Raw genomic sequence first — 144,179 nt, forward strand, 5'->3', positions numbered from 1 at the left:
AGAACAGGTAGGAGGGAGGGACTATAAAACACCTGGAGAACAGGTAGGAGGGAGGGACTATATAACACCTGGATAACAGGTAGGAGGTAGGGACTATAAAACACCTGGAGAACAGGTAGGAGGGAGGGACTATAAAACACCTGGAGAACAGGTAGGAGGGAGGGACTATAAAACACCTGGAGAGCAGGTAGGAGAGAGGGACTATAAAACACCTGGAGAACAGGTAGGAGGGAGGGACTATAAAACACCTGGAGAACAGGTAGGAGGGAGGGACTATAAAACACCTGGAGAACAGGTAGAAGGGAGGGACTATAAAACACCTGGAGAGCAGGTAGGAGGGAGGGACTATAAAACACCTGGAGAGCAGGTAGCAGGGAGGGACTATAAAACACCTGGAGAACAGGTAGGAGGGAGGGACTATAAAACACCTGGAGAACAGGTAGGAGGGAGGGACTATAAAACACCTGGAGAACAGGTAGGAGGGGGGGACTATAAAACACCTGGAGAACAGGTAGGAGGGAGGGACTATAAAACACCTGGAGAACAGGTAGGAGGGAGGGACTATAAAACACCTGGAGAACAGGTAGGGGGGAGGGACTATAAAACACCTGGAGAGCAGGTAGGAGGGAGGGACTGTAAAACACCTGGAGAGCAGGTAGGAGGGAGGGACTATAAAACACCTGGAGAACAGGTAGGGATGAGGGACTATAAAACACCTGGAGAACAGGTAGGAGGGAGGGACTATAAAACACCTGGAGAGCAGGTAGGGGGGAGGGACTATAAAACACCTGGAGAACAGGTAGGAAGGAGGGACTATAAAACACCTGGAGAGCAGGTAGGAGGGAGGGCCTATAAAACACCTGGAGAGCAGGTAGGGATGAGGGACTATAAAACACCTGGAGAACAGGTAGGAGGGAGGGCCTATAAAACACCTGGAGAACAGGTAGGAGGGAGGGACTATAAAACACCTGGAGAACAGGTAGGAGGGAGGGCCTATAAAACACCTGGAGAACAGGTAGGAGGGAGGGACTATAAAACACCTGGAGAGCAGGTAGGGATGAGGGACTATAAAACACCTGGAGAGCAGGTAGGAGGGAGGGCCTATAAAACACCTGGAGAACAGGTAGGAGGGAGGGATTATAAAACACCTGGAGAGCAGGTAGGGATGAGGGACTATAAAACACCTGGAGAACAGGTAGGAGGGAGGGCCTATAAAACACCTGGAGAACAGGTAGGAGGGAGGGACTATAAAACACCTGGAGAACAGGTAGGAGGGGGGGACTATATAACACCTGGAGAACAGGTAGGAGGTAGGGACTATAAAACACCTGGAGAACAGGTAGGAGGGAGGGACTATAAAACACCTGGAGAACAGGTAGGAGGGAGGGACTATAAAACACCTGGAGAGCAGGTAGGGGTGAGGGACTATAAAACACCTGGAGAACAGGTAGGAGGGAGGGACTATAAAACACCTGGAGAACAGGTAGGAGGGAGGGACTATAAAACACCTGGAGAGCAGGTAGGGATGAGGGACTATAAAACACCTGGAGAACAGGTAGGAGGGAGGGACTATAAAACACCTGGAGAGCAGGTAGGAGGGAGGGACTATAAAACACCTGGAGAACAGGTAGCAGGGAGGGACTATAAAACACCTGGAGAGCAGGTAGGAGAGAGGGACTATATAACACCTGGAGAACAGGTAGGAGGGAGGGACTATAAAACACCTGGAGAACAGGTAGGAGGGAGGGCCTATAAAACACCTGGAGAACAGGTAGGAGGGAGGGACTATAAAACACCTGGAGAGCAGGTAGGAGGGAGGGACTATAAAACACCTGGAGAACAGGTAGGAGGGAGGGACTATAAAACACCTGGAGAGCAGGTAGGAGGGAGGGACTATAAAACACCTGGAGAGCAGGTAGGAGGGAGGGACTATAAAACACCTGGAGAACAGGTAGGGATGAGGGACTATAAAACACCTGGAGAACAGGTAGGAAGGAGGGACTATAAAACACCTGGAGAGCAGGTAGGAGGGAGGGCCTATAAAACACCTGGCGAACAGGTAGGAGGGAGGGATTATAAAACACCTGGAGAGCAGGTAGGAGGGAGGGACTATAAAACACCTGGAGAACGGGTAGGAGGGAGGGACTATAAAACACCTGGAGAACAGGTAGGAGGGAGGGACTATAAAACACCTGGAGAGCAGGTAGGGATGAGGGACTATAAAACACCTGGAGAACAGGTAGGGGGGAGGGACTATAAAACACCTGGAGAACAGGTAGGAGAGAGGGACTATATAACACCTGGAGAACAGGTAGGAGGGAGGGAATATAAAACACCTGGAGAACAGGTAGGAGGGAGGGACTATAAAACACCTGGAGAGCAGGTAGGGATGAGGGACTATAAAACACCTGGAGAACAGGTAGGAGGGAGGGACTATAAAACACCTGGAGAACAGGTAGGAGTGAGGGACTATAAAACACCTGGAGAGCAGGTAGGAGGGAGGGACTATAAAACACCTGGAGAGCAGGTAGGAGGGAGGGACTATAAAACACCTGGAGAAGAGGTAGGAGGGAGGGACTATAAAACACCTGGAGAGCAGGTAGGGATGAGGGACTATAAAACACCTGGAGAACAGGTAGGAGTGAGGGACTATAAAACACCTGGAGAACAGGTAGGAAGGAGGGACTATAAAACACCTGGAGAGCAGGTAGGAGGGAGGGCCTATAAAACACCTGGCGAACAGGTAGGAGGGAGGGATTATAAAACACCTGGAGAGCAGGTAGGAGGGAGGGACTATAAAACACCTGGAGAACGGGTAGGAGGGAGGGACTATAAAACACCTGGAGAACAGGTAGGAGGGAGGGACTATAAAACACCTGGAGAGCAGGTAGGGATGAGGGACTATAAAACACCTGGAGAACAGGTAGGGGGGAGGGACTATAAAACACCTGGAGAACAGGTAGGAGAGAGGGACTATATAACACCTGGAGAACAGGTAGGAGGGAGGGAATATAAAACACCTGGAGAACAGGTAGGAGGGAGGGACTATAAAACACCTGGAGAGCAGGTAGGGATGAGGGACTATAAAACACCTGGAGAACAGGTAGGAGGGAGGGACTATAAAACACCTGGAGAACAGGTAGGAGTGAGGGACTATAAAACACCTGGAGAGCAGGTAGGAGGGAGGGACTATAAAACACCTGGAGAGCAGGTAGGAGGGAGGGACTATAAAACACCTGGAGAAGAGGTAGGAGGGAGGGACTATAAAACACCTGGAGAGCAGGTAGGGATGAGGGACTATAAAACACCTGGAGAACAGGTAGGAGTGAGGGACTATAAAACACCTGGAGAGCAGGTAGGAAGGAGGGACTATAAAACACCTGGAGAGCAGGTAGGAGGGAGGGACTATAAAACACCTGGAGAACAGGTAGGAGGGAGGGACTATAAAACACCTGGAGAACAGGTAGGAGTGAGGGACTATAAAACACCTGGAGAGCAGGTAGGGATGAGGGACTATAAAACACCTGGAGAGCAGGTAGGAGGGAGGGACTATAAAACACCTGGAGAACAGGTAGGAGGGAGGGACTATAAAACACCTGGAGAACAGGTAGGAGGGAGGGACTATAATACACCTGGAGAACAGATAGGAGGGAGGGACTATAAAACACCTGGAGAACAGGTAGGAGGGAGGGATTATAAAACACCTGGAGAACAGGTAGGAGGGAGGGACTATAATACACCTGGAGAACAGGTAGGAGGGAGGGACTATAAAACACCTGGAGAACAGGTAGGAGGGGGGGACTATATAACACCTGGATAACATGTAGGAGGTAGGGACTATAAAACACCTGGAGAACAGGTAGGAGGGAGGGACTATAAAACACCTGGAGAACAGGTAGGAGGGAGGGACTATAAAACACCTGGAGAGCAGGTAGGAGAGAGGGACTATAAAACACCTGGAGAACAGGTAGGAGGGAGGGACTATAAAACACCTGGAGAACAGGTAGGAGGGAGGGACTATAAAACACCTGGAGAACAGGTAGGGATGAGGGACTATAAAACACCTGGAGAACAGGTAGGAGGGAGGGACTATAAAACACCTGGAGAGCAGGTAGGAGGGAGGGACTATAAAACACCTGGAGAGCAGGTAGCAGGGAGGGACTATAAAACACCTGGAGAACAGGTAGGAGGGAGGGAATATAAAACACCTGGAGAGCAGGTAGGGATGAGGGACTATAAAACACCTGGAGAACAGGTAGGAGGGAGGGCCTATAAAACACCTGGAGAACAGGTAGGAGGGAGGGACTATAAAACACCTGGAGAGACAGGTAGGCAGGTGAGGGACTATAAAACACCTGGAGAACAGGTAGGAGGGGTAGGGACTGAGGGACTATAAAACACCTGGAGAACAGGTAGGAGGGAGGGAATATAAAACACCTGGAGAGCAGGTAGGAGGGAGGGACTATAAAACACCTGGAGAACAGGTAGGAGGGAGGGACTATAAGACTCCTGGAGAACAGGTAGGAGGTAGGGACTATAAAACACCTGGAGAGCAGGTAGGGATGAGGGACTATAAAACACCTGGAGAACAGGTAGGGGGGAGGGACTATAAAACACCTGGAGAACAGGTAGGAGGGAGGGACTATAAAACACCTGGAGAACAGGTAGGAGTGAGGGACTATAAAACACCTGGAGAACAGGTAGGAGGGAGGGACTATAAAACACCTGGAGAACAGGTAGGAGGTAGGGACTATAAAACACCTGGAGAGCAGGTAGGGATGAGGGACTATAAAACACCTGGAGAACAGGTAGGGGGGAGGGACTATAAAACACCTGGAGAACAGGTAGGAGGGAGGGACTATAAAACACCTGGAGAAGAGGTAGGAGGGAGGGACTATAAAACACCTGGAGAGCAGGTAGGGATGAGGGACTATAAAACACCTGGAGAACAGGTAGGAGAGAGGGACTATAAAACACCTGGAGAGCAGGTAGGAGGGAGGGCCTATAAAACACCTGGAGAGCAGGTAGGAGGGAGGGACTATAAAACACCTGGAGAAGAGGTAGGAGGGAGGGACTATAAAACACCTGGAGAACAGGTAGGAGGGAGGGACTATAAAACACCTGGAGAGCAGGTAGGAGGGAGGGACTATAAAACACCTGGAGAACAGGTAGGAGGGAGGGACTATAAAACACCTGGAGAACAGGTAGGAGGGAGGGACTATAATACACCTGGAGAGCAGGTAGGAGGGAGGGACTATAAAACACCTGGAGAACAGGTAGGAGTGAGGGACTATAAAACACCTGGAGAACAGGTAGGAGGGAGGGACTATAAAACACCTGGAGAACAGGTAGGAGGTAGGGACTATAAAACACCTGGAGAGCAGGTAGGGATGAGGGACTATAAAACACCTGGAGAACAGGTAGGGGGGAGGGACTATAAAACACCTGGAGAACAGGTAGGAGGGAGGGACTATAAAACACCTGGAGAAGAGGTAGGAGGGAGGGACTATAAAACACCTGGAGAGCAGGTAGGGATGAGGGACTATAAAACACCTGGAGAACAGGTAGGAGAGAGGGACTATAAAACACCTGGAGAGCAGGTAGGAGGGAGGGCCTATAAAACACCTGGAGAGCAGGTAGGAGGGAGGGACTATAAAACACCTGGAGAAGAGGTAGGAGGGAGGGACTATAAAACACCTGGAGAACAGGTAGGAGGGAGGGACTATAAAACACCTGGAGAGCAGGTAGGAGGGAGGGACTATAAAACACCTGGAGAACAGGTAGGAGGGAGGGACTATAAAACACCTGGAGAACAGGTAGGAGGGAGGGACTATAATACACCTGGAGAGCAGGTAGGAGAGAGGGACTATAAAACACCTGGAGAACAGGTAGGAGGGAGGGACTATAAAACACCTGGAGAACAGGTAGGAGGGAGGGCCTATAAAACACCTGGAGAACAGGTAGGAGGGAGGGACTATAAAACACCTGGAGAACAGGTAGGGATGAGGGACTATAAAACACCTGGAGAACAGGTAGGAGGGAGGGACTATAAAACACCTGGAGAACAGGTAGGATGGAGGGAATATAAAACACCTGGAGAACAGGTAGGAGGGAGGGACTATAAAACACCTGGAGAACAGGTAGGGATGAGGGACTATAAAACACCTGGAGAACAGGTAGGAGGGGGGGACTATATAACACCTGGATAACAGGTAGGAGGTAGGGACTATAAAACACCTGGAGAACAGGTAGGAGGGAGGGACTATAAAACACCTGCCTGGAGAACAGGTAGGCGGTAGGGACTATAAAACACCTGGAGAACAGGTAGGAGGGAGGGACTATAAAACACCTGGAGAACAGGTAGGAGGGAGGGACTATAAAACACCTGGAGAGCAGGTAGGGATGAGGGACTATAAAACACCTGGAGAACAGGTAGGAGGGAGGGACTATAAAACACCTGGAGGGACTATAAAACACCTGGAGAACAGGTAGGAGGGAGGGCCTATAAAACACCTGGAGAACAGGTAGGAGGGAGGGACTATAAAACACCTGGAGAACAGGTAGGAGGGAGGGATTATAAAACACCTGGAGAACAGGTAGGGATGAGGGACTCATGTCATTTCACAAGGAAGGGAACGCATGTCATTTCACAAGTCAAGTCAGATGGCATACAATTCAAACCCCCAACTCAACTCAAATGTAAGGCTCTAAAACAGAAGTTAAAAATAGCAAAATGCTTTGAACAGCCAAGTCTCTCTTCTTCAAGGAGAGCCAATGCTCAATTCAGTACTGAATCCAAGTAAGATATCCCAAAAATAAACAAAGACCAATTAATCCAAATGAGGAGATCTGACCAGTTCAGTAATGTAACTCACAAAGCAAATAAACTAAGTAGAAATATTCCATATAAATAGCCTTCCTGTTACTTTACCGGAGTCAGACAATCCACAAATAGAAACCTCTTCTGAATGCTCCTACACAAGTCTCACCTGTACAGCACGAAAGAAAAGTATGCCTTCAAACTAACAATAGTTTCCAAGTCACCAAACATTTTCTCCAACCTCTATGCCCCTCAAACTAAACTCTGGACCACAAAGCCAGTTCCACTGTGTTTTGTTTAAGGACTGATTTAGACCTGGGACACCAGGTGTTTGTAATTCATTATCATGTGGAACAGAGTACCAGCAGGCTCCAGTCCTCGTACAGTAAGAGACGATAATGTGGTTGTGAGGCGCCGTATGGACGGTGTGACTCAATTGCTGAGCATCCGGAGGAACACAGAGGCCAAATTAAGCCCAGTACCGCATCGCCGTGTGCCGCAAATTTTGTAACAATGCGGAGGACTCCCATATACCCTCCTTATTGACATGATTGGTTGACGGTAGGTGAGAGCAGCAGGTCCTGTATAAACACAAACTCACTTCCTTGACAACAGCACTGCTCGGCGAAGCACAATAAGTCTGAATGCCCTGACTTCTGCAGAGGCCATATCACCGTAAATGCGGAACGGTCAGTGGAGACGTCGGATTGACCGTGCAGCGCCTTTAACAGTTAAAATACCCCTGCTCTATGCAGTCAAAATGCCCCCCTTTTACTTAACAAATCCATTTTTATTTGTCACATACACGTGTTTTAGCAAGAATTAGAATATATGAATATTTGGACAAACAATGTCAGAGCGGCATAGACTGAGAATAGGATAGAATATAGTTTTACAAATGAGATGAGTAATGCCAGATATGTAAACATTATTAAAGTGACTAGTGTTCCATTTAATAAAGTGGCCAGTGATTACAAGTCTATGTATATAGGCAGCAGCCTCTAATGTGCTAATGATGGCTATTTAACAGTCTGATGGCCTTGAGATAGAAGTTGTTTTTCAGTCTCTCGGTCCCAGCTTTGATGCACCTGTACTGACCTCACCTTCTGGATGATAGCGGGGTGAACAGGTAGTGGCTCGGGTGGTTGTTGTCCTTGATGATCTTTTTGGTCATCCTGTGACATCGGGTGGTGTAGGTGTCCTGGAGGGCAGGTAGTTTGCACCCGGTGATGCGTTGTGCAGACCGCACCCCCCCTCTGGAGAGCCTTATGGTTGTGGGCGGAGCAGTTGCCGTACCAGGCTGTGATACAGCCCGACAGGATGCTCTCAATTGTGCATCTGTAAAAGTTTGTGAGGGTTTGAGGTGCCAAGTCGAATTTCTTCAGCCTCCTGAGTTTGCTCCCTGGAGGGGCAAAGGATCCAATTCGGGAAAGTCGTATTCCTGGTCGTAATGCTGGTGATTTACCGCCGCTCTGATATCCAAAAGTTATTCCCGGCTGTATGTAATAACACCCCAAAGAAATCTGGGCTAATAATGTAAGAAATAACACATAAAAAATACTGCAATGTTTCCTGAGAGCTAGAAGCACAGCAGCCCTGTTCGTCGGAGCCATTTTTTCTTCCTATATCCACGCAAACCAGGAAGTGACTATGTGTCTGACTAGGGATTTGACCGGGGCGGAGCCTATAGATGGGTTCGTTGTTTAGCAACAAAACAGACGCGTGCGCCAAACAGACAGGATAGGCTTAGATTGTTGACAACATGTAAAACTATTTCGCCGCCAATGTTTGTTAAAAACATAAATACATTTGCACAATGAGCACTTGTCCCTCAAATACATCGTTACAATTGTTGGTTTGCTAGCTAGCAAATTTTGCCCACATTAGCATAGACGTGACATCCTGTCAAAACAAGACCAAGATGAAACGAACCACCTACGATTCCTCACATGGCAGCTTCCTGTCGTTGTTGCTAGCTATCTGACTACCCAGAATCACAACACACACACACACACTTCTGCCCCATTGAAGTGTGCGCATCGTTTTCCGGACGTTGTAAAGCTAACCTGTCTATACACATCAAGAAACCGCCTCTTCCTCGGTAGATTAGAACAGGACACATGAGTTTACCTTTTCAGAACTACTTTCCAGGACTTAAAAGCAGCTCTGTCATTGGGATTCTTCATCTACTTTTTAATGCTTTTTTTGTCAGTCTTAATTTTTTATCTGAGTCCCAGAAACCCGGCCCTGAGTGAATTAGGCTTTCTGGCTGTGTTCTGTTTTAGATCCCACTGAAACAAAGCTCTTGACAGCCTCAGACCAGTGTGTTTATCAGGTCTAGTCTGTCTAATAAACCTCAGACCAGTGTGTTTATCAGGTCTAACCTCAGACCAGTGTGTTTCATCAGCGCTCCTCAACCTCAGCACCCACCTGTGTTTATCAGGTCTAACCTCAGACCAGTGTGTTTATCAGGTCTAGTCTGTCTAATAAACCTCAGACCAGTGTGTTTATCAGGTCTAACCTCAGACCAGTGTGTTTATCAGGTCTAGTCTGTCTAATAAACCTCAGACCAGTGTGTTTATCAGGTCTAACCTCAGACCAGTGTGTTTATCAGGTCTAACCTCAGACCAGTGTGTTTATTAGGTCTAGTCTGTCTAATAAACCTCAGACCAGTGTGTTTATCAGGTCTAACCTCAGACCAGTGTGTTTATCAGGTCTAACCTCAGACCAGTGTGTTTATCAGGTCTAACCTCAGACCAGTGTGTTTCACTGTTTAATAAGGTTCTCTTCACAGGGAGTTACAGCCAGCTACCAACCCTGCAATAACTACTGTCTTCTTCCTCTTCTTTCTGTCCTTTTATCTCTCCATTTCTTTCATTTCTTGGTTCTCTTCCTGTCAGTGAGGAAGACTGTGTGAAGCAGGCCAGAAGCTTGAGTTCCAACGCAGGGAAGCTGCTTCGGAAGCAACTATAGGACTGTCCTCTCTTCCCGTTCGCTCCCCACAATGACACCCACATCATAGTTTCAGAAATCTGATTCCCAATCGAAACATAAAACCAACCTTTGCATAACATAGAAATGACTAAACCTGGGTATTTATTTTGCTATTATATCTGTTGTGGTTAAACCTTTCATTTCTAACTGTTAAACAATCTTTTGTTTCCTAAAACTAAACAGCTTGCTTTCCAGACAGCATTACTTTGATTAGCAGCATGGACTGAGACGGCTAGAGGGTGCCAGAGAGAGACTGTCTTTCTGGTGGACTGAGACGGGCTAGAGGGTGCCAGAGAGAGACTGTCTTTCTGTTGGACTGAGACTGTCTTTCTGTTGTACTGAGACCAGACTGTCTTTCTGTTGGACTGAGACAGGCTAGAGGGTGCCAGAGAGAGACTGTCTTTCTGTTGTACTGAGACAGGCTAGAGGGAGCCAGAGAGAGACTGTCTTTCTGTTGGACTGAGACTGTCTTTCTGTTGTACTGAGACAGGCTAGAGGGAGCCAGAGAGACTGTCTTTCTGTTGGACTGAGACAGGCTAGAGGGCTCCAGAGAGACTGTCTTTCTGTTGGACTGAGACAGGCTAGAGGGTGCCAGAGAGAGACTGTCTTTCTGTTGTACTGAGACAGTCTCTCTCTGGCGCCCTCTAGCCTGTCTTTCCGTTGTACTGAGACAGTCTCTCTCTGGCGCCCTCTAGACTGTCTTTCTGTTGTACTGAGACAGTCTCTCTCTGGCGCCCTCGAGCCTGTCTTTCCGTTGGACTGAGACAGTCTCTCTGGCGCCCTCTAGCCTGTCTTTCTGTTGTACTGAGACAGTCTCTCTCTGGCGCCCTCGAGCCTGTCTTTCCGTTGGACTGAGACAGTCTCTCTGGCGCCCTCTAGCCTGTCTTTCTGTTGTACTGAGACAGTCTCTCTCTGGCGCCCTCGAGCCTGTCTTTCCGTTGGACTAGCAGTGCAGGGTGACTCCACTCACAGTACTACATCTTTCTGTGTTAATAAAGATATCAGACCCACAGTTGTAATGAATGTTCCCTGATAAGAGGTTTGGGATGTCTGCCATTTTAGTAAGAGAGAGGTTACTGTTCTGAAAAATCTAAATGGATGCTGTTATTTCTTGTACATCGACACACCCAGACGCCCCCTACAGTGGCATACCGTAGGTCCTTAGAACAGCCCAATGCTACGAACAGCCTGTCCTTAGACCAGCCCAATGCTACGTACAGCCTGTCCTTAGACCAGCCCAATGCTACGTACAGCCTGTCCTTAGACCAGCCCAATGCTACGTACAGCCTGTCCTTAGACCAGCCCAATGGTTCGGTTACCAGAGACGCGACCCAGTCGTTCGTTCTATTGGTTCGGTTACCAGAGACGCGACCCAGTCGTTCGTTCTATTGGTTCGGTTACCAGAGACGCGACCCAGTCGTTCGTTCTATTGGTTCGGTTACCAGAGACGCGACCCAGTCGTTCGTTCTATTGGTTCGGTTACCAGAGACGCGACCCAGTCGTTCGTTCTATTGGTTCGGTTACCTCAGACGCGACCCAGTCGTTCGTTCTATTGGTTCGGTTACCAGAGACGCGACCCAGTCGTTCGTTCTATTGGTTCGGTTACCAGAGACGCGACCCAGTCGTTCGTTCTATTGGTTCGGTTACCAGAGACGCGACCCAGTCGTTCGTTCTATTGGTTCGGTTACTAGAGACGCGACCCAGTCGTTCGTTCTATTGGTTCGGTTACCAGAGACGCGACCCAGTCGTTCGTTCTATTGGTTCGGTTACCAGAGACGCGACCCAGTCGTTCGTTCTATTGGTTCGGTTACCAGAGACGCGACCCAGTCGTTCGTTCTATTGGTTCGGTTACCAGAGACGCGACCCAGTCGTTCGTTCTATTGGTTCGGTGCCATACTGGCAGGTAACGTTCTTATCCCATGCTTGCTAGCTAGCCAACTACGGCTAACTTAGTCACGTCATAAAAAGTGCAGCCAGATAACAGCAAAGTAGCTGTATTTGCATTTGTTTAAGCTGTTTTCTAGTGACATTTATTTGGATACATTCATAAGAATGAGCAAAAGAAGCGTGATTTTTGCCTGGCAAGGAAAATGTGCTCACTCGTCAGGACACTGTTGTTCAGAGGAGTTAGCCAAAAACACAGCTAACATAATCACTTCAAACTGAAGCTAGAAAGACTGCGACCTGCGACCTAGCTGCACTTCGTTTGACCCTTTTTTATATTAACATTTTGTTTGTATATATCCATAAAAAGTATGCTGATTCATGACTTGGACTGGCTGAGTCCCGACCCCTACACATTCATTACAATGGGACAGCTGGAGATGGAATTTCAATATTGAAGCAATGTTGCAAATGTCAGAGAGACGGACAGCAAGGTTTATATAAATCTCCGCTGTTGAAAACCAATAAGTAGTTTAAAAGAAATGTGAGATGATGTTTAGAAGCTTCTTACTGAAAATGTGAAGGGTCAGTCCAGGTCAGCATGACAATAAAGCAGTCTCCGAGCACAGCAAGGCTAAATGACATGATGTGTCTGTGGACGTCACCTGTAGTCAATACTAGCATAATAAAAACCATTCAATCAAACTGCTTCTACTGGTCTGCTTCTCCTGGATGATTGGAGGGGGAGGGTCTGCTTCTCCTGGATGATTGGAGGGGAGGGTCTGTTCTCCTGGATGATTGGAGGGGGAGGGTCTGTTCTCCTGGATGATTGGAGGGGAGGGTCTGTCATCTCCTGGATGATTGGAGGGGAGGGTCTGTTCTCCTGGATGATTGGAGGGGAGGGTCTGTTCTCCTGGATGATTGGAGGGGAGGGTCTGTTCTCCTGGATGATTGGAGGGGAGGGTCTGTCATCTCCTGGATGATTGGAGGGGAGGGTCTGTTCTCCTGGATGATTGGAGGGGAGGGTCTGTTCTCCTGGATGATTGGAGGGGAGGGTCTGTTCTCCTGGATGATTGGAGGGGGAGGGTCTGTTCTCCTGGATGATTGGAGGGGAGGGTCTGTTCTCCTGGATGATTGGAGGGGGAGGGTCTGTTCTCCTGGATGATTGGAGGGGAGGGTCTGTTCTCCTGGATGATTGGAGGGGAGGGTCTGTTCTCCTGGATGATTGGAGGGGAGGGTCTGTTCTCCTGGATGATTGGAGGGGGAGGGTCTGTTCTCCTGGATGATTGGAGGGGAGGGTCTGTTCTCCTGGATGATTGGAGGGGAGGGTCTGTTCTCCTGGATGATTGGAGGGGAGGGTCTGTTCTCCTGGATGATTGGAGGGGAGGGTCTGTTCTCCTGGATGATTGGAGGGGAGGGTCTGTCATCTCCTGGATGATTGGAGGGGAGGGTCTGTCATCTCCTGGATGATTGGAGGGGAGGGTCTGTTCTCCTGGATGATTGGAGGGGAGGGTCTGTTCTCCTGGATGATTGGAGGGGAGGGTCTGTCATCTCCTGGATGATTGGAGGGGAGGGTCTGTCATCTCCTGGATGATTGGAGGGGAGGGTCTGTTCTCCTGGATGATTGGAGGGGAGGGTCTGTTCTCCTGGATGATTGGAGGGGAGGGTCTGTTCTCCTGGATGATTGGAGGGGAGGGTCTGTTCTCCTGGATGATTGGAGGGGAGGGTCTGTCATCTCCTGGATGATTGGAGGGGGAGGGTCTGTTCTCCTGGATGATTGGAGGGGAGGGTCTGTTCTCCTGGATGATTGGAGGGGAGGGTCTGTTCTCCTGGATGATTGGAGGGGAGGGTCTGTTCTCCTGGATGATTGGAGGGGAGGGTCTGTTCTCCTGGATGATTGGAGGGGAGGGTCTGCTTCTACTGGATGATTGGAGGGGAGGGTCTGTCGTTCTCTTTATGTTCATCCTAGCTTCGTTTCCATGTTTATCTTCTGTTGAAAAAAAAAGGTCTCTCCCTGTCCTTTACTTTTCATTTTATCTTTAGTTCATGAAGTCTTGTGTAGTTTTCATCCCCCCACCCCCTCCCCCCTTCCCGGTTCAGATCCCGTCAGGCGGAGACGGACCAGGCAGGGCAGGATAACAGAATGCTCTACAGCTGGAGGTGGAACAGCTCAGGGAACACAGGTAACTAAGGCTGTCCCACTCTGCTGTTCTGCATCCTCCAGGCTATCGCTATAGCAACTCTCTAATCGTGTGTGCTGTTCTGTATCCTCCAGGCTATCGCTATAGCAACTCTCTAATCGTGTGTGCTGCTCTGCATCCTCCAGGCTATCGCTATAGCAACTATCTAATCGTGTGTGCTGTTCTGTATCCTCCAGGCTATCGCTATAGCAACTCTCTTATCGTGTGTGCTGCTCTGCATCCTCCAGGCTATCGCTATAGCAACTATCTAATCGTGTGTGCTGTTCTGAATCCTCCAGGCTATCGCTATAGCAACTCTCTTATCGTGTGTGCTGCTCTGCATCCTCCAGGCTATCGCTATAGCAACTATCTAATCGTGTGTGCTGCTCTGCATCCTCCAGGCTATCGCTATAGCAACTATCTTATCGTGTGTGCTGTCAGGTCATGTTTGGAGCTGAGGAGAGGGAAGGGTGGAGGTAGCCAGTACACAGACCCTGTGTCTGGGGAGAAGATGGCCTCAGCCCCCCGGAGAGACCTGAAACACCTGGGCGACATCCGGAAGATACAGCACCCTGCTCCCAGCTCCTTCACAGGGAATTTAAATCTTGAACATTCATGTTTTCAAGCTCATCTGATAATGATGATGTTTGTTATAGGAACTGGAGGCAGTGAAGAAGGAGAATCATCAACGATGTACCAGGGTCGAACATGTAGGTAAAGCTTTAGTTAGGTGTAACTTGTACAATGTATTGCCTTGCTCATTAACAGTTTAATCAGTGTAAAAGTCTCATAGCCTTGCTCATTAACAGTTTAATCAGTATAAAAGTCTCATAGCCTTGCTCATTAAAAGTTTAAAAGTCTCATAGCCTTGCTCATTAACAGTGTAAAAGTCTCATAGCCTTGCTCATTAACAGTTTAATCAGTCTCATAGCCTTGCTCATTAACAGTTTAATCAGTGTAAAAGTCTCATAGCCTTGCTCATTAAAAGTTTAAAAGTCTCATAGCCTTGCTCATTAACAGTGTAAAAGTCTCATAGCCTTGCTCATTAACAGTTTAATCAGTATAAAAGTCTCATAGCCTTGCTCATTAACAGTATAAAAGTCTCATAGCCTTGCTCATTAACAGTGTAAAAGTCTCATAGCCTTGCTCATTAACAGTTTAATCAGTATAAAAGTCTCATAGCCTTGCTCATTAACAGTTTAATCAGTGTAAAAGTCTCATAGCCTTGCTCATTAACAGTTTAATCAGTATAAAAGTCTCATAGCCTTGCTCATTAACAGTTTAATCAGTATAAAAGTCTCATAGCCTTGCTCATTAACAGTTTAATCAGTGTAAAAGTCTCATAGCCTTGCTCATTAACAGTTTAATCAGTGTAAAAGTCTCATAGCCTTGCTCATTAACAGTGTAAAAGTCTCATAGCCTTGCTCATTAACAGTTTAATCAGTGTAAAAGTCTCATAGCCTTGCTCATTAACAGTTTAATCAGTGTAAAAGTCTCATAGCCTTGCTCATTAACAGTTTAATCAGTATAAAAGTCTCATAGCCTTGCTCATTAACAGTGTAAAAGTCTCATAGCCTTGCTCATTAAAAGTATAAAAGTCTCATAGCCTTGCTCATTAACAGTTTAATCAGTATAAAAGTCTCATAGCCTTGCTCATTAAAAGTATAAAAGTCTCATAGCCTTGCTCATTAACAGTGTAAAAGTCTCATAGCCTTGCTCATTAACAGTTTAATCAGTGTAAAAGTCTCATAGCCTTGCTCATTAACAGTGTAAAAGTCTCATAGCCTTGCTCATTAACAGTATAAAAGTCTCATAGCCTTGCTCATTAACAGTTTAATCAGTCTCATTGCCTTGCTCATTAACAGTTTAACATACCTCTCTCTCTCTCGTCTCGAAGGTCAATGTCACAGAATGAGGATGAGCAGATTATTTTAAACTGATTCATACTTTTGTTCCAGTATATACTCAGATCTATACATCTACATAGGATCTATACATCTACATAGGATCTATACATCTACATAGGATTTACATAGGATCTATACATCTACATAGGATCTATACTCAGTGTTATACATCTACATAGGAACTATACTCAGTGTTATACATCTACATAGGATCTATACTCAGTGTTATACATCTACATAGGATCTATACATCTACATAGGATCTACATAGGATCTATACATCTACATAGGATCTACATAGGATCTATACATCTACATAGGATCTATACATCTACATAGGATCTATACATCTACATAGGATTTACATAGGATCTATACATCTACATAGGATCTATACTCAGTGTTATACATCTACATAGGAACTATACTCAGTGTTATACATCTACATAGGATCTATACTCAGTGTTATACATCTACATAGGATCTATACATCTACATAGGATCTGCCGTTATTGCTGTTTACGAACTATTAGATGTTGCCTTCTCCTTTCCAGGAGTCGTCGTCTTGAGATCAGCCCTCAAACTGAAGGGTTACACTGTCCAGGATGTCTGTTATACTGTCTAGGATCTTCCTCAAACTGAAGGGTTAAACTGACCAGGCCTGAGAGACACTGGCCCTGCCTGAGAGACTGGCCCTGCCTGAGAGAGAGACTGGCCCTGCCTGAGAGAGAGACTGGCCCTGCCTGAGAGAGAGACTGGCCCTGCCTGAGAGAGAGACTGGCCCTGCCTGAGAGAGAGACTGGCCCTGCCTGAGAGAGAGACTGGCCCTGCCTGAGAGAGAGACTGGCCCTGCCTGAGAGAGAGACTGGCCCTGCCTGAGAGAGAGACTGGCCCTGGCTGAGGGACACTGGCCCTGTCTGAGAGAGAGACTGGCCCTGCCTGAGAGAGAGACTGGCCCTGCCTGAGAGAGAGACTGGCCCTGCCTGAGAGAGAGACTGGCCCTGCCTGAGAGAGAGACTGGCCCTGCCTGAGAGAGAGACTGGCCCTGCCTGAGGGACACTGGCCCTGCCTGAGAGAGAGACTGGCCCTGCCTGAGAGAGAGACTGGCCCTGCCTGAGAGAGAGACTGGCCCTGCCTGAGAGAGAGACTGGCCCTGCCTGAGAGAGAGACTGGCCCTGCCTGAGAGAGAGACTGGCCCTGCCTGAGAGAGACACTGGCCCTGCCTGAGAGAGAGACTGGCCCTGCCTGAGAGACACTGGCCCTGCCTGAGAGACACTGGCCCTGCCTGAGAGAGACACTGGCCCTGCCTGAGAGAGACACTGGCCCTGCCTGAGAGAGACACTGGCCCTGCCTGAGAGAGAGACTGGCCCTGCCTGAGGGACACTGGCCCTGCCTGAGAGAGAGACTGGCCCTGCCTGAGAGAGAGACTGGCCCTGCCTGAGAGAGAGACACTGGCCCTGCCTGAGAGAGAGACACTGGCCCTGCCTGAGAGAGACACTGGCCCTGCCTGAGAGAGAGACACTGGCCCTGCCTGAGAGAGAGACACTGGCCCTGCCTGAGAGAGAGACACTGGCCCTGCCTGAGAGAGAGACACTGGCCCTGCCTGAGAGAGAGACACTGGCCCTGCCTGAGAGAGAGACACTGGCCCTGCCTGAGAGAGAGACACTGGCCCTGCCTGAGAGAGAGACACTGGCCCTGCCTGAGAGAGACACTGGCCCTGCCTGAGAGAGACACTGGCCCTGCCTGAGAGAGACACTGGCCCTGCCTGAGAGAGACACTGGCCCTGCCTGAGAGAGACACTGGCCCTGCCTGAGAGACTGGCCCTGCCTGAGAGAGAGACTGGCCCTGCCTGAGGGACACTGGCCCTGCCTGAGAGAGAGACTGGCCCTGCCTGAGAGAGAGACTGGCCCTGCCTGAGAGAGAGACTGGCCCTGCCTGAGAGAGAGACTGGCCCTGCCTGAGAGAGAGACTGGCCCTGCCTGAGAGAGAGACTGGCCCTGCCTGAGAGAGACACTGGCCCTGCCTGAGAGAGACACTGGCCCTGCCTGAGAGAGACACTGGCCCTGCCTGAGAGAGACACTGGCCCTGCCTGAGAGACTGGCCCTGCCTGAGAGAGAGACTGGCCCTGCCTGAGAGAGAGACTGGCCCTGCCTGAGAGAGAGACTGGCCCTGCCTGAGAGAGAGACTGGCCCTGCCTGAGAGAGAGACTGGCCCTGCCTGAGAGAGAGACTGGCCCTGCCTGAGAGAGAGACTGGCCCTGCCTGAGAGAGAGACTGGCCCTGCCTGAGAGAGAGACTGGCCCTGCCTGAGAGAGAGACTGGCCCTGCCTGAGAGAGAGACTGGCCCTGCCTGAGAGAGAGACTGGCCCTGCCTGAGAGAGAGACTGGCCCTGCCTGAGAGAGAGACTGGCCCTGCCTGAGAGGGACACTGGCCCTGCCTGAGAGAGACACTGGCCCTGCCTGAGAGAGACACTGGCCCTGCCTGAGAGAGACACTGGCCCTGCCTGAGAGAGACACTGGCCCTGCCTGAGAGAGACACTGGCCCTGCCTGAGAGAGACACTGGCCCTGCCTGAGAGAGACACTGGCCCTGCCTGAGAGAGACACACTGGCCCTGCCTGAGAGAGAGACACTGGCCCTGCCTGAGAGAGAGACACTGGCCCTGCCTGAGAGAGAGACACTGGCCCTGCCTGAGAGAGACACTGGCCCTGCCTGAGAGAGACACTGGCCCTGCCTGAGAGAGAGACACTGGCCCTGCCTGAGAGAGAGACACTGGCCCTGCCTGAGAGAGAGACACTGGCCCTGCCTGAGAGAGAGACACTGGCCCTGCCTGAGAGAGAGACACTGGCCCTGCCTGAGAGAGAGACACTGGCCCTGCCTGAGAGAGAGACACTGGCCCTGCCTGAGAGAGAGACACGGGCCCTGCCTGAGAGAGAGACACTGGCCCTGCCTGAGAGAGAGACACTGGCCCTGCCTGAGAGAGAGACACTGGCCCTGCCTGAGAGAGACACTGGCCCTGCCTGAGAGAGACACTGGCCCTGCCTGAGAGAGAGACACTGGCCCTGCCTGAGAGAGAGACACTGGCCCTGCCTGAGAGAGAGACACTGGCCCTGCCTGAGAGAGAGACACTGGCCCTGCCTGAGAGAGAGACACTGGCTCTGCCTGAGAGTGACACTGGCTCTGCCTGAGAGTGACACTGGCCCTGCCTGAGAGTGACACTGGCCCTGCCTGAGAGTGACACTGGCCCTGCCTGAGAGTGACACTGGCCCTGCCTGAGAGTGACACTGGCCCTGCCTGAGAGTGACACTGGCCCTGCCTGAGAGACACTGGCCCTGCCTGAGAGACACTGGCCCTGCCTGAGAGAGACTGGCCCTGCCTGAGAGACACTGGCCCTGCCTGAGAGACACTGGCCCTGCCTGAGAGACACTGGCCCTGCCTGAGAGACACTGGCCCTGCCTGAGAGACACTGGCTCTGCCTGAGAGACACTGGCCCTGCCTGAGAGAGAGAGACACTGGCCCTGCCTGAGAGAGAGAGACACTGGCCCTGCCTGAGAGAGAGAGACACTGGCCCTGCCTGAGAGAGAGAGACACTGGCCCTGCCTGAGAGAGAGAGACACTGGCCCTGCCTGAGAGAGAGAGACACTGGCCCTGCCTGAGAGACACTGGCCCTGCCTGAGAGACACTGGCCCTGCCTGAGAGAGAGACTGGCTCTGCCTGAGAGACACTGGCCCTGCCTGAGAGAGAGACTGGCCCTGCCTGAGAGACACTGGCCCTGCCTGAGAGAGAGACTGGCCCTGCCTGAGAGAGAGACTGGCCCTGCCTGAGAGAGAGACTGGCCCTGCCTGAGAGAGAGACTGGCCCTGCCTGAGAGACACTGGCCCTGCCTGAGAGACACTGGCTCTGCCTGCAGTGCAGTGTCATTCACTGCTAAAATATCTAAAGGATCAGGCGACTTGATGACAACATGAAAAACTAACTTGGGAACAATTCAACTGTTAGCAGGGTTGGTAGAAAGGTAGACTTTCAGAGCTGATCCCAGATCTGGTTGGTAAAAGGTATATTTTCACAGCCTGGTCCCAGATCTGTAAGGAGGGTTTGGTAAAGGGTATATTTTCAGAGCCTGGTCCCAGATCTGTAAGGAGGGTTTGGTAAAGGGTATATTTTCAGAGCCTGGTCCCAGATCTGTAAGGAGGGTTTGGTAAAAAGAGGGGCTTGGTAAAAGGGTATATTTTCACAGCCTGGTCCCAGATCTGTAAGGTGGAGTTGGTAAAATATATATTTTCAGGGCCTGGTCCCAGATCTGTAAGGAGGGTTTGGTAAAAAGGTATATTTTCACAGCCTGGTCCCAGATCTGTAAGGAGGGTTTGGTAAAAAGAGGGGGTTGGTAAAAGGTATATTTTCACAGCCTGGTCCCAGATCTGTAAGGAGGGTTTGGTAAAAGGTATATTTTCACAGCCTGGTCCCAGATCTGTAAGGTGGGGTTGGTAAAAGGGTATATTTTTATACGGCGTCCCGGCAAAAGAAATACCAGTAATCCATCGCAATAATTTTTTTAAATAATGAAAAAAATGTAGGCTATAACAGCATTATTTGTCATTACCACATGTCAGAGGCATGTAAAAAAAAAAAAACATGGTACCAGATCTGGAAACGGGTGGTATAGCCTACTTGGAAACGGGTGATATAGTCTACTTGGAAACGGGTGGTATAGTCTACTTGGAAACGGGTGGTATAGCCTACTTGGAAACGGGTGATATAGTCTACTTGGAAACGGGTGATATAGGCTACTTGGAAACGGGTGGTATAGTCTACTTGGAAACGGGTGGTATAGCCTACTTGGAAACGGGTGTATAGTCTACTTGGAACGGGTGATATAGTCTACTTGGAAACGGGTGATATAGGCTACTTGGAAACGGGTGGTATAGTCTACTTGGAAACGGGTGGTATAGCCTACTTGGAAACGGGTGATATAGTCTACTTGGAAACGGGTGATATAGGCTACTTGGAAACGGGTGGTATAGTCTACTTGGAAACGGGTGGTATAGTCTACTTGGAAACGGGTGGTATAGTCTACTTGGAAACGGGTGGTATAGCCTACTTGGAAACGGGTGATATAGTCTACTTGGAAACGGGTGATATAGGCTACTTGGAAACGGGTGGTATAGTCTACTTGGAAACGGGTGGTATAGTCTACTTGGAAACGGGTGCTATAGTCTACTTGGAAACGGGTGGTTTAGTCTACTTGGAAACGGGTGGTATAGTCTACTTGGAAACGGGTGGTATAGTCTACTTGGAAACGGGTGGTATAGGCTACTTGGAAACGGGTGGTATAGTCTACTTGGAAACGGGTGGTATAGTCTACTTGGAAACGGGTGGTATAGTCTACTTGGAAACGGGTGGTATAGACTACTTGGAAACGGGTGGTATGTGTCGCAAGTGGATGAACGTGTGCGGGTAGCCTAGTAAAGGCGCCCTTTGGAAGTAATTATTTGACAGTGGGGTGAAAACATCATGACTGGTTATGTTTATGCCACAATAAAAGTGAAATGATAAATCTTAACACCGAGGCCCACAGAGATTCTATAGAGTACCACATTGTGAGGCATACGTTTGCAATTGCAACAAATAATCTGCTCAGACCCCAACCGAGGAGCATTAAAAGTCGTGCTATAAATTCTCAGACAACCCAAAGATTCCTTGATGCCCTTCCAGACTGCCTCTGCCTACCCAAGGACGTCAGAGGACAAAAATCAGTTAACCACCTAACCGAGGAACTCAATTTAACCTTGCGCAATACCCTAGATGCAGTTGCACCCCTAAAAACTAAAAACATCTGTCATAAGAAACTAGCTCCCTGGTATACAGAAAATACACAAGCTCTGAAGCAAGCTTCCAGAAAATTGGAACGGAAATGGCGCCACACCAAACTGGAAGTCTTCCGACTAGCTTGGAAAGACAGTACCGTGCAGTATCGAAGAGCCCTCACTGCTGCTCGATCATCCTATTTTTCCAACTTAATTGAGGAAAATAAGAACAATCCGAAATTTCTTTTTGATACTGTCGCAAAGCTAACTAAAAAGCAGCCTTCGCAAATGGAGGATGGCTTTCACTTCAGCAGTAATAAATGTATGAACTTCTTTGAGGAAAAGATCATGATCATTAGAAAGCAAATTACAGACTCCTCTTTAAATCTGGGTATTCCTCCGAAGCTCCATTGTCCTGAGTCTGCACAACTCTGCCAGGACCTAGGATCAAGGGAGATACTAAAGTGTTTTAGTACTATATTTCTTGACACAATGATGAAAATAATCATGGCCTCCAAACCCTCAAGCTGCATACTGGACCCTATTCCAACTAAACTACTGAAAGAGCTGCTTCCTGTGCTTGGCCCTCCTATGTTGAACATAATAAACGGCTCTCTATCCACCGGATGTGTACCAAGCTCACTAAAAGTGGCAGTAATAAAGCCTCTCTTGAAAAAGCCGAATCTTGATCCAGAAATTATAAAAAACTATCGGCCTATATCGAATTTTCCATTCCTCTCAAAAATTTTAGAAAAAGCTGTTGCACAGCAACTCACTGCCTTCCTGAAGACAAACAATGTATACGAAACGCTTCAGTCTGGTTTTAGACCTCATCATAGCACTGAGACTGCACTTGTGAAGGTGGTAAATGACCTTTTAATGACGTCAGACCGAGGCTCTGCATCTATCCTCGTGCTCCTAGATCTTAGTGCCGCTTTTGATACCATCGATCACCACATTCTTTTGGAGAGATTGGAAACCCAAATTGGTCTACATGGACAAGTTCTGGCCTGGTTTAGATCTTATCTGTCAGAAAGATATCAGTTTGTCTCTGTGAATGGTTTGTCCTCTGACAAATCAATTGTAAATTTCGGTGTTCCTCAAGGTTCCGTTTTAGGACCACTATTGTTTTCACTATATATTTTACCTCTTGGGGATGTCATTCGAAAACATAATGTTAAATTTCACTGCTATGCGGACGACACACAGCTGTACATTTCAATGAAACATGGTGAAGCCCCAAAATTGCCCTCGCTAGAAGCCTGTGTTTCAGACATAAAGAAGTGGATGGCTGCAAACTTTCTACTTTTAAACTCGGACAAAACAGAGATGCTTGTTCTAGGTCCCAAGAAACAAAGAGATCTTCTGTTGAATCTGACAATTAATCTGGATGGTTGTACAGTCGTCTCAAATTAAACTGTGAAAGACCTCGGCGTTACTCTGGACCCTGATCTCTCTTTTGAAGAACATATCAAGACTGTTTCAAGGACAGCTTTTTTCCATCTACGTAACATTGCAAAAATCAGACATTTTCTGTCCACAAATGACACAGAAAAATTTATCCATGCTTTTGTTACTTCTAGGCTGGACTACTGCAATGCTCTACTTTCCGGCTACCCGGATAAAGCACTAAATAAACTTCAGTTAGTGCTAAATACGGCTGCTAGAATCCTGACTAGAACCAACAAATTTGATCGTATTACTCCAGTGCTAGCCTCCCTACACTGGCTTCCTGTTAAGGCAAGGGCTGATTTCAAGGTTTTACTGCTAACCTACAAAGCATTACATGGGCTTGCTCCTATCTTTCCGATTTGGTCCTGCCGTACATACCTACACGTACGCTACGGTCACAAGACGCAGGCCTCCTAATTGTCCCTAGAATTTCTAAGCAAACGGCTGGAGGTAGGGCTTTCTCCTATAGAGCTCCATTTTTATGGAATGGTCTGCCTACCAATGTGAGAGACGCAGACTCAGTCTCAACCTTTAAGTCTTTACTGAAGACTTACCTTTCAGTAGGTCCTATGATTAAGTATAGTCTGGCCCAGGAGTGTGAAGGTGAACGGAAACGCTGGAGCAACGAACCGCCCTTGCTGTCTCTGCCTTGCCGGTTCCCCTCTTTCCACTGGGATTCTCTGCCTCTAACCCTTTTACAGGGGCTGAGTCACTGGCTTACTGGTGTTCTTCCATGCCGTCCATGGGAGGGGTGCGTCACTTGAGTGGGTTGAGTCACTGACGTGGTCTTCCTGTCTGGGTTGGCGCCCCCCCCTTGGGTTGTGCCATGGCGGAGATCGTTGTGGGCTATACTCGGCCTTGTCTTAGGACGGTAAGTTGGTGGTTGAAGTTATCCCTCTAGTGGTGTGGGGGCTGTGCTTTGGCAAAGTGGGTGGGGTTATATCCTGCCTGTTTGGCCCTGTCCGGGGGTATCATCGGATGGGGCCACAGTGTCTTCTGATCCCTCCTGTCTCAGCCTCCAGTATTTATGCTGCAGTAGTTTATGTGTCGGGGGGCTAGGGTCAGTCTGTTACATCTGGAGTATTTCTCTTGTCTTATCCGGTGTCCTGTGTGAATTTAAATATGCTCTCTCTAATTCTCTCTTTCTCTCTTTCTGTCTTTCTCTCGGAGGACCTGAGCCCTAGGACCATGCCTCAGGATTACCTGGTATGATGACTCCTTGCTGTCCCCAGTCCACCTGGCCGTGCTGCTGCTCCAGTTTCAACTGTTCTGCCTGCGGCTATGGAACCCTGACCTGTTCACCGGACGTGCTTGTTGCACCCTCGACAACTACTATGATTATTATTATTTGACCATGCTGGTCATTTATGAACATTTTAACATTTTAACATCTTGACCATGTTCTGTTATAATATCCACCCTGCACAGCCAGAAGAGGACTGGCCACCCCTCATAGCCTGGTTCCTCTCTAGGTTTCTTCCTAGGTTTTTGACCTTTCTAGGGAGTTTTTCCTAGGGAGTTTTTCCTAGCCACCGTGCTTCTTTCACATGCTTTGCTTGCTGTTTGGGGTTTTAGGCTAGGTTTCTGTACAGCACTTTGAGATATCAGCTGATGTACGAAGGGCTATATAAAAATAAATTTGATTGATTGATTGATAAAACCTAGAGGTCAAACAAAAAGCAGCATTGAATATACATTTTTACTATTGATATGGCAGCTCATAGAGATCAAGGCCAGACAGGTTGGGTTCTACGTCCTCGCGTGTTGGGTTCTACGTCCTCACGTGTTGGGTTCTACGTCCTCGCGTGTTGGGTTCCTGTCCTGGTTTTATTAATGGTGGAATGGGATCTACTGTTAGTTCCTGTCCTGGTTTTATTAATGGTGGAATGGGATCTACTGTTAGTTCCTGTCCTGGTTTTATTAATGGTGGAATGGGATCTACTGTTAGTTCCTGTCCTGGTTTTATTAATGGTGGAATGGGATCTACTGTTAGTTCCTGTCCTGGTTTTATTAATGGTGGAATGGGATCTACTGTTAGTTCCTGTCCTGGTTTTATTAATGGTGGAATGGGATCTACTGTTAGTGTTAGTTTCTGTTCTGTACCCTCAACGACTCGCTTCTTCATCTCACTATTGGGATCCCTTTTCAACTCAGTGACACAATTACAACACTTCACTACCTGTAGTGACATAGCCCCACACCTTATTATAACCCTGTTCCATAGTGACATAGCTCCACTCCTTATAATAAACCTGTTCCATAGTGACATAGCTCCACTCCTGATAATAAACCTGTTCCATAGTGACATAGCTCTACTCCTTATTATAAACCTGTTCCATAGTGACATAGCCCCACTCCTTATTATAAACCTGTTCCATAGTGACATAGCCCCACTCCTTATTATAAACCTGTTCCATAGTGACATAGCCCCACTCCTTATAATAAACCTGTTCCATAGTGACATAGCCCCACTCCTTATAATAACCCTGTTCCATAGTGACATAGCCTCCACTCCTTATTCATAAACCTGTTCCATAGTGACATAGCTCCACTCCTTATAAACCTGTTCCATAGTGACATAGCCCCCACTCCTTATTCTAAACCTGTTCCATAGTGACATAGTCCCACTCCTTATTATAAACCTGTTCCATAGTGACATAGCCCCACTCCTTATTATAAACCTGTTCCATAGTGACATAGCCCCACTCCTTATTCTAAACCTGTTCCATAGTGACATAGCTCCACTCCTTATAATAAACCTGTTCCATAGTGACATAGCCCCACTCCTTATAATAAACCTGTTCCATAGTGACATAGCTCCACTCCTTATAATAAACCTGTTCCATAGTGACATAGCCCCACTCCTTATTCTAAACCTGTTCCGTAGTGACATAGCTCAACTCCTTATAATAACCCTGTTCCATAGTGACATAGCTCCACTCCTTATAATAAACCTGTTCCATAGTGACATAGCTCAACTCCTTATAATAACCCTGTTCCATAGTGACATAGCTCCACTCCTTATAATAAACCTGTTCCATAGTGACATAGCCCCACTCCTTATTATAAACCTGTTCCATAGTGACATAGCTCCACTCCTTATTATAAACCTGTGCCATAGTGACATAGCCCCACTCCTTATTATAAACCTGTTCCATAGTGACATAGCTCCACTCCTGATTATAAACCTGTTCCATAGTGACATAGCTCCACTCCTTATTATAAACCTGTTCCATAGTGACATAGCCCCACTCCTTATTCTAACCCTGTTCCATAGTGACATAGCCCCACTCCTTATAATAACCCTTTTCCATAGTGACATAGCTCCACTCATTATAACCCTGTTCCATAGTGACATAGCTCCACTCCTTATTATAAACCTGTTCCATAGTGACATAGCTCCACTCATTATAAACCTGTTCCATAGTGACATAGCCCCACTCCTTATTCTAAACCTGTTCCATAGTGACATAGTCCCACTCCTTATTATAAACCTGTTCCATAGTGACATAGCCCCACTCCTTATTATAAACCTGTTCCATAGTGACATAGCCCCACTCCTTATTCTAACCCTGTTCCATAGTGACATAGCTCCACTCCTTATAATAAACCTGTTCCATAGTGACATAGCCCCACTCCTTATTATAACCCTGTTCCATAGTGACATAGCCCCACTCCTTATTATAAACCTGTTCCATAGTGACATAGCCCCACTCCTTATTCTAACCCTGTTCCATAGTGACATAGCCCCACTCCTTATAATAAACCTGTTCCATTGTGACATAGCTCCACTCATAATAAACCTGTTCCATAGTGACATAGCTCCACTCCTTATAATAAACCTGTTCCATAGTGACATAGCTCCACTCATTATTATAAACCTGTTCCATAGTGACATAGCCCCACACCTTATTATAAACCTGTTCCATAGTGACATAGCCCCACTCCTTATTATAACCCTGTTCCATAGTGACATAGCCCCACTCCTTATTATAAACCTGTTCCATAGTGACATAGCCCCACTCCTTATTATAAACCTGTTCCAAAGTGGCATAGCCCCACTCCTTATTATAAACCTGTTCCATAGTGACATAGCCCCACTCCTTATTCTAACCCTGTTCCATAGTGACATAGCCCCACTCCTTATAATAACCCTGTTCCATAGTGACATAGCTCCACTCCTTATAATAAACCTGTTCCATAGTGACATAGCCCCACTCCTTATAATAAACCTGTTCCATAGTGACATAGCCCCACACCTTATTCTAAACCTGTTCCATAGTGACATAGCCCCACTCCTTATTATAAACCTGTTCCATAGTGACATAGCTCCACTCCTTATTATAAACCTGTTCCATAGTGACATAGCCCCACTCCTTATTATAAACCTGTTCCATAGTGACATAGCTCCACTCCTGATAATAAACCTGTTCCATAGTGACATAGCTCCACTCCTTATAATAAACCTGTTCCATAGTGACATAGCCCCACTCCTTATAATAACCCTTTTCCATAGTGACATAGCTCCACTCATTATAACCCTGTTCCATAGTGACATAGCTCCACTCCTTATTATAAACCTGTTCCATAGTGACATAGCTCCACTCATTATAAACCTGTTCCATAGTGACATAGCCCCACTCCTTATTATAAACATGTTCCATAGTGACATAGCCCCACTCCTTATTCTAACCCTGTTCCATAGTGACATAGCTCCACTCCTTATAATAAACCTGTTCCATAGTGACATAGCCCCACTCTTATTCTAACCCTGTTCCATAGTGACATAGCCCCACTCCTTATAATAAACCTGTTCCATTGTGACATAGCTCCACTCATAATAAACCTGTTCCATAGTGACATAGCTCCACTCCTTATAATAAACCTGTTCCATAGTGACATAGCTCCACTCATTATTATAAACCTGTTCCATAGTGACATAGCCCCACACCTTATTATAAACCTGTTCCATAGTGACATAGCCCCACTCCTTATTATAACCCTGTTCCATAGTGACATAGCCCCACTCCTTATTATAAACCTGTTCCATAGTGACATAGCCCCACTCCTTATTATAAACCTGTTCCAAAGTGGCATAGCCCCACTCCTTATTATAAACCTGTTCCATAGTGACATAGCCCCACTACCTTATTCTAACCCTGTTCCATAGTGACATAGCCCCACTCCTTATAATAACCCTGTTCCATAGTGACATAGCTCCACTCCTTATAATAAACCTGTTCCATAGTGACATAGCTCCACTCCTTATAATAAACCTGTTCCATAGTGACATAGCTCCACTCCTTATAATAAACCTGTTCCATAGTGACATAGCCCCACTCCTTATTATAACCCTGTTCCATAGTGACATAGCTCCACTCATTATAACCTGTTCCATAGTGACATAGCCCCACTCCTTATAATAAACCTGGTCCATAGTGACATAGCTCCACTCCTTATAATAAACCTGTTCCATAGTGACATAGCCCCACACCTTATTATAACCGTGTTCCATAGTGACATAGCTCCACTCCTTATTCTAACCCTGTTCCATAGTGACATAGCCCCACTCCTTATTGTAAACCTGTTCCATAGTGACATAGCTCCACTCCTTATTATAAACCTGTTCCATAGTGACATAGCTCCACTCCTTATTATAAACCTGTTCCATAGTGACATAGCTCCACTCCTTATAATAAACCTGTTCCATAGTGACATAGCCCCACTCCTTATTATAAACCTGTTCCATAGTGACATAGCTCCACTCCTTATTATAAACCTGTTCCATAGTGACATAGCCCCACTCCTTATTATAAACCTGTTCCATAGTGACATAGCTCCACTCCTTATTATAAACCTGTTCCATAGTGACATAGCCCCACTCCTTATTATAAACCTGTTCCATAGTGACATAGCTCCACTCCTTCATTATAAACCTGTTCCATAGTGACATAGCTCCACTCCTTATTATAAACCTGTTCCATAGTGACATAGCTCCACTCCTCATTATAAACCTGTTCCATAGTGACATAGCTCCACTCCTCATTATAAACCTGTTCCATAGTGACATAGCTCCACTCCTCATTATAAACCTGTTCCATAGTGACATAGCTCCACTCCTTATAATAAACCTGTTCCATAGTGACGTAGCTCCACTCCTCATTATAAACCTGTTCCATAGTGACATAGCTCCACTCCTCATTATAAACCTGTTCCATAGTGACATAGCTCCACTCCTTATTATAAACCTGTTCCATAGTGACATAGCTCCACTCCTTATTATAAACCTGTTCCATAGTGACATAGCTCCACTCCTTATTATAAACCTGTTCCATAGTGACATAGCTCCACTCCTTATTATAAACCTGTTCCAAAAATCCAAATAACTTCACAGATCTTCATTGTAAAGGGTTAAACACTATTTCCCATGCTTGTTCAATGAACCATAGACAATTAATGAACATGCACCTGTGGAACGGTCGTTAAGACACTAACAGCTTACAGACGGTAGGCAATTAAGGTCACAGTTATGAAAACTTAGGACACTAAAGAGGCCTTCTACAGATTCTGAAAAACACCAAAATAAAGATGCCCAGTGTCCCTGCTCATCTGTGTGAACGTGCCTTACGCATGCTGCAAGGAGGCATGAGGACTGCAGATGTGGCCAGGGAAATAAATTGCAATGTCCGTACTGTGAGTCGCCTAAGACAGCACTACAGCGAGACAGGACGGACAGCTGATCATCCTCGCAGTGGCAGACCACGTGTAACAACACCTGTACAGGATCGGTACATCCGAACATCACACCTGCGCGACAGGTACAGGATGGTAACAACTGCCCGAGTTACACCAGGAATGCACAATCCCTCCATCAGTGCTCAGACTGTCTTCAATAGGCTGAGAGAGGCTGGACTGAGGGCTTGTAGGCCTGTTGTAAGGCAGGTCCTCACCAGACATCACCGGCAACAATGTCGCTTATGGGCACAAACCCATCGTCACTGGACCAGACAGGAATGGCAAAAAGTGCTCTTCACTGACGAGTCGCGGTTTTGTCTCACCAGGGGTGATGGTCGGATTTGCTTTTATCGCCGAAGGAATGAGCATTACACCGAGGCCTGTACTCTGGAGCGGGATCGATTTGGTGGTGGAGGGTCCATCATGGTCTGGGGCGGTGTGTCACAGCATCATCGGACTGAGCTTGTCGTCATTGCAGGCAATCTCAACGCTGTGCGTTACAGGGAAGACATCCTCCTCCCTCATGTGGTACCCTTCCTGCAGGCTGATCCTGACATCCAGCCAAACTGATCGATCTGTGTGTGATTTCCTGCAAGACAGGAACGTCAGTGTTCTGCCATGGCCAGCGAAGAGCCCAGATCTCAATCCCATTGAGCACGTCTGGGACCTGTTGGATCGGAGGGTGAGGGCTAGGGCCCCCAGAAATGTCCGGGAACTTGCAGGTGTCTTGGTGGAAGAGTGGGGTAACATCTCACAGCAAGAACTGGCAAATCTGGTGCAGTCCATGAGGAGGAGATGCACTGCAGTACTTAATGCAGCTGGTGGCCACACCAGATACTGACTGTTACTTTTGATTTTGACCCCCCCCCCCCTTTGTTCAGGGACACATTATTCCAGTTCTGTTAGTCACATGTCTGTGGAACTTGTTCAGTTTATGTCTGTTGTTGAATCTTGTTATGGTCATACAAATATTTACACGTTAAATTTGCTGAAAATAAACGCAGTTGACAGTGAGAGGACGTTTCTTTTTTTTGCTGAGTTTATATGGACAGACGTACGCATGTATGCCTTGTCCCGGATTATGGCTGAGACAGCGTCTTGGTGTGATGGGAAGAAAACATCAGCCTCTCCACTGGTCCTCCAGTCTGGCCTGAACTCAACCAGAATCCTAGACGGCGTTAGAGGACAGAAGAAGTGACAGAAGGCAGAATCAGAATCAAAGTTCAGAATCTTTTTTTTTTACATTTTTTTTTTTACATTTAATTATATATATTTAACTACTCAAGTCAGTTAAGAACAAATTCTTATTTACAATGACAGCCTACACCGGCCAAACCCAGACGACGCTGGGCCAATTGTGCACCGCCCTATGGGACTCCCAATCACAGCCGGATGTGATACAGCCTGGATCTTGAGTGTGGGTTTTACAGAAAGTCATCATTTGTTCAAAGTTCTCTGACGCTAGTGAGCACGGTCTCGCTCTGAGACGGCACGGTGGTGGAAGCCATGATAATAGTACCTGAACGATGTCATCTCCTGTGGTTAGGAAGGGCAGTCCTGTCATGACCAAAGTGTCGAGGCAGAGAAGACACCTGACGACCCTGAAACAAACTACCATGGAACGTCCATTGATAGGTTTGCCCTCCGTGCATTTTCATCACAGCAGTCCAATCAATGCTAAAGGACATGACACAGAAAACAGTCTGTCTCACCATGTCTGGGTGGGGGGGGGGAGGGGGGCTGTGCTGCAGGTCTGTCTGCCTGCCTGCCTGCCTGCCTGTCTGTCTGTCTGTCTGTCTGTCTGTCTGTCTGGGGGGCTGTGCTGCAGGTCTGCCTGGTTGTCTGTCTAGAGATTGCCCTCCTCAACAGCAGCAGCAGTAGGTTCAGGCTCCTACATGATACTCTGTTCCCTGTACCCATCATGAGGTTGCTACAACCTAGTCTACGAATGAAAGTTTATAACGTAGGTGCACACAGGTCAAGAGAACAATTAGACTAATCAAGGTGACAGACAGTGACACATCAAATCTAAATCAAATGTATTTATAAAGCCCTTCTTAGATAAGCTGATATCTCAAAGTGCTGAACAGAAACCCAGCCTAAAACCCCAAACAGCAAGCAATGCAGATGTAGAAGCAACACATTCAATACCTCCTTGCACACATCTATCTGATCTAGGGTGTAATCATTAGTCCAACAGTTGGAATCGAGATTGGACAAATGCAGGTATGTTTATCCCCGTTTCATTCTGTTTGTTTCCATTTAAGAAACGTTTTTCAACAGAATCGGCGGAATGAATACACCCCCAATCACAGTTCACTTTAGTAGCAGCCACGTACAAACAACGTGATCATTGGATAATTCCTTCTCGCATCTACCTGCTCTCCTCGCCCCTTTTCCCTTCGCTTGAGGACTTCAGTGCACAACACATCAGCTGTCTGTGACCAGGTGAAAAAACCTTTCCAACATAAACGCTAACCGCTACACTGATTTAGGATCAGAATTGGACACTATCGTTGTCGCCATATAGCTAGCGTCATAGTCAACACAGCTACTAGAACTAACGAGTTAGTAAACCTGATACAATCGTGCAGTACAGTATACAGTTAACAAGCAGTGTAGCATAGTTACACCGGCGGGCCCCGGTGGCAATAAATGAATAAAGCTTACCTTGACTTGGAAGAGTTCCAGTGTTGGAACGCCATAGCCAACTAGCTAACATAGCATCCCTCTCTGTTTGACTAGGCTAAACTAGCTAGCTGCATTGTCTAGCTAAGTGGAAAAAGATACTACAAAATATAGCTAGCTCTCTCTTTTTGCTTCTCCTTCATTTTTTAAATAAATAAATTTGTTCAAAACTGTTAAGCTATTGTCTTTCTCTCTCTTTGAGCCAACTACTCACCACATTTTATGCACTGCAGTGCTAGCTCGCTGTAGCTTATGCTTTCAGTACTAGATTAATTCTCTGATCCTTTGATTGGGTGGACAACATGTCAGTTCATGCTGCAAGAGCTCTGATAGGTTGGAGGACAACCTCCGGAAGTTGTCATAATTACTGTGTAAGTCTATGGAAGGGGGTGAGAACCATAAGCCTCCTAGGTTTTGTGTAGAAGTCAATGTAGCCAGAGGAGGATGGAAGCTAGCTGTCCTCCAGCTACACCATGGTGCTACCCTACAGAGTGCTGTTGAGGCTACTGTAGACCTTCATTGCAAAACAGTTTATTTTAATAAATTATTTGGTGATGTGAGTATTTTGTATAGTATATTTATTATTCTGTAATTCACTGAGGAGGATGGTCCTCCCCTTTCTCCTCTGAGGAGCCTCCAGTGCAACAGACTCCGCCTCCCTCCGACCTCACTCGTCCTACTCGGGAACACGTCGATGTACCTGAGGATCATGGGTAAAGGTCAAACGTTAAAATATGTGTTGTCTATGATAATGAGTCTAGTGACAGCAGTCAGCTCTGAACGTGGGTTTATTGATAAACAAGAAAGCGTTTAAACCTAATCCATTACAAAAGCTGTTTTTAAAGCGTTGAGGGCTCCTTCCTGTTTCCGATGAACTCTGTCTCTGATCAGGGCCTTGTCAGCCTGCTCCTCCTGGATTAGGAACTAGACATAGACCAGTAACTCAGGGGAGGTCTGTTACTAGAGTCACCCTGGCCTCCGCCACACCCAGACCTGAAAAGAGACAAGGGGAGCAGCTTAACTTGGGTGGGGACATGATAGTTCCATACTGTATAGGCTGAAACCAACTGTTATGATTTACATTCCCTACAAAGACAGAAGAGTTGGCTACAGCCCTTACCGTACGGAACTAGGAAGGACATACCACCACCACAGGTGTTCTGTTATCAATCTAAATCTGGAAATAACAGCATATTTACAGAAGGGAAGTGTTGTAAACTAGGCCTGTTGTTAAGTATCCTACCAGATTTACAGAAGGGAAGTGTTGTAAACTAGGCCTGTTGTTAAGTATCCTACCAGATTTACAGAAGGGAAGTGTTGTAACCTAGGCCTGTTGTTAAGTATCCTACCAGATTTACAGAAGGGAAGTGTTGTAAACGAGGCCTGTTCTAAAGTATCCTACCAGATTTACAGAAGGGAAGTGTTGTAAACTAGGCCTGTTGTTATTAAGTATCCTACCAGATTTACAGAAGGGAAGTGTTGTAAACTAGGCCTGTTGTTAAGTATCCTACCAGATTTACAGAAGGGAAGTGTTGTAAACTAGGCCTGTGTAACGGTTGTCGTCGGGAATAGAGGACCAAAACGCAGCAGGAATGTGGATGCTCATCTTGTTATTTATTTTAAAATAAAGAGAACACCAAAATAACAAAAACGAAGAACTCACGAACAATAAAACAGTCTTGTCATGCTCACACAGGCAAAACAAGAAACAATCTCCCACAACACTACACCAAACAATTACCCATATATAGGACTCTCAATCAGAGGCAACGAGAAAGCACCTGCCTCCAATTGAGAGTCCAACCCCCCATTAACCTACACATAGAAATACCACAAACCAGAAAGAACATAGAAATACAAAACTTAGAACATAGACCAAAAGCCGGAAATAATAAATCAAACACCCTACTACATAAACCACCACCCCGAAACACATAAACAAAATACCCTCTGCCACGTCCTGACCAAACTACAATAACAAATAACCCTTATACTGGTCAGGACGTGACAGCCTGTTAAGTATCCTACACAATTATGATTATGATGTAATTTGTCTGAGAGTTCCATCATGGTTTTAGGAATATCCATTACACCCCCACCCCCCCCCCCCCCCCCCTTCAGCAAATCCTGACTGTACCAATAAAATGGTTCCCCATCCCCACAGACGATCATATTGTCTCTGACGGCGTTTGCCTTCATTCCCCTCTCAGTGGGAGTGACGGCCACATTCAGTTTAGTCATTACATCTCAACCCAACAAGTTTACGTGATCCCGTGTGGCTCAGTTGGTAGAGCATGGTGTTTGCAACGCCAGGGTTGTGGGTTCGATTCCCACGGGGGGACCAGTACGAAAAAGAAAAAAAAATGTATGAAATGTATCCATTCACTACTGTAAGTCGCTCTGGATAAGAGCGTCTGCTAAATGACTAAAATGTTAAATGTTTAGATATTAGAACAGGGACTGTGGCTTCTCCCCCAGATGACTCATGTTTCAGGGTTATAGGAGCGGATAACTGTTCTATGAATTGATGTCCTGATGCTGATCGTACTATTATCTGTTCCTCATTACTTTTTATCCCTTTGGGAGCCTTCGTCTGCACAGATTGCTGTGCGACAAGCCTCAGTATCACACAGAAATGTGATTCTCTTTCCCATTACTGTTAGTGTCAAATAGGGTTTCTGCTCCTGTTATAATGCCAAATCAATCGTAGCCAATTCAAGAACTTCACAATCACTGTTTTTTTAACCAAATCCTGGAAATCCTCCTTCCCTTCACTAGAGTCTACTCCCCTGCTCCCCTTACTTAGTCATGCCTCCTCTTCCTCCTCCTCCTCTGAGTCTGGCTGTGGGCGCCTGACCTTCTTCTCTCTGTATTTGCTAACACCCCCTCTCTTGCCTCTCCTGTCTTTGTTATTTTTACAGTCTCTGTGATTATGGCCTACTTTATTGCAGTGTTTACACGGCTCCTCACATTCTCTAGCGAAATGTCTTGTCTCGCCACAATTGTAACATCTATTTCCCCCTTTCTCTCCTGCCTTGCTATTCTTTCTTTCCCTGTCACCTCTACCCTTCCCTGCAATCTCTCCTAGAGTGGCCATCAAATACTCCGCTCTCTTCCGTTCCTTCTTTTCTCTCTCACTTTTCCCGTGCTGCTCATAGTGGACTGCATATCTCTTTACTTCCCTCAGATCTGCTAGCCCCCTCCCTACGAGGTTCTGTTTGATGCCACGGCTTATCTCGGGACGCATTCCACTGAGGAAAGCAATTTTTTAATTGCTGATAATACGGAGCATCAAATCCATCCACTACCGGGGGTTCTATTAACCCACTATTGGCGTTGGACACGTCCTTTAATCTCTCTAGGTATTGGCTTATAGTCTCACTGTCTGCTTGTTTACACTCGTGGACCTTGGAGAAATCTGCATGTCGGTGATAGTGGTCCCTCAGATTATTACACAGCTGTGTGATTTTCTCGACATATTGTCCATCTCTCGCCCAGGGCACTACTACCAAATCACCATTTCCTGGTACCCAATTTCCCCGAACTGCTGCCCAATCTTTTCCCACCAGCTGTCTAACTGCTCTCTCTACTTCACCCGTGTTAAATTTAAAGCTGGCTGCCAGAGCCTCCAAAACTCTCTTGAACCCATCCATTCCTGCCTTGGGATGTCCTACCCCTTCTACTGCCCTGGCGACATCCCTCTGAGTCCATGCTCTATATACCTCTAGTGTCGGCCCCTGTCCTTCGTCCCCAGCTCGGGGGTTAGGTAAGGCTATCAGAGGGTACTGTCTGACTGCTCTCTCCTTCTCCTCTATCCATTCAGAATCATCCCCACTTTCCTCTTGTCTATCCCTATCCGGACTTTGGTTATGGGAAACGAGTCTACTGAGGACTCTGGGTCGTGCAGCACCACTAACACGCTCTCTTCCCTTAGTTCCCATCTTTCTCCCTTCGTCTGTTTCTATCCACTTTCTCAATAAAGTTGCTAAATCCTGTCCTCCTTTCTGTGTCTCTTCCTCTCTACCTCCCTCGGCTCTCTGAGGACCAGCATATGGGGGGAAGGGGGTAACGGGACGGGCGGTGTGATTGCCTCCGTCTCACTACCACCACCTCGTTATCTAGGTTTTCCCGCCACCCCTGGTCTGCCAGGGAGGGGTATAATTTGGGCTTAGGTGGTGTCTCTGTGGGAGCCGTGGGAGTCCTCTCTGTCTGCTCCTGGAAACCTAATTCTTCCTCCTTAGTAGCTCCCTTTCTCTTGGCCCCCTCCGCTGTTTTTCTAGCTTCAGCCAGCCAAACACGAGCGGTATCGGAGGCCTTCTGTTCGTTGCTTCTCTATGTTATCCCCACAGACCCTCTTTATTTGTTTAATCATTGATTCCAGTTTTTCTATATTTAAACATCCATCAAATTCGTACTTCTTCCTCCATTTCGGGCCAAAATAGATGTTTCTTTTATCTTTTCCCAGCATAAAACGCTCATCTCCGGTTAATACCGGGATCCCCTTAGAGGATTTACTACCCATGTTCGTTTAATTACTATCGCAGTTATTATGCTTCTTCTCACAAAATATATATACCTTGCTATTAACTTCAATGTGTGTGCTTTCTACCGTTATTATCCTTAACCTCTTTTGAAAATACCCACCGTTAATCTTTCCTAGAATTTCAGAATAATTATTTGTATGAATCCTGATACATTATTTATATCTGACACGTATACGACCATGAATAATATTTATTTTTATGACATTCCTTGCGACTTTTGACTGGTTAATATATCTATTTCACACACAAATAATTATCTTCTTATTCTATGTGCTTTTTAAAACTCTGATTTAATTACTTCTATGGTGGATCTCTTACCTACTGGTAATTTCCTCTTGGATCACAGAATAATTACTTTTATGACTTTTTGATAGATTATTGGGTCTCGCATGTATCCAACAATAAGATATTACCCAGAGGTTTTAAGGCCCTGGTCAACAGCCCATTTTTGCGTTGTTACTTATGGCTTTTGACTGGTCAATATATCTATCTCACACGCAATTATCCTCTTACCCCTGTGGAAATGTCCCAATGTGTCTATGTGTCTTCTTCTACCTACTGTTCATTTCCTCTAGGATCTTAGAATAATTACTTTTATGACTTTTGATAGATTTTATTAGGTCTCACATGTATGGTTTTTGACCCTCTTATCCATCTCACACGCAATCATCCTCTTACCCCTGTGGAAATTTCCCAATGTGTAACCTCTATGTGTTGCTATGTGTATCTCTTTCTTGAAACTTTATCTATAGAGGTGACTTTTGATCGGACATTAGGTTGCATACGTCTACGTCTACAAGCTATTTTCCAGGGGTCGTAAAACCCTAGTTAACAGCCGATTTTTCTGTCGTTCCTTGCAATTATTGACTCGTTAATATCACGTATCTCACTCCGCTATTTTAGGTCTCTCTTCTCCCATGGATAATCATACCTATCTTTGCGCCTCCGGAAGATCTGACCATCCCCTCCTAGATGTATTCAGACAGGCGATCTATATTAATGTAATCATGTCTCTGACCTCCTCCCTCATAATTACATTACTATATTTCGCCTTCCAATTTACGTTTCCTGCCGATGTCTTTCCACCAATTTTACGTTTTAGGTACTCAACATTTAGCTAGTTTATATTGGTAGTGGCCACAGATACCGTGGAATCATTTCGGACCCCTCCTCTTCCTGTTTGGATTTATACCCGATTCCTATCTTCCATTTGCACAGAATACTTGGTTCCCTTTAAAACATTTTTTTTCCCCACACAAAATCCTAAAGACAGGTCACCAGATATAAACTCCTTCGGATATACCAGCGTCTAACACCCAGAGTACATTAAAATCCTTTATAAACACTCCCGCCTTTCACTCTCACGTCACTCAATTCAACATTTAATGCAATCATACAGGTGCTATCCCCCAAATCCGTGAATAAAGAGCACTGACCTTATTTTTTTTGTAGCTGAGGTTTCAATGTTGGTAGGATCTCGTCACCGCTTCTGTCGTTCGCCAGTTCGCCAGCGGCCTGTAAGGGGCCAGATCTTTAATCTATGAACCCTCAGCCGCCCGTTTCGGTGTCGCCACGGAACGACAGGAGCAGGTATTGAGTTCCGGCTCGAAGGACCAAGCTGTCATGGGAATTTTCGAATCCCCCATGATAATAATGAACAATCAATAAGCCTTGACTAATCCCCAAGGTTTGTAAGACACTGGGTTAATAATAATAATTAGGCAAGGACTCGGCTTTCTGCAAAAGGTCTGTACAGTTTATTCAGAGAACGTTCTGAAGTACATTACACAAAGAAGTTAATTTTATGCTCACTCCCCGCTTACGCACATACCTCCACACAAACAGTAGATATCCTACGCACATCCATACACACGAACAGTAGGTGAATTGTATCCCTCCCCGGACTTCTCACCACTGTTAATCACTACCCAGCGCTGCCTATTCCTTTCCCCCGAGATTAGGGGAACCTTGAAGGTTACTCCCTGTTTGTTCCAAGCCTCTTCAGGTCGGGGTCACACACATGTCTACAGTTCCCTTAGGCCCACTAACACACACACACATACACACAGACACATTTCTCCCCCTTCCGGGTCTCTACTAGACCTTATGGGACTTACGTTCAGTACTTTCATTATTCATTACACATGCTACATAACTACTAATTACTAATTGGTTACGTGACAGGGTCAGATTCTTTATTCATTTACCTTTATTATATAATTCTCTTATCATGACAGTAAAGGGTTTTTGGGGGGGGGGGTACATTTTAAGGAGCTCCTTTAGCACCTCGGACTCAGTGACTGCCTGCAGGGAGAAACTTTGTAGCGGGGCAGGGGAAAAAGAGGGAGGAGCATCTGGTATAGTCACATTGGAAGGGGTGGGAGGATGAGGAAATGTTCGACAGGCAAGGAGGCATGGCTGAGTGAAATAGGAATCCTGACTTAATGAAGTGGTGATTAAAGAGCTCAGCCATGTGCTTCTTGTCAGTAACAACCACATCATCAACTTTAATGGACATGAGCAGCTGTGAGGAGGAGGGTTAATTCTCCAGGTCTTTAACCGTTTTCCAGAACTTGTTGGGGTTAGACCCAAACAGAGAACTGCTCCTTAAACTTTGGCCTTCCGGATAACCTGAGTGCACTTATTTTTCATTTGCCTGAACGAGAGCCAGTCAGCCTGAGTATGCATGTGCCGAGCCTTTCACCAAATGGAATTCTTGAGGTGGACTAACAGCCAGATCATGGTCAAGCCAGGGGCTGAAGCTGTTTTTAATTCTCATTTTCTTTATGGGGGCGTGTTCATTAACAAAACCACTGAAAAAAAGTGTCCCGTGTCAGAATTTCCACAACAGAGTTCAGTCCAAGCGTAAAGTTTTTTAGCAAGCGTCTAAGACAAGTCAGGACAGGTCATGTCACTGAGCAGCCATTACAAACACAGGCTATGAAACAGTGATCACTAAGGTCATTACAGAAAACACCAGACTGATACCTATCAGGATTATTTGTGAGGATAACATCAAGGAGAGTAGCCTTTTCTGGGTGTTGGGAGTCATACAAGAGCACCTCCTCCCAGCTGCCCACTGCACTGAGGCTAGGTAACACTGTTACCACCGATAAATCCACTATAATTGAGAATTTCAATAAGCATTTCTCTACGGCTGGCCATGCTTTCCACCTGGCTACCACTACTCGGTCAACAGCACTGCACCCCCCACAGCAACTCGCCCAAACCTTACCCATTTCTCCTTCTCCCAAATCCAGTCAGCTGATGTTCTGAAAGAGCGGCAAAATCTGGACCCCTACAAATCAGCCGGGCTAGACAATCTGGACCCTTTCTAAAATTATCTGCCGAAATTGTTGCAACCCCTATTACTAGCCTGTTCAACCTCTCTTTCGTGTCGTCTGATATTCCCAAAGATTGGAAAGCAGCTGCAGTCATCCCCCTCTTCAAAGGGGGGGACACTCTTGACCCAAACTGCTACAGACCTATATCAATCCAACCCTGCCTCTTTAAAGTCTTCGAAAGCCAAGTCAACAAACAGATTACCAACCATTTCGAATCCCACCGCACCTTCTCCGCTATGCAATCTGGTTTCAGAGCTGGTCATGGGTGCACCTCAGCCACACTCAAGGTCCTAAACGATATCTTAACCGCCATCGATAAGAAACCGCCGTATTCATTGACCTGGCCAAGGCTTTCGACTCTGTCAATCACCACATCCTCATCGGCAGACTCAACAGCCTTGGTTTCTCAAATGATTGCCTCGCCTGGTTCACCAACTACTTCTCTGATAGAGTTCAGTGTGTCAAATCGGAGGGCCTGTTGTCCGGACCTCTGACAGTCTCTATGGGGGTGCCACAGGGTTCAATTCTTGGGCCGACTCTTTTCTCTGTATACATCAATGATGTCGCTCTTGCTGCTGGTGAGTCTCTGATCCCCCTCTACGCAGACGACACCATTCTGTATACTTCTGGCCCTTCTTTGGACACTGTGTTAACTACCCTCCAGACGAGCTTCAATGTAATACAACTCTCCTTCCGTGGCCTCCAACTGCTCTTAAATACAAGTAAAACTAAATGCATGCTCTTCAACCGATCGCTGCCTGCACCTGCCCGCCCGTCCAGGATCACTACTCTGGACGGTTCTGACTTAGAATATGTGGACAACTACAAATACCTAGGTGTCTGGTTAGACTGTAAACTCTCCTTCCAAACTCACATCAAACATCTCCAATCCAAAGTTAAATCTAGAATTGGCTTCCTATTTCGCAACAAAGCATCTTTCACTCATGCTGCCAAACATACCCTCGTAAAACTGACCATCCTACCGATCCTCGACTTCGGCAATGTCATTTACAAAATAGCCTCCAATACCCAACTCAATAAATTGGATGCAGTCTATCACAGTGCCATCCGTTTTGTCACCAAAGCCCCATATACTACCCACCACTGCGACCTGTATGCTCTCGTTGGCTGGCCCTCGCTTCATACTCGTCGCCAAACCCACTGGTTCCAGGTCATCTACAAGACCCTGCTAGGTAAAGTTCCCCCTTATCTCAGTTCACTGGTCACGATAACAACACCCACCCGTAGCACGCGGTCCAGCAGGTATATCTCTCTGGTCACCCCCAAAGCCAATTCCTCCTTTGGCTGCCTTTCCTTCCAATTCTCTGCTGCCAATGACTGGAACGAATTTCAAAAATCGCTGAAGCTGGAGACTTATATTTCCCTCACTAACTTTAAACATCAGCTGTACATGGCCCATCTGTAAATAGCCCACCCAATCTACCTACCTCATCCCCATATTGTTTTTATTTACTTTCTGCTCTTTTGCACACCAGTATTTCTACTTGCACATCATCATCTGCTCATCTATAACTCCAGTGTTAATCTGCTAAAGTGCAATTACTTCGCTACTATGGCCTATTTATTGCCTTGCCTCCTCACGCCATTTGCGCACACTGTATATAGACTTTCTTTTTTTCTACTGCATTATTGACTGTATGTTTGTTTATTCCATGTGTAACTCTGTGTTGTTGTTTTTGTCGCACTGCTTTGCTTTATCTTGGCCAGGTCGCAGTTGTAAATGAGAACTTGTTCTCAACTAGCCTACTTGATTAAATAAAGGTGAAATAAAAAATACCATATTTTACAGCAATTTCATCAGGTAACATGAATACAAAGCCGGTGAGAGGTGGTTAGAATAGGATCGGAGGCCAAGAGTCCATGTAACCAATAAAGAGTCAGAGTCCCGAGTGTGGGAAGAAATAGTCAACAAAGCACACACACGTCATGAGGCAAAAAAGCACAAAGCACAATAAAGGAATATAATGACTTGGGGCCATTGTACGTTCAGAGTCACTCGCCCCAACAAGATACCTTGAGAGAGTAGCTCTCTGAGTCCAGTAGGACAGATCGCCAGGAGGCAGATTCTGATCCGGCAATTCTGAATATTTTTAAAAAACGGTGCTTTATCATTTCGCAATAAAGGTGGCCTCTGTCTCTCACACTGCACACTGCTCCAGTTCTAACAGCTGTTTTCAGATTTCTCCACAAGTTTTCAATGGAATTTAGATCTGGACTTATTGCTGGCCACTTCAGAACAATCCAGCGTTTTGTCTTGTACCATTCCTGGGTGCTTTTTTTGAAGTGTGTTTGGGGTCATTGTCCTGTTGGAAGACACATGACTTTCGATGGAGACCCAGCTTTTTGACACTGGGTCGGACATTGCTCTCCGTAATGCCTTGGCATTCTCCTGGTTTCATTATGTCATGCACACAGGGTTCAAGCCACCCAGTGTCAGAGGTAGCAAAACAACCTCAAAACATCTCTGAACCTCCATGTTTGACTGTAGGGAAGGTGTTTATTTTCTTTGAAGGCTTCATTTTGTTTTCTGTAAACATAGAGATGGTGTGCTTTACCAAAATAGCTCTAATTTGGTATCATTTGTCCACAGGACATTCTACTAGAAGGATTTTGGCATGTTCAGGTGTGTTTTGGCATATTACAGTCAGGCTTCCTTATGTCTCTCAGCAGTGGGGTCCTCCTGGGTCTCCTACCATATAACCCCCTTCCATTGGGTTGGCGATGGATGGTGCGAGTTGAAACTGTCGTACCTTGTGACTGAAGGTCAGTTTGAATCTGTGTGGCAGTTTATCGAGGATTACTTTATCCTATCCCAGGTATTCCTTAAAGAGGTGGGGTTTCAGGTGTCTCCGGAAGGTGGTGATTGACTCCGCTGTCCTGGCGTCGTGAGGGACAATGAGTCATTTTCTCTATTCAAACTGGTTGAATTAGTGATTTTTTTATATTGCAGGCACCTGCAACTCACCACAGGTGAGTTCGAATCCAAAGTAAAGGAAAATCACCTGCTTAAAATCTAATTATTTCTAACTACTTCTAGAAGGTGCCAATAATATCATCCAGGCCATTTTAGGATTTCTGTGTGGAATAAGCTAACATTTAGTAAATTATTCAGATTTTTTTGTTTAACGGTACACTGAAGACATTTATTTTTAATGTAACCTTTTATTTAACTAGGCAATTCAGTTAAGAGCAACTTTTTATTTATAATGACGGCCTAGCCCGGCTGACACTGGGCCAATTGTGCGCCGCTCTATGGGACCCCCAATCACGGCCGGATATGACGCAGCCTGGATACGAACCAGGGACTGTAGTGACGCCTCTTACACTGAGATGCAGTGCCTTGGACCGCTGAACCAGGGACTGTAGTGTCGCCTCCAGCCGCTGAACCAGGGTCTGTAGTGACGCCTCTAGCACTGAGATGCAGTGCCTTGGACCGCTGCGCCACTCTGAGACATACATATGTGTATACCAAAATATTTTTAAAATTTCAACAGTTTTCTGGAAGAAATTGTGCATTATTTAAAAATATTTGAGGGACTCCAGTGTTGAGGGTCAGCGTGGCGGATGTGTTGTTGCCTGCCCTCACCATCTGGGGCGGCCCGTCAGGAAGTCCAGGATCCAGTTACAGATGGAGGTGTTCAGTCCTTAGGGACCCTTAGCTTTGAGGGCATTATGGTGTTAAATGCTGAGCCTTAGTCTATGAACAGCATTCAAATTTCTTGTGAAATTTGTGAATCATGTTTTACAGGAACCCAAAAAAATTATTCCCCCTACCCACAGCATAATATTAATGCAACCACAAACTGTTTCCATTAGTTACCACAGCCACAACGTCAAAATGGAATTTATGGTAAAAAAAATTAATGAACACAAAGTGTGTTTTTTGGTCTTTATGCCTAACCCGAACCTTTAATAATGTTTGCAGTGTGTTTAGGTTTAGAAACAGATTTTAGAGAAGCGAAATGGTAGAAATATGGTAGAAATAGGCGGGGTGTATGACTTTGTGGCTGTGCTGAACTACTGACGACGCGAGCCATCATTGGCTCAACGCTGCTGTCAATCAAATCTGCAACGATTGCATCAGTTAGTGACGAAACTTCCGCCCAATATCCGGTACGAGATCTATCCGGTGAACCGGTTCAGTTAACGCCATATAGAAATATATATATTTACCGGTATAGTCATCGTATAATGGCTGAAAAGAGTATGGCGGAGCAAATGAAGGAGTTGAAAGTTGACGAAGGGAAACAGGTAGCGTGGCTATTTGCTAAGTTTCTTTGCGTACCATCACGTATGTAGTCATTGTTGACCTGAAGCTAAGCTAACTAGCTAACTGTTAGCCAAGCTGATACATATGACAGCAAGCTATCGTTAGCAAGGGCTTTACTCCTATATATATATATATATATATAGTATCACGGTTTTTCAAATAATTATTCCTTATCTTAAACATTCCAGTTAGCTATTTAATACTCTCTTCTCTTGCTGAAACATAGTTATTCAGTAAACGTTGATGAAATACCACTACCGAATTTCCTTGTTGAATGAAATGAGCACATGCGGTCGGTCGTTGTATTTCATTAACGTTTATTGAAAAACTAGACATTTCAGCAAAGAAAGACACGCAACTACAAAGGACAAACACAAATGTTTTATAGTATAGACCTTTGACTTATCGTTGTAGTCGGAGCTAGATTCCATGCCTTTGGCCACGTTCATAATGAACGTACCTCTGTTAGAATGACTCGTAGTTTGGGCGTTATGTTCTTTAATTCTCGCCAAACTAACTAGTTGTGTCAACATCAGTCTCCACCTTGTTTGCACAGCAGGTTTGACTGCTCTGTGTGGCCTAGCTAATGTAATTAAATGCACTGTAACTCTGTGTTTCTGTCGCACTGCTTTGCTTTATCTTGGCCAGGTCGCAAATGAGAACTTGTTCTCAACTAGCCTACCTGGTTAAATAAAGGTGAAATAAAATAAATATAAATAGTTAGTTATGACTAAAAGGAGCTAACCACACCCATTATCTGACTTTTGTTCAGGGAGGAGGAGGAGGTAAAGATGGAGAGAAGAAGAAGAAGAAGGCTGCAGCGGGAGACGCTGGTGGGAAGACAGAGGTAAGTGGAGGAGTAGAAGGCAGTCACTGTCTCAATCTCTCCTTCTGTCCGTCTCTCCTCTAGCGGTCCCCTCCACTGTAGATTAAGGGGCTGTCTTGGTCCACACAGCTCAAGACTTCTCTCCTTTCTCCTCTAGCTGTCTATTCACTCACTTCCACTCTCTCCCCCACGCCCGTCGGTTCACTCACTCTCTCTCTCCCCCACGCCCGTCGGTTCACTCACTCTCTCTCTCCCCCACGCCCGTCGGTTCACTCACTCACTCTCTCCCCCACGCCCGTCGGTTCACTCACTCACTCTCTCCCCCACGCCCGTCGGTTCACTCACTCACTCTCTCTCCCCCACGCCCGTCGGTTCACTCACTCTCTCTCCCCCACGCCCGTCGGTTCACTCACTCTCTCTCCCCCACGCCCGTCGGTTCACTTACTCTCTCTCCCCCACGCCCGTCGGTTCACTTACTCTCTCTCCCCCGCGCCCGTCCGTTCACTTACGGTCTCTCACTTCTCTCCACCCCCCTGTCCATTCTCACTCTCTATTCACCAGACTGAAGGATTCACTCTCTCCGTTCTTCCCCCTCTAGCTGTCCCCTCCTCCTGGGTACGTGGAGGAGCGTCTGTCCCTGTACACCAAACTGAAGGAGGAGCATGATGCTCTGATGGCAGAGAGGGCAGAGAAGGACAGTAAACCCATCAAGGTGACTCTGCCAGATGGGAAGGTGGTGGAGGCTGAGTCCTGGAAGACCACACCCTACCAGGTGGCTGCTGGCATCAGGTGAGACAGTCCCTTTACCTACCTTAACCCTACCATAGGGCTAGTCCCCTTACCTACCTTAACCCTACCATAGGGCAGGGCTATATGGCCTAAAAATTATATCTCCATTTCTTCAAACCTATGGGCTATTCTTGCTATATATCTCGATTTTTGAAAAGTTCTCTAAATACATTTTGTTGCACAATTAAAGATCAATACACTGCGTTACAAATAATCCAATGAGTTGAGCGCTTGTATTCATACCTAGTATAAATATTAACCTTCCACAACCATAAGACCCGTAAATAATGTCATTATTTTATCAAAAAAGTTGACCTGTATTTTTGCGGTTTGCTGATCTGGTTTTCTAGTCTGTATATCAAAATGCTCTTTTCTGATTCAAATGTACCACTGATTCTGTTGGTTCAAACCGCAACTGCATAAAGCGAGTTGAAACTGCTTCCTGTCAGAGAGGAAGAAGTGATATTTAGTCTCTGTGAGTGGCAGGAGGAGGGGCTTGGGGTCTGTCTGTGAGTGGCAGGAGGAGGGGCTTGGGGTCTGTCTGTGAGTGGCAGGAGGAGGGGCTTGGGGTCTGTCTGTGAGTGGCAGGAGGAGGGGCTTGGGGTCTGTCTGTGAGTGGCAGGAGGAGGGGCTTGGGGTCTGTCTGTGAGTGGCAGGAGGAGGGGCTTGGGGTCTGTCTGAGTGGCAGGAGGAGGGGCTTGGGGTCTGTCTGAGTGGCAGGAGGAGGGGCTTGGGGTCTGTCTGAGTGGCAGGAGGAGGGGCTTGGGGTCTGTCTGTGAGTGGCAGGAGGAGGGGCTTGGGGGGTCTGTCTGTCTGTGAGTGGCAGGAGGAGGGGCTTGGGGGGTCTGTCTGTGTGTGAGTGGCAGGAGGAGGGGCTTGGGGTCTGTCTGTGTGTGAGTGGCAGGAGGAGGGGCTTGGGGTCTGTCTGTGTGTGAGTGGCAGGAGGAGGGGCTTGGGGTCTGTCTGTGTGTGAGTGGCAGGAGGAGGGGCTTGGGGTCTGTCTGTGTGTGAGTGGCAGGAGGAGGGGCTTGGGGTCTGTCTGTGTGTGTGTGGCAGGAGGAGGGGCTTGGGGTCTGTCTGTGTGTGAGTGGCAGGAGGAGGGGCTTGGGGTCTGTCTGTGTGTGAGTGGCAGGAGGAGGGGCTTGGGGTCTGTCTGTGTGTGAGTGGCAGGAGGAGGGGCTTGGGGTCTGTCTGTGTGTGAGTGGCAGGAGGAGGGGCTTGGGGTCTGTCTGTCTGTGTGTGAGTGGCAGGAGGAGGGGCTTGGGGCCTGTCTGTCTGTGTGTGAGTGGCAGGAGGAGGGGCTTGGGGCCTGTCTGTCTGTGTGTGAGTGGCAGGAGGAGGGGCTTGGGGCCTGTCTGTCTGTGTGTGAGTGGCAGGAGGAGGGGCTTGGGGCCTGTCTGTCTGTGTGTGAGTGGCAGGAGGAGGGGCTTGGGGTCTGTCTGTGTGTGAGTGGCAGGAGGAGGGGCTTGGGGTCTGTCTGTGTGTGAGTGGCAGGAGGAGGGGCTTGGGGTCTGTCTGTGTGTGAGTGGCAGGAGGAGGGGCTTGGGGTCTGTCTGTGTGTGAGTGGCAAGAGGAGGGGCTTGGGGTCTGTCTGTGTGTGAGTGGCAGGAGGAGGGGCTTGGGGTCTGTCTGTGTGTGTGAGTGGCAGGAGGAGGGGCTTGGGGCCTGTCTGTGTGTGTGAGTGGCAGGAGGAGGGGCTTGGGGTCTGTCTGTGTGTGAGTGGCAGGAGGAGGGGCTTGGGGTCTGTCTGTGTGTGTGAGTGGCAGGAGGAGGGGCTTGGGGTCTGTCTGTGTGTGTGAGTGGCAGGAGGAGGGGCTTGGGGTCTGTCTGTGTGTGTGAGTGGCAGGAGGAGGGGCTTGGGGCCTGTCTGTGTGTGTGAGTGGCAGGAGGAGGGGCTTGGGGTCTGTCTGTGTGTGAGTGGCAAGAGGAGGGGCTTGGGGTCTGTCTGTGTGTGAGTGGCAGGAGGAGGGGCTTGGGGTCTGTCTGTGTGTGTGAGTGGCAGGAGGAGGGGCTTGGGGTCTGTCTGTGTGTGTGAGTGGCAGGAGGAGGGGCTTGGGGCCTGTCTGTGTGTGTGAGTGGCAGGAGGAGGGGCTTGGGGTCTGTCTGTGTGTGAGTGGCAAGAGGAGGGGCTTGGGGTCTGTCTGTGTGTGAGTGGCAGGAGGAGGGGCTTGGGGTCCGTCTGTGTGTGAGTGGCAGGAGGAGGGGCTTGGGGTCCGTCTGTGTGTGAGTGGCAGGAGGAGGGGCTTGGGGTCCGTCTGTGTGTGAGTGGCAGGAGGAGGGGCTTGGGGTCCGTCTGTGTGTGAGTGGCAGGAGGAGGGGCTTGGGGCCTGTCTGTGTGTGTGTGGCAGGAGGAGGGGCTTGGGGTCTGTCTGTGTGTGAGTGGCAGGAGGAGGGGCTTGGGGTCTGTCTGTGTGTGAGTGGCAGGAGGAGGGGCTTGGGGCCTGTCTGTGTGTGTGAGTGGCAGGAGGAGGGGCTTGGGGTCTGTCTGTGTGTGTGAGTGGCAGGAGGAGGGGCTTGGGGCCTGTCTGTGTGTGTGAGTGGCAGGAGGAGGGGCTTGGGGTCTGTCTGTGTGTGTGAGTGGCAGGAGGAGGGGCTTGGGGCCTGTCTGTGTGTGTGAGTGGCAGGAGGAGGGGCTTGGGGCCTGTGTCTGTGTGTGAGTGGCAGGAGGAGGGGCTTGGGGTCTGTCTGTGTGTGTGAGTGGCAGGAGGAGGGGCTTGGGGTCTGTCTGTGTGTGTGAGTGGCAGGAGGAGGGGCTTGGGGCCTGTCTGTGTGTGTGAGTGGCAGGAGGAGGGGCTTGGGGCCTGTCTGTGTGTGTGAGTGGCAGGAGGAGGGGCTTGGGGCCTGTCTGTCTGTGTGTGAGTGGCAGGAGGAGGGGCTTGGGGCCTGTCTGTGTGTGTGAGTGGCAGGAGGAGGGGCTTGGGGCCTGTGTCTGTGTGTGAGTGGCAGGAGGAGGGGCTTGGGGTCTGTCTGTGTGTGTGAGTGGCAGGAGGAGGGGCTTGGGGCCTGTCTGTGTGTGTGAGTGGCAGGAGGAGGGGCTTGGGGTCTGTCTGTGTGTGTGAGTGGCAGGAGGAGGGGCTTGGGGCCTGTCTGTGTGTGTGAGTGGCAGGAGGAGGGGCTTGGGGTCTGTCTGTGTGTGTGAGTGGCAGGAGGAGGGGCTTGGGGTCTGTCTGTGTGTGTGAGTGGCAGGAGGAGGGGCTTGGGGCCTGTCTGTGTGTGTGAGTGACAGGAGGAGGGGCTTGGGGCCTGTCTGTCTGTGTGTGAGTGGCAGGAGGAGGGGCTTGGGGCCTGTCTGTGTGTGTGAGTGGCAGGAGGAGGGGCTTGGGGCCTGTCTGTGTGTGTGAGTGGCAGGAGGAGGGGCTTGGGGCCTGTCTGTGTGTGTGTGAGTGGCAGGAGGAGGGGCTTGGGGCCTGTCTGTGTGTGTGAGTGGCAGGAGGAGGGGCTTGGGGCCTGTCTGTGTGTGTGAGTGGCAGGAGGAGGGGCTTGGGGCCTGTCTGTGTGTGTGAGTGGCAGGAGGAGGGGCTTGGGGCCTGTCTGTCTGTGTGTGAGTGGCAGGAGGAGGGGCTTGGGGCCTGTCTGTGTGTGTGAGTGGCAGGAGGAGGGGCTTGGGGCCTGTCTGTGTGTGTGAGTGGCAGGAGGAGGGGCTTGGGGCCTGTCTGTGTGTGTGTGAGTGGCAGGAGGAGGGGCTTGGGGTCTGTCTGTGTGTGTGTGAGTGGCAGGAGGAGGGGCTTGGGGTCTGTGTCTGTGTGTGAGTGACAGGAGGAGGGGCTTGGGGCCTGTCTGTGTGTGAGTGGCAGGAGGAGGGGCTTGGGGCCTGTCTGTGTGTGTGAGTGACAGGAGGAGGGGCTTGGGGCCTGTCTGTCTGTGTGTGAGTGGCAGGAGGAGGGGCTTGGGGCCTGTCTGCTGTGTGTGAGTGGCAGGAGGAGGGGCTTGGGGCCTGTCTGTCTTTTAAACTTGATTCTTGCAATACAGGTATTTGGAACATCCTGATAAAACATCTTTAATGAATGAATGTGTTTGAATAAAATCCGCTATATGCACTGAGCTTGCCTTATGCCGATTCTGTTATGAAGCTCCTGAAGTTGCCCGTAATCAGGGTCTGCAACCTTTTACATGTGGACTGCCAATTTACAATGTCTTACCATTTCTACCGATCTCCGTGCCAGTTATGATTTTCATTTAAATTATAACGTGCTTTTGTTCTATTGCCAACTAGGTAAAAAAATAGCCCACATTATAGCTAACAAATTAAACTTGCCAACAAACTTGCAGCATTGTACCGACTGTTCTGGCCCGTCAGGCACCAGTGAGCTCTGGACAGAAACGGCTGTATTTTCACAAGGGATAAAAATTCGTCGGGTATTTTATGAGCCTCGGTGGTTATCAAAAGGGAGAAAGCCCGAACAATTTTTCAAGTTCATTGAGTAACACTTGTCATTCTCATTGGATGTAAAAAGAGACTTTTTTTTGTTTACTTGATTTGAGGTGAAGGAGAAACATACTTTGAGAAGCTCCATAGTTCATTAGTGGTGGTGAGTATTTGATTTCTTAACTATCAGCCATCCCAAATTGACACATTTTCTACATTTGCGCCCAGGCCAGGTAGCCCAGGCCAGGTAGCCCAGCCCAGGCCAGGTAGCCCAGCCCAGGCCAGGTAGCCCAGCCCAGGCCAGGTAGCCCAGCCCAGGCCAGGTAGCCCAGCCAGCCCAGGCCAGGTAGCCCAGGCCAGGTAGCCCAGGCCAGGTAGCCCAGGCCAGGTAGCCCGGGCCTACTTCTATCTGTAATCAGTTGAGCGACATTACCCAACATACTTTATTATGCAACATGACTCATTTTAATATTTTGTTTAAACCCCAAAAATCAGCAAAGTTGTTTTATAATAGAAAAATATTATGTTTGTCTACATTCAACTGGTAAAAGTTCATTTGGATATATTGTGAAAAAAATATTGGGTGTGGTGACTGGCCTGGTATGCAATTCAGTAGGATGGGCTGTACCCAGATGTTCATACCGTCCTTTTCGTCCTGGGATTTCTGGTTTTACCGGCATGGTGCACAAGGAGTGCAAAAAAGCCTGTTGGGCCTCTATTATAAGAATGCTAATAAAATTAGCACAATTTAATAGAGAAATCACACACTCTTAGCGAAATGCTAAAGATCGAAAACAAAACAATTAATTGTGAAGAGGCAAATCCAGCTTTTCTAAAGTTATAGAGCATTAGCTAGTAGCTACCGAATGTCATTTTCGGTGAGTCTGGACATTTACAAGCGAAAGTGAACAAGAGAAATTGTGCAAATGAACAAAGTTGTGATGGATGCTTTTCTGAAGGAAGAGCAGCATGTGTACATGGAACAGATGGGAGAAGAACCGAGCAGAGGGGGGAAATAAAAGCTAGCAGAAAGCACAGGGGGAGAAATGGCAGCTGTACAGAACTCATCCACAGATGTTTCTTCTGGCAGAAAGCCATTATAAGATTTCTGATGGTAAACATCTTAGTCATCACCTCAATTGCACCTTACAACAGAGCCTTGCTGATAGATCTAGAACGCTATGGTCTCACCAGCTCCAGCTGTCTCCCGTTGTGCTATTTACTAGAAGTTGGCCGATTATGATTTTTCGATGCCGATTAATCGGCCGTTTTTTTTAATTTTATTTTTTGTAATAATGACAATTACAACAATACTGAATGAACACTTATTTTAACTTAATATAATACATCAATAAAATCAATTTAGCCTCAAATAAATAATGAAACATGTTCAATTTGGTTTAAATAATGCAAAACAAAGTGTTGGAGAAGAAATTAAAAGTGCAATATGTGCCATGGTAGAAAGCTAACGTTTAAGTTCCTTGCTCAGAACATGAGAACATATGAAAGCTGGTGGTTCCTTTTAACATGAGTCTTCAATATTCCCAGGTAAGAAGTTTTAGGTTGTAGTTATTATAGGACTTTGGACTATTGGATGTTATTATAGGCACTTTAGTATTGCCAGTGTAACAGTATAGCTTCCGTCCCTCTCCTCGCTCCTACCTGGGCTCGCCTAGTTAAATAAAGGTGTACATTTGTTTTTGTTTTTTTAATCGGCAAATCAATTTAAATACCGATTTGTTATGAAAACTTGAAATCGGCCATTCCGATTAATCGGTCCACCTCTACTATTTGCAAATACGTGACTGGCTCAACTGTTCTGGGGAACTATGGTAAGCTTCATAATGTAACAGAGGAAATGAACACAATCTCCTAACGTATTATCTCCTAATGGATTGCACGAGTTGACTACAGGTATTAACTTAAAAGGTAGGTCAAATATTCAAATGTATTGGGGGGGGGGGGGGAAACTTCAACGAAGTAGTTTTGACGGTATCGAAAAACCATACCGTGGCTTTTTTCAAATACCCTATATACGGTATACTGACCACTACTGTTCACCTGGTGTTGTCCTGAAGGACTATGCCTTCTATACGGACCTTTAAGACATTCCAAATGACATGTTATGAAATATTGTGATCATGAAATATTCAAATCTTTAAGATCTATGGAGGGCGTGGCGTCAGGAGCGGTCTAAAGTAATAATAGAAATGACTGTGTTCAGCCAATCATTTCCTTTCAAATGGTTATCCATGTTTTGACAGACTCGCATACTTTTCCTAATGTGTTCGGTCTCCCAAAAACGCTGTTCATTTCATGTAACATCCAAAACGTTTCTTATTAGATTTATTTGGCCAATATGGCGCCCGGAACGGTCTCTGTGGAGGGCGCCCGGAACGGTCTCTGTGGAGGGCGCCCGGAACGGTCTCTGTGGAGGGCGCCCGGAACGGTCTCTGTGGAGGGCGCCCGGAACGGTCTCTGTGGAGGGCGCCCGGAACGGTCTCTGTGGAGGGCGCCCGGAACGGTCTCAAGTAATAATAGAAATGACTGTGTTCGGTCTCCCTAAAAAGCTGTTCATTTCATGTAACATCCAAAACGTTTCTTATTAGATTTATTTGGCCAATATGCCAATATTGTAATCTTCTTTCTTGGGTATACGGTGCATTCGGAAAGTATTCAGACCCCTTATTACATATTTTGTTACGTTACAGCCTTAATTTAAAACGGATTAGATTATATTTTTCTCTCATCAGTCTACACACCACACCCCATAATGACATCTTTGAAATGCAAGAGATAGGCCATAATGTATTATTCCAGCCTAGGTGCAATTTAGATTTTGGCCACTAGATGGCAGCAGTGTACATGCAAATTTTTAGACTGATCCAATGAACCATTGCATTTCTGTTCAACATTTTGTATCAATACTGCCCAAATGTTCCTAATTTGTTTATTAATAACTAAGTTCATAACTGTGCACTCTCCTCAAACAATAGCATGGTATTATTTCACTGTAATAGCTACTGTAAATTGGACAGTGCAGTTAGAATAACAAGAATTTAAGCTTTCTGCCCATATCAGATATGTCTATGTCCTGGGAAATGTTCTTGTTACTAACAACCTCACGCTAATCACATTAGCCTACGTTAGCTCAACCATCCCGTGGGGGACCCACCGATCCTGAAGAACCACTAAACTGTCCCTGTATTCTAGTGATGACTCTGTAATAACACTAAACTGTCCCTGTATTCTAGTGATGACTGTAATAACACAAAGCTATCCCTGTATTTAGGCTCTCGCAGACAACCTGGACAGGCCTCTATTATAACAGATACATTTTACATTTTTGTCATTTAGCAGACGCTCTTATCCAGAGCGACTTACAGTAGTGAATGCATACATTTCATGTATTTTTTGTTGTTGTTGTACTGGCCACCCGTGGGAATCGAACCCACAACCCTGGTGTTGCAAACACCATGCTCTACCAACTGAGCTACAGGGATGATACATTTTTAATAGTTATATGTGTGTCTCTTTCTTTTTAAAATGTATATAGTCAGGGTCTAGCTGATGCCACAGTGATAGCCAAGGTGAACAGCTCTGTGTGGGACCTGGACCGACCTCTAGAGGAAAGCTGTAGTCTGCAGCTACTCAAGTTTGATGACGACGAGGCTAAAGCTGTAAGTACAGACTTTCAGCGCCAGTTTCTCCTGGGTTTAATCCATGTCTGGGAAACTGGCCCTATAAGTCTTTTTAAAGTAATGCTATTTGGATTAAACCTTCTAGATAAAGACGCTAACTTTTGGTTATATCTTCCCTCGCCATCCTCCCCCGCTCTCTCCCCTCGCCATCCTCCCCCGCTCTCTCCCCTCGCCATCCTCCCCCGCTCTCTCCCCTCGCCATCCTCCCCCTGCTCTCTTCCCTCGCCATCCTTTCCTCCTCCTCGTCAGGTGTACTGGCACTCCAGTGCCCACATAATGGGTGAGGCGATGGAGAGGGTCTACGGAGGCTGTTTGTGTTACGGTCCGCCCATCGAGAACGGCTTCTACTACGACATGTTCCTGGACCAAGAGTGAGTAACGCCTCGTCTCATTGGCCAGTTTCAGCCGGGTAAAGACTTGTCAGCCAGCTAAACCAATAAGACAGGGAATGAGTAGTAAGCGTGAGCAGACCAGGAAGAATGTTCCAGTGTTTAGATGATATATGTTCATCCAACACCAATGTACTTTCAACATCTAAGTTGACACAGTGTTGGGGTCAATTCAGGATATTCATTGAAAAGAAATTAATAGAAAACCAATTCCTAGAAATCCAATTTAAATGTAACTTCCTGAATTGACAGAACTGACTCTTCACTCGGGTTATGTTGATGCCAGTTGGCTTGGCAAGCAGGCACGATATTATTGGAAGATGTAATGTAGACCCCGAGTGGCGCAGCAGTGCTTGAGGCGTCACTACAGTTCCGGGTTCGATCCCGGCTGTGTCGCTGCCGGCCGCAACCGGGAGACCATGAGGCGATGCACAATTGGCCCAGCATCGTCTGGGTTTGGCCGGCCCGGGAGGTCCTTGTCCCATCGCGCTCTAGCGATTCCTTGTGGCAGGCCGGTTGCACGCACGCTAACACGGGCACCAGCTGTATGGTGTTTCCTCCGACACATTAGTGTCAAGAAGCAGTGTAGCTTGGCGTGGTCGTGTTTCGGAGGACGCATGGCTCTCGACGTTCGCCTCTCCCCAGTCCGTACGGAAGTTGCAGTGATGGGACAAGACTGTAACTAGGGGCGTAAAACCTCTGTCTGTAAAAAAAGTGGTCAGATGAAGCAGATGCTAAACTACAGGACTGTTTTGCTAGTGCATCGAGGACGTCGTCCCCACAGTGACTGTACGTACATACCCCAACCAGAAGCCATGGATTACAGGCAACATTCGCACTGAGCTAAAGGGTAGAGCTGCTGCTTTCAAGGAGTGGGACTTTAATCCGGAAGCTTACAAGAAATCCCGCTATGCCCTCCGATGAACCATCAAACAGGCAAAGCATCAATACGGGGCTAAGATCAAATCATACTATACCGGCTCTGACGCTCGTTGGATGTGGCAGGGCTTGCAAACTTTTAGACTACAAAGGGAAGCACAGTCGAGAGCTGCCCAGAGACACGAGCCTACCAGACGAGCTAAATAACTTCTATACTCGCTTTGAGGAAAGCAACACTGAGGCATGCATGAGAGCATCAGCTGTTCCGGACGACTGTGTGATCACGCTCTCAGTAGCCGATGTGAGTAAGACCTTTTAAACAGGTCAACATTCACAAGGCCGCGGGGCCAGACGGATTACCAGGACGTGTACTCCGAGCATGCATTGACCCACTGCCAAGTGTCTTCACTGACATTTTCAACATGTCCCTGTAATACCAACATGCTTCAAGCAGACCACCATAGTCAATGTGCCCAAGAGCACTAAGATAACCTGACTAAATGACTACAGACCCGTAGCACTCACATCTGTAGCCATGAAGTGCTTTGAAAGGCTGGTCATGGCTCACATCAACACCATTATCCCAGAAACCCTAGACCCACTCCAATTTGCATACCGCCCAAACAGATCCACAGATGATGCAATCTCTATTGCACTCCACACTGCACAAAAGGAAGACCTATGTGAGAATGCTGTTCATTGACTACAGCTCAGCGTTCAACACCATAGTGTCCACAAAGCTCATCACTAAGCTAAGGACCCTGGGACTAAACACCTCCCTCTGCAACTGGATCCTAGACTTCCTGATGGGCCGCACCCAGGTGGTAAGGGTAGGCATCCCTCAGGGGTGCGTGCTCAGTCCCCTCCTGTACTCCCTGTTCACCCATGACTGCATGGCCAGGCACGACTCCAACACCATTAAGTTTACCGACGACACAACAATGCTAGGCCTGATCACCAACAACGAGACGGCCTATAGGGAGGAGGTCAGAGACCTGGCCGTGAGGTGCCAGGACAACAACCTTTCCCTCAATGTGATCAAGACAAAGTAGATGATTGTGGACTACTGGAAAAGGACTGAGCATGCCCCGTTCTCATCGATGGGGCTGTAGTGGAGCAGGTTGAGAGCTTCAAGTTCCTTGGTGTCCACATCAACAAAGTAACATGGTCAAAGCACATCAAGACAGTTGTGAAGAGGGCACGACAAAACCTAATCCCCCTCAGGAGACTCAGATCCTCAAAAGGTTCTACAGCTGCACCATCGAGAGTATCCTGACGGGTTGCATCACTGCCTTGTATGGCAACTGCTCGGCCTCCGAACGCAAGGCACTACAGAGGGTAGTGCGTACGGCCCAGTACATCACCGGGGTCAAGCTTCCTGCCATCCAGGACCTCTGTACCAGGCGGTGTCAGGAAGGACCTAAAAATTGTCAGACTCCATCCACCATAGTCATAGACTGTTTTCTCTCCTACCACACGGCAAGCGGTACCGGAGCGCCAAATCTAGGTCCAAGAGGCTTCTAAACAGCTTCTACCCCCCCCAAGCCATAAGACTCCTGAACATCTAATCTAATGGCCACCCAGACTATTTGCATTGCCCCCCCCCCTGGAATGCGGCTGCTACTGTCTTATCTATGCATAGTTGCTTTAATAACTCTACCTACATGTACATAATTACCTCAACAACGGTGCCCCCCACACATTGACTCTGTACCCGTACTCCCTGTATATAGCCTCCACATTGACTCTGTACCGGTACCCCCTGTTTATAGCCTCCACATTGACTCTGTACCGGTACCCCCTGTATATAGCCTCCACATTGACTCTGTACCGGTACCCCCTGTATATAGCCTCCACATTGACTCTGTACCGGTACCCCCTGTATATAGCCTCCACATTGACTCTGTACCGGTACCCCCTGTATATAGCCTCCACATTGACTCTGTACCGGTACCCCCTGTATATAGCCTCCACATTGACTCTGTACCGGTACCCCCTGTATATAGCCTCCACATTGACTCTGTACCGGTACCCCCTGTATATAGCCTCCACATTGACTCTGTACCGGTACCCCCTGTATATAGCCTCCACATTGACTCTGTACCGGTACCCCCTGTATATAGCCTCCACATTGACTCTGTACCGGTACCCCCTGTATATAGCCTCCACATTGACTCTGTACCGGTACCCCCTGTATATAGCCTCCACATTGACTCTGTACCGGTACCCCCTGTATATAGCCTCCACATTGACTCTGTACCGGTACCCCCTGTATATAGCCTCCACATTGACTCTGTACCGGTACCCCCTGTATATAGCCTCCACATTGACTCTGTACCGGTACCCCCTGTATATAGCCTCCACATTGACTCTGTACCGGTACCCCCTGTATATAGCCTCCACATTGACTCTGTACCGGTACCCCCTGTATATAGCCTCCACATTGACTCTGTACCGGTACCCCCTGTATATAGCCTCCACATTGACTCTGTACCGGTACCCCCTGTATATAGCCTCCACATTGACTCTGTACCGGTACCCCCTGTATATAGCCTCCACATTGACTCTGTACCGGTACCCCCTGTATATAGCCTCCACATTGACTCTGTACCGGTACCCCCTGTATATAGCCTCCACATTGACTCTGTACCGGTACCCCCTGTATATAGCCTCCACATTGACTCTGTACCGGTACCCCCTGTATATAGCCTCCACATTGACTCTGTACCGGTACCCCCTGTATATAGCCTCCACATTGACTCTGTACCGGTACCCCCTGTATATAGCCTCCACATTGACTCTGTACCGGTACCCCCTGTATATAGCCTCCACATTGACTCTGTACCGGTACCCCCTGTATATAGCCTCCACATTGACTCTGTACCGGTACCCCCTGTATATAGCCTCCACATTGACTCTGTACCGGTACCCCCTGTATATAGCCTCCACATTGACTCTGTACCGGTACCCCCTGTATATAGCCTCCACATTGACTCTGTACCGGTACCCCCTGTATATAGCCTCCACATTGACTCTGTACCGGTACCCCCTGTATATAGCCTCCACATTGACTCTGTACCGGTACCCCCTGTATATAGCCTCCACATTGACTCTGTACCGGTACCCCCTGTATATAGCCTCCACATTGACTCTGTACCGGTACCCCCTGTATACAGCCTCCACATTGACTCTGTACCGTAACACCCTGTATACAGCCTCCACATTGACTCTGTACCGGTACCCCCTGTATATAGCCTCCACATTGACTCTGTACCGGTACCCCCTGTATATAGCCTCCACATTGACTCTGTACCGGTACCCCCTGTATATAGCCTCCACATTGACTCTGTACCGGTACCCCCTGTATATAGCCTCCACATTGACTCTGTACCGGTACCCCCTGTATATAGCCTCCACATTGACTCTGTACCGGTACCCCCTGTATATAGCCTCCACATTGACTCTGTACCGGTACCCCCTGTATATAGCCTCCACATTGACTCTGTACCTGTACCCCCTGTATATAGCCTCCACATTGACTCTGTACCGGTACCCCCTGTATATAGCCTCCACATTGACTCTGTACCGGTACCCCCTGTATATAGCCTCCACATTGACTCTGTACCGGTACCCCCTGTATATAGCCTCCACATTGACTCTGTACCGGTACCCCCTGTATATAGCCTCCACATTGACTCTGTACCGGTACCCCCTGTATACAGCCTCCACATTGACTCTGTACCGGTACCCCCTGTATACAGCCTCCACATTGACTCTGTACCGTAACACCCTGTATACAGCCTCCACATTGACTCTGTACCGGTACCCCCTGTATACAGCCTCCACATTGACTCTGTACCGGTACCCCCTGTATACAGCCTCCACATTGACTCTGTACCGGTACCCCCTGTATATAGCCTCCACATTGACTCTGTACCGGTACCCCCTGTATATAGCCTCCACATTGACTCTGTACCGGTACCCCCTGTATATAGCCTCCACATTGACTCTGTACCGGTACCCCCTGTATATAGCCTCCACATTGACTCTGTACCGGTACCCCCTGTATATAGCCTCCACATTGACTCTGTACCGTAATACCCTGTATATAGCCTCCACATTGACTCTGTACCGGTACCCCCTGTATATAGCCTCCACATTGACTCTGTACCGGTACCCCCTGTATATAGCCTCCACATTGACTCTGTACCGGTACCCCCTGTATATAGCCTCCACATTGACTCTGTACCGGTACCCCCTGTATATAGCCTCCACATTGACTCTGTACCGGTACCCCCTGTATATAGCCTCCACATTGACTCTGTACCGGTACCCCCTGTATATAGCCTCCACATTGACTCTGTACCGGTACCCCCTGTATACAGCCTCCACATTGACTCTGTACCGTAACACCCTGTATACAGCCTCCACATTGACTCTGTACCGGTACCCCCTGTATACAGCCTCCACATTGACTCTGTACCGGTACCCCCTGTATATAGCCTCCACATTGACTCTGTACCGGTACCCCCTGTATATAGCCTCCACATTGACTCTGTACCGGTACCCCCTGTATATAGCCTCCACATTGACTCTGTACCGGTACCCCCTGTATATAGCCTCCACATTGACTCTGTACCGGTACCCCCTGTATATAGCCTCCACATTGACTCTGTACCGGTACCCCCTGTATATAGCCTCCACATTGACTCTGTACCGGTACCCCCTGTATATAGCCTCCACATTGACTCTGTACCGGTACCCCCTGTATATAGCCTCCACATTGACTCTGTACCGGTACCCCCTGTATATAGCCTCCACATTGACTCTGTACCGGTACCCCCTGTATATAGCCTCCACATCGACTCTGTACCGGTACCCCCTGTATATAGCCTCCACATTGACTCTGTACCGGTACCCCTGTATATAGCCTCCACATTGACTCTGTACCGGTACCCCCTGTATATAGCCTCCACATTGACTCTGTACCGGTACCCCCTGTATATAGCCTCCACATTGACTCTGTACCGGTACCCCCTGTATATAGCCTCCACATTGACTCTGTACCGGTACCCCCTGTATATAGCCTCCACATTGACTCTGTACCGGTACCCCCTGTATATAGCCTCCACATTGACTCTGTACCGGTACCCCCTGTATATAGCCTCCACATTGACTCTGTACCGGTACCCCCTGTATATAGCCTCCACATTGACTCTGTACCGGTACCCCCTGTATATAGCCTCCACATTGACTCTGTACCGGTGCCCCCTGTATATAGCCTCCACATTGACTCTGTACCGGTACCCCCTGTATATAGCCTCCACATTGACTCTGTACCGGTGCCCCCTGTATATAGCCTCCACATTGACTCTGTACCGGTACCCCCTGTATATAGCCTCCACATTGACTCTGTACCGGTACCCCCTGTATATAGCCTCCACATTGACTCTGTACCGTACCACCCTGTATATAGCCTCCACATTGACTCTGTACCGGTACCCCCTGTATATAGCCTCCACATTGACTCTGTACCGGTACCCCCCTGTATATAGCCTCCACATTGACTCTGTACCGGTACCCCCTGTATATAGCCTCCACATTGACTCTGTACCGGTACCCCCTGTATATAGCCTCCACATTGACTCTGTACCGGTACCCCCTGTATATAGCCTCCACATTGACTCTGTACCGGTACCCCCTGTATATAGCCTCCACATTGACTCTGTACCGGTACCCCCTGTATATAGCCTCCACATTGACTCTGTACCGGTACCCCCTGTATATAGCCTCCACATTGACTCTGTACCGGTACCCCCTGTATATAGCCTCCACATTGACTCTGTACCGGTACCCCCTGTATATAGCCTCCACATTGACTCTGTACCGGTACCCCCTGTATATAGCCTCCACATTGACTCTGTACCGGTACCCCCTGTATATAGCCTCCACATTGACTCTGTACCGGTACCCCCTGTATATAGCCTCCACATTGACTCTGTACCGTAATACCCTGTATATAGCCTCCACATTGACTCTGTACCGGTACCCCCTGTATATAGCCTCCACATTGACTCTGTACCGGTACCCCCTGTATATAGCCTCCACATTGACTCTGTACCGGTACCCCCTGTATATAGCCTCCACATTGACTCTGTACCGGTACCCCCTGTATATAGCCTCCACATTGACTCTGTACCGGTACCCCCTGTATATAGCCTCCACATTGTCTCTGTACCGGTACCCCCTGTATATAGCCTCCACATTGACTCTGTACCGGTACCCCCTGTATATAGCCTCCACATTGACTCTGTACCGGTACCCCCTGTATATAACCTCCACATTGACTCAGTACCGGTACCCCCCTGTATATAGCCTCCACATTGACTCTGTACCGGTACCCCCTGTATATAGCCTCCACATTGACTCTGTACCGGTACCCCCTGCATATAGCCTCCACATTGACTCTGTACCGGTACCCCCTGTATATAGCCTCCACATTGACTCTGTACCGGTACCCCCCTGTATATAGCCTCCACATTGACTCTGTACCGGTACCCCCTGTATATAGCCTCCACATTGACTCTGTACCGGTACCCCCTGTATATAGCCTCCACATTGACTCTGTACCGGTACCCCCTGTATATAGCCTCCACATTGACTCTGTACCGGTACCCCCTGTATATAGCCTCCACATTGACTCTGTACCGGTAATACCCTGTATATAGCCTCCACATTGACTCTGTACCGGTACCCCCTGTATATAGCCTCCACATTGACTCTGTACCGGTACCCCCTGTATATAGCCTCCACATTGACTCTGTACCGGTACCCCCTGTATATAGCCTCCACATTGACTCTGTACCGGTACCCCCTGTATATAGCCTCCACATTGACTCTGTACCGGTACCCCCTGTATATAGCCTCCACATTGACTCTGTACCGGTACCCCCTGTATATAGCCTCCACATTGACTCTGTACCGGTACCCCCTGTATACAGCCTCCACATTGACTCTGTACCGGTACCCCCTGTATACAGCCTCCACATTGACTCTGTACCGGTACCCCCTGTATATAGCCTCCACATTGACTCTGTACCGGTACCCCCTGTATATAGCCTCCACATTGACTCTGTACCGGTACCCCCTGTATATAGCCTCCACATTGACTCTGTACCGGTACCCCCTGTATATAGCCTCCACATTGACTCTGTACCGGTACCCCCTGTATATAGCCTCCACATTGACTCTGTACCGGTACCCCCTGTATATAGCCTCCACATTGACTCTGTACCGGTACCCCCTGTATATAGCCTCCACATTGACTCTGTACCGGTACCCCCTGTATATAGCCTCCACATTGACTCTGTACCGGTACCCCCTGTATATAGCCTCCACATTGACTCTGTACCGGTACCCCCTGTATATAGCCTCCACATTGACTCTGTACCGGTACCCCCTGTATATAGCCTCCACATTGACTCTGTACCGGTACCCCCTGTATATAGCCTCCACATTGACTCTGTACCGGTACCCCCTGTATATAGCCTCCACATTGACTCTGTACCGGTACCCCCTGTATATAGCCTCCACATTGACTCTGTACCGGTACCCCCTGTATATAGCCTCCACATTGACTCTGTACCGGTACCCCCTGTATATAGCCTCCACATTGACTCTGTACCGGTACCCCCTGTATATAGCCTCCACATTGACTCTGTACCGGTACCCCCTGTATATAGCCTCCACATTGACTCTGTACCGGTACCCCCTGTATATAGCCTCCACATTGACTCTGTACCGGTACCCCCTGTATATAGCCTCCACATTGACTCTGTACCGGTACCCCCTGTATATAGCCTCCACATTGACTCTGTACCGGTACCCCCTGTATATAGCCTCCACATTGACTCTGTACCGGTACCCCCTGTATATAGCCTCCACATTGACTCTGTACCGGTACCCCCTGTATATAGCCTCCACATTGACTCTGTACCGGTACCCCCTGTATATAGCCTCCACATTGACTCTGTACCGGTACCCCCTGTATATAGCCTCCACATTGACTCTGTACCAGTACCCCCTGTATATAGCCTCCACATTGACTCTGTACCGGTACCCCCTGTATATAGCCTCCACATTGACTCTGTACCGGTACCCCCTGTATATAGCCTCCACATTGACTCTGTACCGGTACCCCCTGTATATAGCCTCCACATTGACTCTGTACCGGTACCCCCTGTATATAGCCTCCACATTGACTCTGTACCGGTACCCCCTGTATATAGCCTCCACATTGACTCTGTACCGGTACCCCCTGTATATAGCCTCCACATTGACTCTGTACCGGTACCCCCTGTATATAGCCTCCACATTGACTCTGTACCGGTACCCCCTGTATATAGCCTCCACATTGACTCTGTACCGGTACCCCCTGTATATAGCCTCCACATTGACTCTGTACCGGTACCCCCTGTATATAGCCTCCACATTGACTCTGTACCGGTACCCCCTGTATATAGCCTCCACATTGACTCTGTACCGGTACCCCCTGTATATAGCCTCCACATTGACTCTGTACCGGTACCCCCTGTATATAGCCTCCACATTGACTCTGTACCGGTACCCCCTGTATATAGCCTCCACATTGACTCTGTACCGGTACCCCCTGTATATAGCCTCCACATTGACTCTGTACCGGTACCCCCTGTATATAGCCTCCACATTGACTCTGTACCGGTACCCCCTGTATATAGCCTCCACATTGACTCTGTACCGGTACCCCCTGTATATAGCCTCCACATTGACTCTGTACCGGTACCCCCTGTATATAGCCTCCACATTGACTCTGTACCGGTACCCCCTGTATATAGCCTCCACATTGACTCTGTACCGGTACCCCCTGTATATAGCCTCCACATTGACTCTGTACCGGTACCCCCTGTATATAGCCTCCACATTGACTCTGTACCGGTACCCCCTGTATATAGCCTCCACATTGACTCTGTACCGGTACCCCCTGTATATAGCCTCCACATTGACTCTGTACCGGTACCCCCTGTATATAGCCTCCACATTGACTCTGTACCGGTACCCCCTGTATATAGCCTCCACATTGACTCTGTACCGGTACCCCCTGTATATAGCCTCCACATTGACTCTGTACCGGTAGCCCCCTGTATATAGCCTCCACATTGACTCTGTACCGGTACCCCCTGTATATATCCTCCACATTGACTCTGTACCGGTACCCCCTGTATATAGCCTCCACATTGACTCTGTACCGGTACCCCCTGTATATAGCCTCCACATTGACTCTGTACCGGTAGCCCCTGTATATAGCCTCCACATTGACTCTGTACCTGTACCCCCTGTATATAGCCTCCACATTGACTCTGTACCGGTACCCCCTGTATATAGCCTCCACATTGACTCTGTACCGTAATACCCTGTATATAGCCTCCACATTGACTCTGTACCGGTACCCCCCTGTATATAGCCTCCACATTGACTCTGTACCGGTACCCCCTGTATATAGCCTCCACATTGACTCTGTACCGGTATCCCCTGTATATAGTCTCCACATTGACTCTGTACCGGTACCCCCCTGTATATAGCCTCCACATTGACTCTGTACCGGTACCCCCTGTATATAGCCTCCACATTGACTCTGTACCGGTACCCCCTGTATATAGCCTCCACATTGACTCTGTACCGGTACCCCCTGTATATAGCCTCCACATTGACTCTGTACCGGTACCCCCTGTATATAGCCTCCACATTGACTCTGTACCGGTACCCCCTGTATATAGCCTCCACATTGACTCTGTACCGGTACCCCCTGTATATAGCCTCCACATTGACTCTGTACCGGTAGCCCCCTGTATATAGCCTCCACATTGACTCTGTACCGGTACCCCCTGTATATATCCTCCACATTGACTCTGTACCGGTACCCCCTGTATATAGCCTCCACATTGACTCTGTACCGGTACCCCCTGTATATAGCCTCCACATTGACTCTGTACCGGTAGCCCCTGTATATAGCCTCCACATTGACTCTGTACCTGTACCCCCTGTATATAGCCTCCACATTGACTCTGTACCGGTACCCCCTGTATATAGCCTCCACATTGACTCTGTACCGTAATACCCTGTATATAGCCTCCACATTGACTCTGTACCGGTACCCCCTGTATATAGCCTCCACATTGACTCTGTACCGGTACCCCCTGTATATAGCCTCCACATTGACTCTGTACCGGTATCCCCTGTATATAGTCTCCACATTGACTCTGTACCGGTACCCCCCTGTATATAGCCTCCACATTGACTCTGTACCGGTACCCCCTGTATATAGCCTCCACATTGACTCTGTACCGGTACCCCCTGTATATAGCCTCCACATTGACTCTGTACCGGTACCCCCTGTATATAGCCTCCACATTGACTCTGGACCGGTACCCCCCTGTATATAGCCTCCACATTGACTCTGTACCGGTACCCCCTGTATATAGCCTCCACATTGACTCTGTACCGGTACCCCCTGTATATAGCCTCCACATTGACTCTGTACCGGTACCCCCCTGTATATAGCCTCCACATTGACTCTGTACCGGTACCCCTGTATATAGCCTCCACATTGACTCTGTACTGGTACCCCCTGTATATAGCCTCCACATTGACTCTGTACCGGTACCCCCTGTATATATCCTCCACATTGACTCTGTACCGTAACACCCTGTATATAGCCTCCACATTGACTCTGTACCGGTACCCCCTGTATATAGCCTCCACATTGACTCTGTACCGGTACCCCCTGTATATAGCCTCCACATTGACTCTGTACTGGTACCCCCTGTATATAGCCTCCACATTGACTCTGTACCGGTACCCCCTGTATATATCCTCCACATTGACTCTGTACCGTAACACCCTGTATATAGCCTCCACATTGACTCTGTACCGGTACCCCCTGTATATAGCCTCCACATTGACTCTGTACCGGTACCCCCTGTATATAGCCTCCACATTGACTCTGTACCGGTACCCCCTGTATATAGCCTCCACATTGACTCTGTACCGGTACCCCCTGTATATAGCCTCCACATTGACTCTGTACCGGTACCCCCTGTATATAGCCTCCACATTGACTCTGTACCGGTACCCCCTGTATATAGCCTCCACATTGACTCTGTACCGGTACCCCCTGTATATAGCCTCCACATTGACTCTGTACCGGTACCCCCTGTATATAGCCTCCACATTGACTCTGTACCGGTACCCCCTGTATATAGCCCTGCTATTGTTATTTACTGCGACTCTTTAATTAATTGTTATTGTCTCTTACTTTTTAATGTATTTTCTTAACTGCATTGTTGGTTAAGGGCTTGTAAGTAAGGACTATTTACATTGATTTAAAAAAAATTGTATTACTTTAGTGTATTTATTACATATTTTCTCTATTTCTGAAACTGCATTGTTGGTTAAGGGCTTGTAAGTAAGCATTTCACTGTAAGATCTACACCTGTTGTATTCGGCGCATGTGACAAAGTTTAATTTGATGGACCCAGGTTGCCGTGGGACCCCGGCGGACCCAGGTTGCCGTGGGACCCAGGTTGCCGTGGCATCAGTTGTCTCCAGTCTCATAGGTTGTCTTTCCAGACTGTCACCACGGAGATGATTATATAATATTACTGTGACATTAATGACTAAATCCAGTTCAATTCCAAACTCTGTCTGCCAGGCAGCGCTCTGCATTCAAAGACCATTTCAGAGTTGAATATTTCTTACCTTTAAATAATATCCATTTGACTTCAGTTTGAACCAAGCTGGTATTTGTCACCTTCTCTGCCACACAGACTAATGTGTGTCCCAAATGGCACCCTGTTCTCTCGATAGATAGCAGAGTACTTTGGGACAAGACAGAACACCCGACGAGGCTGGTTTTAATGAATCACCAGTGTGGGGAGATGAATCGTTTGGTAATGGTATAGAGAGGCTGGTTTTAATGAATCGTTTGGTAATGGTATAGAGAGGCTGGTTTTAATGAATCACCAGTGTGGGGAGATGAATCGTTTGGTAATGGTATAGAGAGGCTGGTTTTAATGAATCACCGGTCTGGGGAGATGAATCGTTTGGTAATGGTATAGAGAGGCTGGTTTTAATGAATCACCGGTCTGGGGAGATGAATCGTTTGGTAATGGTATAGAGAGGCTGGTTTTAATGAATCACCGGTCTGGGGAGATGAATCGTTTGGTAATGGTATAGAGAGGCTGGTTTTAATGAATCGTTTGGTAATGGTATAGAGAGGCTGATTTTAATGAATCACCGGTCTGGGGAGATGAATCATGTGGTAATGGTATAGAGAGGCTGGTTTAGACAGGAACTGGTAGGCCAGGCACCATTTTGGTAATTATGGAGGAAGTTATTTAATTGATTTTGACCTTTTATTAGAAACTCTTTCAGACACAGTCCCATTAACGAACTCCGTTTTACAAGACAACAAGTTGGGGCACCTGGAGGTTTGTGGGACAAAAGTCCCCAAGTCTACCACTAGTTCTCTCTGTTCCAGCCAGCACTCCATTTCTTCACTCCCATTACTCACTCAGTCTCTTCCTCTGCCTCCTCTTCTTCCCCTTTTCCAGGGGAGTGTCCAGTAATGACTTCCCCTGCTTGGAGAACTTGTGTAAGAAGATCATCAAGGAGAAGCAGCCCTTCGAGAGGCTGGAGATCAAGAAGGAGACTCTCCTGGAGATGTTCAAGGTAGATCTCACTCTCTCTCACTCTCACACTCACACTCACACTTAAGGGGCTTTATTGGGAAACATGTTTACATTGCCCAAGCCAGTGAACTAGAAAATAAACAATATAATTTTAAAAGTTAACATTACACTCACAAAAGTTACAAAGAATGAAGACATTTCAAATGTCATATGTGCAGATAGTTAAAGTACAAAAGGGAAAATGAATAAACATAAATATGGGTTGTATTTACAATGGTGTTTGTTCTTCACTGGTTGACCTTTTCTTGTGGCAACAGGTCACAAATCTGCTGCTGTGATGGAGCACTGTGGTATTTCACCCAGTAGATATGGGAGTTTATCAAAATTGGGTTTGTTTTCAAATTCTTTGGGTATCTGTGTAATCCGAGGGAAATATGTCTCTCTAATATGGTCATACATTTGGCAGGAGGTTAGGAAGTGCAGCTCAGTTTCCACCTCATTTTGTGGGTAGTGTTGCACATAGCCTGTCTTCTCTTGAGAGCCAGGTCTGCCTACGGCGACCTTTCTCAATAGCAAGGCTATGCTCACTGAGTCTGTACATAGTCAAAGCTTTCCTTAAGTTTGGGTCAGTCACAGGGGTCAGGTATTCTGCCACTGTGTCCTCTCTGTTTAGGGACAAATAGCATTCTAGTTTGCTCTGTTTTTTTGTTAATTACTTGACACATTGGAAAGTATTATCTTTTTGTTTTCTCATGATTTGGTTGGGTCTAATTGTGTTGCTGTCCTGGGGCTCTGTGGGGTCTGTTTGTGTTGCTGTCCTGGGGCTCTGTGGGGTCTAATTGTGTTGCTGTCCTGGGGCTCTGTGGGGTCTGTTTGTGTTTGTGAACAGAGCCCCAGGACCAGCTTGCTTAGGGGACTCTTCTCCAGGTTCATCTCTCTGTAGGTGATGGCTTTGTTGTAGAATTTAACTTTATACGACACCGGGATTGAGTTTGACAATAGCCAGTGAAAAATCAGCGCGCCAAATTCAAAACCACAAATCTAATAATTTCAATTTCTCAAACATACGACTATTTTACACTATTTTAAAGATACACTTCTCCTGAATCGAACCACGTTGTCCGATTTTCAAAAAGGCTTTACAGCGAAAGCAAATGCAGCACACACCTTTGACGATCTTCATCAGATGACACTCCTAGGACATCATGATACACAATACATGCATTTTTTTGTTCGATAAAGTTAATATTTGTATCCAAAAACGGCATTTTTACATTGGCGCGTGACGTTCAGAAAATATTTTCCCTCCAATACTGCCGGTGAATCAGCACAACAATTTACAAAAATACTCATCATAAACGTTGATAAAATATTAAACTGTTATTCAAAGAATTTTAGATAAACATCTCCTTAATGCAACCGCTGTGACAGATTTCAAAAAAGCTTCACGGGGAAAGCACACTTTGCAATAATCTGAGTACGGCGCTCAGAAAAATACACCAGGCAATACAGATACCCGCCATTTTGGAGTCATCTAAAATCATAAATAGCATTAGAAATATTCACTTACCTTTGATCTTCATCAGAAGGCACTTCCAGGAATCCCAGGTCCACAATAAATGTTGTTTTGTTTGATAAAGTCCATAATTTATGTCCAAATAGCTCTTTGTTGTTTGCGCGTTCAGTCAGCTACTCCAAGTGTAGGAAGCGCGCGGAAAATGTCACGACGAAAAGTCCAAAGTTCTATTTATGTTCGTTCAAACATGTCAAACGTTATAAAGCATCAATCTTTAGGGCCTTTTTAACGTCAAACTTCAATAATATTCCAACCGGACGATTCCAATGTCAAGAAAAACGTTATGGAACACAGCTACCTCATGTGAATGCGCGCCAATGCACTGATGTCCTTCCCTGAGTCGACAACTTCCCAGCCTTCTTGTTCGCTCTCTGTTCACTGCAAAAGGCTGAAACAAGGTTCTAAAGACTGTTGACATCTAGTGGAAGCCTTAGGAAGTGCTAAATGAATCCTTAGTCACTGTGTGTCAGATGGGCAATGACTTGGAAAGATTCCACGCATCAGATTTCCACTTCCTGGTAGGATTCTTCTCAGGTTTTTTCCTGCCATATGAGTTCTGTTATACTCAGACATCATTCAAACATTTTTAAAAACTTCAGTGTTTTCTATCCAAATCTACTAATAATATGCATATCCTAGCTTCTGAGTTTGAGTAGGAGGCAGTTTAATATGGGCACGTATTTCATCCGAAAGTGAAAATACTGCCCCCTATGCGATTGGTGTCGTAAGAGGTTAACGGCTCTTTTCTGTATTTTGATAATTAGCGAGTATCGGCCTAATTCTGCTCTGCATTATTTGGTGTTTTACGTTGTACACGGAGGATATTTTTGCAGAATTCAGCTTAGTCTCAATTTGGTGTAGGTCCCATTTGGTGAATTCTTGGTTGGTGAGCGGACCCCAGACCTCACAACCATAAAGGGCAATGAGTTATATAACCGATTCAAGTATTTTTAGCCAGACGCTGAAGATGGTTCTAGTGCCCTTGCGAATTCGTATGTATGTATGAATGTTGAAGAGGGTGGGGCTTAAGCTGCATCCTTGTCTCACCCCACGGCCCTGTGGAAATATAATTTTTGTTGGCAATTTTAACCGTGCACTTGTTGTTTGTGTAAATTAATTTTATGCCATAGGTTTTCCCCCCAACACCACTTTGTATAGCAGACCCTCAGACCCTCAGGCCAAATTGAGTCAAAAGCTTTTTTGAAATCAACAAAGCATGAGAAGACTTTGCCCTTGTTTTTGTTTTGTTTGTTTGTCAATTAGGGTGCGCAGGGTGAATACGTGGTCTGTCGTACGGTAATTTGGTAAAAGCCAATTTGACATTTGCTCAGTACATTGTTTTCACTGAGGAAATGTACGAGTCTGCTGTTAAGGATAATGCAGAGGATTTTCCCAATGTTGCTGTTGACGCATATCCCACGGTCACTATTGCCGTCAGTGAATGATAAGAGAAATAATCTGTCTGTAAACAATTGTTGGAAATGTACTTGTGTCATGCACAAAGTAGATGTCCTAACCGACTTTCCAAAACTATAGTTTGTTCACAATACATTTGTGGAGTGGTTGAAAACGAGTTTTAACCTTTCTGTGAAGGGGGTTCTGCTAGCGGAACGCCTGGCCTACAGCCAGTGAAATTGCAGGGCGCCAAATTCAAACAACAGAAATCTCCATAATTAAAATTCCTCAAACATACAGGTATTATACACCATTTTAAAGATAAACTCTCTCTGTCTAAGCCAACCACAGTGTCCGATTTCAAAAAGGATTTACGGTGAAAGCACACCATGTGATTATGTTAGGTCAGCGCCTAGCCACAGAGAACCATACAGACATTTTCCCACCAAGGAGAGGACTCACAAAAGTCAAATGGCATTAAAATGAATCCCTAACCTTTGATCTTCATCTGATGGCACTCCCAGGTCTCCATGTTAGAAAATAAATGTTTGTTTTGTTTGAGTTCATCTTTATGTCCAAATACCTCCTTTTTGTTTGCGCGTTTAGTCCAGTAATCCAAATGCACAAAGCGCGGGCACAAAGTCTAGACAAAAAGTCAAAAAAGTTCCATTTGAGTTCGTAGAAACATGTCAAACGATGTTTCTAATCAATCCTTAGGGTGTTTTTATCATAAATATTCAATAATGTTTCAACCGGACAATAATGTTTTCATTAGAAAGGAAAAGGAATGGAGCTTGCGCTCACGGCCACGCGCGTGACTAAACTAAAGGCTTTCACCTGGGCCATCTGCTTAGAGTGCTCTTATTCGCTCCCCTTTCACAATAGAAGCCTGAAACAACTTCTAAAGACTGTTGACATCTAGTGGAAGCCTTAGGAAGTGCAATCTGACCCCACAGACAATGGATATTTGATAGGCATTCACTTGAACTACAAACCTCAAATCCAACCAGGAAGTGGGAATTCTTCCTCAGGTTTTCGCCTGCCGTATGAGTTCTGTTATACTCACAGACATTATTTTGACAGTTTTGGAAACTTTAGAGTGTTTTCTATCCAAATCTACTAATTATATGCATATTCTGGCTTCTGGACCTGAGTAACAGGCAGTTTGCTGCCCCCTATCCCTAAAGAGTTTTAGTATAGCCAATAGGAATTTGTTGTCTGTATATTTGATCATTTCATTGAGGATACCATCAACACCACAGGCCTTTTTGGGTTGGAGGGTTTGTATTTTGTCCTGTAGTTCATTCAATGTAATTGGAGAATCCAGTGTAAATGTAATTTGAAAATCTTTCTTTCTCAAATTGAAATGCAAGCTGCTTTATTGGCATGAAAAACATTATCAATATTGCTGAAGCAACAATTTATATAATATACCTTGTAATAAAATGAAGTATAATAATATAAAATGGTAGTAAATAATATATTTTTTTTAAATAAAAATGAAATGGTAGAAATATAAGTATGCTAAACATGGAATAAGAAACTGTCATCCTAACCTTTACATCAGTACTACTACAACTACCATCATTACTTCTCTCTCTCTCTCTCTCTCTCTGTCTCTCTCTCTCTCGTCTCTCTGTCTCTCTGTCTCTCTGTCTCTCTCTCTGTCTCTCTCTCTGTCTCTCTCTCTGTCTCTCTCTCTGTCTCTCTCTCTGTCTCTCTCTCTGTCTCTCTCTCTGTCTCTCTGTCTCTCTCTCTGTCTCTCTGTCTCTCTGTGTTCCTGTCTGGTCTCTCTCTGTCTCTCTGTCTCTCTGTCTCTCTGTCTCTCTCTGTTCCTGTCTGCTCTCTCTCTCTCTCTCTCTCTCTCTCTCTCTCTCTCTCTCTCTCTCTCTCTCTCTCTCTCTCTCTCTCTCTCTGTTCCTGTCTGGTCTCTCTCTCTCTCTGTTCCTGTCTGGTCTCTCTCTCTCTCTGTTCCTGTCTGGTCTCTCTCTCTCTCTGTTCCTGTCTGGTCTCTCTCTCTCTCTGTTCCTGTCTGGTCTCTCTCTCTCTCTCTGTTCCTGTCTGGTCTCTCTCTCTCTCTCTGTTCCTGTCTGGTCTCTCTCTCTCTCTCTGTTCCTGTCTGGTCTCTCTCTGTCTGGTCTCTCTCTGTCTGGTCTCTCTCTGTCTGGTCTCTCTCTGTCTGGTCTCTCTCTGTCTGGTCTCTCTCTGTCTGGTCTCTCTCTGTCTGGTCTCTCTCTGTCTGGTCTCTCTCTGTCTGGTCTCTCTCTGTCTGGTCTCTCTCTGTCTGGTCTCTCTCTGTCTGGTCTCTCTCTGTCTGGTCTCTCTCTGTCTGGTCTCTCTCTGTCTGGTCTCTCTCTGTCTGGTCTCTCTCTGTCTGGTCTCTCTCTGTCTGGTCTCTCTCTGTCTGGTCTCTCTCTGTCTGGTCTCTCTCTGTCTGGTCTCTCTCTGTCTGGTCTCTCTCTCTCTCTCTGTCTCTCTGTCTCTCTCTGTCTCTCTCTGTCTCTCTCTGTCTCTCTCTGTCTCTCTCTGTCTCTGTGTGTTCCTGTCTGGTGTGTCTCTCTCTCTCTGTCTGTCTGTGTTCCTGTCTGTCTGGTGTGATTTATTTCTGCTGTTCCACTACTGATCTGAACATCTCTCTCTCTCTGCAGTACAACAAATTTAAGTGCCGGATCCTGAATGAGAAGGTGACCACTCCAACCACTACAGTGTACAGGTGAGTTGCATCCCGACCCGGTCGTTATGGAATGGGTGTTTGGGCCGATCCAGGATCCCTGTGTATTTATCCTGTCTGTGCTGACTAGGTGTGGTCCGCTGATTGACCTGTGCCGAGGACCCCATGTCCGACACACTGGAAAGATCAAGGCCCTGAAGATCCACAAGGTAAAGCCTCACTCACACTTCTGGTTTTGTCGCCGCTCTGTTTTCTGGGGGGTTTGTCGCCGCTCTGTTTTCTGGGGGGTTTGTCGCCGCTCTGTTTTCTGGGGGGTTTGTCGCAGCTCTGTTGTCTGGGGGGGGTTTTGTCGCCGCTCGGTTTTCTGGGGGGGTTTTGTCGCCGCTCGGTTTTCTGGGGGGTTTGTCGCCGCTCTGTTTTCTGGGGGGGTTTTGTCGCCGCTCGGTTTTCTGGGGGGTTTGTCGCCGCTCTGTTTTCTGGGGTTTTGTCTCCGCTCTGTTTTCTGGGGTTTTGTCTCCGCTCTGTTTTCTGGGGGTTTTGTCGCCGCTCGGTTTTCTGGGGGGGGTTTGTCTCCGCTCGGTTTTGATGCTCGTATTTACTTCTGAAGGATCTCTATTTTAATTCTCTGAAGTCGTCCCAGTTTTAAATGTCCTTCCACTCTGTTTCCTTGACCACGTTTACACTCCCAACGTCCCGTTATTATTCAGGATTCAACTATTCTATCTTGAAGTTGTCTCGTACAAACATCATATCCCTTTTTACAATACCCTGAACTAGCTCTTTTCCCAGTTATGAGAGAGCTGAAGAAGATTCCACTCCCAGTATGCTCCTCTCTCCTCCTGTTTCTAACCTCCAGAGCTCCTCTCTCTCCTCCTGTTTCTAACCTCCAGAACTCCTCTCTCCTCCTGTTTCTAACCTCCAGAGCTCCTCTCTCTCCTCCTGTTTCTAACCTCCAGAGCTCCTCTCTCCTCCTGTTTCTAACCTCCAGAGCTCCTCTCTCCTCCTGTTTCTAACCTCCAGACCTCCTCCCTCTCCTCCTGTTTCTAACCTCCAGACCTCCTCCTGTTTCTAACCTCCAGAGCTCCTCTCTCCTCCTGTTTCTAACCTCCAGAGCTCCTCTCTCCTCCTGTTTCTAACCTCCAGACCTCCTCCCTCTCCTCCTGTTTCTAACCTCCAGACCTCCTCCTGTTTCTAACCTCCAGAGCTCCTCTCTCCTCCTGTTTCTAACCTCCAGAGCTCCTCTCTCCTCCTGTTTCTAACCTCCAGACCTCCTCCCTCTCCTCCTGTTTCTAACCTCCAGAGCTCCTCTCTCCTCCTGTTTCTAACCTCCAGAACTCCTCTCTCCTCCTGTTTCTAACCTCCAGAGCTCCTCTCTCCTCCTGTTTCTAACCTCCAGAGCTCCTCTCTCCTCCTGTTTCTAACCTCCAGAGCTCCTCTCTCTCCTCCTGTTTCTGAGCTCTCTCCTCCTGTTTCTAACCTCCAGAGCTCCTCCTGTTTCTAACCTCCAGAGCTCCTCTCTCCTCCTGTTTCTAACCTCCAGAGCTCCTCCTGTTTCTAACCTCCAGAGCTCCTCCTGTTTCTAACCTCCAGAGCTCCTCTCTCTCCTCCTGTTTCTAACCTCCAGAGCTCCTCCTCTCTCCTCCTGTTTCTAACCTCCAGAGCTCCTCCTGTTTCTAACCTCCAGAGCTCCTCTCTCCTCCTGTTTCTAACCTCCAGAGCTCCTCTCCCTCTCCTCCTGTTTCTAACCTCCAGAACTCCTCTACCTACTGGGAAGGAAAGGCTGACATGGAGACTCTTCAGAGGATCTACGGGATTTCCTTCCCTGATCCCAAGATGCTCAAGGAGTGGGAACGCTTCCAGGAAGAGGCCAAGAACAGGGACCACCGCAAACTGGGACGGGTACGGGACTGTTATTCAATCACTCACATGCTTCATGAACAACAGGTGTAGAATAGCAGTGAAATGCTTCATGAACAACAGGTGTAGACAGACAGTGAAATGCTTCATGAACGACAGGTGTAGACGGACAGTGAAATGCTTCATGAACAACAGGTGTAGACTAGCAGTGAAATGCTTCATGAACAACAGGTGTAGACTAGCAGTGAAATGCTTCATTAACAACAGGTGTAGACTAGCAGTGAAATGCTTCATGAACAACAGGTGTAGACTAGCAGTGAAATGCTTCATGAACAACAGGTGTAGACTAGCAGTGAAATGCTTCATTAACAACAGGTGTAGACTAGCAGTGAAATGCTTCATGAACAACAGGTGTAGACTAACAGTGAAATGCTGACTTACAGGCCCTTCCCAACAATGTAGAGAGAATAATGTAATATAAAGATGATAACACAAGGAATAAATACACAATGAGGAACAATAACATGGCTATATACACTGGGTTACCAGGTAGTAACATGGCTATGTACACTGGGGGTTACCAGGTAGTAACATGGCTATGTACACTGGGGGTTACCAGGTAGTAACATGGCTATGTACACTGGGGGTTACCAGGTAGTAACATGGCTATGTACACTGGGGGTTACCAGGTAGTAACATGGCTATGTACACTGGGGGTTACCAGGTAGTAACATGGCTATGTACACTGGGGGTTACCAGGTAGTAACATGGCTATGTACACTGGGGGTTACCAGGTAGTAACATGGCTATGTACACTGGGGGTTACCAGGTAGTAACATGGCTATGTACACTGGGGGTTACCAGGTAGTAACATGGCTATGTACACTGGGGGTTACCAGGTAGTAACATGGCTATGTACACTGGGGGTTACCAGGTAGTAACATGGCTATGTACACTGGGGGTTACCAGGTAGTAACATGGCTATGTACACTGGGGGTTACCAGGTAGTAACATGGCTATGTACACTGGGGGTTACCAGGTAGTAACATGGCTATGTACACTGGGGGGTTACCAGGTAGTAACATGGCTATGTACACTGGGGGTTACCAGGTAGTAACATGGCTATGTACACTGGGGGTTACCAGGTAGTAACATGGCTATGTACACTGGGGGTTACCAGGTAGTAACATGGCTATGTACACTGGGGGTTACCAGGTAGTAACATGGCTATGTACACTGGGGGTTACCAGGTAGTAACATGGCTATGTACACTGGGGGTTACCAGGTAGTAACATGGCTATGTACACTGGGGGTTACCAGGTAGTAACATGGCTATGTACACTGGGGGTTACCAGGTAGTAACATGGCTATGTACACTGGGGGTTACCAGGTAGTAACATGGCTATGTACACTGGGGGTTACCAGGTAGTAACATGGCTATGTACACTGGGGGTTACCAGGTAGTAACATGGCTATGTACACTGGGGGTTACCAGGTAGTAACATGGCTATGTACACTGGGGGTTACCAGGTAGTAACATGGCTATGTACACTGGGGGTTACCAGGTAGTAACATGGCTATGTACACTGGGGGTTACCAGGTAGTAACATGGCTATGTACACTGGGGGTTACCAGGTAGTAACATGGCTATGTACACTGGGGGTTACCAGGTAGTAACATGGCTATGTACACTGGGGGTTACCAGGTAATGGAGGTAGGTGCTGTATGTACCAGGTAAAGTGGGGTAGGTGCTGTATGTACCAGGTAAAGTGGGGTAGGTGCTCTATGTACCAGGTAAAGGAGGTAGGTGCTCTATGTGCTCACGGTACCAGGTAAAGTGGGGTAGGTGCTCTATGTACCAGGTAAAGGAGGTAGATGCTCTATGTACCAGGTAAAGGAGGTAGATGCTCTATGTACCAGGTAAAGGAGGTAGGTGCTCTATGTACCAGGTAAAGGAGGTAGGTGCTCTATGTGCTCACGGTACCAGGTAAAGTGGGGTAGGTGCTCTATGTACCAGGTAATGGAGGTAGATGCTCTATGTACCAGGTAAAGTGGGTTAGGTGCTCTATGTGCTCACGGTACCAGGTAAAGGAGGTAGGTGCTCTATGTGCCAGGTAAAGGAGGTAGGTGCTCTATGTACCAGGTAAAGGAGGTAGGTGCTCTATGTGCTCACGGTACCAGGTAAAGGAGGTAGGTGCTCTATGTACTCACGGTACCAGGTAATGGAGGTAGGTGCTCTATGTGCTCACGGTACCAGTCAGCACCTACTAATTCAAGGGTTATTTGGCAAAAGGTGGCTACTTACGTATTTTGATTTAACACTTTTTTTTTTCTTTTTTTTTGGTTCGTACATGATTCCATACGTGTTATTTCATAGTTGTGACGTCTTCACCACTATTCTACAATGTAGAAAATAGTACAAAATAAAGGCTTTGAATGAGTCGGTGTCTAAACGTTTGATGGGTAGAGGTGGACTACAGGATGGATGGTAAACAATACCAACAGTGTTTGGTGAAGGGTTGGTGAAAAGAGGGGTCAATGCACCTAGTCCGGGTAGCTATTTGGTTTATTACTTAACAAACCATTTAGCAGGCTTGGTGATAGAAGCTATTGAAGGTCCTGTTTGTTCCAGACTTGCTACATCGGTACTGCTTGCCATGTGGTAGCAGAGAGAACAGTCTGGGTGACTCAAGCCTTTGACCATTTGACAATTTAACCTTTTATTAAACTAGGCAAGTCAGTTATATTCAAATTCTTATTTACGATGACTTTCTACCCCGGCCTCTTCACGACTGCGTTGAGGGGTTTTGGAGGTCCTTGGTGATGTGGACACTGAGGAGCTTGAAGCTCTCGACCCGCTCCACTACAGTCGATCAATCAAATGTGATTTATACCGAGGTTTTTACAAACAACATTGTGGAAGTATGGTCAGAGAACAGCAGGACATTACTGGGTCCTCTGTCTTTAGAGGGCTAAGGGGGACTGATCAGATGTCCTCCTGGTTAACATCTGCTGTAGGGTAACACTGATCATACAATCGCTCTCTCTCTCTCGCTCTCTCGCTCTCTCTCTCGCTCTCTCTCTCGCTCTCGCTCTCGCTCTCGCTCTCGCTCTCGCTCTCTCCTCTGCTCTCTCCTCTGCTCTCTCTCTCTCCTCTGCTCTCTCTCTCTCCTCTGCTCGCTCTCTCTCTCTCTGCTCTCTCTCTCTCTCTCTGCTCTCTCTCTCTCTCTCTGCTCTCTCTCTCCTCTGCTCTCTCTCTCTCCTCTGCTCTCTCCTCTGCTCTCTCTCTCTCCTCTACCTCTGCTCTCCTCTACCCCTGCTCTCTCTCTCTCCTCTACCTCTGCTCTCTCTCTCCTCTGCTCTCTCCTCTACCTCTGCTCTCTCCTCTACCCCTGCTCTCTCTCTCTCCTCTACCCCTGCTCTCTCTCCTCTCCTCTGCTCTCTCTCTCTCCCTCCTACAGGAACAGGATCTATTCTTCTTCCATGATCTGTCTCCAGGCAGTTGTTTCTTCCTGCCTAAAGGATCCTACATCTACAACAGTCTGGTGGACTTTATCAGGGTGAGTAGTCATTGCCATAAGATAGACAACCCCTATCGAATGTAAACTCTTGTCTGTTCTATGTCTGATAGCCTGCCCTGTCTCTCTGTAGAGTGAGCACTGTAATTATATCCTTATAGGTTCGGTGCAGTATATCCCTACCCCCCCCCCCCCCCATATCAAGAACTGTGAGGCTTTCAGGTGGCGGTAACAGTACATTTGGACCAGGGCTATTAAACTGGCGGCCCGCGGGCCAGATACGGCCGCTTATTCATTTACACTGGCCCTTTCTGAACATGAATAAAAATCCTCTGTTCAGTGCCGAAATGACAAGCACTATGGCGGTTGTCTACAGTCGTGGCCAAATATTTTGAGAATGACACAAATTATTAATTTTCACTAAGTCTGCTGCCTCAGTTTGTATGATGGCAATTTGTGTATACTCCAGAATGTTATGAAGAGTGATTAGATGAATTGCAATTAATTGCAAAGTCCCTCTTTGCCATGCAAATGAACTGAATCCCCCCCCAAAAAAAACATTTCCACTGCATTTCAGCTCTGCCACAAAAGGACCAGCTGACATCATGTCGGTGATTCTCTCGTTAACACAGGTGTGAGTGTTGACGAGGACAAGGCTGGAGATCACTCTGTCATGCTGATTGAGTTTGAATAACAGACTGGAAGCTTCAAAAGGAGGGTGGTGCTTGTAATCATTGTTCTCCCTCTGTCAACCATGGCTACCTACAAGGAAACACCTGCCGTCATCATTGCTTTGCACAAAAAGGGCTTCACAGGCAAGGATATTGCTGCCAGTAAGATTGCACCTAAATCAACCATTTATCGGATCATCAAGAACTTCAAGGAGAGCGGTTCAATTGTTGTGAAGAAGGCTTCAGGGCGCCCAAGAAAGTCCAGCAAGCACCAGGACCGTCTCCTAAAGTTGATTCAGCTGCGGGATCGGGGCACCACCAGTACAGAGCTTGCTCAGGAATGGCAACAGACAGGTGTGAGTGCATCTGCATGCACAGTGAGGCAAAGACTTTTGGAGGATGGCCTGGTGTCAAGAAGGGCAGCAAAGAAGCCACTTCTCTCCAGGAAAAACATTGGGGACAGACTGATATTCTGCAAAAGGTACAGAGATTGGACTGCTGAGGACTGAGGTAAAGTCATTTTCTCTGATGAATCTCCTTTCCGATTGTTTGGGGCATCTGGAAAAAAGCTTGTCCGGAGAAGACAAGGTGAGCGCTACCATCAGTCCTGTGTCATGCCAACAGTAAAGCATCCTGAGACCATTCATGTGTGAGGTTGCTTCTCAGCCAAGGGAGTGGGCTCACTCACAATCTGCCTAAGAACACAGCCATGAATAAAGAATGGTACCAACACATCCCCCGAGAGCAACTTCTCCCAACCATCCAGGAACAGTTTGGTGACGAACAATGCCTTTTCCAGCATGATGGAGCACCTTGCCATAGGGCAAAAGTGATAACTAAGTGGCTCGGAGAACAAAACATCGATATTTTGCGTCCATGGCCAGGAAACTCCCCAGACCTTAATCCCATTGAGAACTTGTGGTCAACCCTCAAGAGGCGGGTGGACAAACAAAACCCCACAAATTCTGACAAACTCCAAGCATTGATTATGCAACAATGGGCTGCCATCAGTCAGGATGTGGCCCAGAAGTTAATTAACAGCATGCCAGGGCGGATTGCAGAGATCTTGAAAAAGAAGGGTCAACGCTGCAAATATTGACTCTTAGCATCAACTTCATGTAATTGTCAATAAAATCCTTTGACACTTATGAGCATTTCATAGGCTTTTATTGCCTATTACATGAAGTTGATGCAAAGAGTCAATATTTGCAGTGTTGACCCTTCAATACCCCACAATGACTAAGCAAAAACACGTTTTTAGAAATATCACATTTACATAAATATTCAGACCCTTTACTCGGTACTTTTGGCAGCGATTACAGCCTTGAGTCTTCTTGGGCATGACGCTACAAGCTTGGCATACCTGTATTTGGGGAGTTTCTCCCATTCCTCTCTGCAGATCCTTTCAAGCTCTGTCAGGTTGGATGGGGAGCATCACTGCACAGTTATTTTCAGGTCTCTCCAGAGATGTTAGATTGGGTTCAAGTCCGGGCTCTGGCTGGGCCACTCAAGGACATTCAGAGACTTGTCCCAAAGCCACTCCTGCGTTGTCTTGGCTGTGTGCTTAGGGTTGTTGTCCTGTTGGGAGGTGAACCTTCACCCCAGTCTGAGGTCCTGAGCGCTCTGGAGGATCTCTGGAGCAGGTTTACATCAAAGATCTCAGTACTTTGCTCTGTTCATCTTTCCCTCGATCCTGACTAGTCTCCCAATACCTGACGCTGAAAAACATCCCCACAGCATGATGCTGTCACCACCACCATGCTTCACTGTAGGGATGGTGCCAGGTTTCCTGCAGACGTGACGCTTGACATTCAGGTCAAAGAGTTCAATCTTGGTTTCATCAGACCAGAGAATCTTGTTTCTCATGGTCTGAGAGTCCTTTTGGTGCTTTTTGGCAAAAACTCCAAGCGGGCTGTCATGTGCCTTTTACTGAGGAGTGGCTTCCGTCTGCCACTCTACCATAAAGGCCTGGTTGGTGGAGTGCTGCAGAGATGGTTGTCCTTCTAGAAGTTTCTCCTATCTCCACAGAGGAACTCTAGCGCTCTGTGAGAATGAGCATCGATTTCTTGGTCACATCCCTGACCAAGGTCCTTCTCGCTCAGTTTGGCCGGACGGCCAGCTCTAGGAAGAGTCTTGGCGGGTCTAAACTTCTTCCATTTAAGAATGATGGAGGCCACTGTGTTCTTGGGGACCTTCAATGCTGCAGATATTGTTTGGTACCCTTCCCCAGATCTGTGCCTCGACACAATCCTGTCTCGGAGCTCTACGGACAATTCCTTCGACCTCATGGCTTGGTTTTTGCTCTGACATGCACTGTCAACTGTGGGACCTTATATAGACAGGTGTGTGCCTTTCCAAATCATGTCCAATCAATTGAATTTACCACAGATGGACTCCAGTCAAGTTGTAGAAACATCTCAAGGATGATCAATGGAAACAGGATGCACCTGAGCTCAATTTCGAGTCTCATAGCAAATGGTCTGAATACTTATGTAAATAATGTATTTCTGTGTTTTTTTTAAATGTATTTGCAAACATTTCTGAACCTGTTTTCACTTTGTCGTTATGGGGTATTGTGTGTAGATTGGGGGGGAGCGTAATTGAGTACATTTTAGGATACGGCTGTATTGTAACAATGTGGTACAGGTCAAGGGGTCTGAATACTTTCTGAAGGCACTGTATACACTATTTGTGGACACCTCATTCAAATTCGTGGATTCGGCTATCTCAGCCACACCCGTTGCTGATGGTTGTATAAAATCGAGCACACAGCCACGCAATCTCCATAGACAAACATTGGCAGTAGAATGGCCCGTACTGAAAAGCTCAGTGACTTTCAACGTGGCACCATCATAGGATGCCACCTTTCCAACAAGTCAGTTAGTCATTGTTCTGCCCTGCTAGAGCTGTCCCCCAGTCAACTGGAAGTGCTGTTATTGTGAAGTGGAAACGTCTTCGAGAAGCAACGTCAGCACAAGAACTGTTCGTCGGGAGCTTCATGAAATGGGTTTTCACGGCCGAGCAGCCTCACACAAGCCTAAGATCACCATGCGCAATGCCAAGCGTTGGCTTGGAGTGGTGTAAAGCTCGCCACCATTGGACTCTGGAGAAGTGGAAACACGTTCTCTGGAGTGATGAATCACGCTTCACCATCTGGCAGTCTGACGGACGAATCTGGGTTTGGCAAATTCCAGGAGAACACTACCTTCCCGAATGCATAGTGCCAACTTTAAAGTTTGGTGGAGGAGGAATTATGGTCTGGGGCTGTTTTTCATGGTTCAGGCCCCTTAGTTCCAGTGAAGGAAAATCTTAATGCTACAGCATACAATGACATTCTAGATGATTCTGTGCTTCCAACTATGTAGCAAAAGTTTGGGGAAGGCCCTTTCCTGTTTCAGAATGACAATGCCCTCGTGGACAAAGTGAAGTCCATACAGAAGTGGTTGGTTGAACGGGGTGGCAGAACTTGACTGGCCTGCACAGAGCCCTGACCTCAACCCAATCGAACACCTTTGGGATGAATTGGAACGCCGACTGTGAGCCAGGACTAATCGCCCAACATAAGTGCGCCCGACCTCACTAATGCTCTTGTGGCTGAATGGAAGGAAGTCCCTGCAACAATGTTCCAACATCTAGTGGAAAGCCTTCCCAGAAGGGTGGAGGCTGTTATAGCAGCAATGTTCCAACATCTAGTGGAAAGCCTTCCCAGAAGAGAGGAGGCTGTTATAGCAGCAATGTACCAACATCTAGTGGAAAGCCTTCCCAGAAGAGTGGAGGCTGTTATAGCAGCAATGTTCCAACATCTAGTGGAAAGCCTTCCCAGAAGAGTGGAGGCTGTTATAGCAGCAATGTTCCAACATCTAGTGGAAAGCCTTCCCAGAAGAGAGGAGGCTGTTATAGCAGCAATGTACCAACATCTAGTGGAAAGCCTTCCCAGAAGAGAGGAGGCTGTTATTTTATTTGTTTATTTTTATTTCACACTTTATTTAACCAGGTAGGCTAGTTGAGAACAAGTCCTTTATTTAACCAGGTAGGCTAGTTGAGAACAAGTCCTTTATTTAACCAGGTAGGCTAGTTGAGAACAAGTCCTTTATTTAACCAGGTAGGCTAGTTGAGAACAAGTTCTCATTTACAATTGCGACCTGGCCAAGATAAAGCAAAGCAGTTCGACAACATACAACAACACAGAGTTACACATGGAATAAAACAACATACAATCAATGATACAGTAGACAAAAATTATAGCAGCAAAGGGGGGACCAACTCCATATTAATGACTTCCCAGTAGAGTGGAGGCTGTTATAGCAGCAAAGGGGGGGACCAACTCCATATTAATGACTTCCCAGTAGAGTGGAGGCTGTTATAGCAGCAAAGGGGGGGACCAACTCCATATTAATGACTTCCCAGTAGAGTGGAGGCTGTTATAGCAGCAAAGGGGGGGACCAACTCCATATTAATGACTTCCCAGTAGAGTGGAGGCTGTTATAGCAGCAAAGGGGGGGACCAACTCCATATTAATGACTTCCCAGAAGAGTGGAGGCTGTTATAGCAGTAAAGGGGGGGACCAACTCCATATTAATGACTTCCCAGTAGAGTGGAGGCTGTTATAGCAGCAAAGGGGGGGACCAACTCCATATTAAAGCCCATGATTTTGGAATGAGATGTTCGACAAGCAGGTGTCCACATACTTTTAGTCACGTAGTGTATGTAGCGTGTATATACATTGTGTAATCCTATACGTCTCTGTCTCTCCAGACTGAGTACCGTAAGCGAGGCTTCCAGGAAGTGGTAACTCCTAACATCTATAACAGTAAGCTGTGGCAGACATCAGGCCACTGGCAACACTACAGCGACAACATGTTCTCCTTCGAAGTGGAGAAGGAGGTGTTCGCCCTCAAACCCATGAACTGCCCGGGACACTGGTGAGTACAGCTTGGGGGCTTTTCATGCTACTGGTGAGTACAGCTTGGGGGGCTTTTCATGCTACTGGTGAGTACAGCTTGGGGGCTTTTCATGCTACTGGTGAGTACAGCTTGGGGGGCTTTTCATGCTACTGGTGAGTACAGCTTGGGGGCTTTTCATGCTACTGGTGAGTACAGCTTGGGGGCTTTTCATGCTACTGGTGAGTACAGCTTGGGGGGCTTTTCATGCTACTGGTGAGTACAGCTTGGGGGGCTTTTCATGCTACTGGTGAGTACAGCTTGGGGGGCTTTTCATGCTACTGGTGAGTACAGCTTGGGGGGCTTTTCATGCTACTGGTGAGTACAGCTTGGGGGGCTTTTCATGCTACTGGTGAGTACAGCTTGGGGGGCTTTTCATGCTACTGGTGAGTACAGCTTGGGGGGCTTTTCATGCTACTGGTGAGTACAGCTTGGGGGGCTTTTCATGCTACTGGTGAGTACAGCTTGGGGGGCTTTTCATGCTACTGGTGAGTACAGCTTGGGGGCTTTTCATGCTACTGGTGAGTACAGCTTGGGGGCTTTTCATGCTACTGGTGAGTACAGCTTGGGGGCTTTTCATGCTACTGGTGAGTACAGCTTGGGGGCTTTTCATGCTACTGGTGAGTACAGCTTGGGGGCTTTTCATGCTACTGGTGAGTACAGCTTGGGGGCTTTTCATGCTACTGGTGAGTACAGCTTGGGGGCTTTTCATGCTACTGGTGAGTACAGCTTGGGGGCTTTTCATGCTACTGGTGAGTACAGCTTGGGGGCTTTTCATAATTACCCTGGTTACCAATCTACCTAGAAGAAGATATCAGCGGCAGCACAGTTTGGTTCAGGTGACGCAAAAAACTATCTCGCCCTGTCTGTCGCTCGCCCTGTCTGTCGCTCGCCCTGTCTGTCGCTCGCCCTGTCTGTCGCTCGCCCTGTCTGTCGCTCGCCCTGTCTGTCGCTCGCCCTGTCTGTCGCTCGCCCTGTCTGTCGCTCGCCCTGTCTGTCGCTCGCCCTGTCTGTCGCTCGCCCTGTCTGTCGCTCGCCCTGTCTGTCGCTCGCCCTGTCTGTCGCTCGCCCTGTCTGTCGCTCGCCCTGTCTGTCGCTCGCCCTGTCTGTCGCTCGCCCTGTCTGTCGCTCGCCCTGTCTGTCGCTCGCCCTGTCTGTCGCTCGCCCTGTCTGTCGCTCGCCCTGTCTGTCGCTCGCCCTGTCTGTCGCTCGCCCTGTCTGTCGCTTTCTCTCACGGTGACTCTCTTCCCCCCCTCCCCCATCTCTAGTCTGATGTTTGACCACCGGCCGCGGTCCTGGAGGGAGCTGCCTCTGCGAATGGCTGACTTCGGCGTGCTGCATCGTAACGAGCTGTCTGGCGCTCTGACTGGTCTGACCCGTGTACGACGCTTCCAGCAGGACGACGCCCACATCTTCTGCACCATGGACCAGGTTAGCGTTATGGGGACTGGACCAGGTTAGCGTTATGGGGACTGGACCAGGTTAGCGTTATGGGGACTGGACCAGGTTAGCGTTATGGGGACTGGACCAGGTTAGCGTTATGGGGACTGGACCAGGTTAGCGTTATGGGGACTGGACCAGGTTAGCGTTATGGGGACTGGACCAGGTTAGCGTTATGGGGACTGGACCAGGTTAGCGTTATGGGGACTGGACCAGGTTAGCGTTATGGGGACTGGACCAGGTTAGCGTTATGGGGACTGGACCAGGTTAGCGTTATGGGGACTGGACCAGGTTAGCGTTATGGGGACTGGACCAGGTTAGCGTTATGGGGACTGGACCAGGTTAGCGTTATGGGGACTGGACCAGGTTAGCGTTATGGGGACTGGACCAGGTTAGCGTTATGGGGACTGGACCAGGTTAGCGTTATGGGGACTGGACCAGGTTAGCGTTATGGGGACTGGACCAGGTTATGGGGACTGGACCAGGTTAGCGTTATGGGGACTGGACCAGGTTATGGGGACTGGGCCAGGTTATGGGGACTGGACCAGGTTAGCGTTATGGGGACTGGACCAGGTTATGGGGACTGGACCAGGTTAGCGTTATGGGGACTGGACCAGGTTATGGGGACTGGACCAGGTTAGCGTTATGGGGACTGGACCAGGTTATGGGGACTGGACCAGGTTAGCGTTATGGGGACTGGACCGGGTCAGACCTTAACCCTCCTGCGGGTCACTCCTCTTCTCCATGTAGCGCCACACGGCAGGGGTCAGTTAGCGAGTTGACCTCCTGGGATAATCCCCAAGACTCTTCCAGTGAACCGTTTCAGCTGTCACGCTATATAAGACACCATGAGGCCTTGACTAAAGCTGTAGGAACATTTTGTGTTTTTGTCTTTTCCCCAACCTCCAGATTGAGGAGGAGATTAAGGGTTGTCTGGACTTCCTGCGTACGGTCTACGACTGTTTTGGTTTCTCCTTCAAACTCAACCTGTCCACCCGGCCTGAGAAGTTCCTGGGAGAGCCTGCGGTCTGGGATCAGGCTGAGAAGGTAACGTAGACTTTATAAAGGGTTTATTAAGTTTCACTGTCACAGGCCCAAGTACAGTGAAATGCATCTCTTGCAGCTCTAACCAAACAAGGCCATAATCAATAACAATCTAATACTATGATTAACAAGGGAGAACAAAAACACAAAGTAAACAAGGATACAGTTAATACCATAATATATACAGTTAATACCATACTATATACAGTTAATACCATACTATATACAGTTAATACCATAATATATACAGTTAATACCATAATATATACAGTTAATACCATAATATATACAGTTAATACCATACTATATACAGTTAATACCATACTATATACAGTTAATACCATACTATATACAGTTAATACCATAATATATACAGTTAATACCATAATATATACAGTTAATACCATAATATATACAGTTAATACCATAGTATATACAGGGTCAGGTTAATACCATACTATATACAGTTAATACAATACTATATACAGTTAATACAATACTATATACAGTTAATACCATACTATATACAGGGTCAGGTTAATACCATACTATATACAGGGTCAGGTTAATACCATACTATATACAGGGTCAGGTTAATACCATACTATATCAGTTAATACCATACTATATACAGTTAATACCATACTATATACAGTTAATACCATACTATATACAGTTAATACCATACTATATACAGTTAATACCATACTATATACAGTTAATAAAATACTATATACAGGGTCAGTTAATACCATACTATATACAGTTAATACCATACTATATACAGTTAATACAATACTATATACAGTTAATACCATACTATATACAGTTAATACCATAATATATACAGTTAATACAATACTATATACAGTTAATACCATACTATATACAGTTAATACCATACTATATACAGTTAATACCATACTATATACAGTTAATACCATACTATATACAGTTAATACCATACTATATACAGTTAACACCATACTATATACAGTTAACACCATACTATATACAGTTAACACCATACTATATACAGGGTCAGTTTTAATACCATACTATATACAGTTAATACCATACTATATACAGGGTCAGGTAATACCATACTATATACAGGGTCAGGTAATACCATACTATATACAGTTAATACCATACTATATACAGGGTCAGTTAATACCATACTATATACAGTTAATACCATACTATGTACAGTTAATACCATACTATGTACAGTTAATACCATACTATGTACAGTTAATACCATACTATGTACAGTTAATACCATACTATGTACAGTTAATACCATACTATATACAGTTAATACCATACTATATACAGTTAATACCATACTATATACAGGGTCAGTAGCTATATACAGGGGCAGGTTAATACCATACTATATACAGGGTCAGTTTTAATACCATACTATATACAGGGTCAGTTAATACCATACTATATACAGTTAATACCATACTATATACAGGGTCAGTTAAAACCATACTATATACAGTTAATACCATACTATATACAGGGTCAGTTAATACCATACTATATACAGTTAATACCATACTATATACAGGGTCAGTTAATACCATACTATATACAGTTAATACCATACTATATACAGGGTCAGTTAATACCATACTATATACAGTTAATACCATACTATATACAGGGTCAGGTAATACCATACTATATACAGGGTCAGGTAATACCATACTATATACAGTTAATACCATACTATATACAGGGTCAGGTTAATACCATACTATATACAGTTAATACCATACTATATACAGTTAATACCATACTATATACAGTTAATACCATACTATATACAGTTAATACCATACTATATACAGTTAATACCATACTATATACAGGGTCAGGTTAATACCATACTATATACAGGGTCAGTTAATACCATACTATATACAGTTAATACCATACTATATACAGTTAATACCATACTATATACAGGGTCAGTTTTAATACCATACTATATACAGGGTCAGGTTAATACCATACTATATACAGTTAATACCATACTATATACAGGGTCAGTTAATACCATACTATATACAGTTAATACCATACTATATACAGGGTCAGTTAATACCATACTATATACAGGGTCAGTTAATACCATACTATATACAGGGTCAGGTTAATACCATACTATATACAGGATACAGTTAATACCATACTATATACAGGGTACAGTTAATACCATACTATGTACAGTTAATACCATACTATGTACAGTTAATACCATACTATGTACAGTTAATACCATACTATGTACAGTTAATACCATACTATGTACAGTTAATACCATACTATGTACAGTTAATACCATACTATGTACAGTTAATACCATACTATGTACAGTTAATACCATACTATGTACAGGGTCAGTAGCTATATACAGGGGCAGGTTAATACCATACTATATACAGGGTCAGTAGCTATATACAGGGGCAGGTTAATACCATACTATATACAGGGTCAGTTAATACCATACTATATACAGTTAATACCATACTATATACAGGGTCAGTTAATACCATACTATATACAGTTAATACCATACTATATACAGGGTCAGGTAATACCATACTATATACAGGGTCAGGTAATACCATACTATATACAGTTAATACCATACTATATACAGGGTCAGGTTAATACCATACTATATACAGTTAATACCATACTATATACAGTTAATACCATACTATATACAGGGTCAGGTTAATACCATACTATATACAGGGTCAGGTTAATACCATACTATATACAGGGTCAGTTAATACCATACTATATACAGGGTCAGTTAATACCATACTATATACAGGGTCAGGTTAATACCATACTATATACAGTTAATACCATACTATATACAGTTAATACCATACTATATACAGGGTCAGTTTTAATACCATACTATATACAGGGTCAGTTAATACCATACTATATACAGGGTCAGGTTAATACCATACTATATACAGTTAATACCATACTATATACAGGGTCAGTTAATACCATACTATATACAGGGTCAGGTTAATACCATACTATATACAGTTAATACCATACTATATACAGGGTCAGGTTAATACCACACTATATACAGTTAATACCATACTATATACAGGGTCAGTTAATACCATACTATATACAGTTAATACCATACTATATACAGGGTCAGGTTAACACCATACTATATACAGTTAATACCATACTATATACAGGGTCAGTTAATACCATACTATATACAGTTAATACCATACTATATACAGGGTCAGTTAATACCATACTATATACAGTTAATACCATACTATATACAGGGTCAGTTAATACCATACTATATACAGTTAATACCATACTATATACAGGGTCAGTTAATACCATACTATATACAGGGTCAGTTAATACCATACTATATACAGGGTCAGGTTAATACCATACTATATACAGGATACAGTTAATACCATACTATATACAGGGTACAGTTAATACCATACTATGTACAGTTAATACCATACTATGTACAGTTAATACCATACTATGTACAGTTAATACCATACTATGTACAGTTAATACCATACTATGTACAGTTAATACCATACTATGTACAGTTAATACCATACTATGTACAGTTAATACCATACTATGTACAGTTAATACCATACTATGTACAGTTAATACCATACTATGTACAGGGTCAGTAGCTATATACAGGGGCAGGTTAATACCATACTATATACAGGGTCAGTAGCTATATACAGGGGCAGGTTAATACCATACTATATACAGGGTCAGTTAATACCATACTATATACAGTTAATACCATACTATATACAGGGTCAGTTTTAATACCATACTATATACAGGGTCAGTTAATACCATACTATATACAGTTAATACCATACTATATACAGGGTCAGTTAATACCATACTATATACAGTTAATACCATACTATATACAGGGTCAGTTAATACCATACTATATACAGTTAATACCATACTATATACAGGGTCAGTTAATACCATACTATATACAGTTAATACCATACTATATACAGGGTCAGGTAATACCATACTATATACAGGGTCAGGTAATACCATACTATATACAGTTAATACCATACTATATACAGGGTCAGGTTAATACCATACTATATACAGTTAATACCATACTATATACAGTTAATACCATACTATATACAGTTAATACCAAGTTAATACCATACTATATACAGTTAATACCATACTATATACAGTTAATACCATACTATATACAGTTAATACCATACTATATACAGTTAATACCATACTATATACAGGGTCAGGTTAATACCATACTATATACAGGGTCAGTTAATACCATACTATATACAGTTAATACCATACTATATACAGTTAATACCATACTATATACAGGGTCAGTTTTAATACCATACTATATACAGGGTCAGGTTAATACCATACTATATACAGTTAATACCATACTATATACAGGGTCAGTTAATACCATACTATATACAGTTAATACCATACTATATACAGGGTCAGTTAATACCATACTATATACAGGGTCAGTTAATACCATACTATATACAGGGTCAGGTTAATACCATACTATATACAGGATACAGTTAATACCATACTATATACAGGGTACAGTTAATACCATACTATGTACAGTTAATACCATACTATGTACAGTTAATACCATACTATGTACAGTTAATACCATACTATGTACAGTTAATACCATACTATGTACAGTTAATACCATACTATGTACAGTTAATACCATACTATGTACAGTTAATACCATACTATGTACAGTTAATACCATACTATGTACAGGGTCAGTAGCTATATACAGGGGCAGGTTAATACCATACTATATACAGGGTCAGTAGCTATATACAGGGGCAGGTTAATACCATACTATATACAGGGTCAGTTAATACCATACTATATACAGTTAATACCATACTATATACAGGGTCAGTTTTAATACCATACTATATACAGGGTCAGTTAATACCATACTATATACAGTTAATACCATACTATATACAGGGTCAGTTAATACCATACTATATACAGTTAATACCATACTATATACAGGGTCAGTTAATACCATACTATATACAGTTAATACCATACTATATACAGGGTCAGTTAATACCATACTATATACAGTTAATACCATACTATATACAGGGTCAGGTAATACCATACTATATACAGGGTCAGGTAATACCATACTATATACAGTTAATACCATACTATATACAGGGTCAGGTTAATACCATACTATATACAGTTAATACCATACTATATACAGTTAATACCATACTATATACAGTTAATACCATACTATATACAGTTAATACCATACTATATACAGTTAATACCATACTATATACAGTTAATACCATACTATATACAGGGTCAGGTTAATACCATACTATATACAGGGTCAGTTAATACCATACTATATACAGTTAATACCATACTATATACAGTTAATACCATACTATATACAGGGTCAGTTTTAATACCATACTATATACAGTTAATACCATACTATATACAGGGTCAGTTAATACCATACTATATACAGGGTCAGGTTAATACCATACTATATACAGTTAATACCATACTATATACAGTTAATACCATACTATATACAGGGTCAGTTAATACCATACTATATACAGTTAATACCATACTATATACAGGGTCAGTTAATACCATACTATATACAGTTAATACCATACTATATACAGGGTCAGGTAATACCATACTATATACAGGGTCAGGTAATACCATACTATATACAGTTAATACCATACTATATACAGGGTCAGGTTAATACCATACTATATACAGTTAATACCATACTATATACAGTTAATACCATACTATATACAGGGTCAGGTTAATACCATACTATATACAGGGTCAGGTTAATACCATACTATATACAGGGTCAGGTTAATACCATACTATATACAGGGTCAGGTTAATACCATACTATATACAGGGTCAGGTTAATACCATACTATATACAGTTAATACCATACTATATACAGTTAATACCATACTATATACAGGGTCAGTTTTAATACCATACTATATACAGGGTCAGTTAATACCATACTATATACAGGGTCAGGTTAATACCATACTATATACAGTTAATACCATACTATATACAGGGTCAGTTAATACCATACTATATACAGGGTCAGGTTAATACCATACTATATACAGTTAATACCATACTATATACAGGGTCAGGTTAATACCACACTATATACAGTTAATACCATACTATATACAGGGTCAGTTAATACCATACTATATACAGTTAATACCATACTATATACAGGGTCAGGTTAACACCATACTATATACAGTTAATACCATACTATATACAGGGTCAGTTAATACCATACTATATACAGTTAATACCATACTATATACAGGGTCAGTTAATACCATACTATATACAGTTAATACCATACTATATACAGGGTCAGTTAATACCATACTATATACAGTTAATACCATACTATATACAGGGTCAGTTAATACCATACTATATACAGGGTCAGTTAATACCATACTATATACAGGGTCAGGTTAATACCATACTATATACAGGATACAGTTAATACCATACTATATACAGGGTACAGTTAATACCATACTATGTACAGTTAATACCATACTATGTACAGTTAATACCATACTATGTACAGTTAATACCATACTATGTACAGTTAATACCATACTATGTACAGTTAATACCATACTATGTACAGTTAATACCATACTATGTACAGTTAATACCATACTATGTACAGTTAATACCATACTATGTACAGTTAATACCATACTATATACAGTTAATACCATACTATATACAGGGTCAGTAGCTATATACAGGGGCAGGTTAATACCATACTATATACAGGGTCAGTAGCTATATACAGGGGCAGGTTAATACCATACTATATACAGGGTCAGTTAATACCATACTATATACAGTTAATACCATACTATATACAGGGTCAGTTTTAATACCATACTATATACAGGGTCAGTTAATACCATACTATATACAGTTAATACCATACTATATACAGGGTCAGTTAATACCATACTATATACAGTTAATACCATACTATATACAGGGTCAGTTAATACCATACTATATACAGTTAATACCATACTATATACAGGGTCAGTTAATACCATACTATATACAGTTAATACCATACTATATACAGGGTCAGGTAATACCATACTATATACAGGGTCAGGTAATACCATACTATATACAGTTAATACCATACTATATACAGGGTCAGGTTAATACCATACTATATACAGTTAATACCATACTATATACAGTTAATACCATACTATATACAGTTAATACCATACTATATACAGTTAATACCATACTATATACAGTTAATACCATACTATATACAGGGTCAGGTTAATACCATACTATATACAGGGTCAGTTAATACCATACTATATACAGTTAATACCATACTATATACAGTTAATACCATACTATATACAGGGTCAGTTTTAATACCATACTATATACAGGGTCAGGTTAATACCATACTATATACAGTTAATACCATACTATATACAGGGTCAGTTAATACCATACTATATACAGGGTCAGGTTAATACCATACTATATACAGTTAATACCATACTATATACAGGGTCAGTTAATACCATACTATATACAGTTAATACCATACTATATACAGGGTCAGGTTAACACCATACTATATACAGTTAATACCATACTATATACAGTTAATACCATACTATATACAGTTAATACCATACTATATACAGTTAATACCATACTATATACAGTTAATACCATACTATATACAGTTAATACCATACTATATACAGTTAATACCATACTATATACAGGGTCAGGTTAATACCATACTATATACAGGGTCAGTTAATACCATACTATATACAGTTAATACCATACTATATACAGTTAATACCATACTATATACAGTTAATACCATACTATATACAGGGTCAGGTTAATACCATACTATATACAGGGTCAGTTAATACCATACTATATACAGTTAATACCATACTATATACAGTTAATACCATACTATATACAGGGTCAGTTTTAATACCATACTATATACAGGGTCAGGTTAATACCATACTATATACAGTTAATACCATACTATATACAGGGTCAGTTAATACCATACTATATACAGGGTCAGGTTAATACCATACTATATACAGTTAATACCATACTATATACAGTTAATACCATACTATATACAGGGTCAGTTAATACCATACTATATACAGTTAATACCATACTATATACAGGGTCAGTTAATACCATACTATATACAGTTAATACCATACTATATACAGGGTCAGGTAATACCATACTATATACAGGGTCAGGTAATACCATACTATATACAGTTAATACCATACTATATACAGGGTCAGGTTAATACCATACTATATACAGTTAATACCATACTATATACAGTTAATACCATACTATATACAGGGTCAGGTTAATACCATACTATATACAGGGTCAGGTTAATACCATACTATATACAGGGTCAGTTAATACCATACTATATACAGGGTCAGTTAATACCATACTATATACAGGGTCAGGTTAATACCATACTATATACAGTTAATACCATACTATATACAGTTAATACCATACTATATACAGGGTCAGTTTTAATACCATACTATATACAGGGTCAGTTAATACCATACTATATACAGGGTCAGGTTAATACCATACTATATACAGTTAATACCATACTATATACAGGGTCAGTTAATACCATACTATATACAGGGTCAGGTTAATACCATACTATATACAGTTAATACCATACTATATACAGGGTCAGGTTAATACCACACTATATACAGTTAATACCATACTATATACAGGGTCAGTTAATACCATACTATATACAGTTAATACCATACTATATACAGGGTCAGGTTAACACCATACTATATACAGTTAATACCATACTATATACAGGGTCAGTTAATACCATACTATATACAGTTAATACCATACTATATACAGGGTCAGTTAATACCATACTATATACAGTTAATACCATACTATATACAGGGTCAGTTAATACCATACTATATACAGTTAATACCATACTATATACAGGGTCAGTTAATACCATACTATATACAGGGTCAGTTAATACCATACTATATACAGGGTCAGGTTAATACCATACTATATACAGGATACAGTTAATACCATACTATATACAGGGTACAGTTAATACCATACTATGTACAGTTAATACCATACTATGTACAGTTAATACCATACTATGTACAGTTAATACCATACTATGTACAGTTAATACCATACTATGTACAGTTAATACCATACTATGTACAGTTAATACCATACTATGTACAGTTAATACCATACTATGTACAGTTAATACCATACTATATACAGTTAATACCATACTATATACAGGGTCAGTAGCTATATACAGGGGCAGGTTAATACCATACTATATACAGGGTCAGTAGCTATATACAGGGGCAGGTTAATACCATACTATATACAGGGTCAGTTAATACCATACTATATACAGTTAATACCATACTATATACAGGGTCAGTTTTAATACCATACTATATACAGGGTCAGTTAATACCATACTATATACAGTTAATACCATACTATATACAGGGTCAGTTAATACCATACTATATACAGTTAATACCATACTATATACAGGGTCAGTTAATACCATACTATATACAGTTAATACCATACTATATACAGGGTCAGTTAATACCATACTATATACAGTTAATACCATACTATATACAGGGTCAGGTAATACCATACTATATACAGGGTCAGGTAATACCATACTATATACAGTTAATACCATACTATATACAGGGTCAGGTTAATACCATACTATATACAGTTAATACCATACTATATACAGTTAATACCATACTATATACAGTTAATACCATACTATATACAGTTAATACCATACTATATACAGTTAATACCATACTATATACAGGGTCAGGTTAATACCATACTATATACAGGGTCAGTTAATACCATACTATATACAGTTAATACCATACTATATACAGTTAATACCATACTATATACAGGGTCAGTTTTAATACCATACTATATACAGGGTCAGGTTAATACCATACTATATACAGTTAATACCATACTATATACAGGGTCAGTTAATACCATACTATATACAGGGTCAGGTTAATACCATACTATATACAGTTAATACCATACTATATACAGGGTCAGTTAATACCATACTATATACAGTTAATACCATACTATATACAGGGTCAGGTTAACACCATACTATATACAGTTAATACCATACTATATACAGTTAATACCATACTATATACAGGGTCAGGTTAATACCATACTATATACAGGGTCAGTTAATACCATACTATATACAGGGTCAGTTAATACCATACTATATACAGTTAATACCATACTATATACAGTTAATACCATACTATATACAGGGTCAGTTTTAATACCATACTATATACAGGGTCAGGTTAATACCATACTATATACAGTTAATACCATACTATATACAGGGTCAGTTAATACCATACTATATACAGGGTCAGGTTAATACCATACTATATACAGTTAATACCATACTATATACAGGGTCAGTTAATACCATACTATATACAGTTAATACCATACTATATACAGGGTCAGGTTAACACCATACTATATACAGTTAATACCATACTATATACAGTTAATACCATACTATATACAGGGTCAGGTTAATACCATACTATATACAGGGTCAGGTTAATACCATACTATATACAGGGTCAGTTAATACCATACTATATACAGTTAATACCATACTATATACAGTTAATACCATACTATATACAGGGTCAGTTAATACCATACTATATACAGGGTCAGGTTAATAGCATACTATATACAGTTAATACCATACTATATACAGGGTCAGTTAATACCATACTATATACAGGGTCAGGTTAATACCATACTATATACAGTTAATACCATACTATATACAGGGTCAGGTTAATACCACACTATATACAGTTAATACCATACTATATACAGGGTCAGTTAATACCATACTATATACAGTTAATACCATACTATATACAGGGTCAGGTTAACACCATACTATATACAGTTAATACCATACTATATACAGGGTCAGTTTTAATACCATACTATATACAGGGTCAGTTTTAATACCATACTATATACAGGGTCAGTTTTAATACCATACTATATACAGGGTCAGTTAATACCATACTATATACAGTTAATACCATACTATATACAGGTAATACCATACTATGTACAGGTAATACCATACTATGTACAGTTAATACCATACTATGTACAGTTAATACCATACTATGTACAGTTAATACCATACTATGTACAGTTAATACCATACTATATACAGGGTCAGTAGCTATATACAGGGGCAGGTTAATACCATGCTATATACAGGGTCAGTTTTAATACCATACTATATACAGGGTCAGTTTTAATACCATACTATATACAGGGTCAGTTAATACCATACTATATACAGGGTCAGTTAATACCATACTATATACAGTTAATACCATACTATATACAGGGTCAGTTAATACCATACTATATACAGTTAATACCATACTATATACAGTTAATACCATACTATATACAGTTAATACCATACTATATACAGTTAATACCATACTATATACAGTTAATACCATACTATATACAGTTAATACCATACTATATATACTAAATACCATACTATATATACTAAATACCATACTATATACAGTTAATACCATACTATATATACTATATACAGTTAATACCATACTATATACAGGGTCAGGTTAATACCATACTATATACAGTTAATACCATACTATATACAGTTAATACCATACTATATACAGTTAATACCATACTATATACAGTTAATACCATACTATATACAGTTAATACCATACTATATACAGTTAATACCATACTATATACAGTTAATACCATACTATATACAGTTAATACCATACTATATACAGGGTCAGTTAATACCACACTATATTCAGTTAATACCATACTATATACAGGGTCAGGTTAATACCATACTATATACAGGGTCAGGTTAATACCATACTATATACAGTTAATACCATACTATATACAGGGTCAGTTAATACCATACTATATACAGTTAATACCATACTATATACAGGGTCAGGTTAATACCATACTATATACAGGGTCAGGTTAATACCATACTATATACAGTTAATACCATACTATATACAGTTAATACCATACTATATACAGTTAATACCATACTATATACAGGGTCAGGTTAATACCGCACTATATACAGGGTCAGTTAATACCATACTATATACAGGGTCAGGTTAATACCATACTATATACAGTTAATACCATACTATATACAGGGTCAGTTAATACCATACTATATACAGTTAATACCATACTATATACAGGGTCAGTTAATACCATACTATATACAGGGTCAGTTAATACCATACTATATACAGGGTCAGTTAATACCACACTATATACAGGGTCAGTTAATACCATACTATATACAGTTAATACCATACTATATACAGGGTCAGGTTAATACCATACTATATACAGTTAATACCATACTATATACAGGGTCAGTTAATACCATACTATATACAGGGTCAGGTTAATACCATACTATATACAGTTAATACCATACTATATACAGGGTCAGTTAATACCATACTATATACAGGGTCAGGTTAATACCATACTATATACAGTTAATACCATACTATATACAGGGTCAGGTTAATACCATACTATATACAGTTAATACCATACTATATACAGGGTCAGTTAATACCATACTATATACAGTTAATACCATACTATATACAGGGTCAGTTAATACCATACTATATACAGTTAATACCATACTATATACAGTTAATACCATACTATATACAGTTAATACCATACTATATACAGTTAATACCATACTATATACAGTTAATACCATACTATATACAGTTAATTCCGCACTATATACAGGGTCAGGTTAATACCGCACTATATACAGGGTCAGGTTAATACCGCACTATATACAGGGTCAGTTAATACCATACTATATACAGTTAATACCATACTATATACAGGGTCAGTTAATACCATACTTTATACAGGGTCAGTTAATACCATACTATATACAGGGTCAGGTTAATACCATACTATATACAGGGTCAGGTTAATACCATACTATATACAGGGTCAGGTTAATACCGCACTATATACAGGGTCAGGTTAATACCGCACTATATACAGGGTCAGGTTAATACCGCACTATATACAGGGTCAGGTTAATACCGCACTATATACAGGGTCAGGTTAATACCGCACTATATACAGGGTCAGGTTAATACCGCACTATATACAGGGTCAGGTTAATACCGCACTATATACAGGGTCAGGTTAATACCGCACTATATACAGGGTCAGGTTAATACCGCACTATATACAGGGTCAGGTTAATACCGCACTATATACAGGGTCAGGTTAATACCATATTAAACTCAGCAAAAAAAGAAACATCCCTTTTTCAGGACCATGTCTTTCAAAGATCACTCGTGAAAATAGCAGACCTGCTCCAACCTCAACTCTGTTCTCCTGTGTGATTTGCAGCAACTGGAGAACAGTCTGAATGAGTTTGGCGAGAAGTGGGTCCTCAACCCTGGGGACGGGGCCTTCTACGGGCCGAAGGTAAGACCTACCAATGTTATCATGTTGGATAAAGGATCAACAGGGGAGTATGGTGTCTCAACTCTGTCAAACTAACTCATCATGGAGGAATGGAAACAGTACTTATACCCCGTGCTGTCGTGACCCCGTGCTGTCGTGACCCCGTGCTGTGTGTTATTTCCTGGTTGTAGATTGACATCCAGATCAAGGATGCTATTGGTCGATACCACCAGTGTGCCACCATCCAGCTGGACTTCCAGCTACCAATCCGCTTCAACCTCACCTTTGTCAGGTAACACTTCCTCTGACATCTCTGTAACACAGTTTGCGATTGGTTGCTAGACAGGAGTTTGTTGACAGAGCAGCATCGTGATTGGTCGCATTATTTCTAAAGGTCTTCTGTGGTTGGTCGGTCAACTGGCTAGAAATGGGGAGAACAGGGTCACTGTGTGGAACTGAAGATCATTTTGAGGACTTTATTTTTATGCTAGATGTGTCTGATGGAAATATGTGTGTGTGTGTGTGTGTGTGTGTGTGTAGCCATGACGGAGACGATAAGCAGAGGCCAGTCATCATCCACAGAGCCATCCTGGGATCAGTAGAGAGGATGATCGCTATCCTCACTGAGAACTACGGAGGGAAATGGTGAGGGACTGTATTAATACTACTATCCTCACTGAACTACGGAGGGAAATGGTGAGGGACTGTATTAATACTACTATCCTCACTGAACTACGGAGGGAAATGGTGAGGGACTGTATTAATACTACTATCCTCACTGAACTACGGAGGGAAATGGTGAGGGGCTGTATTAATACTACTATCCTCACTGAACTACGGAGGGAAATGGTGAGGGGCTGTATTAATACTACTATCCTCACTGAACTACGGAGGGAAATGGTGAGGAGCTGTATTAATACTACTATCCTCACTGAACTACGGAGGGAAATGGTGAGGGGCTGTATTAATACTACTATCCTCACTGAACTACGGAGGGAAATGGTGAGGGGCTGTATTAATACTACTATCCTCACTGAACTACGGAGGGAAATGGTGAGGAGCTGTATTAATACTACTATCCTCACTGAACTACGGAGGGAAATGGTGAGGGGCTGTATTAATACTACTATCCTCACTGAACTACGGAGGGAAATGGTGAGGGGCTGTATTAATACTACTATCCTCACTGAACTACGGAGGGAAATGGTGAGGGGCTGTATTAATACTACTATCCTCACTGAGAACTACGGAGGGAAATGGTGAGGGGCTGTATTAATACTACTATCCTCACTGAACTACGGAGGGAAATGGTGAGGAGCTGTATTAATACTACTATCCTCACTGAACTACGGAGGGAAATGGTGAGGGGCTGTATTAATACTACTATCCTCACTGAACTACGGAGGGAAATGGTGAGGGGCTGTATTAATACTACTATCCTCACTGAACTACGGAGGGAAATGGTGAGGAGCTGTATTAATACTACTATCCTCACTGAACTACGGAGGGAAATGGTGAGGGGCTGTATTAATACTACTATCCTCACTGAACTACGGAGGGAAATGGTGAGGAGCTGTATTAATACTACTATCCTCACTGAACTACGGAGGGAAATGGTGAGGGGCTGTATTAATACTACTATCCTCACTGAACTACGGAGGGAAATGGTGAGGGGCTGTATTAATACTACTATCCTCACTGAACTACGGAGGGAAATGGTGAGGGGCTGTATTAATACTGATACTATCTGATCTGACTACTATCTGATCTACTGTAGCTGGTAATACTGACTCTACTGTAGCTGGTAATACTGACTCTACTAATATATAATCTACTGTAGCTGGTAATACTAGTACTGAGAGGGACAAACAGCCGTAATATTGTTTTTCAAGAGAAGATCTTTAGGGAGTATGCGAGTACATCCGTTTGTTTAGCCGAGTTCTGCTGTATGCAGAATTTTACAGGAGAAATCTGAAAAATGACATTTCCATCAGTAAGATTTTGAGTTTGATTTCCAAAACGACGACGGCTGTAGCTTTCAAATTTAATTGTCACTTGAAAAGAAAATGCATGGGTTCACCCAAAACAAATCGCAGGAGCTGGTACCGGGTCCAAAGCAGCTGCTAAGAGAGTTTTAACAGCATAAAAACGTGGTAATAAGACGTCGATACCTTCCTCTCCTCCCCAGGCCGCTGTGGCTGTCTCCTCGTCAGGTGATGGTGGTACCTGTAGGACCCACCCTGGATGACTATGCTCAGAAGATCCGTGATGATTTCCACCGTGGAGGTTTGATGACTGACGTAGACTGTGATGCCAGCTGCACCCTGAACAAGAAGATACGCAACGCGCAACTGGCACAGTACAACTTCATCCTGGGTGAGTGGTGGTGGGGTCTAGGGTATGGGCTGGGTGGTGGGGTCTAAGGTATGGGCTGGGTGGTGGGGTCTAGGGTATGGGCTTTGGGCTGGGTGGGGGGTCTAGGGTATGGGCTTTGGGCTGGGTGGTGGGGTCTAGGGTATGGGCTGGGTGGTGGGGTCTAGGGTATGGGCTGAGTGGTGGGGTCTAGGGTATGGGCTGAGTGGTGGGGTCTAGGGTATGGGCTGAGTGGTGGGGTCTAGGGTATGGGCTGGGTGGTGGGGTCTAGGGTATGGGCTGGGTGGTGGGGTCTAGGGTATGGGCTGGGTGGTGGGGTCTAGGGTATGGGCTGGGTGGTGGGGTCTAGGGCTGGGTGGTGGGGTCTAGGGCTGGGTGGTGGGGTCTAGGGTATGGGCTGGGTGGTGGGGTCTAGGGTATGGGCTGAGTGGTGGGGTCTAGGGTATGGGCTGAGTGGTGGGGTCTAGGGTATGGGCTGAGTGGTGGGGTCTAGGGTATGGGCTGGGTGGTGGTGGTGGGGTCTAGGGTATGGGCTTTGGGCTGGGTGGTGGTGGTGGGGTCTAGGGTATGGGCTTTGGGCTGGGTGGTGGTGGTGGGGTCTAGGGTATGGGCTTTGGGCTGGGTGGTGGTGGTGGGGTCTAGGGTATGGGCTTTGGGCTGGGTGGTGGTGTTGGGGTCTAGGGTATGGGCTTTGGGCTGGGTGGTGGTGGTGGGGTCTAGGGTATGGGCTTTGGGCTGGGTGGTGGTGGTGGGGTCTAGGGTATGGGCTGAGTGGCGGGGTCTAGGGTATGGGCTGAGTGGCGGGGTCTAGGGTATAGGCTGTGGGGTATGGGCTTTGGGCTGGATGGTGGGGTCTAGGGTATGGGCTTTGGGCTGGATGGTGGGGTCTAGGGTATGGGCTTTGGGCTAGATGGTGGGGTCTAGGGTATGGGCTTTGGGCTAGATGGTGGGGTCTAGGGTATGGGCTTTGGGCTGAGTGGTGGGGGGGTCTAGGGTATGGGCTTTGGGCTGAGTGGGGGTGGCGGGGTCTAGGGTATGGGCTTTGGGCTGGGTGGTGGGGGGGTCTAGGGTATGGGCTTTGGGCTGAGTGGGGGTGGCGGGGTCTAGGGTATGGGCTTTGGGCTGGGTGGGGGGGTCTAGGGTATGGGCTGAGGGGTGGTGGGGGGGTCTAGGGTATGGGCTGAGGGGTGGTGGGGGGGTCTAGGGTAAGGGCTTTGGGCTGGGTGGCGGGGTCTAGGGTATGGGCTGAGTGGTGGTGGGGTCTAGGGTATGGGCTTTGGGCTGGGTGGTGGGGTCTAGGGTATGGGCTTTGGGCTGAGTGGTGGTGGGGTCTAGAGTATGGGCTTTGGGCTGGGTGGTGGTGGGGGGGTCTAGGGTATGGGCTTTGGGCTGAGTGGCGGGGTCTAGGGTATGGGCTTTGGGCTGAGTGGTGGTGGCGGGGTCTAGGGTATGGGCTGAGTGGTGGTGGGGGGGTCTAGGGTATGGGCTGAGTGGTGGTGGGGGGGTCTAGGGTATGGGCTTTGGGCTGGGTGGTGGGGTCTAGGGTATGGGCTTTGTGCTGGGTGGTGGTGGGGGGGTCTAGGGTATGGGCTTTGGGCTGAGTGGTGGGGTCTAGGGTATGGGCTTTGGGCTGAGTGGGGGTGGTGGGGTCTAGGGTATGGGCTGGGTGGTGGTGGTGGGGTCTAGGGTATGAGCTGAGTGGTGGTGGTGGGGTCTAGGGTATGGGCTTTGGGCTGAGTGGGGGTGGTGGGGTCTAGGGTATGGGCTGAGTGGTGGTGGTGGTGGGGTATGGGCTTTGGGCTGAGTGGGGGTGGCGGGGTCTAGGGTATGGACTTTGGGCTGGGTGGGGGGGTCTAGGGTATGGGCTGAGTGGTGGTGGGGGGGTCTAGGGTATGGGCTTTGGGCTGAGTGGTGGGGTCTAGGGTATGGGCTTTGGGCTGGGTGGTGGTGGGGTCTAGGGTATGGGCTTTGGGCTGAGTGGTGGTGGTGGGGTCTAGGGTATGGGCTTTGGGCTGAGTGGTGGGGTCTAGGGTATGGGCTTTGGGCTGGGTGGTGGTGGGGTCTAGGGTATGGGCTTTGGGCTGGGTGGTGGTGGTGGGGTCTAGGGTATGGGCTGAGTGGCGGGGTCTAGGGTATGGGCTGTGGGGTATGGGCTTTGGGCTAGATGGTGGGGTCTAGGGTATGGGCTTTGGGCTGAGTGGTGGTGGTGGGGTCTAGGGTATGGGCTTTGGGCTGAGTGGTGGGGTCTAGGGTATGGGCTTTGGGCTGAGTGGTGGGGGGGTCTAGGGTATGGGCTTTGGGCTGAGTGGGGGTGGCGGGGTCTAGGGTATGGGCTTTGGGCCGGGTGGGGGGGTCTAGGGTATGGGCTTTGGGCCGGGTGGGGGGGTCTAGGGTATGGGCTTTGGGCTGAGTGGTGGTGGGGTCTAGGGTAAGGGCTTTGGGCTGGGTGGCGGGGTCTAGGGTATGGGCTTTGGGCTGAGTGGTGGTGGGGTCTAGAGTATGGGCTTTGGGCTGGGTGGTGGTGGGGGGGTCTAGGGTATGGGCTTTGGGCTGAGTGGCGGGGTCTAGGGTATGGGCTTTGGGCTGAGTGATGGTGGCGGGGTCTAGGGTATGGGCTGAGTGGTGGTGGGGGGGTCTAGGGTATGGGCTGAGTGGTGGTGGGGGGATCTAGGGTATGGGCTTTGGGCTGGGTGGTGGGGTCTAGGGTATGGGCTTTGTGCTAGGTGGTGGTGGGGGGGTCTAGGGTATGGGCTTTGGGCTGAGTGGTGGGGTCTAGGGTATGGGCTTTGGGCTGAGTGGGGGTGGTGGGGTCTAGGGTATGGGCTGGGTGGTGGTGGTGGGGTCTAGGGTATGAACTGAGTGGTGGTGGTGGGGTCTAGGGTATGGGCTTTGGGCTGAGTGGGGGTGGTGGGGTCTAGGGTATGGGCTTTGGGCTGAGTGGTGGTGGTGGTGGTGGGGTATGGGCTTTGGGCTGAGTGGGGGTGGCGGGGTCTAGGGTATGGACTTTGGGCTGGGTGGGGGGGTCTAGGGTATGGGCTGAGTGGTGGTGGGGGGGTCTAGGGTATGGGCTTTGGGCTGAGTGGTGGGGTCTAGGGTATGGGCTTTGGGCTGGGTGGTGGTGGGGTCTAGGGTATGGGCTTTGGGCTGAGTGGTGGTGGTGGGGTCTAGGGTATGGGCTTTGGGCTGGGTGGTGGTGGGGTCTAGGGTATGGGCTTTGGGCTGAGTGGTGGTGGTGGTGGGGTCTAGGGTATGGGCTGGGTGGTGGGGTCTAGGGTATGGGCTGGGTGGTGGGGTCTAGGGTATGGGCTTTGGGCTGAGTGGTGGTGGTGGGGTCTAGGGTATGGGCTTTGGGCTGAGTGGTGGGGTCTAGGGTATGGGCTTTGGGCTGGGTGGTGGGGTCAAGGTATGGGCTTTGGGCTGGGTGGTGGTGGGGTCTAGGGTATGGGCTTTGGGCTGAGTGGTGGTGGTGGGGTCTAGGGTATGGGCTGGGTGGTGGGTTCTAGGGTATGGGCTTTGGGCTGAGTGGTGGTGGTGGGGTCTAGGGTATGGGCTTTGGGCTGGGTGGTGGGGTCAAGGTATGGGCTTTGGGCTGAGTGGTGGGGTCTAGGGTATGGGCTTTGGGCTGAGTGGTGGGGTCTAGGGTATGGGCTTTGGGCTGGGTGGCAGGGTCTAGGGTAGTCAGTTGTATAGGGAAAGGGGGGGATACCTGGTCAGTTGTATAAGGAAAGGGGGGGATACCTGGTCAGTTGTATAGGGAAAGGGGGGGATACCTGGTCAGTTGTATAAGGAAAGGGGGGAATACCTGGTCATTTGTATAAGGAAAGGGGGGGATACCTGGTCAGTTGTATAGGGAAAGGGGGGATACCTGGTCATTTGTATAAGGAAAGGGGGGGATACCTGGTCATTTGTATAAGGAAAGGGGGGGATACCTGGTCAGTTGTATAGGGAAAGGGGGGATACCTGGTCATTTGTATAAGGAAAGGTGGGATACCTGGTCATTTGTACAACTAAATGCCTTCAACTGAAATGTGTCTTCCACATTTAACCCAACCCCTCTGAATCAGAGAAATGCGGGGGGCTGCCTTGCTCTGGGGCAGAATTACATGTTTTTACCTTGTCAGCTCGGGGATTTAATCCAGCAACCTTTCGGTTACTGGCAAAACGCTATGACACTCTGAAATTCAAGTACTGGAATACCTTGAAAATCAGACATTTTCTCAAGTTGGTACTTGAAATATCGGAAAAATGTAGATTCAATCCTGCCTGGCAGGATATTGATGTTTTATGAATGTGTTTTTCCAGACCCAGCCAGGGATGTAGCGGAGGATAAACACACTAAAACACCAGTTAGCTTTTTTATAATTTACCCACTTTCTTTCCCCGCGTTGATCATCGCTCAAAAGACTTCTTGATCGGCGTTCTAATCGTGCCTCTACCGCTGAACGAGTGGAATCATGAATGATTCATGTGTGCTCCTTATCCTCCCCTGTATTTGCCGCGTTAACAGCGCAAGTCATTAAACACTCTTAACGAGAAACTCCGCCCACGACACAGGCTGAGAGGTGAAATGAACTACCTCAGCCCAGACCTACAGTGGCAAGTAGCAGAGAGACGCCCCTGACAGTGAAAATTATTTTAACATTCCTCGACTCCTGCCGTGTCAACAGACATCCCCAGACAACCCCCCCCCCCCCCCCCCCCCCGACTCTCGGGAAGGAGTGTACCAGTGGTAAATAGTGGCAGATAGTCAGATGGCTAGCTAGGTAGCTCAAGGACTCTGGCTATTAATTAGCCCGGTGGCTATTAATTAGCCCGGTGGCTATTAATTAGCCCGGTGGCTATTAATTAGCCCGGTGGCTATTAATTAGCCCGGTGGCTATTAATTAGCTTAAACCTTTTAGTTTAAACCTTTTTATAACCAATTATTATGCTGTTAGTGTACAGTATATACACTACTGAAATATTTAATACATATTTTGTTTTTGTTAGTCATACTGGACGATTCCTCGTTTTTGTCATTTTGAAGCTTCTGTATTGCCCTCATCTGCAACATACTACGATTCCCAGGGTGCATTTCATCTCGCAGGAAGCAATGATCCACCTAGTTAGCCTGCGTTTATATTAGCTAGCTGGCTCTCAAGCCCAGATGAAGCTTAGTCTAAATATATTGCTTATGTCATAAGTTGAGGTCATTTCCCTTTACTTTTGGGTTGTAAATCTATTATAATGCTTGCGTGAATGTGATGCTGAATATACAGTGTACAGAATATGACAGACTGACCAGGTGAAAGATATGATCCCTTATTGATGTGACTTGCTAAATCCACTTCAATCAGTGTTGATGAAGGGGGAGAGACGGGTTATAGAAGGATTTTTAATCCTTGAGACAATTGAGACATGGGGTGTGTGTGTGTGTGTGTGTGTGTGCCATTCAGAGGGTGAACGGGCAAGACAAAATATTTAGGTGCCTCTGAACGGGTTATGGTAGTAGGTGCCAGGCCTACCGGTTTGACTGCTCGGATTTTCACGTTCAACAGTTTCCTGTGTGTATCAACAATGGTCCACCTCCCAAAGGACATCCAGCCAACTGGACACAACTCTGGGAAGATTTTGTCAAGGTGGGCCAGCATCCCTGTGGAACGCTTTCGATACTTTGTAGAGTCCATTACCCTGATGAATTAAGGCTGTTCTGAGGGCAAAAGGGTGTGCAACTCAATATTAGGAAGCTGTTCCTAATGTTTTGTTCACTCAGTGTATGTTAATGTCGTTGTCACTAACTGCAAAACACTCAATAATTTTTTTAAATTTATTAATAAAATTGTATTCGTCACATGCGTCGTAAACATCCTGTTTAGACTAACAAGAAATGTTTACTTACGGGCCCTGGGAAAAACAAAAAGATAACACAAGTAGGCTGGACAATAGAACGAGTCAAAATTCACCCAAGGCTGAAAAACGGCCAAAGAACGTTGGCTAAGCTGGAACATTAGCGCGAACCCGGAACATTAGCGCGAACCCGGAACATTAGCGCGGACCCGGAACATTAGCGCGGACCCGGAACATTAGCGCGAACCCGGAACATTAGCGCGAACCCGGAACATTAGCGCGAACCCGGAACATTAGCGCGGACCCGGAACATTAGCGCGAACCCGGAACATTAGCGCGAACCCAAATGAATTGAAACTTCGCTGAGCCTCTTCTGACCAGAGTGCTGCTTACAACTCCATTTCCCCTAAATGGCACCAACAAATGTATCCCTTTTTATTTTACCACTACAATCTGTTCTTAGGACAAAACAACTGGAGAAACTGTGTAGAAAGTGAACATCTGCAACTCGACGGCGTCAACTGTAATGAGGAAGTAAGGAATAAATATTCACTTCTGAGTTTCTGGTCTAGTGATGGATGACAGCTGGCCAGATTTACATCATTACAAAAGGAGATTCTCCTGATTTTTGTAAAATGGTGACCAACTTGGGAAAAAAATCTAAATATACACATTGTGAGATATTTGGTGAAATAGACAGTCATGCCCCCTATTTCTCCTATAGGAAACAATGGGACGCTTTCAGTTCCTGGTTTTAACTACCAGCAATTGATCACAGCGTACTGTGCAACCCAAATGTACATCATTAGAAATAATATATTGTCCTGAATGAAATGTATTCAGAGCCCGTGACTTTTTCCACATTTTGTTACGGCCTTATTCTAAAATGGATGAAATAAAACATTTTCCTCATCAATCTACACACAATACCCCATAATGACATCACAATACCCCATAATGACATCACAATACCCCATAATGACATCACAATACCCCATAATGACATCACAATACCCCATAATGACATCACAATACACCATAATGACAAAGCGAAAACAAATGTATTAAAAATAATAAAAAAGGGTACCTTTTTATAAGTATTCAGACCCTTGGAGGCGCGGGTGGTTGGAGGCGCGGGTGGTTTAGGTGGTTGGAGGCGCGGGTGGTTGGAGGCGCGGGTGGTTGGAGGCGCGGGTGGTTGGAGGCGCGGGTGGTTGGAGGCGGGGGTGGTTTAGGTGGTTGGCGGCGCGGGTGGTTTAGGTGGTTGGCGGCGCGGGTGGTTTAGGTGGTTGGCGGCGCGGGTGGTTGGAGGCGCGGGTGGTTTAGGTGGTTGGCGGCGCGGGTGGTTTAGGTGGTTGGCGGCGCGGGTGGTTGGAGGCGCGGGTGGTTTAGGTGGTTGGCGGCGCGGGTGGTTTAGGTGGTTGGCGGCGCGGGTGGTTGGCGGCGCGGGTGGCCTGGGTGGCGGCGCGGGTGGTCTAGGTGGTTGGAGGCGCGGGTGGTTGGCGGCGCGGGTGGCCTGGTTGGCGGCGCGGGTGGTCTAGGTGGTTGGAGGCGCGGGTGGTCTAGGTGGTTGGAGGCGCGGGTGGTTGGAGGCGCGGGTGGTTGGAGGCGCGGGTGGCCTAGTAACCGAAAGATTGCATGATCGAATCCCTGAGCTGACAAGGTAAAAATCTGTCGTTCTGCCCCTGAACAAGGCAGTTAACCCACTGTTCCCCGGTAGGCCGTCATTGAAAATTGTTAAGACAGTCGCTAAGATGAAACGGTTAGTTGCAAACTCTTAGTGAAAACGGGGGTCAATGCAGACAGTCCGGGTATCTAACCGTTTCATCTTAGCTAATGTCTTATTTGGGATCGGTGTCCCGGTTGAGCTAACGTAGGCTAATGTGATTAGCATGAGGTTGTAAGTAACAAGAACATTTCCCAGGACATAGACATATCTGATATTGGCAGAAAGCTTAAATTCTTGTTATTCTAACTGCACTGTCCAATTTACAGTAGCTATTACAGTGAAATAATACCATGCTATTGTTTGAGGAGAGTGCACAGTTATGAACTTGAAAATGTATTAATAAACCAATTAGGTACATTTGGGCAGTGTTGATACATTTTGAACAGAAATGCAGTGGTTCATTGGATCAGTCTAAAACGTTGAATGTACACTGCTGCCCTCTAGTGGCCAACATCTAAATTGCAGCTGTGCTTGAATAATACGTTATAGCCTTTTCTCTTGCATTTGAAAGATGATGGTACAAAAACAATACCAAACGGTTGGATCTTTGTATTATCTTTTACCAGATCTATTGTGTTCTCCTACATTTCTTTCACATTTCCACAGTGGTAAAATATGTTTCCTTTCAAATGGTATCAAGAATATGCATATCCTTGCTTCAGGGCCTGAGTTACAGGCAGTTAGATTTGGGTATGTCATTTTAGGGCAAAAAGGGGCGGCTCCTTGAGGTTTTAAACCACATTCCAAACAAGTTATGTTCATGTCATTGTCACCAATCAACTGCAATACACTCAAATGATTTGTATGTAGCTGCTAACTAACTAGTTAACAAGCTAGCTAGCCCGACTGCTAGATCTGAAATGTGTTTGCAACAATAACAGCGGAGTTACATCTTAGCGACTGTCTAACTACACGTCGGCCTGTTAGAAGAACACATTTATTATGAAATTTACAGGCAAATCATTACGGAATCTTAGTCTCTCAGCCTCTCTTTGGTGCTAACGTGACGTTAGCAATGCTAGCTAGCTAAACCTGCTGCATCTGAAATGGTGTGTTCAACGATAACTGGCAAATACAGCCTCAACTGTCCAAGCAGCCATCCAACAACACTGGAGGCCTATTGGAACTAATAAAATGTATGAATGTTTAAAAGTAATTCGACGTGAAAATGTTTAGATTTAGTTTAATTTAGGCTGTTTAGAAAGTGCACAATGGCTGCCGGAGCTGCACCTTCGGTCGATGATAGTGGGAGTGGTTTTTCCAAATGGAATCATGGGAGTTTGAGCCTTGAACAACATAAAAAAAAATGTTAAGCTGACCATTAAATCTCATTCTATAGGTTTTTGAGCGTCTATTTAATATATTTTCACATGTTATTAGACGACGACAACCAGAGCAACATGCAGCAGGGAGTTTCAATATGATCAGAAAACTACAGATGTGTTAAATAGACAGCTGGAATCGACTGGTCATCTCAGAGATCCATACTTGAAAGCGTAACAGAGAAGCAATTTACAGTTTTGTTTATCACTAAACAGTCAAGACATTTTAAATGATAACGAAATTCTCTTTCTTTTCTGTCCAGTTGTGGGAGAGAAGGAGAAGACCAGTGAGACGGTGAACGTGCGCACGCGTGACAACAAGGTGCACGGCGAGCGCTGCGTCCATGAGTGTATGAAGCGTCTCCAACAGCTGAAGGCCTCACGCAGCCGCAACGCAGAGGAGGAATTCTGATACCACTCGGACGGTCCTGTTCAGTGAACCGCATCTCATCGAGGATTTCATCTTTTTTCACTGGTTCAACTTTGAGTCAAACCGAAAGTGCAGAACTCCCGAGTCCTTAGAGGCAACTCACTCGCTCGGCCTGTCTTTTACTTAACTTGACTACGCATCTCTGTCCGCATTTCTTAATAAACAGGTTTTTTTTGGGGGGGGCTTTTTGAAATCGCATTCTAATTCGTTTAACGTTTTGATAAAACATAAAGCAATCACGATTCTTTCAATGGAACCTCCAATGTCCTCTCTTGTAATCTGTGAAACTCATGATACTGTTGATGATCTGCTTGTAGAACTGTTACAAGGGATGACCTCTACTTTAAATTGATTTATACCACTTTGCCTCTTTCTCCTCATTGGTTTACATTACAAAGGGAAACCAGAAAGTGACCGTAAGTTTTACATTACTGTAACAAGTGGAGTTCACTGCTGTCAACTGTAGGAACAACCGTTTTCATGACATCAAAGAATTGTAAATATGTAATGCAATTTTGAAAACGTAAAAAATAAAATATTTCTTACATTAGTTTGGTTTTGTTATCCAATGTCCTATCACCGGCCCTGTCCAAAATAGCACCACTCTTGTAAAGTTTGGTTGGTTTATTGATAAAGGAAATGGAAGCTGTGCAGAACCCTATTAGTAGAAGCCCTGTGTTGATGGCTAGATGTCAATGTCGAACCAATGAGCTGCTTTTCCTGAAAATGTCTATCTGATATAGCTAGCTAGTTCTAGTGTACATTAAATGTTACAGCCACAACATCATGATCATGTAGTCCTGCAGAGCAGCGAGGAGGAGAAATGCCTGCTTTGGGTGAGCTAGCTAGAACATCAACTAGCTAGCTAGAGCATCAACTAGCTAGCTAGAGCATCAACTAGCTAGCTAGAACATCAGATATTTTTAAGTCAAGCATGGATAGAGCTAGTTATCTGTATTACTTTTACCTCATGCACATCATCTGTATCGGTGTTACATCCAAACCTTGTTTTAATCTATTTGTACTGTAAACTACTTCCTGGCTGGCTCTGTCCAGGGGTGACATTGGACTAGGCCATAGTGTCTCCCAACCCCTGTCTCAGTCCCCAGTAATTATTCTGCAATAGCTTACGTGCCGGTGGGCTAGTGACAAGCTTGTCTTATCCGGACCCGTATTCGCAAAGCGTCTTAGAGTAGGAGTGCTGATCTAGGATCAGTCTTTACTTTTACATCATAATGAAGCAAATTATATTGACTGGTGGGACCTGACACTACATTTACATTTTAGTCATTTGGCAGACGCTCTTATCCAGAGCGACTTACATACATTTCATTTTTTTTGTTTTGTACTGGCCCCCCGTGGGAATCGAACCCACAACCCTGGCATTGCGCACACCATGCTCTACCAACTGAGCCACAGGGAAGACCCGCCTTTTCTCTCTGTGCCTCCCCTCCCGGAGGAGCTGAGCCAATCCGACTGCAGCTTTGGACACCTGGCCTGATTTCACCGCGCGTTCTACCTTGTCCCAGACCCCTGCTGTTGATCAGGGCTGTTCTGATTAACGTGAGACAATAGTAATGCATTTGGAACAACGGTGAGTGTTGTGTTGGGGTTGTATATCCCTATGTTGCTAATGTGAACATTTAGCTGGTCCGGAGTGGACTATATTTCAATCTAAATTATTCACTACCATCCATCATTATCCATGACTACCATCCATCATTATCCATGACTACCATCCATCATGATCCATGGCTACCATCCATCATTATCCATGACTCCCATCCATCATTATCCATGACTACCATCCATTATCCATGACTACCATCCATCATTATCCATGGCTACCATCCATCATTATCCATGACTATTATCCATGGCTACCGTCCATCATTATCCATGACTACCGTCCATCAAATTTCAAATCAAATTTATTTTTATATAGCCCTTCGTACATCAGCTGATATTCTCAAAGTGCTGTACAGAAACCCAGCCTAAAACCCCAAACAGCAAGCAAAGCATGTGAAAGAAGCACGGTGGCTAGGAAAAACTCCCTAGGAAAAACTCCCTAGAAAGGCCAAAAACCTAGGAAGAAACCTAGAGAGGAACCAGGCTATGAGGGGTGGCCAGTCCTCTTCTGGCTGTGCAGGGTGGATATTAAAACAGAACATGGTCAAAATGTTAAAATGTTAAAATGTTCATAAATGACCAGCATGGTCAAATAATAATAATCATAGTAGTTGTCGAGGGTGCAACAAGCACGTCCGGTGAACAGGTCAGGGTTCCATAGCCGCAGGCAGAACAGTTGAAACTGGAGCAGCAGCACGGCCAGGTGGACTGGGGACAGCAAGGAGTCATCATACCAGGTAGTCCTGAGGCATGGTCCTAGGGCTCAGGTCCTCCGAGAGAAAGACAGAAAGAGAGAAAGAGAGAATTAGAGAGAGCATATTTAAATACACACAGGACACCGGATAAGACAAGAGAAATACTCCAGATGTAACAGACTGACCCTAGCCCCCCGACACATAAACTACTGCAGCATAAATACTGGAGGCTGAGACAGGAGGGATCAGAAGACACTGTGGCCCCATCCGATGATACCCCCGGACAGGGCCAAACAGGCAGGATATAACCCCACCCACTTTGCCAAAGCACAGCCCCCACACCACTAGAGGGATGTCTCCAACCACCAACTTACCGTCCTAAGACAAGGCCGAGTATAGCCCACAACGATCTCCGCCATGGCACAACCCAAGGGGGGGGCGCCAACCCAGACAGGAAGACCACGTCAGTGACTCAACCCACTCAAGTGACGCACCCCTCCCATGGACGGCATGGAAGAACACCAGTAGGCCAGTGACTCAGCCTCTGTAAAAGGGTTAGAGGCAGAGAATCCCAGTGGAAAGAGGGGAACCGGCAAGGCAGAGACAGCAAGGGCGGTTCGTTGCTCCAGCCTTTCCGTTCACCTTCACACTCCTGGGCCAGACTATACTTAATCATAGGACCTACTGAAGAGATAAGTCTTCAGTAAAGACTTAAAGGTTGAGACTGAGTCTGCGTCTCTCACATTGGTAGGCAGACCATTCCATAAAAATGGAGCTCTATAGGAGAAAGCCCTACCTCCAGCCGTTTGCTTAGAAATTCTAGGGACAATTAGGAGGCCTGCGTCTTGTGACCGTAGCGTACGTGTAGGTATGTACGGCAGGACCAAATCGGAAAGATAGGTAGGAGCAAGCCCATGTAATGCTTTGTAGGTTAGCAGTAAAACCTTGAAATCAGCCCTTGCCTTAACAGGAAGCCAGTGTAGGGAGGCTAACACTGGAGTAATATGATCAAATTTTTTGGTTCTAGTCAGGATTCTAGCAGCCGTATTTAGCACTAACTGAAGTTTATTTAGTGCTTTATCCGGGTAGCCGGAAAGTAGAGCATTGCAGTAGTCCAGCCTAGAAGTAACAAAAGCATGGATTAATTTTTCTGCGTCATTTTTGGACAGAAAATTTCTGATTTTTGCAATGTTACGTAGATGGAAAAAAGCTGTCCTTGAAACAGTCTTGATATGTTCTTCAAAAGAGAGATCAGGGTCCAGAGTAACGCCGAGGTCCTTCACAGTTTTATTTGAGACGACTGTACAACCATCCAGATTAATTGTCAGATTCAACAGAAGATCTCTTTGTTTCTTGGGACCTAGAACAAGCATCTCTGTTTTGTCCGAGTTTAAAAGTAGAAAGTTTGCAGCCATCCACTTCTTTATGTCTGAAACACAGGCTTCTAGCGAGGGCAATTTTGGGGCTTCACCATGTTTCATTGAAATGTACAGCTGTGTGTCGTCTGCATAGCAGTGAAATTTAACATTATGTTTTCGAATGACATCCCCAAGAGGTAAAATATATAGTGAAAACAATAGTGGTCCTAAAACGGAACCTTGAGGAACACCGAAATTTACAATTGATTTGTCAGAGGACAAACCATTCACAGAGACAAACTGATATCTTTCCGACAGATAAGATCTAAACCAGGCCAGAACTTGTCCATGTAGACCAATTTGGGTTTCCAATCTCTCCAAAAGAATGTGGTGATCGATGGTATCAAAAGCGGCACTAAGATCTAGGAGCACGAGGACAGATGCAGAGCCTCGGTCTGACGTCATTAAAAGGTCATTTACCACCTTCACAAGTGCAGTCTCAGTGCTATGATGGGGTCTAAAACCAGACTGAAGCGTTTCGTATACATTGTTTGTCTTCAGGAAGGCAGTCAGTTGCTGTGCAACAGCTTTTTCTAAAATTTTGGAGAGGAATGGAAGATTCGATATAGGCCGATAGTTTTTTATAATTTCTGGATCAAGATTCGGCTTTTTCAAGAGAGGCTTTATTACTGCCACTTTTAGTGAGCTTGGTACACATCCGGTGGATAGAGAGCCGTTTATTATGTTCAACATAGGAGGGCCAAGCACAGGAAGCAGCTCTTTCAGTAGTTTAGTTGGAATAGGGTCCAGTATGCAGCTTGAGGGTTTGGAGGCCATGATTATTTTCATCATTGCGTCAAGAGATATAGTACTAAAACACTTTAGTATCTCCCTTGATCCTAGGTCCTGGCAGAGTTGTGCAGACTCAGGACAATGGAGCTTTGGAGGAATACCCAGATTTAAAGAGGAGTCTGTAATTTGCTTTCTAATGATCATGATCTTTTCCTCAAAGAAGTTCATAAATTTATTACTGCTGAAGTGAAAGCCATCCTCCATTTGCGAAGGCTGCTTTTTAGTTAGCTTTGCGACAGTATCAAAAAGAAATTTCGGATTGTTCTTATTTTCCTCAATTAAGTTGGAAAAATAGGATGATCGAGCAGCAGTAAGGGCTCTTCGATACTGCACGGTACTGTCTTTCCAAGCTAGTCGGAAGACTTCCAGTTTGGTGTGGCGCCATTTCCGTTCCAATTTTCTGGAAGCTTGCTTCAGAGCTCGTGTATTTTCTGTATACCAGGGAGCTAGTTTCTTATGACAGATGTTTTTAGTTTTTAGGGGTGCAACTGCATCTAGGGTATTGCGCAAGGTTAAATTGAGTTCCTCGGTTAGGTGGTTAACTGATTTTTGTCCTCTGACGTCCTTGGGTAGGCAGAGGCAGTCTGGAAGGGCATCAAGGAATCTTTGGGTTGTCTGAGAATTTATAGCACGACTTTTAATGCTCCTTGGTTGGGGTCTGAGCAGATTATTTGTTGCAATTGCAAACGTAATAAAATGGTGGTCCGATAGTCCAGGATTATGAGGAAAAACATTTAGATCCACAACATTTATTCCATGGGACAAAACTAGGTCCAGAGTATGACTGTGGCAGTGAGTAGGTCCAGAGACATGTTGGACAAAACCCACTGAGTCGATGATGGCTCCGAAAGCCTTTTGGAGTGGGTCTGTGGACTTTTCCATGTGAATGTTAAAGTCACCAAAAATTAGAATATTATCTGCTATGACTACAAGATCCGATAGGAATTCAGGGAACTCAGTGAGGAACACTGCATATGGCCCAGGAGGCCTATAAACAGTAGCTATAAAAAGTGAGTGAGTAGGCTGCATAGATTTCATGACTAGAAGCTCAAAAGACGAAAACGTCATTGTTGTTTTTTTTTTTGTAAATTGAAATTTGCTATCGTAAATGTTAGCAACACCTCCGCCTTTGCCGGATGCACGGGGGGTATGGTCACTAATGTAACCTGGGGGTGAGGCCTCATTTAACACAGTAAATTCATCAGGCTTAAGCCATGTTTCAGTCAGGCCAATCACATCAAGATTATTATCAGTGATTAGTTCATTGACTATAACTGCCTTGGAAGTGAGGGATCTAACATTAAGTAACCCAATTTTGAGATGTGAGGTATCACAATCTCTTTCAATAATGGCAGGAATGGAGGAGGTCTTTATACTAGTGAGATTGCTAAAGCGAACACCGCCATTTTTAATTTTGCCCAACCTAGATCGAGGCACAGACACGGTCTCAATGGGGGAAGCTGAGCTGACTACACTGACTGTGCTAGTGGCAGACTCCACTAAGCTGGCAGGCTGGCTAACAGCCTGCTGCCTGGCCTGCACCCTATTTCATTGTGGAGCTAGAGGAGTTAGAGCCCTGTCTATGTTCGTAGATAAGATGAGAGCACCCCTCCAGCTAGGATGGAGTCCGTCACTCCTCAACAGGCCAGGCTTGGTCCTGTTTGTGGGTGAGTCCCAGAAAGAGGGCCAATTATCTACAAATTCTATCTTTTGGGAGGGGCAGAAAACAGTTTTCAACCAGCGATTGAGTTGTGAGACTCTGCTGTAGAGCTCATCACTCCCCCTAACTGGGAGGGGGCCAGAGACAATTAATCGATGCCGACACATCTTTCTAGCTGATTTACACGCTGAAGCTATGTTGCGCTTGGTGACCTCTGACTGTTTCATCCTAACATCGTTGGTGCCGACGTGGATAACAATATCTCTATACTCTCTACACTCGCCAGTTTTAGCTTTAGCCAGCACCGTCTTTAGATTAGCCTTAACGTCGGTAGCCCTGCCCCCTGGTAAACAGTGTATGATCGCTGGATGATTAGTTTTAAGTCTAATACTGCGGGTAATGGAGTCGCCAATGACTAGGGTTTTCAATTTGTCAGAGCTAATGGTGGGAGCCGTCGGCGTCTCAGACCCCACAACGGGAGGAGTAGAGACCAGAGAAGTCTCGGCCTCCGACTCCGACTCGCTTAATGGGGAGAACCGGTTGAAAGTTTCTGTCGGCTGAATAAGCGACACCGGTTGAGCATTCCTACAGCGTTTCCCTCCAGAAGCCATGAGAAAGATGTCCGGCTGCGGGGACCGTGCGAGGGGGTTTATACTAACGTTACTATCTGTACTTACTGGTGGCACAGACGCTGTTTCATCCTTTCCTACACTGAAATTACCCTTGCCTAACGATCGCGTCTGAAGCTGGGCTTGCAGCACAGCTATCCTTGCCGTAAGGCGATCGTTCTCCTGTATATTATAAATACAACGACTGCAATTAGAAGGCATCATGTTAATGTTACTTAGCTTCGGCTGTTTGAAGTCCTGACGAACCATGTCCAGATAAAACCTCCGGGGATGAATGAAAAAAGTTGAGTGAGGAAAAAAGTTGAGTGAGGGAAAAAGTAAAAATATACGGTAATGAAAAAGTAAAAAACCGTCAGGTATCAAAGTAAGATCGGCAACAAAAACGCACAGCAGCGTAAACAAGTCTGCAAGTTGTGACCGGAAACAGGAAGTGTTTGGGTGATGTATTGTTGTCTCTACCTTCTTGCCCTTTGTCCATCATTATCCATGACTCCCATCCATCATTATCCATGGACTACCGTCCATCATTATCCATGGCTACCGTCCATCATTATCCATGGCTACCGTCCATCATTATCCATGACTCCCATCATCATTATCCATGACTACCATCCATTATCCATGACTACCATCCATCATTATCCATGGCTACCATCCATCATTATCCATGACTACCATCCATCATTATCCATGGCTACCATCCATCATTATCCATGACTACCGTCCATCATTATCCATGACTCCCATCCATCATTATCCATGACTACCGTCCATCATTATCCATGGCTACCGTCCATCATTATCCATGGCTACCGTCCATCATTATCCATGGCTACCGTCCATCATTATCCATGGCTACCATCCATCATTATCCATGGCTACCATCCATCATTATCCATGGCTACCATCCATCATTATCCATGACTACCATCCATTATCCATGGCTACCATCCATCATTATCCATGGCTACCGTCCATTATCCATGACTACCATCCATTATCCATGACTACCATCCATCATTATCCATGGCTACCGTCCATCATTATCCATGACTACCATCCATCATTATCCATGACTACCATCCATTATCCATGACTACCATCCATCATTATCCATGACTACCATCCATCATTATCCATGGCTACCATCCATCATTATCCATGACTACCGTCCATCATTATCCATGGCTACCGTCCATCATTATCCATGGCTACCGTCCATCATTATCCATGACTACCATCCATTATCCATGGCAACCGTCCATCATTATCCATGGCTACCATCCATCATTATCCATGGCTACCATCCATCATTATCCATGGCTACCGTCCATCATTATCCATGGCTACCGTCCATCATTATCCATGACTACCATCCATTATCCATGACTACCATCCATCATTATCCATGACTACCATCCATCATTATCCATGACTACCATCCACCACCCCTTTTCTAATGAATATTCCTTAATCTATTGTACATGGAACACCGTTTTTTAAATATTCATGATTAATATTCCCTTTTGTCAATAACAGCTTCTACACATCATGGCAACATGCTTGAATGAAAACATCTTTAGACTTTATTGAGGTTACGGGTGGTGATTCTGTCGCCCATCAGGTTTCATATTGTGCCAATATGTCAAAGTTCTCAATTAGGAAGATGTTGGTGTTCATGACTGTTGATGTCCACAGGCCTCTCCTAATGCTGTGTTGAACAAGCACCACGGATGGAGGAAGGAAGCAGACAGCTTGTCTCGACCTTCACCAAGTCATCCAATGTTTGCTTCATGAACAACTGGACCATCTTCTAAACCATATTTTTTTTCTGTTCGTTTTTTATGCTGTGAGTAGTTTAGCAGGTCTGTAGTATAATTTATTGGTATTAAATGTTTCTTAAATGTAGTTATTTGATGCATGCAGTGCTTGGCAGAGCCTCAGAGGAACGCTGATCCAGAAAGGTGAGAGCTTCTACTGCTTCCAACACGCTGACAGCGTTATCTGGAAACGTCTGCAACAAAAGTTCAGCATTCACCTTCTGCTACCATTTCTATCAAGCCGTCTGCTCATACAGTTTGACTCATACGGTTTGATAAATCCAACATCTGCACCACACAGAACGCACTGCGACGCACTGCTGCAAGGTCAAACGCAGCGTTTCATTGGAAATGAATGTAATTCTGGTGTACAGAAATGCCATGACGCCGTCGGTGTGATCGAAGCGTCACCCTTCCTGGTGGAGACTCATAACATCTCCCTCAACCCAATAGACTTCCATGTGCTTGTCAGGTAAGGTAGAGCGACATGTTGCTATCTTCTCAGACAAGGAGCCTATAGATTAAACTATAGGCCTTCCTAAAACATAAATTAAATGTGCGGGCCACAGGACTTGAAACTGGTGTGTAACGGGCAACACAACTTCCTTCATGAGCAATGTTCCCGCTAAGAAATATCAGCTAGGGGTTAGGGAGGGAGGGAGGGGGGTTAGAGTTAGGGAGGTTAGGGAGGGAGGGGGGTTAGGGAGGGAGGGAGGTTGGGGGGTTAGAGTTAGGGAGGGAGGGAGGGAGGTTGGGGGTTAGAGTTAGGGAGGGAAGGGAGGGAGGTTGGGAGGGAGGGAGGGAGGGAGGGAGGTTGGGGGTTAGAGTTAGGGAGGGAAGGGAGGGGAGGGAGGGAGGGAGGGAGGGAGGGAGGGAGGTTGGGGGGTTAGAGTTAGGGAGGGAAGGGAGGGAGGTTGGGGGGTTAGAGTTAGGGAGGGAGGGGGGGGGAGGGAGGGAGGGAGGGAGGTTGGGGGTTAGAGTTAGGGAGGGAGGGAGGGAGGGGGGGTTAGGGAGGGAGGTTGGGGGTTAGAGTTAGGGAGGGAGGGAGGGGGTTAGGGAGGGAGGGAGGGAGGTTGGGGGTTAGAGTGAGGGAGGGAGGGAGGTTGGGGGGTTAGAGTTAGGGAGGGAGGGAGGGAGGTTGGGGGGAGGGAGGTTGGGGGTTAGAGTTAGGGAGGGAGGTTAGGGAGGGAGGGAGGGAGGTTGGGGGGTTAGAGTTAGGGAGGGAAGGGAGGGAGGTTGGGGGGTTAGAGGGAGGAGGGAGGGAGGGAGGGAGGTTAGGGAGGTTGGGGGGTTAGAGTTAGGGAGGGAGGGAGGTTGGGGGGTTAGAGTTAGGGAGGGAGGGAGGTTGGGGGGTTAGAGTTAGGGAGGGAGGGAGGGAGGTTGGGGGGTTAGAGTTAGGGAGGGAGGGAGGTTGGGGGGGAGGGAGGGAGGGAGGGAGGTTGGGGGGTTAGAGTTAGGGAGGGAGGGAGGGAGGTTGGGGGGGTTAGAGTTAGGGAGGGAGGGAGGTTGGGGGGTTAGAGGGAGGAGGGAGGGAGGAGGTTGGGGGGTTAGAGTTAGGGAGGGGGAGGGCCTCATAGCCATCCCGGAAGGGAGTAACAACGGGTGAGAGTTTTTGAAGCGTGTGTTGACTACAGATAATGTGTTGATTGAACTTCGGTAGCATTTTCCTCATATTTCCTTTGTTCAAGTCCCCACCTACCGTAAATACAGTCCCTGGTTCGAATCCAGGCTGTATCACATCCGGCCGTGATTGGGAGTCCCATAGGGCGGCACATAATTGGCCCAGCATCGTACGGGTTTGGCCGGGGTAGGCCATCATTGTAAATACGAATTTGTTCTTAACTGACTTGCCTAGTTAAATAAAGGTAACATTATATATACACTTTTAAAGCGGCCTCAGGATATGTGGTTTCCAGTTTGCAGAAAGTCCAGTGTAGGTAATATAGGTAATACGGTCGGCATTTGATCGTGAGATGACATCTGTCACACACAAACACACACATGAATGCAGGCAGGTAGGTACTCACACGAACAAACACACATACACATGCAAGCGCACACCAGACAACCCAGTCACACCAGATAATCCAGTCACACCAGATAACCCAGTCACACCAGATAATCCAGTCACACCAGATAATCCAGTCACACCAGATAATCCAGTCACACCAGATAATCCAGTCACACCAGATAATCCAGTCACACTTTACAACCCAGTCACACCAGATAATCCAGTCACACCAGATAATCCAGTCACACCAGATAATCCAGTCACACCAGATAATCCAGTCACACCTAGGGTTGTTGCGCTGACCGTATTATAGCCACGCCATCACCTGCAGTAGTAGAAACATTGGTGCCCCCTCCCTCTTTGGCCGCTCAAACACCCCCCTTACCGGCTCAGACTGTGCCTCCTGGACCTCCCCCAGAAATCTCTCTGGTCCTGTTTGTTGTGCCAGGACTTCCAGGGTTTTCCACCCCTCCTCCCCCAGCAGCCGCAGGTCAACCAGCCTTAGTAAACCCGTTGTCATCAGTCGCCTCTGCAGGGTGGCCGACTGAACCGATCTCAAAAGGATGGCTGGGTTGTGGAAGATAGGCTCCTCCCACACCCCCTTCTCGTGTGGGCCTTAGCAGCTGCCAGGCCCTCAGCACCGCAGAATAAAAATCAGAAAGACCTGCTGAATTCAGACTGTCCAGCCTCATGAGGAACAGTCACCGGTCCAACCCTAATCCACCAGCTCTCCTCAGCAGCGATCATGCTGGTTCCTTCCTGCTGGGCTCTCTCCTGCTGGGCCCCTTCCTGCCGACAACAGTATGGCACAGCAGTCTTTCTGCCGCCGTTAGTCGGAATGCAGCCACCCTGCTCTCTAGTTCCACCAGGCCCTGTCCTATTTCGTGGACAGACATATACAACACTGCCGCCCTCAGCCAGTGATGTCCCAGGTCTGCGAGCCGCCCGGCGGGGGGGTTGAGGACAACCAGTTTATGCCACAGGGAGGATGCCGCCAGTTTGTTGATTATGACACTTGGGACAGGAGCCGCCTCCACCTGTCCAGTCTTGACACCACTGCCTGTGAAAGCCCCTCCCAGTTCTTCCTGACCCACCTCTTCGAGCCCAGGTACACCTCCAAAATGTTAAGCCCTTCACAACCCCATTGCAAACCTCCTAGAAGAAGAGGGGTGGGCCCTATCCCTCCATGCCCCACATAACAGAGCTTTGCTCTTGCCCCAGTTCACCTTAGCTGACGAAGCTCCCTCGTACACCTTCAGACTGGTCTCTAGTGCCTGCATATCCTGCCCATCCCTAACCATCACAGAAACATCATCTGCATACGCCGACACTGCTATGTCAACACACCCCATACCTGTCCGCACACTCCCTGCAGTCTCCTGCGTAAAAGGCCCAGAAAAGGTTCAATGGCTAGTGTATATAACTGCCCCGATAGAGGGCATCCTTGTCTAATTCCCCGTCTCACCCAGACTGGCCTACTGAGCCCCCCTCCCACCTTAACCATACATGACACCCCAGCATATAACATCTTCACACAGGCCACAAACCTTTCCCCAAACCCAAACATCACATTAAACATATACTCATAGTCCACTCTATCAAAAGCCTTCTCTTGGTCTAAAGAGACCAGTCCAAAGTTCACATTAGAACCTCTCGACAAGTCCAACATGTCCCTGAGTAAGAACAAGTTGTCCGTGATTGATCGTCCCGGTAAACAAAATGTCTGGTCCTTGTGTACTATAGAGTCCAGATGGGACATCAGTCTGTTAATGAGGCAAATATCCTGTATTCCGCAGCAGAGCGATGCCACAGGCCTCCAGTTCTTCAGTAAACACAAGTCCCCTTTATTGGGCAGGAGAGTCAGAGCTGCCAAGCTCATCGGCAACTCTCCTACCCCGATAACAGAACTGGGTGTGTTATAACAGAACTGGGTGGGTGTTATAACAGAACTGGGTGTGTGTTATAACAGAACTGGGTGTGTGATTATAACAGAACTGGGTGTGGTTATAACAGAGCTGGGTGTGTGTTATAACAGAACTGGGTGGGTGTTATAACAGAACTGGGTGTGTTATAACAGAACTGGGTGTGTGTTATAACAGAACTGGGTGTGTGTTATAACATAACTGGGTGTGTGTTATAACAGAACTGGGTGGGTGTTATAACAGAACTGGGTGTGTGTTATAACAGAACTGGGTGTGTTATAACATAACTGGGTGTGTGTTATAACAGAACTGGGTGTGTGTTATAACAGAACTGGGTGTGTGTTATAACACGAACTGGGTGTGTGTTATAACAGAACTGGGTGTGTGTTATAACAGAACTGGGTGTGTGTTATAACAGAACTGGGTGTGTGTTATAACAGAACTGGGTGTGTTATAACAGAACTGGGTGTGTGTTATAACAGAACTGGGTGTGTGTTATAACAGAACTGGGTGGGTGTTATAACAGAACTGGGTGGGTGTTATAACAGAACTGGGTGTGTGTTATAACAGAACTGGGTGTGTTATAACAGAACTGGGTGTGTGTTATAACAGAACTGGGTGTGTGTTATAACAGAACTGGGTGTGTATTATAACAGAACTGGGTGTGTTATAACAGAGCTGGGTGTGTGTTATAACAGAACTGGGTGTGTGTTATAACAGAACTGGGTGTGTGTTATAACAGAACTGGGTGTGTGTTATAACAGAACTGGGTGTGTTATAACATAACTGGGTGGGTGTTATAACAGAACTGGGTGTGTGTTATAACAGAACTGGGTGTGTGTTATAACAGACTGGGTGTGTTATAACAGAACTGGGTGTGTGTTATAACAACAGAACTGGGTGGGTGTTATAACAGAGCTGGGTGTGTGTTATAACAGAACTGGGTGTGTTATAACAGAACTGGGTGTGTTATAACAGAACTGGGTGTGTGTTATAACAGAACTGGGTGTGTTATAACAGAACTGGGTGGGTGTTATAACAGAACTGGGTGTGTGTTATAACAGAACTGGGTGTGTGTTATAACAGAACTGGGTGTGTGTTATAACAGAACTGGGTGTGTGTTATAACAGAACTGGGTGTGTTATAACAGAACTGGGTGTGTGTTATAACAGAACTGGGTGGGTGTTATAACAGAACTGGGTGGGTGTTATAACAGAACTGGGTGTGTGTTATAACAGAACTGGGTGTGTGTTATAACAGAACTGGGTGTGTGTTATAACAGAACTGGGTGTGTGTTATAACAGAACTGGGTGTGTGTTATAACAGAACTGGGTGTGTGTTATAACAGAACTGGGTGTGTGTTATAACAGAACTGGGTGTGTTATAACAGAACTGGGTGGGTGTTATAACAGAACTGGGTGTGTGTTATAACAGAACTGGGTGTGTGTTATAACAGAACTGGGTGTGTGTTATAACAGAACTGGGTGTGTTATAACAGAACTGGGTGTGTGTTATAACAACAGAACTGGGTGTGTGTTATAACAGAACTGGGTGTGTGTTATAACAGAACTGGGTGTGTGGTATAACAGAACTGGGTGTGTTATAACAGAACTGGGTGTGTTATAACAGAACTGGGTGTGTTATAACAGAACTGGGTGTGTGTTATAACAGGACTGGGTGTGTGTTATAACAGGACTGGGTGTGTTATAACAGAACTGGGTGTGTGTTATAACAGAACTGGGTGTGTGTTATAACAGAACTGGGGGTGTGTTATAACAGAACTGGGTGTGTTATAACAGAACTGGGTGGGTGTTATAACAGAACTGGGTGGGTGTTATAACAGAACTGGGTGTGTTATAACAGAACTGGGTGGGTGTTATAACAGAACTGGGTGTGTGTTATAACAGAACTGGGTGTGTTATAACAGAACTGGATGTGTGTTATAACAGAACTGGGTGTGTTATAACAGAACTGGGTGTGTGTTATAACAACAGAACTGGGTGTGTGTTATAACAGAACTGGGTGTGTGTTATAACAGAACTGGGTGTGTGGTATAACAGAACTGGGTGTGTTATAACAGAACTGGGTGTGTTATAACAGAACTGGGTGTGTTATAACAGAACTGGGTGTGTGTTATAACAGGACTGGGTGTGTGTTATAACAGGACTGGGTGTGTTATAACAGAACTGGGTGTGTGTTATAACAGAACTGGGTGTGTGTTATAACAGAACTGGGGGTGTGTTATAACAGAACTGGGTGTGTTATAACAGAACTGGGTGGGTGTTATAACAGAACTGGGTGGGTGTTATAACAGAACTGGGTGTGTGTTATAACAGAACTGGGTGTGTTATAACAGAACTGGGTGTGTTATAACAGAACTGGGGTGTGTTATAACAGAACTGGGTGTGTGTTATAACAGAACTGGGTGTGTTATAACAGAACTGGGGTGTGTTATAACAGAACTGGGTGTGTGTTATAACAGAACTGGGTGTGTGTTATAACAGAACTGGTGTGTGTTATAACAGAACTGGGTGTGTGTTATAACAGAACTGGGTGTGTGTTATAACAGAACTGGGTTTGTGTATTGTGTGTCTGTATGTATACAGTATATATACAAGCGGTGGTTTTCCTTGTCCAGACTCTCTCACGCTGTGGAGTGTTGAAGATGTAAGTGGGATATCTCCGGCATGCCCTCGTGCCTTCATGACCCTGTCGTGGTCATATGATGTGTTTTCCCTTACCGCTGAGCTCCGAGCCAGCTGACAGGATGAAAGTGTGTTATGGTAGAGAAGGTCAGAAGTCATGGCAAACTCTGAAAGGTTATCTTTCATCTTATTTATCAGACCTACATCAGTGTTATGGTGTAGTTCATCGTTGGAGAGGAGCTTGTTGTTTATCAGACCTACATCAGTGTTATGGTGTACAGTGAGGGAAAAAAGTATTTGATCCCCTGATGATTTTGTACGTTTGCCCACTGACAAATAAATGATCAATATATAATTTTAATGGTAGGTTTATTTGAACAGTGAGAGACAGAATAACAACAAAAATATCCAGAAAAACACGTCAAAAATGTTATGTATTTATTTGCATTTTAATGAGGGAAATAAGTATTTGACCCCCTCTCAATCAGAAAGATTTCTGGCTCCCAGGTGTCTTTTATACAGGTAACAAATTGAGTTTAGGAGCACACTCTTAAAGGGAGTGCTCCTAATCTCAGTTTGTTACCTGTATAAAAGATGCCTGTCCACAGAAGCAATCAATCAATCAGATTCCAAACTCTCCACCATGGCCAAGACCAAAGAGCTCTCCAAGGATATCAGGGACAAGATTGTAGACCTACACAAGGCTGGAATGGGCTACAAGACCATCGCCAAGCAGCTTGGTGAGAAGGTGACAACAGTTGGTGCGATTATTTGCAAATGGAAGAAACACAAAAGAACTGTCAATCTCCGTCGGCCTGGGGCTCCATGCAAGATCTCACCTCGTGGAGTTGCAATGATCATGAGAACGGTGAGGAATCAGCCCAGAACTACACGGGAGGATCTTGTCAATGATCTCAAGGCAGCTGGGACCATAGTCACCAAGAAAACAATTGGTTACACACTATGCCGTGAAGGACTGAAATCCTGCAGCGCCCGCAAGGTCCTCCTGCTCAAGAAAGCACATATACATGCCCGTCTGAAGTTTGCCAATGAACATCTGAATGATTCAGAGGACAACTGGGTGAAAGTGTTGTGGTCAGATGAGACACAAATGGAGCTCTTTGGCATCAACTCAACTCGCTGTGTTTGGAGGAGGAGGAATGCTGCCTATGACCCCAAGAACACCATCCCCACCGTCAAACATGGAGGTGGAAACATTATGCTTTGGGGGTGTTTTTCTGCTAAGGGGACAGGACAACTTCACCGCATCAAAGGGACGATGGACGGGGCCATGTACCGTCAAATCTTGGGTGAGAACCTCCTTCCCTCAGCTAGGGCATTGAAAATGGGTCGTGGATGGGTATTCCTGCATGACAATGACCCAAAACTCATGGCCAAGGCAACAAAGGAGTGGCTCAAGAAGAAGCACATTAAGGTCCTGGAGTGGCCTAGCCAGTCTCCAGACCTTAATCCCATAGAACATCTTTGGAGGGAGCTGAAGGTTCGAGTTGCCAAACATCAGCCTCGAAACCTTAATGACTTGGAGAAGATCTGCAAAGAGGAGTGGGACAAAATCCCTCCTGAGATGTGTGCAAACCTGGTGGCCAACTACAAGAAATGTCTGACCTCTGTGATTGCCAACAAGGGTTTTGCCACTAAGTACTAAGTCATGTTTTGCAGAGGGATCAAATATTTATTTCCCTCATTAAAATGCAAATCATTTTATAACATTTTTGACATGCGTTTTTCAGGATTTTTTTATTGTTATTCTGTCTCTCACTGTTCAAATAAACCTACCATTAAAATTATAGACTGATCATTTCTTTGTCAGTGGACAAACGTACAAAATCAGCAGGCGATTAAATACTTTTCCCCCCACTGTAGATCAGTGTTATGGTGTAGTTCCTAGTTGGAGAGGAGAGGAGCTTGTTGTTTATCAGACCTACATCAGTGTTATGGTGTACAGTGAGGGAAAAAAGTATTTTATCCCCTGATGATTTTGTACGTTTGCCCACTGACAAATAAATGATCAATCTATAATTTTAATGGTAGGTTTATAAAAGCAAATCAATTTATAACATTTTTGACATGTGTTTTTCTGGATTTTTTGATTGTTATTCTGTCTCTCACTGTTCAAATAAACCTACCATTAAAATAATAGACTGATCATTTCTTTGTCAGTGGACAAACGTACAAAATCATCAGGCGATTAAATACTTTTTCCCCTCACTGTAGATCAGTGTTATGGTGTAGTTCCTCATTGGAGAGGAGAGGAGCTTGTTGTTTATCAGACCTACATCAGTGTTATGGTGTAGTTCCTCATTGGAGAGGAGCTTGTTGTTTATCAGACCTACATCAGTGTTATGGTGTAGTTCCTCATTGGAGAGGAGCTTGTTGTTTATCAGACCTACATCAGTGTTACGGTGTAGTTCCTCATTGGAGAGGAGCTTGTTGTTTATCAGACCTACATCAGTGTTACGGTGTAGCTCCTATGAAAGTAACTGCTACTTTGTCTGGACCTTGTCTCTGCTTTATGCCGACTTAGCGTTGTCTCTATTTTCTTCTCCCCCTGCTTTCCTTCTCTCTCTGATCAAAACTCTGATGGCCAGGGTGGACCGTTGGCGGCGCAGGCTAATCTTTAGCACACGTCACAAAACACAAAGAAGCCAGCCCGGTCTGTTGAGCATGGAAGATGTCTTTCAATACTTCAGTTTAGTTTGGCTTTAGGGTGATATTATCGATACTGTGTCTCACTACCGGCAGGCTGCTCTCTAGAGTATAAAGTGAGCATATAATATCTGAATCCTGAAATATGGGCCCTGGTCAAAAGCAGTGCACTATATAGGGAAGAGGGTGCCAAAGCAGTGCACTATATAAGGAATAGGGTGCCAAAGCAGTGCACTATATAAGGAATAGGGTGCCAAAGCAGTGCACTATATAAGGAATAGGGTGCCAAAGCAATGCACTATATAGGGAAGAGGGAGCCAAAGCAGTGCACTATATAAGGAATAGGGTGCCAAAGCAGTGCACTATATAAGGAATAGGGTGCCAAAGCAGTGCACTATATAAGGAATAGGGTGCCAAAGCAGTGCACTATATAAGGAATAGGGTGCCAAAGCAGTGCACTATATAAGGAATAGGGTGCCAAAGCAGTGCACTATATAAGGAATAGGGTGCCAAAGCAGTGCACTATATAAGGAATAGGGTGCCAAAGCAGTGCACTATATAAGGAATAGGGTGCCAAAGCAGTGCACTATATAAGGAATAGGGTGCCATTTGCTCTTCTTGCTGATGGACAGATATGTAGTTACACATGTTTTTTGTCGTTGTTGTTGTTGGTATTTATCTTTTATTCAAGTTTTGTTGTCGTTCTACTTGTGCTTCTTGACAAAGTCGAGGAACTCGTTGACGTCATCAGGAGAACCCACAATAAACGGAACTCTCTGGTGGATGTTGGTTGGAACCACGTCTAGGACCCGCCCTTCTCCCGTAGTCGCCACGCCTCCACACTGCTCGATCAGGAAGGCGATGGGGTTGCACTCGTACAGCAAACGCAGCTGGGGAAGGGAGGGGAATACGGACACCCAAGATTAGGGGAGGGAATGTGAAGGAGCGATGCACCGCTTCAACCTGGATTAGCTGTTGTTTATACCTTTCTTTACTTTCCTTGTCTTATGAGAGAGTCTGCTAAATGACTCTGGATCAGAGAGTCTGCTAAATGACTCTGGATCAGAGAGTCTGCTAAATGACTCTGGATCAGAGAGTCTGCTAAATGACTCACTACTGTAATGGTTCTGGATCAGAGAGTCTGCTAAATGACTCTGGGTCAGAGAGTCTGCTAAATGACTCTGGATCAGAGAGTCTGCTAAATGACTCTGGGTCAGAGAGTCTGCTAAATGACTCTGGATCAGAGAGTCTGCTAAATGACTCACTGCTGTAATGGCTCTGGATCAGAGAGTCTGCTAAATGACTCACTACTGTAGTGGTTCTGGATCAGAGAGTCTGCTAAATGACTCACTACTGTAGTGGCTCTGGATCAGAGAGTCTGCTAAATGACTCACTACTGTAGTGGCTCTGGATCAGAGAGTCTGCTAAATGACTCTGGATCAGAGAGTCTGCTAAATGACTCACTACTGTAGTGGCTCTGGGTCAGAGAGTCTGCTAAATGACTCACTACTGTAGTGGCTCTGGATCAGAGAGTCTGCTAAATGACTCACTACTGTAGTGGCTCTGGATCAGAGAGTCTGCTAAATGATCACTACTGTAGTGGCTCTGGATCAGAGAGTCTGCTAAATGACTCACTACTGTAGTGGCTCTGGATCAGAGAGTCTGCTAAATGACTCTGGATCAGAGAGTCTGCTAAATGACTCACCACTGTAGTGGATCAGAGAGTCTGCTAAATGATTAACATGTAATGAGTTAAATCTATAGAGTCTATAATTCAATTCAGATGTTTTCTGTGGTCTGTGGATGAGTTAAATCTATAGAGTCTATAATTCAGTTCATCTTTTCACTGGCGGGGTTACAGGTCAGGGGTTAGTTTTAGGGTCAGGGCCTGCCTACCTAGCCCTTGGGGCTCTTCTTGTTGATAGTGGTTATGGCTAAAGGTCAGGGGTTAGGGGTTAAAGGTCAAGGGTTAAGGCTAAACCTACCTTTCCCTTAGGGCTCTTTTCATTGGCTGGGTACATGAAGATTCCTCCATATGCGATTGTGCGATGAACGTCTGCCACCATAGATCCCACATACCTTGCTCCATAGGGGGCGCTACCGTCCTATAGAGGCAGAGACAACGTCATCAGAAAGACACTGAACTCACTCTCATCGCCATGCACTGATTGATTGATGTTCAGTTTTGATTGATACCATCACAACCATATTTGTTTGCCAGAGCCATAGATGAAGCTACAGTAGCAAGCAACAGAAGGCTATGCACAGCTACACAGCAGTGTTAAAATCTCAGTGTTAAAGTAAAAAGTGTTGTGAGTGTTATATCTGAGTGTTGATTCTAATGGGGTTAACACCAGTTATATCTGAGTGTTGATTCTAATGGGGTTAACACCAGTGTTATATCTGAGTGTTGATTCTAATTGGGTTAACGCCAGTGTTATATCTGAGTGTTGATTCTAATGGGGTTAACGCCAGTGTTATATCTGAGTGTTGATTCTAATGGGGTTAACACCAGTTATATCTGAGTGTTGATTCTAATGGGGTTAACACCAGTGTTATATCTGAGTGTTGATTCTAATTGGGTTAACGCCAGTGTTATATCTGAGTGTTGATTCTAATGGGGTTAACGCCAGTGTTATATCTGAGTGTTGATTCTAATGGGGTTAACACCAGTGTTATATCTGAGTGTTGATTCTAAATGGGTTAACGCCAGTGTTATATCTGAGTGTTGATTCTAATGGGGTTAACACCAGTTATATCTGAGTGTTGATTCTAATGGGTTAACACCAGTGTTATATCTGAGTGTTGATTCTAAATGGGTTAACGCCAGTGTTATATCTGAGTGTTGATTCTAAATGGGTTAACACCAGTGTTATATCTGAGTGTTGATTCTAATGGGGTTAACACCAGTGTTATATCTGAGTGTTGATTCTAATGGGGTTAACACCAGTGTTATATCTGAGTGTTGATTCTAAATGGGTTAACACCAGTGTTATATCTGAGTGTTGACTCTAAATGGGTTAACACCAGTGTTATATCTGAGTGTTGATTCTAATGGGGTTAACACCAGTGTTATATCTGAGTGTTGATTCTAAATGGGTTAACACCAGTGTTATATCTGAGTGTTGATTCTAATGGGGTTAACACCAGTGTTATATCTGAGTGTTGATTCTAAATGGGTTAACACCAGTGTTATATCTGAGTGTTGATTCTAATGGGGTTAACACCAGTGTTATATCTGAGTGTTGATTCTAATGGGGTTAACACCAGTGTTATATCTGAGTGTTGATTCTAATGGGGTTAACACCAGTGTTATATCTGAGTGTTGATTCTAATGGGGTTAACACCAGTGGGATTAAAATTGATACCACCTGCGGTGAATAAATGAAGTGTTATTTGAATTACAGTGGGATCAACACTGCGTGGTGTTGTTGTTAATCGACTGTGTTGAGTTCATTTCCGTTAACTCTCGGAGTGAAAAAATATGTTGAAGGACCTCTTTATCATATTTCCCAAGATGCTTTGTTGCAGGTTGATTTTTTAGAATTGTTTAATTTTAATATCTATGTTTCTGCATACACATTGATTCATTACTCTTATACTATACAAAGATAAATAACTTAAATGTTTCTAAACTAATCCAATCTGTAAGGGGTTGGATTTATTGCACCTGTTACTGAGATATTCCAGTTTACATGGTTTAGGTAGTATTGGTTGTGAAGTCCTTCACGACAACAGTCAGGCTGAATGCAGGTGGTGGGGGATAAAATATTCCAATTGTTGGATATCTTCCCTCTGGCTGGATTCCCATAGGAATAACTAATCACTTCACAAACCAGCGTATTGTGACTTTGCAGGTCTGATGTGGCCCATGAGCCAGGATTTTCAGAACACGATATTGAGATTAACTAGGCCATAACTAAAAGCCTTCTGAAATGTATAATGTACATGTCACAAAGGGTTCAATTTCAATTGAAATACATTCACTTAAGCAGTCACTTGCTGAAGGATCCAGTGCTGAAGATGCATTAATGTAACAACTATGTCTCTGTCACTAGTAAAACATGGTCATGGGTGGATATCTCTCACATTCACCTGAAAAGCATGCTGGGAAATATGCAATTTTGGTATTTGCAGCAGCTACTCTTCCTGGGGTCCATACAAAACATGAAAAATAAAACAGAATGACATAATACAGAACATCATTAGACAAGAACAGCTCAAAAACAGAACTACATACATTTTTAAAAAGGTACACGTAGCCTACATATCAATACATAAACACAAACTATCTAGGTCCAATAGGGGAGCGGCGTTGTGCCGCGTGGTGTTTATCAGTGGAGACAGTGTAGCCTCAGTGCAGTGGGCAGATGGGAGGAGGTGTTCTTATTCTCCATGGACTTTACAGTGTCCCAGAACCTTTTTGGAATTTGTGCTACTGGATGCAAATTTCTGAAAAAGCTAGCCTTTGCTTTCCTAACTGCCTGTGTATATTGGTTCCTAACTTCCCTGAAATGTTGCATATCGCGGGGGCTATTCGATGCTAATGCAGAACGCCACAGGATGTTTTTGTGCTGGTCAAGGGCAGTCAGTTCTGGAGTGAACCAAGGCCTATATCTGTTCTTAGTTCTACATTTTTTGAATGGGGCTTATTTAACCTGTTGGGGCTAGGGGGCAGTATTTTCACGGCTGGATAAAAAAACGTACCCGATTTAATCTGGTTACTAATCCTACTAATCCTAGTAACTAGAATATGCATATACTGATTATATATGGATAGAAAACACCCTAAAGTTTCTAAAACTGTTTGAATGGTGTCTGTGAGTATAACAGAACTCATTTGGCAGGCAAAACCCTGAGACATTTTCTGACAGGAAGTGGATAGCTGATGTGTTGAATTACCTTTAAGCCTATGCCATTGAAACACACAGGGGTTGATTAATGTTTTGGCACTTCCTATTGCTTCCACTAGATGTCACCAGCCTTTACAAAGTGTTTTGAGTCTTTTACTGTGAGATCTGACCGAACAAGAGCCATGGAACGGTGATGGCCGATTAGACTCTGGCGCGCGAGTTCATGTTGGGTACCCTCGTTCCAATACGTTATAAAAGAGAATGCATTCGTCCACCTTGAATATTATTCATGTTCTGGTTAAAAAATGCACTAATGATTTATGCTATACAACGTTTGACATGTTTGAACGAACGTAAATATATTTTTTCCCCTCGTTCATGACGAGAAGTCCGGCTGGCTTAGATCATGTGCTAACAACAAGGAGCTTTTTGGATATAAATGATGAGCTTTTTTGAACAAAACTACATTCGTTATGGACCTGGGATTCCTGGAAGTGACATCTGATGAAGAGAATCAAAGGTAATGGATTATTTACATAGTATTTTCGATTTTAGATCTCTCCAACATGGCCGTTTGTCTGTATAGCAAAGCATATTTTTCTGGGCGCAGTGCTCAGATTATTGCAAAGTGTGATTTCCCAGTAAGGTTATTTTTAAATCTGGCAAGTTGATTGCGTTCAAGAGATGTAAATCTATAATTCTTTAAATGACAATATAATATTTTACCAATGTTTTCTAATTTTAATTATTTAATTTGTGGTGCTGACTTGACTGCCGGTTATTGGAGGGAAACGATTTCCTCAACACCAATGCCATAGGAAAACGCTGTTTTTGGATATAAATATGAACTTGATAGAACTAAAAATGCATGCATTGTCTAACATAATGTCCTAGGAGTGTCATCTGATGGAGATTGTAAAAGGTTAGTGCATCATTTTAGCTGGTTTTATGGTTTTGGTGACGCCTGTCTTTGAATTGACAAAACATTACACACAGCTATTGTCAATGTACTCTCCTAACATAATCTAACTTTATGCTTTCGCCGTAAAACCTTTTTGAAATCGGACAACGTGGTTAGATTAAGGAGATGTTTATCTTTCAAAGGGTGTAAGATAGTTGTATGTTTGAAAAATTTGAATTTTGACATTTATTTGGTTTCAAATTTGCCGCTCTTGAAATGCACCTGCTGTTGATAGGGTGCACCACGGGTGGCACGCTAGCGTCCCACATAGCCCCAAGAAGTTAAGATGGCGAGGAAAGCACTTTTAAAGAATACCCAGGCATCCTCTACTGACGGGATGAGGTCAATATCCTTCCAGGATACCCCGGCCAGGTCGATTAGAAAGGCCTGCTCGCAGAAGTGTTTTTGGGAGCGTTTGACAGTGATGAGGGGTGGTCGTTTGACCGCAGACCCATTACGGATGCAGGCAATGAGGCAGTGATCGCTGAGATCCTGGTTGAAGACAGCAGAGGTGTATTTAGAGGGCAAGTTGGTCAGGATGACATCTATGAGGGTGCCCATGGTTATGGATTTAGGGTTGTACCTGGAACAAAATGTAAACTTGCATAATACTCTAGATGCAGTCGCACCCCTAAAAACAAAAAGCATTTGTCATAAGAAACTAGCTCCCTGGTATACAGAAAATACCTGAGCCCTGAAGCAAGCTTCAAGAAAATTGGAACGGAAATCCGCTCCACCAAACTGGAAGTCTTCCGACTAGCTTGGAAAGACAGCACCGCGCAGTATCGAAGAGCCCTTACTGCTGTTCGATCATCCTATTTTTCCAACTTAATTGAGGAGAATAAGAGCAATCCAAAATGTATTTTTGATACTGTCGCAAAGCTAACTAAAAAGCAGCATTCCTCAAGAGAGGACGGCTTTCACTTAAACATTGAGACAACATTGTTTTTTAATACTACATCTCTTGACACATTGATGGAAATAGTCATGGCCTCTAAACCTTCAAGCTGCATACTGGACCCTATTCCAACTAAACTACTGAAAGAGCTGCTTCCTGTGCTTGGCCCTCCTATATTGAACATAATAAACGGCTCTCTATCCACCGGATGTGAACCAAACTCACTTAAAGTGGCAGTAATAAAGCCTCTCTTGAAAAAGCCAAACCTTGACCCAGAAAATATAAAACACTATCGGCCTCTCATAATGTTTAGAAAAATTTGTTGCACAGCAACTCACTGCCTTCCTGAAGACAATGTATACCCAACGCTTCAGTCTGGTTTTAGACCCCATCATAGCACTGAGACTGCACTTGTGAAGGTGGTAAATTACCTTTGATGTCAGACCGAGGCTCTGCATCTGCCCTCGTGCTCCTAGACCTTAGTGTTGCTTTTGACCCCATCTATCACCACATTATTTTGGAGAGATTGGAAACCCAAATTGGTCTACATGGACAAGTTCTGGCCTGGTTTAGATCTTATCTGTTGGAAAGATATCAGTTTGTCTCTGTGGATGGTTTGTCCTCTGACAAATCAATTGCAAGTTTCGGTGTTCCTCAAGGTTCTGTTTTAGGACCACTATTATTTTCACTATATATTTCATCTCTTGGTGATGTCATTTGGAAACATAATGTTAACTTTCACTGCTATGCGGACAATACACAGCTGTACATTTCAATGAAACATGGTGGAGCCCAAAATTGCCCTCCCTGGAAGCCTGTGTTTCAGACAAAAGGAAGTGGATGGTGGCAAATGTTTTACTTTAAAACTCGGACAAAACAGAGATGCTTGTCCTAGGTCCCAAGAAACAAAGAGATATTCTGTTAGATCTGACAATTAATCTTGATGGTTGTACAGTCATCTCAAATAAAACTGTGAAGGACCTCGGCATTACTCTGGACCCTGATCTCGCTTTTGACGGACATATCAAGACTGTTTCAAGGACAGCTTTTTCCAATTTCGTAACATTGTAAAAATCTGAAACTTTCTGTCCAAGAATGATGCAGAAAAGTTAATCCATGCTTTTGTCACTTCTAGGTTAGACTACTGCAATGCTCTACTACCCAGCTACCTGGATGAAGCACTAAATAAACTTCAGTTAGTGCTAAACATGGCTGCTAGTATCTTGACTAGAAACCAAAATATTATCATATTACTCCAGTGCTAGCCTCTCTACACTGGCTTCCTGTTAAGGCTAGGGCTGATTTCAAGGTTTTACTGCTAACCTACAAAGCATTACATGGGCTTGCTCCTACCTATCTTTCCGATTTGGTCCTGCCGTACATACCTACACGTACGCTACGGTCACAAGACGCAGGCCTCCTAATTGTCCCTAGAATGTCTGAGAATACAGGTGGGGGCAGGACTTTCTCCAATGGAGCTCAATTTTTACAGAATGGTCTGCCTATCCATGTGAGAGAGACAGACTCGGTCTCGACCTTTAAGTCTTTATTGAAGACTCATATCTTCAGTAGGTCCTATGAATGAGTGTAGTCTGGCCCAGGGGTGTGAAGGTGAACGGAAAGACACTGGAGCGACGAACAGCCCATGCTGTCTCTGCCTGGCCGGTTCCCCTCTCTCCACCTGGATTCTCTGCCTCTAGGGGCTGAGTCACTGGCTTACTGGCGCTCTTACATCCCGACCCAAGGAGGGGTGCGTCAATTGAGTGGGTTGAGTCACTGATGTGATCTTCCTGTCCGGGTTCGGCGCCCCCTTCTGGTTTGTGCCGTGGAGGAGATCTTTGTGGGCTATACTCAGCCTTGTCTCAGTGTAGTATGTTGGTGGTTGAAGATATCCCTCTAGTGGTGTGGGGGCTGTGCTTTGGCAAAGTGGGTGGGGTTATATCCTGCCTGTTTGGCCCTGTCCGGGGGTATCGTCGGACGGGGCCGCAGTGTCTCCCGACCCCCCTTGTCTCAGTCTCCAGTATTTATGCTGCAATAGTTTATGCGTCGGGGGGCTAGGGTCAGTCTGTTATATCTGGAGTATTTCTCCTGTCTTATCCGGTGTCCTGTGTGAATTTAAGTATGATCCCTCTAATTCTCTCTCTCTCCTTCTCCCTCCCAAAGGACCTGAGCCCTACAACCATGCCTCAGGACTACCTGGCATGATGACTCCTTGCTGTCCCCAGTCCACCTGGCCGTGCTGCTGCTCCAGTTTCAACTGTTCTGCCTGCGGCTATGGAACCCTGACCTGTTCACCGGATGTGCTACCTGTCCCAGACCTGGTGTTTTCAACTCTCTAGAGACAGCAGGAGCGGTAGAGATACTCTCAATGATCGGCTATGAAAAGCCAACTGACATTTACTCTTGAGGTGCTGACCTGTTGCACCCTTGACAACTACTGTGATTATTATTATCTGACCATGCTGGCCATCTATGAACGTTTGAACATCTTGGCCATGTTCTGTTATAATCTCCACCCGGCACAGCCAGAAGAGGACTGGCCACCCCTCATAGCCTGGTTCCTCTCTAGGTTTCTTCCTAGGTTCTGGCCTTTCTAGGGAGTTTTTCCTAGCCACCATGCTTCTACATCTGCATTGCTTGCTGTTTGGAGTTTTAGGCTGGGTTTCTGTATAGCACTTTGTGACATCGGCTGATGTAAAAAGGGCTTTAAAAATACATTTGATTGATGCATCCTCCCACAGTCACACAGATAAATAAAATATAATCAAATCAAATCACATGTTATTTGTCACATGCACCGAATACAACAGGTGTAGACCTTACCGTGAAATTCTTACTTACAAACCCTTAACCAACAATGCAGTTTTAGGAAAATAGAGTTAAAATAAAGTAAAAAATTAAATAAAAAGTAATACAATAAAATAACAATAATGAGGCTATATAAATGAGGCTATATACAGGGGGTACCGGTGCCGAATCAATGTGCAGGAGTACAGGTTAGTTGAGGTAATTTGTACATGTAGGTAGGGGTGAAGTGACTATGCATAGATAATAAACAGAGAATAGCAGCGGAGGGGGTCAATGTAAATAGTCTGGGTGGCCATTTGATTAATTGTTCAGTAGTCTTATGGCTTGGGGGGGTAGAAGCTGTTAAGGAGCCTTTTGGACCTAGACTTGGCGCTCTGGTACCGCTTGCCGTGCGGTAGCAGAGAAAACAGTCTATGACTAGGGTGACTGGAGTATTGGGTGACAGTTTTTTGGGCCTTCCTCTGACACCGCCTGGTATATAGGTCCAGGATGGCAGGAAGCTTGGCCCCAGTGAGGTACTGGGCCGTACGCACTACCCTCTGTAGTGCCTTGCGGTCAGAGGCCGAGCAGTTGCCATACAACTGGTCAGGATGCTCTCGATGGTGCAGCTGTAAACATTTTTGAGGATCTGGGGACCCATGCCAAATCTTTTCAGTCTCCTGAGTCAGAAAAGGTGTTGTCGTGCCCTCTTCAAGACTTTCTTGGTGAGTTTGAACCATGATAGTTTGTTGGTGATGTGGACACCAAGGAACTTGAACTCTCAACCCGCTCCACTACAGCCTCCTCGATGTGAATGGGGTTGTGTTCAGCCCCCCTTTACCTGTAGTATGAGCTAGTGAGAGGTACTGCGAGGTGAGAGTAACTGACTACTGGACTCACTGTCAGCAAGAATACATAAGGCTAGTGTGTTTAATGGGTTCCACAAGGCTAGTGTGTTTAATGGGTTCCATAAGGCTAGTGTATTTAATGGGTTCCACAAGGCTAGTGTGTTTAATGGGTTCCACAAGGCTAGTGTGTTTAATGGGTTCCATAAGGCTAGTGTGTTTAATGGGTTCCATAAGGCTAGTGTGTTTAATGGGTTCCATAAGGCTAGTGTGTTTAATGGGTTCCATAAGGCTAGTGTGTTTAATGGGTTCCATAAGGCTAGTGTGTTTTAATGGGTTCCATAAGGCTAGTGTGTTTAATGGGTTCCATAAGGCTTGTGTGTTTAATGGGTTCCATAAGGCTAGTGTGTTTAATGGGTTCCACAAGGCTAGTGTGTTTAATGGGTTCCATAAGGCTAGTGTGTTTAATGGGTTCCATAAGGCTAGTGTGTTTAATGGGTTCCATAAGGCTAGTGTGTTTAATGGGTTCCATAAGGCTAGTGTGTTTTAATGGGTTCCATAAGGCTAGTGTGTTTAATGGGTTCCATAAGGCTAGTGTGTTTAATGGGTTCCATAAGGCTAGTGTGTTTAATGGGTTCCATAAGGCTAGTGTGTTTAATGGGTTCCATAAGGCTAGTGTGTTTAATGGGTTCCATAAGGCTAGTGTGTTTAATGGGTTCCATAAGGCTAGTGTGTTTAATGGGTTCCATAAGGCTAGTGTGTTTAATGGGTTCCACAAGGCTAGTGTGTTTAATGGGTTCCACAAGGCTAGTGTGTTTAATGGGTTCCATAAGGCTAGTGTGTTTAATGGGTTCCATAAGGCTAGTGTGTTTAATGGGTTCCATAAGGCTAGTGTGTTTAATGGGTTCCACAAGGCTAGTGTGTTTAATGGGTTCCATAAGGCTAGTGTGTTTAATGGGTTCCATAAGGCTAGTGTGTTTAATGGGCAAATGGAAGATAGCTAAAAGATATTTGTGGTTCCAAAACTCAAGGTGTCAGGTGATGAGTGTGTGTGTGGTGTGTGTGTGTGGTGTGTTTGTGTGTGTGTCTGTGTGTGTCTGTGTTGTGTGGTGTGTGTGTGTGTGTGTGTGTGTGTGTGTGTGTGTGTGTGTGTGTGTGTGTGTGTGTGTGTGTGTGTGTGTGTGTGTGTGTGTGTGTGTGTGTGTGTGTGTGTGTTTGTGTGTGTGTGTGTGTGTGGTGTGTGTGTGTGTGTGTACCTCTGGGTATTTCTTGTGCTTCAGGTACTCGTTGATGGATTTGTGCATGTATTTGGCGTATCCCTCGTTCAGACTGTAGATCTTTCCTTTGGGCTTGATCTTCACATTTTTCTCTGTTAGGATAAACTCTCCAATCGCCTGAAAACCAAACAACACAGTTAAGGACATTCACTTGTTATTTTACCGACACTGTCTCCTGTCTCTGTCCTCTGTCACTGTCCTCTGTCTGTCTTTTTACTCTGTTTCTCTTCTGTCTCTGTCCTCTTTCTTCTGTCTCTGTCCTCTGTCTGTCTCTGTCCTCTTTCTTCTGTCTCTGTCCTCTCTATGTCCTCTGTCTGTCCTCTTTCTTCTGTCTGACCTCTGTCTGTCTCTGACCTCTGTCTGTCTCTGTCCTCTCTATGTCCTCTGTCCTCTTTCTTCTGTCTCTGTCCTCTCTATGTCCTCTGTCTGTCTCTGTCCTCTTTCTTCTGTCTCTGTCCTCTCTATGTCCTCTGTCTGTCTCTGTCCTCTTTCTTCTGTCTCTGTCCTCTCTATGTCCTCTGTCTGTCTCTGACCTCTGTCTGTCTCTGACCTCTGTCTGTCTCTGTCCTCTCTATGTCCTCTGTCTGTCTCTGACCTCTGTCTGTCTCTGTCCTCTCTATGTCCTCTGTCTGTCTCTGACCTCTGTCTGTCTCTGTCCTCTCTATGTCCTCTGTCTCTGTCCTTGTCCTCTGTCTCTGCCTCTGTCTCTGTCCTCTATGTCTGTCATCCAGTCTGAGTAAGCACTGTTGCTCAGGATGGGTGGTGGATTGCCCTGTGCTAAGTAAACTCCTGTAAATGAACTTTGAATATGGGGCTATCACTTCCACAAACTCACAGGGTCCAGCATAAAGAAGTCGACGCCCTGTCCGGTGGAGAGGGCCACCAAGGTGGCGCTACCATAGAGGGCGTATCCCGCGGCAACAATCTTGTTGCCAGGCTGCAGCGCATCCTTCTCTGTGGCGTCGTTAGTTGATGTCTGACAAAAATAGACATTGTATCATATTAGTGGATATTCACACTACTCTCAGGGCAAGTCTGCCGGTTTTGATGATCACTGACTTTTAGCAGCAGGTTAGGAGAATGAACGTGTCAGGTTAGGAGAATTAGGGTAAGGTTAGGAGAATTAACGTGTCAGGTTAGGAGAATTAAGTTAAGGTTAGGAGAATTAGGGTAAGGTTAGGAGAATTAGGTTAAGGTTAGGAGAATTAGGTTAAGGTTAGGAGAATGAACGTGGCAGGTTAGGAGAATTAGGTAGGAAAACAGTTAGGGTTAGCTAAAATTGTCCCCGACACGACTCGAACATATCTAGCTACAATCAGGCTTACCCTGAGAACAGTCTAAATCATCTGAATATTCCTCCCTGATAGAGCTATACACACTGGATATAACATGCTAATATGCTAACATGGTTCAGCTGAATATTCCCCCTAATAGACCTATACACACTGGATATAACATGCTAATATGCTAACATGGTTCAGCTGAATATTCCCCCTAATAGACCTATACACACTGGATATAACATGCTAATATGCTAACATGGTTCAGCTGAATATTCCCCCTAATAGACCTATACACACTGGTTATAACATGCTAATATGCT

General features: G+C 45.5%; 3 protein-coding genes and 1 long non-coding RNA gene across 6 annotated transcripts in view; 3 read left to right on the plus strand and 1 right to left on the minus strand.

Annotated features, from left to right (window-relative positions):
* LOC106585993 (protein RUFY3) overlaps positions 1-12,403 on the plus strand; it is an 87,243-nt gene extending 74,840 nt beyond the window's left edge. For all 3 annotated transcript variants that reach the window (XM_082968759.1, XM_082968760.1, XM_082968761.1), the window contains one exon: positions 9,721-12,403. In XM_082968759.1, coding sequence (XP_082824885.1) covers positions 9,721-9,793 — 73 coding nt within the window. In that variant the 3' untranslated portion in view covers positions 9,794-12,403. The remainder of the gene's footprint in view (positions 1-9,720) is intronic.
* Positions 12,404-13,575: 1,172 nt separating this feature from the next.
* On the plus strand, positions 13,576-16,682 carry LOC145863988 (uncharacterized). The gene is made up of 3 exons (XR_014382595.1): positions 13,576-13,881; positions 14,535-14,588; positions 16,340-16,682. It is a non-coding gene; the product is annotated as an uncharacterized LOC145863988 (long non-coding RNA).
* Positions 16,683-44,463: 27,781 nt separating this feature from the next.
* On the plus strand, positions 44,464-113,617 carry tars1 (threonyl-tRNA synthetase 1). Its single transcript, XM_082968762.1, has 18 exons — positions 44,464-44,621; positions 45,413-45,487; positions 46,065-46,255; positions 54,178-54,301; positions 54,572-54,693; positions 68,238-68,355; positions 73,935-73,999; positions 74,088-74,166; positions 75,710-75,856; positions 79,276-79,374; positions 84,759-84,925; positions 86,212-86,374; positions 87,293-87,430; positions 101,331-101,408; positions 101,579-101,679; positions 101,928-102,032; positions 103,576-103,763; positions 112,901-113,617. Exons 1-18 carry the CDS (start codon positions 44,562-44,564, stop codon positions 113,047-113,049), a joined length of 2,169 nt encoding a protein of 722 aa, XP_082824888.1. The 5' UTR covers positions 44,464-44,561; the 3' UTR covers positions 113,050-113,617.
* Positions 113,618-131,617: 18,000 nt separating this feature from the next.
* Positions 131,618-144,179, minus strand: part of fbp2 (fructose-1,6-bisphosphatase 2) — a 30,911-nt gene continuing 18,349 nt past the window's right edge. The window contains 4 exon segments of the mRNA NM_001139704.1: positions 131,618-131,845; positions 132,941-133,060; positions 142,556-142,693; positions 143,412-143,552. Of these exon segments, the coding sequence (NP_001133176.1) occupies positions 131,660-131,845; positions 132,941-133,060; positions 142,556-142,693; positions 143,412-143,552 (585 nt within the window). The 3' untranslated portion in view covers positions 131,618-131,659.

Source organism: Salmo salar, chromosome 24 (genome assembly GCF_965601325.2).
Source record: "Salmo salar chromosome 24, fSalSal1, whole genome shotgun sequence".
In the NCBI taxonomy this organism is placed as follows: Eukaryota; Metazoa; Chordata; class Actinopteri; order Salmoniformes; family Salmonidae; genus Salmo; species Salmo salar.

Bases quoted from the DNA above. Each gene is read 5' to 3' on its own strand.
- tars1 (XM_082968762.1), top strand. From the start codon at position 44,562: ATGGCTGAAAAGAGTATGGCGGAGCAAATGAAGGAGTTGAAAGTTGAC. The intron at 86,375-87,292 runs GTTAGCGTTATG...CCCAACCTCCAG, and splicing joins TCTTCTGCACCATGGACCAG to ATTGAGGAGGAGATTAAGGG. The intron at 101,409-101,578 runs GTAAGACCTACC...TCCTGGTTGTAG, and splicing joins GGGCCTTCTACGGGCCGAAG to ATTGACATCCAGATCAAGGA.